This window comes from Nycticebus coucang, chromosome 5 (assembly GCF_027406575.1).
Source record: "Nycticebus coucang isolate mNycCou1 chromosome 5, mNycCou1.pri, whole genome shotgun sequence".
Classification (NCBI taxonomy): domain Eukaryota; kingdom Metazoa; phylum Chordata; class Mammalia; order Primates; family Lorisidae; genus Nycticebus; species Nycticebus coucang.
This window is the reverse complement of record NC_069784.1, coordinates 15850649-15994827: the sequence shown is the minus strand read 5'-3', so window position 1 is coordinate 15994827 and position 144179 is coordinate 15850649. Positions and strand designations below refer to the sequence as shown.

Sequence of the window (144179 nt, the reverse complement as noted above, 5' to 3'; positions counted from 1 at the left end):
TCCCACTTGACTGACAGCTTGGTCTGGAAATAGTTACCAACCATTTCTTTACATAAAACTCAACTTTTTTTTTTTTTGGTAGAGACAGAGTCTCACTTTACTGCCCTCGGTAGAGTGCCATGGTGTCACACGGCTCACAGCAACCTCCAGCTCTTGGGCTTATGTGATTCTCTTGCCTCAGCCTCCCGAGCAGCTGGGACTACAGCCCGCCACAATGCCCGGCTATTTTTTTGTTGTTGCAGTTTGGCCGGGGATGGGTTTGAACCCACCACCCTCGGCATATGGGGCCGGCGCCCTACTCACTGAGCCACAGGCGCCGCCCAAAACTCAACTTTTTTTTTAAGTTCTCGTATAATGAGGAATTAAGAGAGATAACGGTTGTACACAGCTTCATAAATGGCTTCTAGAGTATTTGCTATGCTGCAGAAGATCCAAGCTCTGGGCTGCAGACCCCGGCAGATCAGAGTGAAGCTCAGATCCCAGGGAGACGGGATCCCAGGGAGCTCAGATCCCAGGGAGACGGGAGAAAATCTATAGTTTCTGCAGTTGTGTGAACTTCTCTGGGAAAGCAAAGGACAAGGCCAAATGTAGACTTTCATCTTGAAATTCTGTAAAGGTAATGAGAACAGGCCAAGTGGGTTTGCGAGGCTCCTTCAGATTTCGAGTAAGTGTCCATGCAACAGAGCTTATTAAAGCTGGAGAAGTAGGAAAGTGAGTAACAGGCTCCATGGGTTCTGCCGTTGGGTGCCCTAGACAACACTGGGCACGAGAGAGCCCATCTGGCCCACCATCCCTCCTGGAGTCCACCCCACAGTCCTCAGAACCTTGTGAGATCCCTGTGCATGTTAGCTGCTGGGTCAGTACTTGTTTCCTGGCCTTCATTGATACATACGCTTCCAAGGTCCCATGATTAAGATTGCAAACTTGTCCCCAGGTGCTTCTGGCAGCGCTGTACGAACAGCTCAGTAAGTTTCATAGCTTTGGGGTATCAGTGTCTCACAGCTGTGTTTGTGACACTGTGTGGCAGTGTCTTGCTGAGTGGTGTTCATTGTTGTTGTGTGGTTTTGTGCGCCACCATGAGAATGTCAGAGCTTGAATTAGAGCCACAAGCAAACATTGACTTTCTTGTTAAACTTGGCAAGAGTGGAAAAGAAATCAGGGACATGTTAGTCCAAGTTTATGGGGTTAATGTCGTGAAGAAAATGGCAGCACACAAATGGATTAAATGTTTTTCTCAGGGGGGAGAAAACGTCACTCAGGAAGAGAGGTCAGGGTGGCCAGTAATCATCAAAACTGATGAAAACACCACCAAATCCCTCAAATTGTGCGTCACAATTGTGGGCAGACTATGAGAAGAACAGCAGATCAAGTAAGCATCACTAGAGAAACATCAATAAGAAAATGTTAACTGAACATCTTGGCCTGAGAAGGGTGTGGCTCTTGCACCACAACAGTGCACCAGCTCACACAGGACTGTGTGTGAGGCAGTTTTTAGCCAGTAGATAAATAACCATTGGAACGCCCTCCCTACTCATCTGACCTAGTCCCCAAAGACTTTTTTCTATACTTGAGAATGAAGGAAATATTGAAAGAAAGGCATTTTGATGACATTCAGAACATCAAATGTAATACGACGACACTCTGTGGCCATTTCAGAACAAGAGTTCCAAAATTTCCTCGCAGGGTGGGCTGGTGCCTCGCTTCCCAAGGGGAGTACTTTGAAGGTGACCATAGCAATATTCAGCAGTGAGGGGTGTAGCTTTTTTTCTGGGATAAATTTCACAAACTTAATTGTCCTCATACCTTTCTATCTTGATATATCCAGGAACCATCTGATATTAGGAAGATAGGTTCCATCCCAATTTCCTTTGAGATTTGTTGTTCAGATAAACAAAGTAGCTAAATATTTGAGAGAGCCCTGGGTTTGGACCACCTGCCAGGTCACAACTCTCCCTGTTGGGTATAGCTTGTGGGCCTTAACGGAATTTCTGGTTCTGTCTGCTTTTGGGTTTCAAAACGTTAGCACTTCATTAAAATTACTTAAAACTCATCAGCTGAGTTTTTTTTCTTCAACTAATTTTAACACATAATGCTTTTTATTTATTTATTTATTTTGCAGTTTTTGGCTGGGGGCTGGGTTTGAACCCGCTACCTCCGGTATATGGTGCCAGTGCCCTACCCCTTTGAGCCACAGGTGCTGCCCAACACATAATGTTTTTTACTTCTTTTATTTTTCCATTCAATCAAAAGGAAAACTTCTGTAGTCTGGGTTTACAAACAACAAAAGGCTTAGGTGACCACTAATAACACTTGTACTAATGTCATAAAAATGTACAACTTCATATAGACGGGCTCAGGACAGCAAAAGCTATCGAAAAACTGCCTAAATGAAAACTAATCTTCATCTTGAGAGGTCATGATAATAAAGTCAAATGCTGAATACATGAAGATTTATATGACATGCCAGCACGTTATTACCACAAATTCTATTACTAAATCAGCTACAGGAAATCAGCCCAGGGCCAGAAGTTCACTCATGGACAAATTCAGTCTTCAGTTGGAAACTCCTCCTCCTGCCATAGTCACTGACACTTTTCAGGCTTTGAAGGCTTAGCCCCTCCTGGACATTAGAATTAGGACATTAGCAAATGTTGGTTTAGTAAGACTTTAGTAATAATATTCTGTTTGTACAACTTGTCCGGGTGTTCTGTAATTGTTTTTATAATTCTACTACTATTTACTTTGCCTACCAAAGAAATCGTCTTTTGATGATCAGTGTAATAGACGTTATAGGAGGGTGTTCAGAGAACTAAAATTCCATAAATGTGTCTCAGCTTGGAATCTGCGATGTATATAGTGCTCTCGCCCTTCTCAGAGACACCTCTCGCCTGGGAGAGGATGCTCCACACCCGCTCACAGCGGGAATACTCAGGCTGGTGCCCTGTGCTTCTGAGATTCAGAGAGAAGCAGCCGTGGAACACTCAGCCCCCTCCTGACTCTGCTTCCTTTAACCCTTATCTTCTCCCTCCAATGTATCATCACCTTAGTTCTTCCGATTTAGCAACTGGGTTCCAACTGACAGGCATTCCTCCTTCCTTCCCCCCATCCCCTGGCTGTTTTGTCCCCTGTTCTTTCATCCAATGCTGGTTTTAGACATCGGTCTTGGAGACTGCCTGTCCTACTCAGCCCAGGTCCTTCCTGCAATATGACCTTGGGAAGACCATTGTGGTGGGCTGCTGGCCCTGCCAGAAGGGACCTCAGCCAGCTCCTGGGCTTCTGGTTGGAAGAATTTCTGACTCTCCAGGCCATGGTGAAACATAGGGTATGCAGTAGGTGAAACACCAGACACTCCCCTGCAGGGGGTGTTCCCTGTTCACAGGAGACCTGTGTACCACGTGGACAGAGTGTGGTTCCATGATCAATGCTCCCCTGGCCAGTTCCCAGACCTGTAAGCTTTAGTGAGGAACTCACATTCCCAGAAATAACATGGCAGTCCCAAGCTTTGTCATATAATTCTCCTGGGATCCCACACAACTGGGTGACATAATAATCTCTTGCTCAGATGTGGGGACACGTGAGCCTCTGTTCAGATGCCGCCTCTGTTGTCATGGACATGCTGACTGAGAAAATGCAAGCCCAGGATCGCTGCATAGTCCTGTTCATTTCTTTCACAAAAAATTCAAATCTATTTATTTATTGTTACGGTAAAATATACATAACACAAAAATTTTAACCATTTTTAAGTGCACCCTTCAGTGGCATTACATGGACTTACATTATTATCCAACCATCACTTCCATCCACTTCCAGAACTTTCATCTTCCCAAACTGAAGCTCCATTCCACTAAACACTAACTCTTCCTTTCACCCAGGCCACCGCTGGACTGCTGCTGTCTCTGTGAAGTTGACTCTTCAGGGTATCTCATGTAAGGGCAAGCCATACAAATCTGGTCCTTTAACGACTGGCTCATTTTACTCAGGGCAATGTCTTCAAGGTTCAGTCATGTAGCAGGTATCAGAATTTTCTTCCTTTTTAAGGCTGAACACCATTCCATTGAATGTGTCTACTATCCCACATTTTGTTTATTCGTTCATCTGTCAATGGGCACGTGGGGTGCTTACACCTTTTGGCTATTGTGAACGATGCTGTCGTGAGCACGGGTATACAAATATCTACTTCAGTTCCTGCTCTCAGTTCTTTTGATTATATATCCAAAGTGGAATCTCTGGATGACACGCAATTTTAATTATCTGAATAAATGCCATGCTGTTTTCCATAATGGTTCTTTTCATCTCCACCCTAATAATTAGTGATGTCAAGCATATTTCATGTGCTTATTGTATAACTTCTTTGGAGAAATGTCTATTCAATTTTTTTGCCCATTTTTAATCAAGTTGGCTTTCTTTTTTTCTTTTTTAAATTTCAGAATATTAGGGGGTACATGTTTTATTGACTTACCTTGTTTTGTAAAGATTGAATCAAAGCTTTAAGTGTGCCTTTTACCGAGATTGCGTGCACTGTACCTAAGAGCTGTGCCTGTCACAACCCCTTCTTTCCCCTCCCCCCTGCTTTATATTTATTGAGATTATTTCCATATGTGCACTTAAGTGTTGATCGATAAGTTCTGATTTGATATTGAGGACATGTGTTTGTTTCTCTATTCTTGTGATGCTTCACTTAGAAGAATGGTTCTCAGTTCCCTCCAGGTTGTCTAGAAAAAAGATACTAGACCGCCTTTTATCATGTCTGAGCCGTACTCCATAGTACACATATACTACATTTGATTAATCCATGAATCATGTGTTGGTGGGCACTTGGGTTGTTTTCATGTCTTTGTGATTGTGAATTGTACCTCCCTAAACATTCCAGTGTAGAAGTCCTTTTAATAGTGACCTATTTTCCTTTGGATACATTCCCAGCAGTGGGATTGCTGGATCAAATGGTAGGTGTACTTTTAGTTCTTTGAGGTATCGCTATACAGTTTTCCATAGAGGTTGCACTAGTTTGCAATCCTACCAACATGATGTAAGAGTTCCTTTCTCTCTGCACCCAGGCCAATATCTGTTGTTTTGGGTCCTTTTAATACAAGCCATTCTTGTTGGAGTTAGGTGATAGCTCATCATGTTTTTATTTTGCATTTCCCTAATGATTAGAGACACTGAACATTTTTTCATGAGTTTGTTGGTCATTGGTACAACCAAACAAACCCTATGACAAGTGGGCAAAAGACATGAACAGAAATTTTTCAACAAAGATTGTGCTTATTTTTTATTGTTGACTTGGGTGAGAAATCCAATTTTTTAATGGCCTTTCCTAAATGGTAAATATTTATTATTAATTAAACATTTAAAAAATACTGTAGAAAGAAAAACAACCTTGGAGATCAAACTAATCACAGCAGCCAGTGACTCTTCCTCTAATAGGTACTAAGGAGCATTGTCCAGGAGGCAACCTCCTGGGTGAAGGGCCATATGCTGGGCGTGAGCACAGGGGGAGCCACAGTCTATCATAGGTAGTGCTTTCCAGAGGCCCATTTCCACTCCTTTATCAGCAATGCCCAAATCCACATGCCTAACCTACGTTCACCTCAGCAAGGAAAACAAGTGACATATCTGACTTATGAAAGGTGGGTCAGGGAAAGTTTCTCATTAGCTGGATGAGAAACACTTAGCCCTTAGCCCCACACTGCAACTTTTCACCAACAAATATGGCTTTCAAATACATCTGTTGACTCTCTGTTTACAGAAGGAGAAAATAGCAGATTGATGTGGAAGTATATTAACCAGGTAACTTAAGGAGATGTCAACCGACCTTCAGGCTGATCTTGCCCGGCTCTGCTGGGGAATGCGCTGAGTGGGCTCTGTGGAGGGGTCCCAGATGAGATAGTCGTGAGACTGATTTCTGCCTCTGCAGACACTGTTGCATCCACGCACTGTTCTGAGCTGTTTCTGCCCCATGTAAAATAGGCTTTTCTAAGAATAAAGAAGATTTTTTTTTAAGTGGAAGCAGGTTTTCAGTGTAATGTTTGCAACACTCATCAACCCTCATTCTTAAGGCTGCCATCATCCTGGGGGCAGGCAGGGAAGAGGGTGAAGTGGGAGGCAATGGTATTACAAAGGTATTTGGTCTGAGCCTCCTGAGTGTTTTATGGAGCCTCCGAGCCCCCTGGACCTTGCCCTTTGATGGCCAAGGCAGTTTTTTCTGCTATAAACATTATTGTCCTTGACATTCTCCACTTGGCAGCTCATGTGCCTCCTCCTGGCTCCCCAACCTGCCCCTGGGAATGGCACTGCCGCAGTTAGCCAGGGTGGGCCCCATCCTTCATGACCCACAGCACGGCAGGGTCACTCCCGACACTCCTGTTCACACGGGCTCAACCTGAGTGTGGGCATCTCCGGGCAGGCCAGCACTGCTCTCCAGGCTAAGCCTGAAACTCCAACCCAGTCTTGTTGAAGGAGGAAACATTGTCACAGACCTTGAGGAGCTGTCTGAGGCCCACCTGGTTTAGTAAATGGGGTTCATCCTAAGCATTGTTCTAGGATATTTCAGTGACAGGACACAGAACACAAGTCACAGAGAAGGGCGTGGCCTTTACACCCCTCAGCCATTCTCCTTGCTGGAGTGTCGCCTTGGGCAAGTTTATCAGAATCTTGAGCTTTAATGTCCTCTTCTGTAAGATTCGGGTAACAACACCCACCTTGGCAGTGTGATGACAGGGTTGAATGAATAGCAAGCCTGATATTTGGTAGGAGCTCAGCCGAGGACAACGGGCAACCCACAGGGGGAGCAGAGTCCCTGGGATAGAGTCACAGACCATTTGCCAGGTGCTGGTCAAAGGTGCCACCTGCACATTCTCCAGCTCTCAGGTGCCAGCGACCAAGAGGGGTCCAAGTGCTGGGCATTCTCAGGCCACCCAGCGAGTTCCCAGTCCACAGTGGGTAGTTTCCTGAGATGGGCGTACTGTGTCCCTACATGCTGGGTCATAAAGGCCCGCCCTTCTTTCCTCAGCCCTCCCCCCAGGAGGCTTAAGAGACCTTGTGCAAATACAACTCCCAGGGACTGGCCTGGTAGCCTGATAGCCCCAAAGTGCAGGAACATTGGGCTCCTCGCTGTGCCCCGTCCCCATAGATGCTGGAGCTGCTGCGATTCAGAGCTGAGCCCTGGGAGGAAACTACAATTGCGCAGATTGGGACCACAGCCAATTCATGAGTTTCAGTGTCAGTTAACTCAATCCTCTTGTCACCAGCAGCTCCTTCTGTCCCCTCCACTGCTGGTGTAAACCTTAACTCTTTCCCCCCACTCTCTCAACTGACCTCTGCTCCACACTGTCTTCCCGGCCCTGCTGTCCACCTCTGTGGGGAAACCCAAACTCTCAGGACGCACTCTCACCCCTGCGTCTTCCAAGTTGCCCTCTTTGGCTCCAATCCTCTGTCCTCCCTCCTTCCATCCAGCAGTGATCCTCTGGAGGGGACTCACTTTCTTCTCACCTCCCCAGTGTCGCTTCTTCTGGCCAACACCCCCCCAACTGCCTTTTTGGCCTGATCTCCTTCCGTTCTCTGTCCACATGGCTGAAGCTGGTGTTGACCCCACTCCTGCTCCAGAGCTGGCCATGTGACAGTCCTGGCCAAGCAAAACGCTCCAGCCCTGAGTGTTCTGACAGAGCTACTGGGTCAGAATGAGCCTGGGCCCATCAGCGTCCACCCAGAGACTCCTGACAGAGCAATGCAGGGCAGGCTGGTTTAGACCCCTAAAACTGTGGGTCTTCTGGACCACAGAGTGATGGAGATAGTGAACACCATTTTTGCTCTCACAGAATGAGGCCTGCCAAAGAGGAAAGTGACGCTGAGTGGGAGTGGAAGGGAGGAGGATGGGGGACAGAGAGAGACAGGAGGACCTGGAGAACCCCCACATTTTGCTGAGCCTTTCGAGTCCACCACACCTGAAATTTTTCAACTACATGCGTTAGTCAGTGGTCTTATGCTCTCAAGCTGCTATGGTTTCTGTTACTCAGCTAAAGAGAACTGAAAATACACCCTCTGTGGACTGTAAAGAACTGTCTGTGTGGCTCCTTTTCAGCATTTAGGATTGTGCCTGGCACACAGGAAGTGCTCCGTAAATATTATTGACCAGCCCCTTCTGACTAGTATTGATCCGTTCCCTCACTTAGCTCCATCTCTGTTCCTTGATCATTTCATTTCTTATGTTTTAAGTCTCTCCCTGCCTCAGAGAATAGTTTCTCAAGTCCCTTTAATCCTAAAAATAAAACCAAGTGAACAATGACAAAACAAAACCTTCCTTCATCTGGCATTTCATTCTAGCACCCTGACCTACTTTCCCGTCTTGTTTGAGATTTTCCGTCCCGACTTTTTCACTGTTGTCACACTTGCTCCTGACATTCAGGATGTGAAAGCACACGGCGCTGTTGCTTCTTATGATATCTGCGCAGTGACTGACCCTCCTTCTTGTGGGGGGGGGAGGGGCAGGATGTCCCTTAAAGCTCCCCAGACCCCACCCGCTGGATCTTTCTGTTCATGGCTCTTCCTTTTTTCTGAAAGTTCACCTTGAATTCTAACCTTCCATTAACACAGTGCTTGGAATTCTTTCCTTGCACCGGCCCTGAGGCAACACAACACTTGGTCTTTGGAAATTTGCCCCACGTGGCAAAGTAGATCAGGCTTTCATCATCTGGAATGGGGAGGTCTCACAAGATGTCCTATTTTGACCTTTACAATGATGTCAAGGGTCAAAGGAGGACGGCTGTTGGAACTCAGCATCCTCTCTACCAAGACTGCCACCTGAGCTTGACAGGTGTCAGAGGCCAGTCTCTGAGGTTAGCTGTTTAGATATTGACCTGGTAATATTTGCACACCACCTGGGATTAGGACAGAGATAGATTCCATTGTATCTGGCTAGTGTAGGAGTGGGACTGTGAAGGGAAGTGCTTTGTCACCTGATCCAAGAGCCCCTCTGGGGCTTCATTCTGGCTTATTTTGATGAGCTGATGAGCACCAGAGGATTCTAAGTACAAAATGAGGATCCCACCCTTGTAACAAGTGCGTGGGCACAAAACACTTGAATTATTTAATTTATACTGGTTTAAAAGAGAAATGACCTCTGCTCATTCGGCTAGCTTTTGGAAAACACTGGAGTCTTCAAATGGTTACATTTGTTTCATTTACCTTTTCAGCAAATACTTAGCGAGCATCTGGAAGCCTGCATGGAGTTTATTATCTAGGTAGGGACAATAATCGTGCAGATAAATAGCTTTAATAAAATGTCCCAGTAAATTTAAAATGGATTTTCTTCTGTTAAAAAGCCACAAGGAGCCTTAAAAGTGAGAGTTAACTCAACACGTGTGGAGTGCTCATTAATAAATGAAACACCAGCTCATCTCGTACACTGATGGCCACACCTGGCTGTGTGTCAGCGTCCAGAGCAGGGAGTGGGGTGGGGCCTGGGAGCAGGCTTTTCTGCCCGTGTTGTTGGGGGATTCCGATGTGTGCCAGGTTTGATCAGCCATGCAGGTCACTCTTGGCCTCTGTAACTGGATTTGACATCTCAGCATGGTCTGACGGCAGCATCTCCTGAGCGCTAGCTGCACGCCCTCTGGTTCTCTCCTCTGGTTTTTCCCAATCTTTTCTCTTAGTTATTTCTTTTCCCCCAGCCATGGATCAGTTCTCTATGGCTGCCATAAAAATATTGCCTCACATTTAGTGGCTTGAAACCACACAGATTGACTGTCTTATTTTGTAGGTGAGAAGTCCCACACAGGGTTTGTTGAGCTAAAATCAAGATGTTGGCAGGGTTGCATTCCTTCCTGGGACTCTCGGGGAGAAGATTTCCCTGCTTTCCTAGGTCCGTGGGCCCTGGGCTCCTGGCTGGCGAGTCTTTCTCCTGTCCCATCCTCTGACCTTGTTTCTGTAGTCACAGCTCTCTCTGATTCTGCTCCTGGCCCTCCTCCTTGGTTTTTAAAGCTCGTTCTTTTCTCTGTCTCTCACCTCCTCGTTTCCCTCCCTCTTCCACTTGTATAGAATTTCACCCTTACCAGCCTGTGCAATCCAGCCTACTTCTTTCCCTGTTTTAAGGTCAAGGGATGAGCAGCCCTAATTCCATCTGTCGCCTCGATTCCCCTTTGCCATGTGTCATATGAAAGGTGTAAACAGTCGTGCCCAGAAACAAAGACACGGCAGCAGAGAAGTTTAGGTCAGCTTTATTGAGAGGGGAGGATGACCGATGACCACCTGGGCGGTGCAAGGATGGCGTCTGCACCCAGGGGCAGTTAGAGACCACTTTTATAAGGGGCGGTAGGGAGTGGGCACATTCCACAGGTTGCCAAACACGTGAGGGTCTTTTGGTGCAAACTTCTCGGGGTGTGAGCTAACCAGATCCTTGTGTCTTTGTCTTAGGAGGAAAGAGGGGAAAGGACTTGTCTGTGGCTGTGTTAAGCCCCCGTATCATAAGCTATTCCCAGGTGCTAGGGATTTGGACTTGAACCTCTTAGGGATGGGGCATTCTGCTGCTGAAACGCTTCTGTTATTGCTCTCTAGCCATCTCTTTGCAAACTCAGGGCTTCAGGTGAGAGAGAGAAGTTAGACCCAGAGGCAAAAGTGTTGAACCTAATGCCCCTTTTCAAGGGCTAGGGGCTGATGGGTAACACGATGCCAATTGTTGCTACGTGAGGATGTGGACCCAGCATCAGCAGATCTGCTTTTTCAGAAAAGCCAGAACTTTAAATATTCTTTCTTTGTTACATCACCAACTTTTAAATGTTGGCAACTTTTAAAGCAGTATGCAAGCCAAACCAAATGCCTCCGCTGCTGTATTTGGCCTTGGGCTGCCCATTTGTAACCTCTGCCCTGGGCATGATTTCATTCCGCCTAAGCATTATGCACCAACCTTTACTGTGCATGATGACTTGCAAATTTACCTGGCCATCCAGACCTCTCAGATGAGCTGAGAACATCTCCAGCTACAAGCTGGACAGCCACACTAACTTGCTACCTCCCTGCATGAATCTGCTGCTCAAGGCTCAGATCTGGGAGTCCCCCAACTTTCCAACCCAGTGGTGACCAAATCCTGCTGTGTGTCCCCTCCTTTGCATGTTACTTAGGGCCTAAATTGTCTCTTTACTGGGTTATTGTTGCACTGTTTTAACTCCTCTTTTAGGATCCATTCCTCTCCCAGATTCCAACCCACCTTGGTCAGTCAGTTTGGGTTGCTGTAACAAGATACTGGTGAATGGGTGGCTCATAAACAGTAGAAATTTATTTCTCACAGCTCTGAGGCTGGAAGTCAGAGTATACCTACGGTCAGGTTCTGGAGAGGGCCCCCTTCCAGTTTGCAGACTTGACTTGACTATCCTCAAACGGCAGAAAGAGAGCCAGCTAGCTCTCTGGCTTCTTCATGTAAGGGCACTAATCCATTTTTATGGGGCCCACCCCATGACCTAATTACCTCCCCAAATTCCCACCTCTAAGTACTATCACGTTGGGTTTGGGATTTCAACATATGAATTTTGAGGAAATACAGGGACCTAATCTAATCTCTATAATGTAACTCAGGTCACATTGGGTCTCTCTACTGCATGACATCCTTTAAGGGTTTCCAGTAACCTATAGGATGAAGTCTAAAGTCCTCAGTAAGACATTCCCTGTCTATCATGATATGACTCCTTCTTACCACCTTTCCATATTGCTATCTGATATTCCAGTATTGTGGAAGATCAGTTGCAACCCCTGCACACATAATGATGTTTAACCCTTGCTAGTCCCTGTGCATTGATTTACATGGAGACCTACTCACCTTTAAACCAAATCCCAGGGCTTACTTACTCTGTAAACTGTCCCCCAACTCTTTCCCCTCTGTACTCCCAGCTATCACTGTGTTTCACTTATGGATTTTTTTTTTTTTTTTTTAGAGACTGGGTCTTCTATGATGTCTGGGCTAGTCTCAAACTCCTAGGCTCAAGCAATCCTTCCGTCTTGGTCTCCCAAAGCATTGGAACTCCAGGCATGGAGCCACTGTGCCTGGACTGCTTACGAATGTTTGATTGCACCTGTCTTATGTGACTTTATTTGTTCACATGCATGTCTCCCATCTTTCTCATAATCTTTGCATTGTGGGCACTCAGCACAGGGCCCTCACAATGAATATGCCTAGTAATATTTCTGAATGAATGAACTCATCGTAGACAGATGGCATCTGTCCTATTTATGATCAAGATTACCCCAAGGAGGTGTAGTTCTTTGGTGAGTTTTTCATTCCTCTCGTCAAGTAAGTTGCTATCTTCCACCAGCTGCAGATGCATTTTGAATGAATTAAAATGCACATTTCAAAATTGGCTGCCAAGAAATGCCAGTTCATTTCCTTTCCAGAATAAAGTGATTTTCCCCATGACCCAGACAAACAACCACCCTTGGCTAATGTTACATAAAGAGGGAATTTTTTTCAGGGAAAAAGTATCCAGAGTGTAATTGAACTGTTTCCTTGGTGTTCCCGTCCAGATGTGAAGCTTCCTTTCTGGTGTGTGCAGGGGAAAGCCACGGTAATTCAGGTGTTTAATGCCATGGTGACACCCCGTGAGGAAGTGCCATCATCCTTTGAAGCTTGCAGGCTTCTGCAATAAAGTCATAGATCTGGGCAAGGACCACAATTTACACAGCATTGCTCTCTCTGACACAGAACAGATTAGTTGTTCTAAAAATGGGAAGAGCAGGCACAAAGGGGTGCTCGTCTTCCTGGGGAGCCCGGCCAGCAAAGCCCGTAGACTGACTAGCAGAGTCTAGACTGACTAGAAGAGCAGCTCCAAGGGCAGCCCCACGGTCACTCACAGACACTGACTCTGCAGACACCAGGTGCAGGGAAGAAAAGCCAGCTCCTGGGCCCACAGAGTTACCAGATGGCATCTTTTTTGAGAGGAAAGAATGAACATCCGTGCATGAACCGGGTCATGCACTAGATGCTTTTAAGAATAAATTTAATTTGTATTTTTAAATCTCTATTTTACAAACAAGGAAAGCATGAATCAGCGAGTGAATCCTAAGATGGTTTCCAATTTTTTTCTAGTACAAATAATTTTACAATAAACCTTTTTTAGACATATCTCCTAACAGACAAATGAGTTTCTCTAGGCTGTCTATAGTCCTCTGAGTAAAACCGATGGCCACAGGACCCGCATTTCAGTGATTTCACTAGATTTTTGCCAGGTTTGCCTTCCAGATGGGTTGACCAATTCACCTTTCTGGCGGCAATTCATGAGAGTTTCGACTGTTTCACATCTTTGCCACAATTATATCATTAGGGTGTTCAGTTTTGGCCAAGCTCATATATATACAATAGAATCTTACTGTGGTCTTATTCATTACGTTCTTAACAGCTGGGCATACCTGTTCCATTTATCTATTGCTGCATAACAAATTGGCCCAAAATTTAGCTTCATAAAACAACTTATTTATTAAGTTCAGGAATGTTATGGATCACAAATTCAAATGGGTAAGAGCAGCATGTCTGTCCCAGAATGTCTGGGGCCTCAGCAGGAACACTGGACAGCTGGGAGCGACTCAGTGGAGGGGGGATGCTGTTGTCTGGAGTAATCTTTGCATATGCTGTTCTTGGTCCAGTCCTCAGATGAAGATACTGATGAATGTATCTATGGCCTCTCCAGGTGGCCTGGGCTTCCTTATAGCATGGCACTTCAGGACCATTTAAGTTTTTATATGGTATCTCAGGCATCCAGATTAGAGCATCTCAGTAAACAAGGTTGAAGCTGTGTTGTTCTTCTATGACCTGGCCACACTGTCCCCTCTCCTGCACTGTATTGGTTAGAAGCAAGTCAGTAAAGTAAGCAAGCATTCAGAGGAAGGAACATATGTAGCCCCCACTTCTCAGTGAGAAGAATATCAAGGGATTGGCAGACAGGTTTAGAACTGCCATAATGTTCCACCAGGGTTGTTTGGTCATTTCCCCTAAAATAACATTCACTTGAGTGTACTTTGTTTTTGAAAAACACTAGCTTTAATTATATGTTGTTGTTACATTTCATATTTTATTTTGTAAAAGTGTTTAAAAAGTTTACTGAAGGATAACAGCATCAATGAAAATAGCCTACTTTGCCTCATAGTAACTTTTAAATCCTAAATGGTAACGTGGATGCTATTAAGAATATTCATTATGAATCTACATATTGGGAGAAATAAATATTTGAGTTTGATGCGTTTCCACAAGCAGAGGAAAAATAAAAGTGGGAGGAGGGAAAAATCACACAACTTTGAAAGCAGGATTTGGGGCTGTTGTTTACAGGGATAATTTCTTGACAAGTGCTATAGTATTGGTGAAATTTTACATCTCCCTTTCTGATCAGCCCCTAAAGTTGTGTGTGTTCTTTTTAGAGATGGAGGAGATTTTAGTGAACATCAGGTATTTTGCTGTCTGACCAGCACATCTTTCTCTGGAGAACTACCGCCTTCCCAATCCATATAATTTTGGTGAGCCTGTTAATCATGTATTTTCCCCTTGGTCAGCCATAGAGGCAGGCTCTGACCCAGGCTGGACCATTAGACTCCATCTTGAGGCTTGGTTTTGCACAGGACAGACCTCCTTCTGCTTCATCTGGGACCAAAACTCTTCTGGAAGTGTGAGCCTGAAGCCGGCAGCTGGTGGCTTCATTTTCTGCTGCAGGGAGAGTGCCCACTGGGGATGAAGTCAATTCTGAGGAATGCAGGGCCTTAGGGGCAGAGACATAGAGACAGAGTTCTGAAAATATAGTTTAATCTTTAGATTTTATTGCGACAGAAGTTCACCCCTGGACTTCCCAGTCATGAGCATCAACTGTTTCCCTGTTTTTGCTAAAACCACTTTGCATTGCGTGGGCTGCTACTTGCTGGGAAGGGTGCCTTGATTATTATCAATTCCAGAAGTACAAAAGCAAGATTCAGAGTCTTGGCCCTTAGCAAAAATCGGTACTTGTTACACTATTAGTAGGAAGTATGTAAAACCAGTCCCAAAGAATTGACATTACAGATGGAGGGAGAGCAAAGTGAGAAAAAAACGTCAGTGGCATATAGCCTGCTTTCTCACCTTAGAGCTAGAAAGACCTCTGATGAATAGACGGAATTGGGCTTTAGGTATTGCGGACTCCACCTGCTCAGCAGCTTGTTTATTACAGGAGGAAAACTTTTGTTTGGTCAGTGATTATCTTCTGAGCTCTGGTATAAAAAGCAATGAGGTTATCAACAGGTAAGTAAGGAACAAAGAACGACATTGCTTCTTGAATAAAAGAGGCTTTTTCTGGATGCCTATTAACCATATTGATTCACAGAGAACAGTCCCCACCTAACTCAGCTATGTGCTTCCTGTCTTTGACTCAATATTAATAGGACAAGCTTTAATAACAAGTTGGTTGGTTGTGGTCATTGAGTATGTGTTTTTAGCACACAGTGTAAAGAAATGGGCAGTGAAGACCTGAGTCATTTTCCCCCATATGACAGTGGTCTGGCTATTAAAGGCACGAATGGGTCTTATAAGCTTGAGACATGAAGAATGAGATAAAAATATTTCTTCACGGCAGTCATAGCACTAGTATAGCCATTTCAGAGATAGCCGGTAGATTGTTCAAAAGCATATGGTTGACACCTCATTTTCAATTCTGAGAGTAAAGGGTCAAGATTTCTTTGAAAGACTGAACTCTAGTAAAAATGGCTTAATTGCTAAGAATAGGACTCTTAAATATTTATCTTTTTAATGAATAAAAGAATCTAATGCTCTGTTATTAGGCATATTTATTTTCGATTATTTTATCATTATAAAGAGGAAAAATATTTTCAACATTTCAACAATGAAGGAGAAATTATGAATTAACTCCAAATCCCACGCCATGGGTAGAAACATTACTTTCTTCTCCATTCGTGCATTGAGACAGAAAAGAGATAGAGAGACAGAGAAGGATGTGGTTAGATAGCACTCATTTTATAAAAATCATATTATACTTTTTAATAGAAGGTATTAAATTTTACTTATAAAATCCAATTTGCCAGAAGAAACTGAAATGAAAATAAATGTAATCAAATTTAACACAAGAAAAAGTGGAAGTGAAAATGGAAACTGCTGATATGTGTTCCTTTCTCATGAAAAGATTACAAAATCATAAATAAAATCAAGAAGTCAGAGTCATTAGTCAATCACACATACTAATTTTAGGCTCTATTAGTTGATTTTCTGCTATAAAAGGAATGGAAGTTGTAAGTCTTCTATCTTCTTTCTCACTTCCTTCTATCCTCATCTTCCAATTGTGCCATAGTTAAGTTTTCCAAGGTTTCAAACATTTATATTAGGTTCTATAATTGTAATGATCACAGTTGCTTATAATTAGATCCACATTTAGACAGAATCAGTATTTACTATGAGCTTTATGTCACTGCTTCTCCATTACAAATCTTTACTGTGATTCATATCTACATGGATGTGAAGAGGGCTTAGGTTTTATATTCTCTTCTTTTGATTTTTTAGGGAGTCTGTCTTGTGCCTTTAAATTAAAGGCAACTTGGCTGGGTATAATATTCTTGGCTTATCCTTTCTATTTCCTAGAACTTTATAGCTATTGTTTAACCATCTTTTGGCACTGATTATTATTTTGGAGACTTCTGAAGCCAACCTGAGTGTCTCTTTACCCTACGCCCCCAGCCTTACAGGTGGCCTGATTTTTATGCATAAAATTTTAATGGTTGAAATTCAGAACCTTCACCAGAATATGGCTTAGGCTTAAAACCACTATCTCAATTTTTCCAGAAAAGTAGTGTTCTTTCAGCATGTAAATTTAGTTATTTCATTTTGGGGAAGACGTTTTCTATATGATAGATTTGAGTATTTGTTCTATTTCACTCATTAGTTTCTTTATTCAGAAATGCCAATAGTGGATCATTTTTGGTCTATATCCATTACAATCTCTGAATTTTCTTTAATCTCTTTAATTTTGGCTGGGTGCCCATAGCTCAGTGGTTAGGGCACTGGCCACATGCTCCAGACCTGCTAAAAAAAAAAAAATAGCCAGGCATTGTGGCGGGCACCTGTAGTCCTAGCTAGTAGGGAGGCCAAGGCAAGAGAATCACTTGAGTCCAAGACTTTAAGGTTGCTGGGTACTATGATGCCATGGCACTCTACTGAGGGTGACAAAGTGAGACTATCTCCATAAAAAAAAAAAAAAAAAAAAAACTCTTTAATTTCTTCTTCTGCATTCATGGTAATTATCTCAATGTAATAAAAAGTTTTTTCTGAATGTTAATATGCCCATGTCTTCAGCCCTCACTTATCATTGTATTTGGCCTGTGGAGATGTTTATCTGGTTGAGTACAATATTTGTCCTTGAAGATAATATAAAAACATTCTCTAACAAAGCTATGTGTTTGGAAAAGGACAACAGAGAGTAGAAAAAAGGATTTGTGAGTTTAAAAGTTTTAGCCTGACCAGAATTCTCTTCTAAGTCTTAGAAGCTGTTCCATATCTATCTGATTTCTCATTCTTAATGATGATTATTTTGGAGTTTTCTTTCTTTTTCTTTCCTTCAGATTTCCCAGATGCTGTTTTTTATCTCTGGGACCATTTCCTTTTTCCTTAAATACAATTTTAGAGGTTCCTTAATGAGAATCTTTTGGTAGAAAATTGTCTCTTTTTTCTAGAATGGAATTTATTTTACTGCTGTTGTTTCTTCTCTTACAGTGGTGCCGAGGATCCTCTCGTCCAGCGCAGAAGACGAGGGGTGATAATAGAAACATCAATCAACGTCCAGTCAGGAAGATAGAACCCATTCTAGGTGTTTCAACTGAGATTTGTTAACAAAAGAAATTACTACCCTGTTTCCCCGAAAATAAGACAGTGTCTTATTTTAAGGTACACTCCCAAAGATGTGCTAGGTCTTATTTTCAGGGGACGTGTTATCTTTCCTGTAAGTAGGTCTTATTTTCGGAGGTTGTCTTATTTTCAGGGAAACAGGGTAGGTGGTGGATGAACAGGGAGCTAAACAACTATACTTCAGATGACAAAAATAAGGACTAGTCACATTACTACTAAGATGTTTACAAAATCTGCTAAAAATTAAGACCAACACTGGAATGGTGAAGTAACCCAAAAAAGAGTGACAGCAGGGCGCTCTATCAGCAATGGGGCTGCAGGTAAACAGGAGGTGGAGCTCACAGAGCTCAGGAACCGGGGCCACTCATGGAACAGGGAACCACCACAGTGACCAGAAGTTGCAACAGTGCAGAAGCCTAGGAGATTGTTCAGAAAGCAGAGAGAGAGACAGGGGAGAGACACTATGATTTCCCCTTCCTCCCATTTTTTACCATTACTTCCAGGCCTGTCTGGATGCCAGAGGGACAGAGTTCCTGGGGCTAGAGTCCCCCCACTCTGATACTTTGCGATGAAACAAGAGTGTGCCTGAGTATTTAATGCTAAGTAAACAAAATGCAGAACTTCAAAGACATTAATTCTTTACCTTCTGGTATCTCATGTAAATAAGAAATGGTTTCTTTAATGATAGTCTTTTTTTCCTTCAGAAGCTATTTAGAATTTTGCTTGTGAAATCTTAAGAGATGTGTTGATGTGTGAATGGGTTGTGTTAGTTTCTCAGTCCTTCTTGTAATTTATGGGCCATTTGCTTAGAGGATTTGAGTCTTTAGCTTAGAGTTGTTTGATCTGTAAATTATTTCCTTTCCATTTTCTCTGTCTCCTCCTTTTAAAATTGTTGGATAATTATCACATCTCTTTAAGTAAGTTCCCTTGTTTGTTAAGTATTCTCTCATATTTTTCTCTTTTTACTGCTGTTTCTCAGATTTCCTAGACTATATTCTGTAGGAATATTCTAGATTGTTAATCTTTGATTATAATCATATCTATTCTAAAATTATTTTTCATAATTGTTTTTTAATCTTTACTGAGATAGTACATATAAGGTACTCATTTTAAGTACACAGTTCAATAAAGTTTGACAAATGTATACAACCAAAAAGCTTTGTGTTTATGTTGTTGATTGTATCAGTAGTTTGTTCCTTTTCATTGGTGAATAGTATTTCATCATATGGATATACCGCCATTTATTGATCCATTCACCCATTGCTGAAGATTTGGATTCTTCTCAGCGTGGGGCTGTTATAAGGCTACTATGCACATCCATGTCTTTGTGAGGACACATGTTTTCATGATCTTATATATATACCGAAAGGGAAATGGCTGGTCATTATGGTAACTGAATGGTTAACTTTCTAGCAAACTCCCGAATGCATTTCCAAAGTGGTTGTCCCACTACATTTCTGTTAGCAACGCATGACAGTTCTAGCTGACCTATATCTCTAGACACATGTTATTGCTAGGCTTTTAAATTTCAGCCATTCTATTGGGCATGTAGTGGGATTTAATGGTGGCTGTAATATAAAATAGATTAATTACCAATCCTAAGGGAGAATCCCCTACTGGGTGAAGGACAGCAAAGACCTTCCCTAGGCCAACCCACTGCATCTTGGGCTATAGTTGTACCGGTTTGCCTGACTGTGGAGAGACAGAACATGACCACACACAAGTTATAGGAAGGTAGCTCATTACTTACAGAGAAGTCGTCTCAGATCCGTTGTGTCTCACTTCCCACAAGGCTGGAGCAAGCTGCTAGGGGCAGATGGAGTCTCAATTGCATGAGCCCCACTTGCACTGCCGCAGAGAAAGGGGGTCTGCTGAGGGCTACCTCCAGGGCCAACAGGACTCAGCAGGCATTCTTTGAAGGACATCTTGTTCACAGGGGAAGAACAAAGCCTTGGCTGTCCCAGGTTGTTCTTTCCCAACTTGAGATGTTACATTCCCCAGGAGGAGCAGGAACTAGGCCAAGACAATTTCAAGCAGTTCCTCCCTGTATCAGGATGTTACATTCCTGGCACAGTCTATATGGTTATTCCTGGCACATACAGCAAATGTGGGGAAGGAGAAATGGGTCAGTCAAGGGCCCATTTCTCAGTATCTTTCAAGGTTCTCAGAGGTGACACTGTTACACAATTAATTCTCTAACAATGTGCTTGTATACTGACTGTACGCTAATGCTTCAGAAAAATCTCAGTATAAGCCTTTGTCCTCTTTGAATTGTGAAAACATTTCCCTACTTCTATCTTTTGGATAATGATATTTTCTACTTCAAATGACATTATTAAGTGTGGTAGGCAGAATAATGCCTTCCTTCTTTTCCTGAGATGTCCTTGTCCTAATCTCCAGAACCTGTGAATGTGTTAGATTATATGGCAGTGATTTTCAACCAGTGTGCTATTAGAGGGTCTTAAGTGTGCTGTGAAAACTTTTAAAAGAACATCAATTAAATTATTTTTGAAAGAAGTTCAAAGGACAGTATATTCTTTTGTTAACTCTTTTTTTGGATCGTCATAATTTAAGGGTGTTGTGGAAGTTTACCTGTAGGTTCAAGTGTACCTGAGATCAAAAGTTTGAAAAATACTGTTATGTGGAAAGGGGAGCTAGGGCAGGAGATGTGATTAAGGTTGCTAATTAGTTAATCATACTTAGATGAGCCTAGCTTATCCAGGTAGGTCTTATCCAGCCCTGGTTTTCAAATGGTAAACTATTAAAAAGTGAAACAGGGCGGTAGAGAGGAGAGGAGAGGATGCTGCTGGCTTTGAAGATAAGGAGAGGCGCCTTCTAGCCAGAAGCTGGAGGAGACAAGCAAACGGGTTCTTCCCTACAGCCTCCAGAAAGGAGAACAGCCCTGGTTTTAAAGATGAGACTCCTTAGATCCCCTAAGCTGTAAGATAATACATTTACATTGTTTTAAGCCCCTCAGTCTGTGGGAATTTGTTACAGTAGCAATAGAAAATTAATACATTAAGGTAAGTATTTACTGAACATTATTTACCCCTGGAGGTGATGGGCCAGCCGGGTATCCCCATCAACTCTTCAGCCCCTTCCCGCTTCCCTTTTGGTCATTTCATTGTTAGCATCACCGTTAGGAGATGGGCAGAGACATTCAACTCCAGGAATCCGGTGTGCTCACTTTTGTGTTGTCTACTGAGGAGTGAGCTTAATGCCAAAGACGAAAGTCAGCGGTGGTTTGAGTCACTCATGCTTTCCCCTGCCCTCAGTATCTCGGTAGTTACTGTTTCCTGCTTATGTTTCAGGAAATGGAAAGAAGATGGCACGGCACTGGAGCTTGTGACCACACTCATCTCTCTAGACGTGGGTAGACTGTGCCTCTGGTAAATTAGTTCTCTTTGGGCCAAGTATAGAGCATTTGAGCTCCGTGGGTGTGTTAGGTTAAGAATGCCATGACAAACTGCCACCACAGACTTGGTGGCTTAAACTTTTCTCACACAGTTCTGGAGGCTAGAAATCCAAAATCAAGATGGTGGAGTTGGCGTCTTCTAGGTGGCCATCCTCGCCAGTCTTCACAGGCTTCTCCATTTGCCTGTATACTATGGCCTAATCCAGCAGTTCTCAACCTGGGGGTTGCGACCCACAGGAACTGTATGAAAGGGCTGCGGCATTTGGAGGTTGAGAACCACTGGTGTAATCGGCTTGGGGCCTACCCATATGTTCTCATTGTACCTTAATTACCCCTTTAAAGCCCTTACCTCCAAATATAATCACGTGCTGAGGTAATGGAGGTTAGGACTTCAACATAAAAATTTTCATTTGAGCCTGTGGCTCAAAGGAGTGGGGCACCAGCCTCATGTGCCGGAGGTGGTGGGTTCAGGCCCAGCCCCGGCCAAAAAACACACACACACAAAAATTTTTTTTTCATTGTGACTCAATCCAGAACAGTGGGCACAAAGGCTATGAAACAAGCACATAGAAAATCTTCGGAAAAGCTGAAATAAAAATAAGCATGTAACTTCACTTCTAATGTTTGTGCGTAAGACAAAATTTTGGTTAAATAAATTTTAGATGATGATTAATTCTGGAATGAAGACAAGCTCAGACTTTTGCAATTAGTTTCCTAAGAAAATTAGAACTGGAATTTATATAAAGCCATGAAGCAAGGGGTGGTATAAAATTAGTAAGCTCCATGTTATAAAATGCATCAATATTTATGTTTGTAACAGCAAATGGTAAACTATTAAAACAATTATCTAAAAGGGACTTTTTTTTTTTTTTTGAGATAGAGTCTTACTCTGTCCCCCTGGGTAGAGTGCCATGGCATCTAGTTCACAGCAACCTCAAAATCTTGCACTCAAGAAATCCTCTTGCCTCAGCCCCCCGAGTAGCTAGGACTATAGGAGTATGCCACTATACCCAGCTAGTTTTTCTATGGTTAGCAGAGACAGGGTCTTGCTCTTCCTTAGGCTGGTCTCAAACTCCTGACCTTAAGCAATCCACCCACCTTGGCCTCCCAGGCAGCTAGGATTACGGGCGTGAGTCACCATACCTGGCTAAAACGATTATTTCTTGAGGTAAAGGACAACTTTAGAAATACACACTAATGAACTTGTCTAAAATGGAAAGAGGTTATGTGATGTTCTAAAGCACTCCTGAAGAAAAAAGAATAAATTCATAGTTCCTTGTTACAATTTAAGGACAAGGGCTCTTGAAATATGAAATCCTTTAAATATGAATACTTCCAACATTATGTTAGAAGTAATTGGGACCAATATGAACAGTGAGAAAAATAGAAATACTTTTTAGAAACTGAGATGGACTTAGCAGTTCCTTAGTAAATATACAGTTTGAGTAGATGAGTGGACATTCCTCCCCCTATTGCTCTGTCTCTACCACCAAAAAGCAACCCAACTAGGAATCTATAGGTATTGTGGTATCACTAAGAAAGTGATAAGGCCATCAAATAGAATTCAAGACTCAATAAATTGTCTTATCCATTGAAGATACTTTAATTTTGTAGTTATTGAGTAATTAAAAAACAGTTGTTTTCAGCATTTCCTAGCTACAGAACTGCATAGGAAATTCCGTTCTAAATAAAGAAGTAATTAATGAAGTAACACACCTTAACATTTTACATTGATAGGTTACATTTTACAAGGTGCTTTCACATACATTATTTCATTTGATTCTTACAACAAGCAGAAAAAACAGTCAGTGGGAAAGTAAAGTGATTATTTTTTTTCAGGTTTACAATGAGTATTTTCAGGCCAATGGACAGTCAATGCAAGAATGTACCAAGAACAAGACAGTAGTTCCCGTAAGCCACGTTCTTTCTTTTGATAGGTTGATGGGTTAATATGAACTGGGCACTCAGTGAATAAGGAAGGAGTTAGGATAGTTAGGAGGTTCTAATGATATTCAAAGAATTGTAAGAAACACTGTCAGAAGAAAGATGCCCTAAATATACTGTCTTCCTGAGACTTCAAAGCACAACATCCCTTCAAAATACCACACGAAAAGGGAATCCTGTCATAACCTGTGAAAGTTAGAAGGAACCTTCAAAACCGGCTCTTCCATTTTACAGATGAGAGAACTGAGGCCAGACTGATAGTTTTCTGGCCTAAAACGCAGATCTTGACTTTCATTTTAGGGCTCCTCCTTATATAAGGCCATCTGTTTGTTAATTATTATTTTTTTTTTTTGTATTTTTTTTTTTGGCCGGGGCTGGGTTTGAACCCGCCACCTCTGGCATATGGGACCAGCACCCTACTCCTTGAGCCACAGGCGCCGCCCTGTTTGTTAATTATTAACTGAGCAAAAACATCTTCTGTTCCAAATTTGAGGTTAAATACTGATTTATGTGACTTATTTCTTATCCAAGTTTTTATCTTGTTCTTGGCTAAACTGTGGCTGAAATGGGGAATTTAAAAGTATTCTAATTCGGAGTACTTGATTGGTTGGAGATAGACTCTCTTGACACATTTGAAAGCTTGCTCATGTCCTTATCTAAATGGAGAGTAAGATGGAATGGCCGGATAACCCTCGAAATTGATGTACACCTCAGGGTCATCTACCCAAGGTAGATTCTACAGTGGGGCACTTGTAATTTCATAGAAAAAAATATTTTTAGAATTCATAGAAATCCTTTCGATTACTGAAAACTAAATAGTAATAATCAAATTGTCATCCCTATGATTTATTAAAATAATTTTACAATAATATACAACAAAGCTACCATAGAATTTATAGCATACGTACAGGATACAATGGTCAGCATGTTCGTGGGGTTAACTGAAATACAAAAAAATTAATTCAACTATTTTATACAAATGATGTTTGAAATGTATTAACAGGGTGATATATCTTTATTACATAAAAATTCCTACAGCAAGAGTTTCAAAATTTTCTTGCGCATTTTAAATATAAGGGGACCAACTGAAATCAGGGTCAGCCTTTATGTGACATTACCATGCAGAAACACTTAACAACCAAAAGACGTGGATTGGCGGAGAGAACATCTCAGGCAGGATTTTTGGATGTCTTCAAAGGTTTTATGAGGATGTGGTACAGGTGAAAAGAAGTGGTGTCAGTGACCTACTTGCACCGATAATGAGGCAAATAGAAGGATTATATACACGAAGATGAGTTTGATTAAAAACAATTCACTTTATATATGCATGTAAATTGATGGTAAAAAAATGAATGCAGTTTATTTTAAACTGTTTTGGTATGCTGTTTTAAGATAGGTCACTGAGACACAGATAAAACCAGATGGGGGAAATTCAAAGCAAAACAAACAAATGAAAAAGCAAAACAACTCAGCTAAGCCATGGCTTCTCAACCAACACTGAATCAAGTGTGCAAAAGTGCCTGAAATTTCCATCTGACGGCAGTGTTTTTAAGTCAACTGGCAAAAAAGTATAGAAGAAAAAACTCAACTCCAATATTAAGATTATGTCTGTATAGTGTGGTCATACATTCTGCTTACAACAGAAAAGAAGTTGAAAATTATAACGTATCTGAAAACATCACACTTAAAATTCCAAGGATGGCAGTTTTATAAACTTGTCTCCTTTCCTCAGGGACAGGCATGGGATGAAAGCGGAAGTGGCAGCAGTGTCCCTATCTTAGTTCACAATGGAATACACACCACAGTACTGAGCAGAGCTGCTAACAACTTCTTGTGTTGGTAAGGGTTACAGAACAAAACAAGTGAAAACGCTCATTTAAACGAGAGTACCTCCACCTGTGTGCAAGAATCAAGCCATTTGTTTGACTGGGCAACGTATCTATCCAAACCAATGTTCTTTTTAGTTTGCTTCTTTTCCTTTAAAAAGTTTACAGTGAGGACTATTTGAGAAACTTCAAAATTTGTCACTTTTGTTAAATCTTATTCTAGTAATAAAATACTGGCTAAAATCCTTATGGAAGAGTTAAGGTTTAGAAAATTTAGAATTCTTCTCTAATACTTACAGAAATGCTGGTACCAGGTGACATAATCTGGGTGATGAGACATATTATTAGTTTATCCTGCTGAGCGAGCCACTTTTGTCACACGACCCAGGCGGGTCACTCCATTACTCAAGGGGAGGAATAGATAAAAAGGGGTGAAGGGAAATGGAATTTCTCATCTCTAGCAATCCAAATCGCTGGTTCTAACTACTCCGTATGAGTCTATCTAAATTTATTGCCAGAATTCTAACAAAGTTATTGTCTTTCTTAATTTGTATAAACTTCCTGGGTGATAAGACAATCTATCTTGGAAAATTGTCAAGAGTTTTGGCAAAACTGAGCATGTGCTACTCAAAGTACAAATAATTACTAGAATGTTTATCATCAAGCCATTGACCAACAAAAATACTGTCAAGACTACTGAAAGCGGCATGCATCCTTCCCTTCAGATTATCACACAGCCACAACACTGCCCGTCTGAAACATCAATGAAATAAAATGGAGCACTGTTTAGAGAAAACCGATGGAACTGAGGATGGAGGAAGTGGATGTGGGAGAGGAGAAAGCCAACCCAAAGGGAGGGAGGGAGTGGTCTGTGTGATGGCACAGAGGACGCTTGCCTAGCGGTGCCTGGTGACACAGGTGGATGCAGAGTGCGCACACGGATGATGGCGATAAAGACCTCACTCAGTCGCTGGAATGAAGGAACTAGGTAACTGCTTCAACAAGGACGGTCCCAGCGTCACCTTCTCTCTCTGCAGAGAGCAAAGACTGAGTGTGAGCTCTGATGTCATCTTATTGTTCCTCTCTAAAATTCACCAAATTCCTTTGCACATTTTTCTGTTATAGAGACACGGATATCTTCCTCCTCATAGTCATCAAAGTTGCTGGTATCTCCAGAGCCTCTGAACTTTGGTATGAATGGAGCTTCAACCTGGAATTGAGATGGAAAAGTAAGAAAAAGGAAAAACTTTTAAGAGTTTCCAAATACTAAAGAAAAATAAATTCTCATTGTTACTACATGGTGGCATCCTTAAATGCCATTAAGTCCCTAAATTATAATAGCCTTAGAAGAATCAGTGAACAGTAAGTCTGCAAATAAACTCCACGTTTTCATTTAAGGCATGATGTAGGCCAAGCAAATACTGTATTTAAGCATTTTCTGAGATCATTTTCTGAGATACTGTTGGTATCAAAATGCTGGCTCCTAAGACAACAGAACTCCAGTTTTTCCTTTATTAGTCCCTTATTTCTAAGGCTTATTTTCCCTATCCTCTTTTGAAAAATTCTTTTTTTCCTGATGTTAGAGATAAATCTTGGATTTACTTTTAATCACTTTCCTTTTTAAATTTCCAAGTATATTTTGTTTCAAATATCTGGCCATCGAAACTTTTTGGGAAGTTGGAAAGAAACACATACCTTTTAGAATTCTAAAATTGTTAAATCCTAAACATTTTTCTCCTTGGAGCCTAAAAGTAAAATGTCTTGCTGCTATTTAGAATATGGTCTTTTATAAAGATTACATAGGGATACTGAATACATTTGAAGAAAAGATTTTAAAAGCTGAGAAACAATATCACAATTTGCAGAGCATTTATAGAATTTACAATTACGTGGTTGTTTTTTTTCCTTCCTCAACACACTGTGAGGAAGGCAGGGCAGATATTTTTACTTGCTATATTCAGATGGTCACATTCACACAACTAAGTGGCTAAAGCAGGTTTTATATTCATGATTCTTCACTTCTAGTCCAGAGCTCTTTCTACTGTCTATATGGTCTACAAAGCTTTTTGATTTATATCCTTTTTAGCAAAATATTTTCTAGCATGTGTATATATCACCAGTACATATATGTATAATTATTTATTTATAAACCATTTATATGCATGACTATACTAATATAAGGTATACATACAAACAAGACATTTAATAAATTTATTTATTTATTTATTTATTTATTTATTTATTTTTGGCTGGGGCTGGGTTTGACTCTGCCACCTCTGGCATATGGGGCCAGCGCTCTACCCCTTTGAGCCACAGGCACTGCCCCCAAACAAGACATTTAAAAAGAATAAGTATCAATGGCAATTCTAATATGATCCTTTTGTTTGCCAGCGGGTTGCCTGTGTGTCCTGCTTTGGGGACTGCTGCTGGGCACCACCAGGAAGAATGAGCTAAGTAGACAATTGCCTTGTGTCTAGTCAGGCAGCAATTTGGAATCACACACCTAGTGGGGCAACCATCTCTAGAGAATGATTAGTTTGAGTTATGCAGGCCATTTATTTCTTCAGCTTTCTTCTTTTTGCTAGATGCATTTGGCTATTTCATTGATCGTGAACACTGGGGCAGAGAATGAAGAAGACTGTGAAAACCATCCACATTTGCTATCGTTTTCACACAGCTCTGCAGTTATTATAACAGGGAGATGTTAAAATAAATGGCTAAATTAAATATTGGATTATTTATATTGGTCAATTATCCAGGGATCCTCACATCTGCTAATAATCAGGATCTGGCTGTCAGTCAATTTGCCCCAGTGCCAAACTTGCTAAGTTGCCTGTTCACCACATGGGATAAGTTGCCCTTTGGAAAGCACAGGGACTCTAAGGGAGCATTTATAGGCCAGTTCTACCCCATTTTATGAATAATTATTAAAATAATTATTAATTTTTTAAATTATTAAAAATTTAATACATTATATGAATATATTAGTAAATGATTGCACTTTGGCAAAAAAATTTCTCAAAATAAATAGGAGAATATTCAAAATATAGATCTTTAAAGTATTAAAAGTTGACAAGCTTCAAAGAAATCTAATAAAATGCGCCTAAATAATATTAATTAACAGTAAATATAACAATAAAGATCATATGTATGAAACAGTGATAATTACAAAGGGATATGGATGATTTTATGGAAAGACATAAATTTCTAAAATTGACACATGAAGAGGCAAAACTTGAAAAGACCAATATTCAAAGAATAATTTGTTAAGATTTATAAGAAATAGATAGTTCTATGTTCCTAAATTTTTTTAAGAATAAAAGATATGGAAAATTTCTGAATTCATTTTATTAGTTTAGAGAAGCAAAAACTACAGATCAATAAAACTTATGACTATGAAAGGTAAAATCCTAAATAAAATTTTAGCAAATTGATTTCAGACAACTATTGAAATTACAACACTCCATGATTATATGGTGTTCATTTCAGAAATGTGAGGATGTCTCACTGATACAATTCAGCATACTAACATATGAAAGAAGATAAAATATAGTATATTAGGAATCAAGGATATTACCTTAATCTGATAAAGAATATCTATCTCAACCAAATAGGTAACTTTGGTGTTAAAACACGAAAGGCATGCCCATTGGAACAGGACAGGGAAGCTCGATAGGCCCACTGTTTAAAATACTGTTCTAGATGTTCTTGCATATCAAACAAAACAAAATGGAAATAAAAGATATAAATATTGAAAAAGAACAGGGTAAATGCTACCCTTGCCTCCTGTGATTACCTGTCAATAAGAATCCAAAGGAATCACTGGAAAACCTACAGAAATCATTAACAGAACTTAATGCAAAGAGGTCAGTTATAATGTAAACATAGAAATCATATGCTTTGTCCATATCCTGTTATAATGGGAACATAGCAAACACATTAACAATAGTGACCAAAATATACCTTTAAGACATAAATTGGAACTGTGTAAGGGAGGAGGGTCTCGAAAACTTTATTGAATGACAAATATTTGAATAAATGTAAAAACATAACATGTTCATTATGGTAAGTTCTCAAGATTCAAGTTCTCTTGTAATTAATACATAACTTTACCATAGCCCCAATTAAAATCCCAAATACAACATAAATCTTTAGAAAGACCAATAAACAAACCACCAGTGAGTCTAACTTTTAAAAAAGAACAAGAAAATATATGGGAGGTAAGGATGACTTTTTAGGAAATACAAATTACCAAAACTGACTCTGAAATAATGGACATGGGGCAAAAGAACAGAGTATTTGGAAGGGGTAAACAGGGATGGACAAACCAGACCCATCTAATATTAAAACACCCTATAAAAATTATATAAAGCAGTGAAGTACACAGTACAAGAACAGACAAAAAGAACTCATAAAAAGTAAAGTTCAGGGCTTCAAGGTGGCTGACTAGAGGCACCCAGTACTCTCCTCCCCATAAAAGGACCAAAACAACCAGTGGACAATCACATACCAAATACAGCCTCTAAGAGATAAAACCGGAATTCGGCAGTGAAGTGACAGGAAATGTCTGAGGCACGGAAGGAGGGAAAAGGGATTGGCTGGGACAAAAGGTAACTGAGTGATCCCCAGTGATCCAGGTTCCCACTGTGGACTCTTGCAATCTTAGCCATAGGAGAACACCATGGCCCTCCTGAGCTCCGATACCAGAATAGGGAGGTGCATGGAGTCATGCAATGGTATTGTCACAGAGAGGGCATCTGTGCTAAATCCCACACACCCCCTGAGATTTAAGAGTTGAAACATGGTGATCAATAATAAATAATTAAGGGAATCCTACATTTGGAAGTGAAAGAACAACATCTACCACCATGAAAATACATAAAAGTATAAAACTCACTGGTAGTGCAGATGTGCAAAAAGACACAAACATTAGTACTACAGAAAACCATCAAACTGCAATGATAAATAAGAAGAGGGAGAGAAAGGAACAAAGGATAAAGAGAAGAACTAGAAAACAACTGACAAAATGACACGGAGACGCCCTTGCCTATCAATTATAACCTTGATATAAACAGATTTGGTTATCAACTTAAAAACATAGAATGGTCAAATAGATTAAAGACAACAAGAACAACAACAAAACCACATGACCCATCTATGTGCTGTTTACAAGAAACAAATTGTAATGTTATGAAACATATAGATTGAAAGTGAAGGGATGAAAAAAATATTCTACACAAATAAAAATATAACTAACAGGAATAGCTATATCTATATCAGACAAAACAGATTTTAAGTCAAAAACAGTACAAAGACACAAGGAAAATTATTATATAACCATACAGGGATCCATTCAGCAAGAGAATATAACAGTTCTAAATACGGGTGCACACAAAATTGAAGCAGCCAGAGACATAAAGCAAATATACTTAGATCTAAAGGGTGAGATAGATGTTATTAAAATAACAGTTGGGAACTTTAACACTTTTACAGCATTATACAGATCATCTAGACAGAAAATCAACTAAGAATATTGGATTTATATTGGACTTTAGACCAAATGAACATAATAGACTTTTACAGAACATTTTATCCAAAAGCTGAAGAATACACATTTTTCTTGTAAGCACATGGAACATTCTCCAAGATAGACCATATTTTAGGCCAAGAAACAAACAAATTTAAAAATATCAAATCATATCAAGTATTTTCTCAGACTGCAAAGGAGGAGTATAAATTAATAACTAAAGGAACTTTGGAAACTGTATAAATACATGGAAATTAAACAACATGCTCTTCAATGACCATCGGGCCAATGAAGACATTTTTAAAAAATTAAAAAATTTTCTTGAAACAAATGAAAATGGAAACACAATATGCCCCCAAATTAAGAGATACAGCAAAAGTAGTGTTAAGAGGGCAGTTTTTAGCAATAAACGCTTACGTCAAAAAAAGTAGAAGTGTGCATATAAACACCTTACAATGCACGTTAGCGAACTAGAAAAGCAAGAACAAACCAAACTCAAAATAAATAGAGGGAAAGAAATAATGGAGACCAGGACACAACTAAACAAAGTAGAGACCAAACAACAACAAGCCCAAAAGGAAAAAAGGCAAATCACCATACACAGATCAATAAAATGAAAGACTTTTTTGAAAAATAAGAAAACTAGAAATGAAAAAGGAGACATTACAACTGACACCACAGAAATACAAATGATCATTGGAGACTTCTATGAACAACTCTGGGTTAAAACACTGGAAAACCTAGAGGAAATAGGTGAATTCCTAGACATAAACAACCGACCAACATTGAATCGGGAAGAAATTAGAAAACCTGAATAGACAATGGCAAGTAACCAATTGAATCAGCAAGAAAGACTCCCCAAAAAGAAAAGCCCAAATCAAATGGCTTTACTGCATCTACCAGACATATAAAGAACTAATAGCACCAATTTTTCTTAAATTATCCCATGAAATTAAAGAGGAAGGGAAGAAATTCTTCCTAACTTCATTCATTATCCTAAATCCAACCACAGAAGGAAACAACAACAAAAAAAACTGCAGGAAACATCCCCGATTAACATAGACGCAAAATCCTCAACAAAACACTAGCAAACCAAATCCAATGACACATCAAAAGATGACACTCTGTGATAATGTGGGATTTATCCATGGGATGCAGACGTCCAACACATGTGAGTCATTACATAGGATACATCACATGAGCAAAATGAATGATGAGAAAAATCTATGATCATCTTCATAGATGCAGAAAAATCATACGAGAAAGTTCGATGTTCCCTCATGATAAAATCTCTCAGCAAACGAGGCTCAGAAGGAACATACTGCAACCTTATAAAGTCCATATATGACAAACGCATAGCTCATGTCCAGAATTAGGGAAAGTGGAAAGCCTTTTCTCAAAGAACTAGAACAAGATGCCCACTTTTACCACTCCTATTCAACATAGTACTGTAAGTCCTAGTCAGAGAAATAAAGCAAGAGAAAGAAACAAAAGGCATCCAGACTAGAAAAAAAGGGAAATCAAAGTCTTTCTTTGCAGATAACTCATAGTTTGTAAAACCTGAAGACTCTACCAAAAAACTCTCAGAACTGGTAAACTACTGTGGCGAAGTTGTAGAACACAAAATCAACACAAAAATCAGTTGCACTTCTATACACCAATAAAATAGTAGCTGAAAAATAAATCAGCTGGGCCATGCTATTTACAATAGCTATTTAGCTATAAAAAAAAAAAAAAAGTAAGTTGCATTGGAATAAATTTAACCAAGGAGGCAAAAGACCTCTACAGGGAAAATAACAAAACACGGACAAAAGATGTATGCAAACATCTTTCATTAGATGATGGAGGATGTATACAAACAAATGGAAAAGACATCCTTGGGTCATGGATTGGAAGAATTAACATTGTTAAAATCACCGTACTATCCAAAGCCATCTACAGATGCGAGGCAATCCCTATTAAAATACCAGTAACTTTCTTCACAAATATAGAAAAAAAAAATCCTAAAATTTGTATGGAACCATAAAAGGTCCACACATATGGTTAGAAAATAGGAATCTGTTGTAGTGTTTGATAGCGTGACAGGGTAATGACAGTTAACAACAATATATTGCGCACTTCAAAGTAGCAGGAGGAGAATATCTGAACTGTTCCCAGCACAAAGAAATGATACATGTTTATAGTGGCAGATATACTACATATCCCGGATTTGATCATTACATGTCCCATGCATGTGTCAAAATATCTCATGTGGTCCATAAATGGTAAAAACATGCATCAATAAAACTAAATAAAAAAATCAAGTTCATAAGTAGACCAAATATTACCTAATATTAGCAAAGGTAGATTTCACATAAGGGACCGAACAGGAATTATTCAATAAATAGTGAGGGGAAAATTGGCTAATTATTATACAACTACAAAAAGAAGCCTAGATGTCAAAAAGCCTTGAAAGAAAACACAGGTTAAGTAGACAAACTTGGGACGCAACAGACTATTTTAAAATGGCTGGGTCAGGTGGCAGTGAGTCAGCCAGATGGAACTGCACAGTAGGTAGCAATTGGGGGGTGAGGGACTGAAGCAGAGAGAAGGGGTAGAGTTAGAGGAAGTAGATTTGGCCCCCTGAAGTCATGGGGACGAACCGCAGTGACAGAGAGGAGGAAAAAGTGACTTTGTGACTAATGTTAATAGAGGTTCTATCTGGATGGTGGAATAATTTCAAATTTATTTGCTTAGGAAATGACATAAAGGGTGGCGCCTGTGCCTCAGTGAGTAGGGGGCTGGCCCCACGTACTGAGGGTTTGAACCCGACCCCGGCCAAACTGCAACAAAAAAATAGCCGGGCGTTGTGGTGGGTGCTTGTAGTCCCAGCTACTCGGGAGGCTGAGGCAAGAGAATCACCTAAGCCCAAGAGCTAGAGGTTGCTGTGAGCTGTGATGCTACAGCACTCTACTGAGGGTGACAAAGTGACACTCTGTCTCTAAAAAAAAAAAGAAAAGAAAAAGAAATGACATAAAACATATCTCAACTAGAAAGAAAAGGGAGCCTGGGCCAATCTATCTAATCTTTCCCCACAAACCACTCTATCTTAGTCCACATTCTAAGGATGATAAAAATGATGCTTTATGGAGGTTAAATAATTTGTTCAAGATCTTACTGTTAATGGTTGACCCGGGATTCTGATCACTGTTTACCTAACCGCAGAGTTCATGCTCTGCCTTCACTGCCTTTGAGGCAGACTCTTCCCATCCTCAAAATGCTTGAAGCATAGAGTTAAGCAGACCATATGTACCTCACAAAGTCTATAAAAGGCTTTGGAAACCATGTATTATTCTGTTGTTTGGGACTTCATTTTAAGAACGATGTTAAAAGTATTTTAAAAGGATAATGTGACCTGGGATTGGGAATCTGAAGAACACGGGATCAAATACTGGAGTCATGTAGTGGTTGTATGATGATGTTTAAATTAACCCATCTGAGCTGCCTTCCATAGGAGTAAAATGGGGGAAATGGTACCACCTGTTCCACAGGATTACTTGGAAGACTAAAATGAGAAATTATATAGAATTGTTTTTATTAATCATAGAGTCCTACATTGGTGCTAGTACATTTACAATTTATACAATTTTTTCACTGAGATCTAAAATTTATTTTAAATTGCTATGGACCTTGTTCTTGACTTCATAACATATCTATCTGAGATCAAAATGTTAACAGCTACATTTCATGAACTTAATGGTTTCTGAACCCCTTTTGTGAGAAAGAGAGGCTGAATTACATTCATATTGTCTTGGTCTTTCTATATTTTCTATTTACTGTATATTAATATTCTTTCATTGCTTTGTTTTTATAATCTTTCATAACCTGTATAAATTAGAAGAACTGTGTTTTTAACACTTAGAGCATGAATTTTTTTTTTTCCCTTAAGGCAACTCAATCTTCTTGCTGTTCATCATTATTAAAGATAGCAAGTCTTAGTCTAAAACATTAGAGGTTCTGTTTTTTTCTTAAAAAGAAAAAAATAAATACATTCAAAGTGAAAATACTTTATTCATGTAAATTATCTTTAACTCAGTATTTAAGAAGCAAAAAGAGAGATAAAGGTAATTCAGCACAGCAAAATCTTTTCTTAAATGTCTCAATTTATTACAAAGGTGAAGTGATAACTACTATTAATTAACACACTACTGTTACCACAACTATTATGCTGGCAACTTGGATAATTAAAAATCTAGTTTCTTTTAAACATGCTACGGTTCAGCTCGAGTTCCTTTGTTTTATTATGGTGGTATACTAATGCTAGAGATTAACTTAGTTTATATTTACAATCAAGTCTTCACGTTGCCTGAATTTCTAATACAAGCAAACAAAAAGTCAAGCAAAACAAATCCTAAGAAAATTCAGATGCAAAATGGTTCTGCATTTCCGCATTTCTCACATCCGTGCCCTTACATTTATTTATACCACCACGTGATCAATCTTCCTGACTGTTGAAGCTCTAAGTTTCATATGGACAGGAAGAAAGGTGGATTTTTCTCATCATTGTATCCTCACCACCTTGCAAAATACCTAGCATACAAGCATCTCATAACTATTAATATTTGGAACAAATATCATGTGAATAAATCGTTGATAAAAATGTAGTCTTTTCAGATCATTTGTTTTGACCTTCCCCAAAGCATTTATTAAAATCTGTATTTCTCTTATTCATGTTCAAATTGGCTTTCGAATGGATAAAGGTAAGTTTTATCTGAACAATGTCCAGTGCTTAGTAAGTAATTTGGCAAACATTTAGTGAGCATGTACCAACCATAAGATTCTTGGCAGGTGATAGGAATATAAAAATGAGTAAAATAAGATCCTTGTTTTTAATGAAATATTTTAAAACAATAGAGACTGTATCAGCTATTAATGAAGAATACCTTTCAGAGAAATATCACTGTAGAGGTAACATTTAAGCTAAATCTTAAAGGATCAAAAAGACTATGGCAGGTGCACACATGGGAAAAATCATTCAGAGCAAAGAAAAAAATTATAAAAGCATGGAGTGTCAGAAAACATGGTCTGTTTGGGAACACTACATTAAAAATTTGGAACCCTAACAAATGCCACAGAAAGGTCAAAATAAAGATGGAAATTTGAAGAATATAGCAATTAAATGTTACTATATCTGGCAACATGCCAATTCTGGATGGGCAAATATATTTGTTTATCTATTATTTTCCTAATATGGCTTCACATCAGTTTTGAAAGGCAAACTCTTAGGACATTGTTTAATATATAATTGCCACAGAATTTTGAAGAGTGTGAGGCATGGGTAGGAAAACTTAACAAAGAAAACATTTCAGATTGATGGGCAAAATAGAATACATACTTTCTCTTTAATCTAGGAGACAACTCATTTTTAAGTCATGTTTTATAAAGTACTTTAGGTCCTCTATAGGATGAATTCACAAGGCAAAAAAATGAAAACTATGTGTTAAATTGAAAATATCTCTACTACATACAATGGAAACACCAACTTTTAATAATCTTTTAAGTTAAAAAGAAAGAAAAATCTTACCTTCCTCTGGTAAATAGCAATCCAATCTGTTGTGGCAAACCACTTGTGAGTTTTTATATCACTCACACCATTCTTCAGATTTCCAAATCTCTTGGTCAAGTCTACCTGCAGCAGGTTCCGTAGAAGGTCCTTGAGATCTGAACTGAAGTGGGATGGGAATCGGACCTGCACAAACACACCATGTGATAAAGCACATATTACAGGACTCGTGATATTTCTGTTTTGATTTCGTAAAGGTTTGTAAATAAGGTGACAAGTCATTACATAAACAAAAATACATAGTGATGATTTTCCTAAACTTTTAACTACATGTGACAGTCCCTTTCTAGTCATAAAGAAGAGAATTACAGTACAACTTCCATACCTCCCTACACTGACCACCTCCTTTAGCTGACACAATTTTCATAGACAGGATGTGGGCCACATGTACATATCAGTACTGTAGGCCTAGTTTCTTACGTTGACCAGTCTGTATGTCGGTCACTTTGTTATAGTCCCTTGGGTGGTCAACTTGCAGAGGTTCTACTATATTTGGGTGAATGAACAAAACCAGTTCTCTTAGGACTTGTTTTGGCCATGAACTCCTTTAAGAACGTGGACCAGTCTCCAGAAAAATGTGCAAAAAATACAGAACTTCTTCAACACTGTCAGAAGGTTCACCCACTTTAAGAGAGATACCATCAGATCTCACTCTTTTACACAAATTTAAATTTAGAATATAAATAGAACAAGCAGCATATGAAAGAAATCAGTGTATATATAGTCTGAAAAGAGAAAGTCTAAAAATGACTGTAAAAGCTGGGTGTTGGCAGGCACCTGTAGTCCCAGCTAGTTGGGAGGCTGAGGCAAGAAAACCCAAGAGTTCGAGGTTGCTGTGAGCTGTGATGCCACCAGCACTCTACCAAGGGTGACAAAGTGAGACTCTGTCTCAAAAAAAAAAAAAAAAAAAAAAAACTGTAAAAGTCTACACTCCTTTCACAGAACAGAAAACCATTTTCCTTTCATTAGTAATTGGCTTCTACATGTAAGCATAATTCTGCCATATGCAATAGCATAGAAATGATTTACATTGCTTTAAAAACATTCTTCCACCTCTTAAAACGAGAAGACTTTATAATAACTAGATTAGTCTCTGGCCTTAGAAACAAACAGAAAACCCCAAATAACGGAAGATGTTATCTTTGGCAATCAAGAAAATAAAGTACCATTCGTAAGAGATCTGGGCCTATTTTTTTGTTGTTTTGTTTAAACACATTTTTCTCCTATGCTCCAACCTAACTGGTCCCATGCTCTCACTGACAGGGATTCTGAAAAATTAAAATGGGTTCCACTAAGGGACGGTCTGAGAAGCAGCAGCTGCATCCACGGCTCCTGGTTCTCTTCTTGCGTTTCGCCCACCTCTCCCCTGTCCTTTCCAGTTCTGTCCCGTCACTTCCACCACCCTCTTCCCTGTCTCACTCACACACGTGCTCAGGGTTGTGTGCGTGTGCTTGCTCTTTCACTCTTTTCACTTTCCGTTGCCCCAATGGACACACCTAGGCCACACTTCACGTTCCTGCCCCCACTAAATATGAACACTATTCTCTACAGTCACAGAATCTCAACTTCAAATTGGCCACAGCACCTTGGTGGAAAACTCTTTAAAGGATCAACAGCCACGTCTGAACTCCTTGCATTCTTAGTTTGGGTCTCTACGAGTGGTTTCCCTGTGCTTTACACACGAGATGAGGACTCCAAGGTGTTTCGGCCTGAACAACTGAAGGGATGAAGCTGCCAGCGGCTGAGCTGGGAAAGGCCACAGGAGGAACAGATTTGCCAGGGTAGGGGGAGACAGAAAAGTATCTGTCAGGTTTAGACAGATATTAGACATCCAAGTGGAGATCTCAAGTTGGAAACTGGATACAAGAGTCTGGAATTCAGGAGTCAGGTGTGGACTGGAAAAATGACTTTGGGGATTGTCAGCTAGCTTTTCAGCCCATCAGCAGAGGAAGTGCAGAGAAAGAAGAGAAGACGGCCAAACCAAAGGGACGGAGGGGGAGACCAGTGACCTGTGGCCACCAAAGCCAAGGGAAGGCAGAGTAAGTGGACCACTGAGCTCGATTCTGCTACGATACCGCTTGCTTTGGCCAAATTACCCTTTGTCTTCGGGTGATTCTGAGTTTTGATTTACCTACATGTAGGATGAGAGAGATGAACTAAATAAAACTAAACATGCTTGCCACCTCAAAAATTCTGCCAACCTATTTCTTTAGCAGAAATAATTCCTGGGTTCCAACCCCAACTCCAATTACATACATGCTCTGCAATCTAGGGACAAACCTTTTACCTGTCAGAGGTTTAGTTTTCTCATCTACAAAACAATGAGAGTATGTCACATCTGGCAGGCACGAAAAGAAACCACATAACGTTAATGAAACGGCCTTGCATTAAGTCTAGTCTTTTGTAGCTGTTCAATAGATTTTTAATTTTTAACCTTCCCATTAGAATGCTGTTTTAATGGTCTGAAGGTGAATTCCTGAATTAAAGAGGGAACCTGTTGGGGAGTGATATCTATCATTCCGTTTCCAGACTAAGCAAGGACAGTCTGGGTTCCTCCTGTCTTTTTGTCTCATGGTCCACCTGTTAATTTATAGAAGAACCACTTTCATCTTTTCTTAAGGTCTTAAATTTGATAGAGTGAAGAGGAAAATGGATAACTATGACCTTTTCATAAGGACAGCATTGTGACCATAGCTGCTATCCTATACTGCTTTGTCAAATTACATTATGTAATACATTACACAAACTATGAAACTAACTTTGAATGGAGCAAACTCAACAGAATATTTGTTCTGCTTTCAATACTGATTATCTAGTCTTATACATTTCAGTTTTAGAAATCATGTTAATTTTCTAAAAAAAATTAAGAGGAAGTTACGTTCAAAGAGCAAATCAGTCCATGTTGTTCTAGTACTCATACGAAGTGATTTAAATTCACTAACTGGTTTACTGACTCTTTTTTTCCTTTTACGAATAAATCAAAGCCAAATCAAATTTGTCTACACTGAGCTTAACCACAGAAATAATAAAGTTTAACCATGAAGGAAGAGAAATATCTTACTGCTATTGCACAATTATCATCAAGGGAAAGGATCATTTAACTAGTAATGGCATCTTTTATGCATGGGGATAAAACTGAGTAGATTTAAATGACTCAAAGGGTTTACACACATCCATCAAGCAATAAACTATTAACTTCTGGTCAGAAGCATGCTGAAACACATCTTAAGAAATTATCTCTCCTGTTGTATTAGGTACAATACATTCTAAAAAATTTACAATCCCAGTAAAGAATTGATCTAGCAAAAAATGAATATGCCCATTAGTAAATTTTTCAAAAGGTGCAACAATGTGTGATACACCTGGCTTTAGGCAGACACAGGGTGCCAAGCTTCACCCTCACAGGGGCTGGGCAACCTTAATCAGCCTAGAGTCTATACATAAAAAGGAAGAGTTAAAGATGTTACAAAAATTATAAATACGGGTACCATGTCCGTGGAGTCCCTAATCTGTTCTTTTACATATGCAGAAACAGTGGTAGATATAATGAATCTAGATGGTTGCAGAGAGCTCTTACCTATCCTGTCCTTACTCCCACCCCACAAAAGTTAAGAAGCCAGGCTGGCAAGTATTTTCCCATATGGCCACTAGAGTAAAGGGCTATGATGAGGCAGGCATTAATAAGAATCTTAAATTACCACAGCAAAGCATTAAAATATGGTCCTGGATTCTCAGGCCCATTTATGCAGACTGCTTTTGCATTTTATGAAAATTACTTCTGAGTATTTCTAAGTCTCTTTAAGTATAGCGATAGCCAAATTGAAAATGACATTTTGATTTCTCCCAAAGCATTAACAATGGGATTTTAGGAAAAGTGCAGTGGTTTATCTGAATGCGTGTATGTTATTTAGGAAACAGAATGTGTGCAGAAAAGAGTTAACATAGCAGGCCTGAGACTGCTACCCTGAGAAAGGACTGTTTGTAGTATTGGACCTTGGCAAGGATCTGGCAGCTTGAGTGGTACCAGTTCCTCACAGCACTATGGAACTTGCTATAAATGATTACAGTGGCTCAGTGTCCCACTCGGTATGGTTAATGCTGAACATCTGCTTTGGTTCCGGGAGTTTGAGATTTTGGTTCAAAATCTGGTCACATGTTCATCCTCCAGGATGCCCAGTAAAACCCTTGGCCACTGAGCCTTTAATGAGCTTTGCAGATGGGTAACTTTTTACACGTGTCATCACAATTTATTCTTGGAGGAATTAAGTGCATCCATTTTGGCTGTACTGGGAGAGGACGTTGGAAGTTTGTGTCTTATTTCCTCTGGACTTTTTCCTGATTGCCTTTTCCTTTTGTGATTTTGCTTTGTATGCTTTTGCTGTAATAAACTTCAGCGCTGAGTACCACTGTATGCTGAATCCTGAGTCTTCAAAGTGGTTTACCAAACCTGGAGATAGTCTTGGGGATCCCTGACACAGAGGGGAACAGCCGCCCTTCATGTGAATGTTGAATTTCTCTTCAGGAAAATTAACTGACTCTTTGATCATTCAGTATATACTTGCGTTTATACCACTATTTTTGGACAGTGTCGCCTTCTGCATTGCTGGTGCTCAGTAAAAGCGGAATAATATTTACATTAGATGTGATGAAGCTAAGACTTTTTTTAAATCGCATTAGTCAAGGACTCTAAAGTTACAGTTTCTGTATCAGCTGTCACTTAATGATCTTATTTACAGGTATCATTTTTTACCACAATATCAACTTTCATCTTTCTGTGGGTAATGCAGCCAGACAGAGTAGCTGCGGAAACCATAACTGATTCTTGTCACCGAGGATGTGACACTGAGACATGAAATCTAAGGGCTGTATGTGGAACTCAGAAGATGTATTGCTATGAAACATAGTTCATGCAGGATTTAGAAATCTTTTCTGACAATTATGCATTTCTAGACCTGAACCTTAATATTGCATGAATAATTTGACATTTAAATACCACCCCCTCTCTTTTTTTTTTTTAAGGCAAAGTATGTGTAGGAGAGAATCTAATAAGCAGAATGATCAGCTTTCTGTGCATTTAGAAATATCAGCTTGAGTTAAAATACTCTAATAAAGATCTAATAGTTAAATATATGTAATTTATGGTTAGTCAGTTAATAAATTTTATTTTAAATTTAGTATGTTACTGATACCTATATTCTTTACAGCATGGTTTCAGAATGGAATCTAATAATCAATCTGAAATGTTGCAGCATCAAATATTATGCTTTTAAAAATCAGAAAAATCATTCTAAACGAAAGGTATTATTTTGTTAAAAAATTCAAATGCAAATACAGGATTCACAAATATTAGACCAAAATTAGATTTTTAATGACTTGAACAATTAAAAAATTAATATAAAAACTAGTTAGTAGTTTCCTAAAATACTAACCAGAAAGACAATAATATTTTTGCAGCGTGGGTAGTGACACATTCTAGTTTGGATTTGGGTGTTGAAAGATATGGCTTTGGGCCAGGCATGGTCAGTCACCTGAGCTCAGGAGTTTAAGATCAGCTTGAGCAGGAGTGAGACCCCATCTCTAAAAAAAAATCCAGGCATTGTGGCAAGTGCTTATAGTTCAAGCCACCTGGGAGGCTGAGGCCAGAGAATTGCTTGAGCCCAAAAGACTGAGGATGCTGTGAACTGTGATGCCATGACACTCTACCCAGGGTGACAGAGTGAGAGTCTGTCTCAAAAAAAGAAAAAAGAATACAGTTTTATTGGGAAATGGTGAATATGATCTGTACTTCATATAACTTTGATCCCAGAGATCACTTATTGGCAATACTCCACTTTCATGAGTTCTACTTCAGATGAGTAAAAGGATAAAGAGATGGGAATAACTTTATGTTCGAAATGGAGAAAGATAATCTGATACCTTCAGTTAAAAATAAAAGTTCACAAACATCATGTCATACTTCTAAATAAATGAAGGAAAGAAATCAGAATTGTGAAAAAATAAAATTTTATGGTGTCATTCTAAGGTGACTAGGATTTAAACTATTATAATTTTTGAAGGTATGCAGAATATTGTTAAAGACTGATATAAAGTGAAAAATTCATAAACAGCAGAAAAAATTTTCTGCAATGTCAAATGATTGAGTGGCAAACTGAGGCTAATTCATGAATATGAAGCTATATTTCATTTTAAATAAAGCAATTTTGTAAAACAAAAATAAATGTAGTTATAACGATATCCTTGTCAGAAAACTTGCTTTCCTTTAGAAACTTTGTTATCTCTAATTAAATTATTTGAAACTATTACAATAATTGTTGCATTCTTAGTCTTTGTATTATTAGCAAAATCTTCTTCTCTCAGCAGTCATTTTCATTTAATTTAGTTCCCTCATCATCCTTCATACGATCTCTGGCTCTTACTCTCTTGAAATTCTACAGATCCACTTCTCCTATTCTTTAAAAATAAGGCATGGATTGCCTTATCTAATAATTTTTCTCAATGTTTTGTTAATGTCAAAAGTTCTTTTTACTATTACTCTCATCCGCTGGGGAAAATAGTCATAAAGATAAGAAATCTGAAGTCTATAGATGTACAAATGTAATAAGAACAGAGGTGACGTTTAATTATTTAAAATAAATACTGCAATTCTACCTTTCTGTAATGCTTTTATCAGTACAAATCTTTCAACAACTATTTTAGTTTACTTATATGTAAGAGACGTTTATTTTCTACCTTTGATATACTCAAGGTATAAACTCTTTAGTTAATTCCTTAATTTGTGAATACTGACTTAAAATAAAACTTTCCCCATAAAATGTTGCACATTTGCTCCCCTGTGTGTAGACTGCACATGCACCATGAGATATGGAACAGTGATACGGTGTCGAGATATGAATGCTAGGTGGTGGGATTCCCTCTATCTGCTTTCAGATTCTTCATGTTGATTAGGCTTGTCTCTGCCTAAGAAGGTCACAAAACACACACAAAAAAACTCAACTATATCACATCTTAATGTGATGTCAAGATTGATACTCTATTTCCTGGTCATATTCTAAATAGGGCTATACGGCCTTAAAAAAAAAAAAAAGACAAAGTAGTGAAGTGTACCAGATGTAGGAAGAGAAAGAAGGGAAAATAAGAAAATATTCCCTCCCATATAGTCTGTTCTTGATGAACAGAAGGTCTCCTTCTGGGAATGTTTAAAAGCCTACTCTTTCTTTACTACGTGGTGGGAAGACTTAGGCTTATTGCTATTAAATTAACTTTGATTTTTTTTTTTTTTTTTGTAGAGACAGAGTCTCACTTTATGGCCCTTGGTAGAGTGCCATGGCATCACACAGCTCACAGCAACCTCCAGCTCCTGGGCTTAAGCGATTCTCTTGCCTCAGCCTCCCGAGTAGCTAACTTTGATATTTTTTAAAAAGGTCTGAAGTCTGAGCTATGGCAAGAGCAAATGATTGATCCTAAAGGAGATACTTTTGGAAGCAAAATTAAAGATTACAAATGCAAAAGAAGCAGGGGTGTCCAACCTTTTTCTTCTCTGCCACAAAGTGGAAGAATGAGAGTTGCCTCGGGCTACACATTAAATAACAAGCACTGATGAAAGCTGATGAGACGATCATACATACTTTTTGCGATATTGCATTTCTGACACAACAGATAAGCAAAACAGGCCTCAAAAATTTAGCATGCGGTGGACACCCCTGGTTATTTCATGTTAAGGAAAAATTAGTTATTTCCATATTTGCAAATAATCAATGACAATTATAATCACAATCAACAGAATCAATTCTATTAAAATTAATCCTACAAATTTCCATCTTAAAAAGGCTTATCCATTTTATATTTATTTCTAATTTTGTGGTGTTTGACATATTTAAAAGAAAAGGCTCTCGAAGAGCAAGGCATATAAAAATGGTGTCTACTCTGGGAGGCTGAGGCAAGAGGATTGCCTGAGCTCATAAGTTTGAGACCTGAGCCCCAGCAAGACCTTGTCTCTAAAAATAGCTAGGTGTTGTCGCAGGCAACAGATACTTGGGAGGCTGGGAGGCAAGAGAATCACTTACGCCCAAGAGTTTGAGGTTGCTGTGAGCTATGACGCCATGGCACTCTACCCAGGGTGACAAAATGAGACTCTTATCTCCAAAAAAAAAAAAAGGGGGGGGGTGTAAAACATTTCTCCAAGGAGATAACTACAAGAAATAATTAACTATTTTTATTTCTTTGAAGAAATATTTAGGATTATAGCTATGATTCTGTACTTTATAAATGATAAAAATACTAAATATAGAAACTGACTTCTTATTGTGCTAATTCTTTGTAAAACTGCCTTTGTTTTCTTAAGAGACTTCCATGATTCAATACTTAAACGCTATTATCTTAAATGGATGCTAGATACAAGAGCAGTAACTAAGGACACCTGTATGTTTTCCATAATTTAGGATAATATTCTGATGATACAATATGGTTTCCATTTACAAAACTTAACGTTTATGAATTGAAATAGTTAACGAGAGAGGAATAATAAAACGTATTACTTACCTTTCCAGAAACAATCTTTTCATAAATCTGAATCGGCTGATCTGCAAAGAATGGGGGGTAACCAGCTGCCATCTCATAGATTAGCACTCCTAATGCCCACCAGTCCACTGCCTTATTGTAGCCCTAAGATAAACCAACATCAGTGTCAATCTTAGCGTAGGTTACTCAGAAGAAAATAGCGGCATAGGTAATTTCAAAATGATCTAGAAGCATGTGAGAAAAATTTTAAAACAGCTCATGAACAGCTATTCAGGATAGAACAAAATGCATCAGGTCAGATTTAAATTAAAGGGAAGAATTTCCATCTTTGAAATTAGATATTAGGAAAGATCATTAAATCTAATTCCCAAAGTCATTAAGAATATTATGAACAATGAAATATCCTCTATTTCACTAGGATAACTCAGTTGTTGCTCAATACAGGAAGGGAGTTGGACTGATCACCTCTTAAGGCCTGTTCCAGGCGCATAATCTTATGAATCAGGTTTTTCATAGATACCTAGAATGGCCAAAAGTTTTGAAAGAAATCAGAGATATCGGATTTCCTAGTAAATGGGGGAATTGACTTCAAAATTCGCTATATTGTTAGAGGCAGGAGGGTGAATGTACTAGGGAAATCCCATCCACTTGCGATAGCTAAAAGTTTAATATGGAATCTAGTTAATATAAATATTTACATATACTTCACTTTTGCTATCTGCAGTTTTGCTTTTCATCTCTTAAAGGTATACAGGGAAGGAATCTAATTCGTACATTTTGCTGACGACTACACGTAGTATCAAATGAAAGAATAACTTGAATAAAAATGCTTTTCAAACAAAATGTATAATTCAAAGGTTAGGATTAATCGTTTTTTTCATATTAAGCTTACTCAAATTAAGACCTAAAAGTGTTTAGGAGAAGATAAATACGAGTAACATGTTTATATTATATGTTAACATAAAATCTACCAACTATGATCAGTATCATTTGGCATCAAATAATATTAAGAAAAACTCCACAGCCCAATCACAGAAAGAAATAAGCTGAGTTCTTTGCAGATCATTGTTCTGCCCTCAGATGTGCCCTCGCCACTCCCCACATTCCGCCCTTTTGTCAAAACTTTAGTTTTACAAACTATTTAGTTTTCAAATACTACTGTACTATAGACATTTATTTCTTCTTTTTTTCCCTGATTCTGACTTTTTTTTATAGATAGGGACTGGTATAATAGGAACAACACTTTATTTTGAGGATAGAAATGAGCACTGACTTTGTTCCCACTCTTTCATTCCTGTGTTTTGTGTGTAATTTTGTGCTAACTGTGTGCTAATTTTAATGGTAAATACGCCAGATTACAAGTTAATACTCTAGGTATGGATAATTAAAACAAGTCAATAAGAAAACATTAAAACATTAGATTACACTAAATAAATGGGCAAAAGACATAATCTAATAATTGACACACACAAATATCAAATGGCTACTATACATTTAAAAAATTAAATCTAATAAAGACATGAGAATTAAAAAATGAGTCAGCATTTATTGCCTATTAAATTGGTAAATATTTCAAAAATGAGAATACTCAGTGCTAGAAAGGGTGTGATGAAATAGAGACTCTCATACAGTATTGGTATACTCGTAAGTGTAAAATTGTACACTCTTTTTGGAAAGCCATTTGGCAATGTGTATCAAGCACCTTAAAAATATTCATATCCTTTGACCCATTCCACTTCTGGGAATCCATCCTCAGGAAGTAATATGAAATGCAGAAAAAGTATTATGCACAAAGATGTTTATCGCAATTATAAAAATTGTGATATTATATAAATATATCTAACATATAAAATATAAAATTATATTTTCATAGGAAAATACCAAGAAATCTAACAAAAATATTCAACAATAGAAGAATGGCTAAATTCTTATGGTACATTTGGAAACAAGCCATGAGGATGATGTTTACATGCTCGTCATCACAAAAAAAGCTACCCATAAAACTATACAGTCGTAATTATTTTCACTGTAATGACATTCATAAAAATAAAAAAATTACTTAAAAATGGCTGCTTCTGGGTGGAGGGATTACATATGGGGCTCTTTTTTGGGGGAGGACTGTTTCTTTGTATTTTTCTTTAATTTCCAAATTTTTTACAATGAACATCTATTCCTTTTGCAATACATACACATTTGTAAACATTTTGGTACCTGTTTTGTGGTCACATTATTTGTTAAGTGTACTTAAAAAAAATGTGTTAATAGCAATGATATTTACATTATAAAAGACTACAGTTATAAATGATTGAACTTATGAAATATGATGAGATGAATGTTGAGAGAAATCTTTCGTTTTATTCTAACACTTGCGTAGGTTAGTCAAATTTCAATTATTCAGTTAGAGACCCATCAAGGCAGGTGTCTTAACCTTTTCCTTTTCTTTTCCTCTGTTTGTGCCCAGTTCTTGTTACTTTCTTCTTTGTAGCTTTCCCCATGAAGGGGTGCCAGGGGAAGAGATGTTACCCCATTCCTTTAGACATGGTTATAGTTTCACTCACCGTGTTTTATTATTGGGAAAAGTAGAACTGCCTCAATAAGACTAAAACTATTCAACTGCTCTAATATTCCTATGAAACTAAGATTTAAAAATAATTCCTGTATAGTCTTCTCATTTAAGTGGGAAGCCTGAAACGAAGAATTGACAACTAGTATATGTATCTCTGGATTTGTCTCTTGGTGCAAAACAGAGCAAAACTTCCCCACCCTATTGTTATTGGAAATAATTATGAAAAGACTATATTTTTGGCTTCAAAACATCGATCTGGAAATCGTATTTATTCATACTGTTTCTCTAAGACCCAGAGTTAAAATTGACAGAGGTGATGGAATTAGTGGAAGACTGTAAAATAATTATTCTTCAGTAATCAAGCACAAATCTATTTAAATTCATAGCTTAGATCAGATAAAAATGTAAAATTAGATCAATAAACTGTTTTCACAAAAGTCCATAATAATGGGTGAGGCACGTTTCTACTTCTTACATATTGACAACATAAATATACCTTGCTGAGGATTATTTCTGGAGCCAAATACTCTGGAGTGCCACATAATGTCCAAGTTCTGCCTTTAACTCTTTTGGCAAACCCAAAGTCTGTAACCTATAAAAGAAAGAAACATACTGGTGAAGATTTATTGCCTCATGATAAATGTATTTAATGTACCTGAATTGAAAGTTAAAAATTTGTGGTTAAAATTTAAATCATGAGGCTTGGTGCTTGTAGCACAGTGGTTACGATACCAGCCACATGCACCGAGGGTGGCGGGTTCAAACCTGGCCTGGGCCAGCTAAAGCACTGCAACAACAACAAAAAAATAGCCGGGCGTTGAGGGGAGGGGTGCCTATAGTCCCAGCTACTTGGGCGGCTGAGGCAAGAGAATCCCTCAAACCCAAGAGTTTGAGGTTGCTGTGAGCTGTGATGCCACAGCTCTCTACCAAGGGTGACATAGTGAGACTCTGTCTCAAAAAATAAATAAATAAATACATAAAAATAAAAAATTTAAACCACGAAAAAAGTGGAAAAAAAATTAAGCCAATGTCATTGAGACTCATTCATGAAAGCCATTATTTAGTGAATGACAGTTTAAATAATCCAGGTTGGAAACTCATTACTCCACTCAAAACAAAGAAACAAATGAACAACGACTATGATAAAAAAAACAAAACAAAAAACCTGTTCAGTCATTATTATAAGCTCTTAGAGCCGAGGAAACAAAGTGAAATTCAAAGGTAAAAATAAATAAAGTGAAATTCAAAGGTAAAAATTAGTAGTATTAATAAAAATGTAACAAGGTTAAAAGTATGCTTTAAGTCCAACATGTCCTCTGCCATTAACTGCACCATCAGAAGAGTGAAAGCATCTGTGGGAGAATCTACTGATAGCTGTATAAAAGGACGACCTAACGTTATTAATAGTAGATCTGGGAAGGAAACGTCGCTACCCGCCAGTGGCAGAGCCTCTTTGTAGCGTGTTGTAGCGTTTACAGTGTGGACTCCAGGGTCAGACTGTCTAGGTTCAAATTCTGACTATGATTTACTGACTAAATGACCTTACTATGCCTTAGTTTTGTTAACCTTAAAATGAGGGATCCTAACAGTATTTTTGCTTCATAGGGTTACCAGGATTAAAAGAGGTAACACATGTAAAACACTTGCACTTTAATATGCCTGGTACTAATGACTGTAATGAGTGCTCACACATTTAGCTATTATTATATCCTTATGCAGGAGCCTGGCTCAGTTCACAACGACAGATTATGTGAGCTATAAACAGGTTCCTTCCTTGATAGGATTTTTGCTTCTTCATAATGGTGGCAGAACTATGAGCTTAACTTAGGCTATTAGAAAGAAGTTACCATCTTCCTCAAAAGGAAAAAAAGCCCTCAGATCCCAATATTGACAGTTGGGGTTAAATACATACAATTCCTTGCCTGGTATTTTCTCAAATACATTATATATAATGTGTTCAAGTCATACCTGGATATAACCTTGATGGTCAATTAAGAGATTTTCAGGTTTTAGATCTCTGTAGATGAGGTCTAGTGAGTGGAGGTACTCAAATGTTAGCACTATCTGAGCTGCATAGAACCGTGCGTGGGGTTCACTGCAAGGAAAAAAAATATTGGTTTTCTGTAAAGTGGGTTAATGCAAAATAAATATTAGATTATACATAAAAAAGGAACGTGATTTATATGTATTTTGGGAGCAAAAGGCATTTTTGTTTTAAATACATGCAAACAATCTTGTTAGTTCCTAAACATTTAGTAAATCTCTAAATTCTCTTCAAATAATGTTTTGATCCATATGTTGAAGAGAAATAGGACCCTTAGTTATCACTATAAATTATTATTGCTTGGACTAGAAAATATTAATGTCTTTATAATTATGTCTGAACTTGAGAATGGTTGAAAAGTAAATTTGCCCATTGGATCGTTTACTGGCTATTGCTACGGTTAATAGGTGTGTTTCATCTACTTTTCTCACAAATTTCAGGTGCTTGTAGAATTCCATTACATAGAAGTTCTTTTGGAATAGCCCCAAGAAGTTGATTTTGTAATAGGCCCTATTAAAAAAAAATGACACATGGTCATTAAAGAAAAAGAAATCATAAAATATTGGTGAAAAATAATGAACGCTCATAATCCCATACAGAATTGGATGACACAAGGACTTCCATATTTTCTACTGTTAATGCTCCCACAGACATAAGCATAATCTCTATGGTTGTATAAATAATGAACAGCCCTTTCATGCATAGATTAGATTGATTGATAAATTAGTGCAATTTTGATACCATAATCTGAGTGTTATTCCAAAAGGATGTACCCATTTTCTAATTGAGTTTGTAATTCATCTTTTGGTGTATTCATGGAATTCTCCTAATTGGCTTGATAAATTACAATGACTTGCAGATTTGTGTCCTCAAAGACCAACTTTAACTATAAGTAGCATACCTCTCAAAATCACTGGCATAATTTTGACTTGGTAGCATCAGAATAGAAATTTTTTAAAATAGGATTATACACCCTGCTCCTTTTTCTTGTTATCACATTTCCCAGGTACTCACCTGATACAACTCTAGTGGTCAGTAACTATTTGTTGAATGAATGAATATAAAAAGAAAATACTTTGAGGGGCAATATTTTACTAATGTAAAACCCTTTCAGTTTCAGCTCCCTCCCAACACTGTAATAATCTTTATCATATATCAAATAATAAGGAATGAGGGCGACACTGTAAGCAGAGGTTGAGAGAATCATCCTGGTCATTGCAACATTTATTCTTGAACTTGAAACATTTGACCTAGTAAGGCCATGCATTTATAAATACAGGATGCATTCAGTAGCTTAAGTTTCTTTCCATATGCAAACATTTCATAAAACTATAATCAACTTGTTGAAAGATGAAAGTAGAATATTCTAAGTGTAATTTTTTATTGGGTATTTCTACTCAGTATTTGAAGGAATGCAGAAAGACACCAGGAAGACCTAAGGCTGCAGCATCTTTAAGTCTAGACCTCTACTGTTTAAGTAGAGAATCATAATGACTCCATTGATTCAGATTAAAGCTATGATAAACAATAAATCATATTCTTGTTCTCAACATTTCTAAGATGGGAGTTAGCATTCTTTCAAGTGTATATGCAGCATTTGTGAAAGTTCTGAAAGTCTCAGTGTGAATTATTTCAATTAACTTGCTTTTCTTGTAGTACCAAGTCAAATATTAAAGACACAAGGGTGTAGGGACCTACAAAAAACAGAAGTTAGCACTTATAGAAAATGGCCAAAATGTTTTCTTAAGAAGAGGTTTAGGTGTGATACTTCAGTGTAAAAGTTTGATTCATCATTAGGCAGCATGAGGATTCTGCTTGGACAAGGAGCAGTAGGGGGTGAAAAAAATTATCAAAGCTAAGCAGAAACTCCTTTCTATCAGCACAGTGCCTGACACATACTAGGCGCTCTTCACATATTAGGTCAATAAATAAATTTTGGCTCAGGCCCTAGGTAACTAAAATAGTTAGTTTAGTTACCTATCATCACCTGATAACATCTTATGGTGGTCTAAGTCTATCATTATCTTTTAGGAAACAAATTACCATCATCGGTCTTATCTGAGCTCATACCTATCTTTTCATTATGCTCATATAGTATAATTGTGAAAGTTGATTGTACAAACAGGTCACTCTTTTCATAACCCAACTAAATTGGTGTTGAGGGACCAGAGGAATATAGCCTCTGGGGCATATTGTTCCAAGAATTAAATTTCCCACAAGCCTATCCCTGAAACTGCCTGCTGACTCAAAACCAGTTTTGTGCAATATCTACTTAAACAACATGCTGCAACAATATTTTTTACCCATCCCATCACTTACCAACCAGAGCGGACCAGCTCCGCAAAACTTTATTAGTGCCAATGAACTTTCTTTCAAAACAAATATAACATTTTTCTTTTTAATAAAATTTCCAACCCTGTCATTGCTCACACCTAGTTTATGTACGTGCTATCAATTGCAATTCTTGATTCCCAAATAAAACACTAAATTTAGAGATTTGTGTCTACATTTTTATTTTTACTATGACATACTTGGTGTCAGAAGTAAGATTCCAAAATTGATTCACTTCCAGGAAAATCACTGGCCATTGAGTCACGTGAGGTACCCACACTGTGGCCCTGTGAGCCCCTGTGCTTCTGTGGGGTACCTCTTTCCCCTCCCCCCTGCGAGTCTTTCTTGGACTGAACTCTTAATTTTGGTTCAGTTTTGTTTTATTTGGGATTTGGTTGGGGTGAGGTCTTTCCCCTTCTGGTTGGAAGATCGCAGGCAAGGGAGGGTTGTCTATTTCCTGTTGACCACAGCTGCAAGGTTTGGATCCCACTTCCAGAGGTTTATATAGGGGATATTTTTCTTGCTTCATTTGGAGAACCTTATTGTTCTTCCTGGTAAGTATGTACTTTATTTTCTGTTGACGCTTGTGTTTATTTGGTCTTTGTGTATTCAGCATTTGTGTTCAATTGACGTTTGTGTAAAACCAAATAACCTAGATAAATTTAGTTTAAAATGGGCTCTCAAAGCTTAAAGGCAAGCCAAGATATTTTCTGGGACTCCAGCTGGTAATATATTCAAACCTTTTAGGAATCATTTAGTCGGTTGTTCTTAAAACTGAACCAAAAGGCCAGGCACAGGGGCTCATGTCTGTAATCCTAGCACTCTGGGAGGCCAAGGTGGGTGGATCCCTTGAACTCAGGAGTTTGAGAACAGCAGCCCGAACAAGAGGGAAATCCATCTCTACTAAAAATAGAAAAATTAGCTGGGTATTGTGGCATGCACCTACAGTTCCAGCTACTTGGGAGGCTGATGCAAAGGGATTGTTTGAGCCCAAGAGTTTGAGGTTGCTGTGAGCTATGATGTCAAAGCACTCTACCCAGGTTGACAGAATGAGATTCTGTCTCAAAAAAATAAATAAATAAAATAAATAAATAAAACATTTTTAGTTCTTTACTTAAATGTTTTATTTTCTAAATTTAAGAAATTATCCTTTCTTAAGCTCTTTATAATTTACAACAATTTGGTAAAGTATGCTTTTATAAACAAAGATAAAAGCATTTTTTTCTTCCTTTACTTGATTCCTCCAGAATTCAAAAACTATTTGTGAGTATTCTTATGACAATATGCCTATTTGCATAAGCCTGACAGAAATCTTGCTCTTTTTTTTTTTTTAATAGCAGAATACAATTAAAAACACTGGTGTAGGGGAGCACCTATGACTCAAAGGAGTAGGGCGCTGGCCCCATATGCCGGAGGTGGCGGGTTCAAACCCAGCCCCGGCCAAAAACTGCAAAACAAACAAACAAACAAAAACCACTGGTGTAACCAGTGCAATGTAAGCGTTCCTCATTAATTGTATATGAAATCAGCACATTGTACCCCATAACTGCATTAATGTATACATGATGTATGTGTTTATGATTTAATAAAAATAAAACACTGGTGTATTACCAAGATTTTGAATGAAATATCATATTTGAAAATATACATAAAATGCCTGACGTTAAGGATTCTAGCTTTATAATGAGTAAATAAAAACTGTCACTTTCTGACAGGCCCGGAAACCTCCAGACTACAAGTAAAATATAATGTCTGCTTTGGTTTGGCTTTCTAGCCACAAGAGGTTTTTAAATCTGGAGAAAAACTACAGGGCATCCCAAATGTCACCCCTAAAATTGCCATACGTATTCTCTGTGTTAGCCATCTGTTTGTAAAGTTTTGTAATGAATATTTTGTAAATAAAGCTACGTTTAGCTATAATTTCCCATTTTCCTTATGTATGGTCATGTTAAGGGTGACCTTTGGGACAACCTGTATAATACACTTGTTATTAGGTTGTAACTTGGTATATTTTTTCTGTGTTCTTATTATCTACCTATAGGCTAGACTAGGTCCTAAATTCCAATAAGTTCCTTCAATCCAACTTTCTTCCATAAAACTATAAAAACAAGAACCATTCTGTTCCCAAAGCCCTAGAAACGATGACACTAGATAAATTTTAAGAAACCAAGTCTCATGCCTGGTGTACGGCTCATACAGACAATTAACCAAACTGCCCAGCGCCATAACCAGAGACATTCGAACTGTAAACAAGGACAAAATGTTGACATTTTCCATACTGTAAACAGCTTTTATCAAGACACTGGAACAAGAATCCATATTATGAAACTCCCTCACCTTAATGCCTACCTTTTTCACTTACAAACTAATACTATAATTAAAATTTCACAATCAGTAACTGCTATAGGTAACTCGGCACACACTACCTAAGAAATCCTTTTAGTCCATTTAGCAGGTAGCACAACGTTTTGTTCAAACTGTACTCTTGGTCTCTTTTGTAAAGTTGGCATTCTCTGCCTTAATTTATTCATAACATGTAACTCAGTGGTTGCAATAGGTCTTTCCTGGTTTCCCCCAGGATCTTTTAATTTGTTTACCTTATTGCCCTTAGGCTTGGGCTCTTAGTTCAAAACCATTGTATAAACTAAACTTACATTGTTTTTATTTTTTGTTGTTGTTGTTTCATGATTTTTAACCTTTGTTCTTTTATTGCCTGTCTAATCTTTGTAAAGCTAGCTGTCCCAACAGAATGTTAGCCCAACACTAGATGATTGTTAATACCTATGGAAGTAATAAGATGGAACTCAATGCTAAACTCCAGATAAAACCACCCTGAGAAAAATATTCCTTCCATCCTATTTGTTACTGAAATTTGGACTGAATCTCTGACATAGACCTCCATACCTTCACCTGCCTGGGAACAGAGACAAGGGGATAGGTCCATCCAAGCACTAAAGGACAAGTAAGACTAACTTCAAAACGATTGATCAGTGATGCTTTCAGAGAAGGATCTCAATTAAAAGGGGGAATGAGAAAGTTGATTATACATTGGGTCATTCTTGTCATGCCCAACTGAGGGACAGAGGGATAAAGCACTTGGGGCACATAGCACCTGCTATAAGAATTAAATTTTCCACAGGCCTAACTGCTGAAGCTAATGTAACCTGAAACCAGTTTCATCTAATAGCTACTGAAACAAGCTGAGGTAACCCTAAGACCCACTGCTGTCACTCATCAATCAGAGCTTGCCAGCTTCCCAAAACTTGACTAGTGCCAATGAACTGTCTTTTAAAACAATATGTAACATTTCTTCTTTTTATAAAACCTCCAACCTTCTCTTTCTTCTTTGGACATATGAAGAAGACCGTCTGATCTGTGTGTATGCCCTGAATTGCAATTCTTGCTTCCCAAATAGAACATTAAATTTAGAGATTCATCTGAATACTGAATGAAGCTGGACCTTGGTTTTAGCCTTATTCTATTAGTGATTATTAATGAACAGTAGCGACTTAAAAACTATTTGACATAGCTAAAACTATCAGAATCAATAACCTATTTTAATAACTGTGAGATTCTATTATTCATAACCTAATGATAAGATACAAACTCCTCTTAAATCATGTATATGTTTAAAAAATTAAACAAAAAATTTAAAGAGAATTACATTTGTGAAAAATAAACTTTTATAATCTCATCACCACATTTCCATTATTATCATTACTATATGTATTCTTCTTTTAATCATCATCCTTACACAAGCCTGTCTCAGACTTCAGTTATTAATATTTGTTCAATAAGTATTTGTATCTTTTAATTCAATTATTTTTGCACTTCTCAAAACTCTTGGACCCTCACAACATCTACCGATTATTAATATTTAAATTTGTTTCATAGTTCTTTTATTTGGTTTATAAAACTCCCATATAGTATGTGGCCTCTCATTAATGTTTCTATCTAATACTTCATATAGTTAAGATGCTAATTAATATGAATAAAGTGAATTTTTAGTATTGGAATTGACTTTAAAATTTGGTTTAAAACAACATGAATATAGAAAGATTTGAGGAGGGGGAAAAGCATTAGTTACCTGAACCTTCCAATTCTTCTTAAATGTGAAAACATTTCACCCCCTGGGACATATTCCATAACCATGTATAAATTAGAATTATCCTATGAACAAATAAGAAAATAAATCAAAATTATGAAACTAGATAAAAATTATTTTAAGATGACACCATGTTCAATTAGAAAATGATAAATTTAAAATCCATCTGACATAGAGAATAAAAAGAAAATACCCTAGCTTTTCTATACTGGGGCATTCATCTTTCTTTCCACCTAATATGCTTGCCATAAATTAATCTGGGACTTTTGCTATTCCTGCTCTTGCAGGGAACATTAACTTTGAACAATTCAACACTAAGGCAATGGGATGATGCTCCAGCATGTGTGAAGGAATAACAAAAGTGAAGAAACAATTCGTAAACGTTCATAAGAATTTTACATTTTATGTACAAGACAGTAATAATTTTAATATCTTAACTATATGGGTCCTCATTTGACTTAAAGAATAAAGGTGGAAAAAGATTAAAATGTTTTATAGGATTCAATGTGCAATAAGCCAGGTATCATTCCAAATAGAGGAAAAGCTGCCAATTTAAAGAATACATCTCGTGCAACTTTATTGGATGCTGGAATAGAGGAGTGAAGACGGTTCCGCCTTGTACAAGTGAAAAGACTAGAACACAAGTTACTAAGTAAAAGAAGATGGTGAGATTATGGCAGAAAGGGTTCAAAGAAAGTGAGTGTGTTGGGTATAAGAACTGCGTAATAAGATACCCTATGGTTTTCTATAAAGTGAACATTTGATATTGTTAACACTGTCTCATGAAGAATCACACATATCACTTTGAACAATTTCCCCAAGGACAACCAAAATCTTTTAATATGTTACCTAAGTTTATAAGCATAATAGGATTTAATTACATGAGAACGAAAGATATTTCTTTTTTGTTTTTTCATATTCTGTAGGCTTGTCATCTGGTTTAGAATCCTATTCACAGTATCATATTTTAAAAAATACACCAGATTGAAAATACCTTATGTAAATATTATTGAAGTTTACCTTAAAAGAATACTCTAGTCGAACAAGAAAAGGAAAATTCACTGCCTGTAATATTCTTTTCTCATTCAAAGTATGCTCTATTTGCTTCAGTTTAACAACCTGTAATTGAGACATAAATATATTTAATGTATTTAAGCAAAAAGTTACCACCACTTTAAAAGAAAAAATTAATTTTTTCCCACATATTACTGAACTTGGACAAGGAAGATAATAATTGGCAACTATGATTCAAATAAAAGACCTAACTGAGGATTTAAAACTTGGTCTTAAGAAGGTCGACTTTATGGTTTCAGTTGAGAATCGAAAGCTAAATAGGAACAAGAAACAGACTCATAAAAATTACTTAAAAAATTAATATGTGAAAATACATAAGCCTTAATGACTTATGATCTACTAAACAAGCTGATCTAAACTCATTGCAATAAGTAGGTATTGATTTCAAATACTTAAGCAGTTGAGCAATAGGACTAAGAATTAAGGAAATATACATAGTTGGAAAATAGGGGTAAAAAAAACCAATCCATTCATTTTATAATACCTGAATAGATACAGGTACAAATTGTAAAAATCCATTTACACTGTCATAGAAGAGGACACAAAAATGTTGGGAAAATACAACTATGTCTTCACAACAAATAGGTCGTTTAAATGTAATCCTGCCTCTTCTGGATTGTCTGCTCAACAGAAGGAGAAAGTGCTTCATCTTAACTTCATGAACTGTGACTCCACATGGGATTCTATTTTTGAATTGAAGAAAATGTGGCCGACATAAATAACAATACTATACACATGGAAATCATTAGAAGGTGGCATCCTTTCTTGCTAGAAGTTGATTATCAATGCAGGAAGAGTCACAGATATCACACAGTTAAATATAAGGAATAAAAGTAATTAGAGATACCAGCCAGTTGTTGCTAGAAGTTGATTATCAATGCAGGAAGAGTCACAGATATCACACAGTTAAATATAAGGAATAAAAGTAATTAGAGATACCAGCCAGTTGTTGCCACACAAAATTAGCAGTATGCCCATAATACTGAGCAAGGAATAACGGAATGTTCTACTCTGTGCCTCCTATTCAGCCGGCTTCATGACTTTGTAGATGTTATTGCAACAATTTCCAACCTCAGGTTTTTTCAATCTCCAACATGAAGTGGATGGGTCACTGCTGCCCACAATGTAACTAGTTACAGAACCAACAGTCCATAATTATCACAATAAATTACAATTTTCCCTTAGAGTTCCTGGGGGATTGGTTCCAGGATTTCTGCAGAAACCAAATGCCTGGACGCCCAAGTCCCTGGATATAAAATAACATAGGTTTTGCATATAACCTGTGATATCCTCTGCATACTTTAAATCGTCTCCAGGTTACGTATCATATCTGATGTAATGTAAATGCTATGGAAATAGTTGTGATGCTGCGTTGTTTAGGAAACAATGACAAGAAAAATAGTAGGTACATGTTTAGTACAGAGGCAGTTTTTTTCCAGGTATTTTTCTACCCATGGTTGGTTGACTTCGTGGCCTTGGAACCCAAGGATGTGGAAGGCCAACTACAGATTAATTATCTATCAAATAGTCACAATACATAAGAATACCAAAACAACCAAGAGTGTATTATAAATGTCTTACCACAAAAATAAGTGAGATGATGATTATGTTAATTAGTTTGATTTAAGCATTTCACACTGTATATCAAATCATCATATTGTAACCCATAAATGTATACAGTTATGATTTAATAAAAATTAAGTAAAAAATACAAATAGAATACAGATGAGTGCAAAAATAAAATCATTTGAACGTACGGATGGTAAATCACGACCACTACATCTGTTTAATAGTCTAGTTGATAAAACTGGAGTTAACCCTGAGGGTACACAACAGTAAGTACAAACCTTCTGCTTATCTAAAATCTTCATGGCATAATACTGTTCCGTGGCTTTATGTTTCACCAACATGACTCTTCCAAATGAACCTGTGCCAAGGGTCTTTTTCCTTTCAAAATCCTCGAGCCCAGCATTATTCTACATACACATAAAAAAAAAAAGTAACTTTAAAGTTAGAAATACTCATAAGACGACTAGGATCATTGAAATTGCTTTAATAATACATAATCATAATGGATAATTCAATATATAACTATCCATTTTAAAACAATACAGAAAGACAATTGAGACTCCAGGGTATTGGTTCTAATTCCCCTTTGAATAAGAAAGATGTTGAGAAGATGTTGCAAAACAGAACATTATAGTAACAGGAGAAAATAAGAGTCTCAGCTGAAATAGTAAAGGTCATATTCCAACATGCATCTGGGTTTCTAATAAATTAGTTCTATATTTAGTAGTTACAAACTGACCAGAAGTTTGCAGACAAAGACTTATGTAAGCCACAGTCTCGGGGCACTTGGAAAGAACTGTACTGAACAGTTGGGCTGCAGGATCAGAGTCCTTTCCCTGAGTTACCTCCGAGGAAAGCACTGTCTTACTTCGTTTCTGTCTTACACAAGCTTATGTAATAGAACTTGATAATGGCATGAGAAATCCTACGGGCTTTTTCTCACTGATGTTATAATAACCCAGAATTACCTAAAACAGTAACAATAAGGAAAGAGGAGTTCCTCATTCCACAAAGAATCAAAAGGCAGAGTCCCAGAACAATAATCAGATTCTTTTTTTTTTTTTCTTTTCCTTGAATGGATGTTTTGTTACAAGGAAACATCTTTGTTTGGCTATGACTACAGCACAGAAACAAAGAATTAGAGGCATAAATCCATTGAATTTGTTGCTGCTGCAACAAAATGAAAATTACTTGGAACAAATTATGTGCTACATAGCAACAAGTAGTAATTGTTGAGCCATTTATTTAATAGATTTTCATTGCAAAGATCTCCATATTAGAAAAACATTTAAAGGACCGGTCTGTAGAGTGTTTAGCTTGAGAAAAATGTGATGCAGTATAATTCTTGGATAAGAGGAATCTGGATGGCTACTGGAGTTCACCATAGTTGGATTTGATTTCCATTGCAAACCAAACCTTGTCTTCTGAGACACATTGTAGCAGCTTGTTGGATCATTAGACAGAGCAAGCAATCTAAGTTTATGCATAAAACTTGTTTTCATCCTATTTTACTTTCACACTTCTAAATAATTTTAAATCACCATGAGATTCTTTATCAGTGCAAAAAAAGCTCTTATAATTCTAATTGAATTAACTTTATGGATTAATATTTAATTTTTCATTTTCTAAACATAGATATGTTAGGGAGATAGTTAGGATTCCAGGACACAATGGGAGCTCTGCCTTAAGGCTCCTGTAGCAATTGCCTCACTTGGAAGAGGACAGTGGGCTACATCTTAGTCCTGCTCCACCTTAATCCACTTTGGGGTAACTAACTGCCACAGCTGGGGGAAGGAGGAGTGCCCTGGGGCCAGACATCCCAGGAACAATAGGATTTGGACAGCGATTTAGAGCTAATTTTCCTGCTCTTAACTGTCCATCAAAAGTGATTCCAGGGTCATGCTGTAACTATGTGGAATGGTCCTGCCTAGACAGTATAAAATAACCCCAGACCATTACCAGAACCTCTTCTTTTGTAGGGACAAAGGGGGTCATTTGCTGTCTATGATGAACATATTTTACTCTGCAAACTTTTATCTTGCCCTTGCTCTGTAAGTCTATCTTTCTCTCACTCAATAAACTTTGTTTCTCACTTGCTTTGGAGGGTGTGGTCATTCTTCAGCCATGAGAACACCAAGAACCAAGAACTGCCTGAACCCCCACAGATAGATTGAATATATTTAATATATGTAATGAATAGCTTGTAAATAAAGATGAAGGGAAAAAATAAAGAAGAAAATAATGTTTAATATAGTTGCAAATAATAGACACGAGAGTTATTAATAGATAATAGAACATCTCTTTATGCTAGTCATTGCTTTTCTTTGTATTATAAAAAATATGCCACCTTCCTCATCTGCAATGCTTCATGTTATGTAATGTGTAACATTTTGTCATCATGACATCTAACCTTTGTGACTATGTTTAAATCACAAGTCATGCTCTAGGGGTTTCCAACTCTCTGTGCCACTTTGAAAGAAGAGTTGTCTTGGGCCATACATCAAAAATACAAATACTAGTGAAAGCTGATGAGCAAAAAAAAGATCCTTGCATAATTTTCAGGAAACCTGCCACCACGGATAAACACAAAAATCCTGACATAGTCTGCATGTGGCCTGCAGGCTGCAGGTTGAGCACCCCTATCCAGCATCTTTAGAAAACATTCATTAGAGTTCTTTAGTGGAAAAAAATACTTGAAATAGAAACTTCTTTGTGTCAGAAAGAAAAGACTTTCAATATTTAATTGGCTATTGAAGTTCCTTCATTATTTGTAATTCCAAAATAGATATTTTGGGGAGGTATAGATGGCTCTTTTTATATACAGTTTTTGGATCTTACGATCTGACATCCTTACATTATATAGAACATACCCCATCAAAATGTTGATAAAAGTCTTCTATGTACTTGATATATTGCCAATAGCCAAATATTTGTGATTAAGAATTTGAAACTACAATAGGGCTCTTATTGTTGCAATTAATAACAATAAGTGTACTATCAAAGTCATAATTCAAAATTAATATATTAAAAATAACAATATTTTATAGCAACGTATAGTTAGTATTTGAAATTTATAGTTATATATCATACTAGAAATTAGCTCCTTTTCTAATTTAGTTATACAAAAATTATGAATTAATGAATCAAAATTTAACATTATAGCAAAATCCCCATTGTAAGTTATGTTTACTAATGCTACATGAAAATTTAAATTTCTGAGGTAGTAAAAGTCTTAGGCAAGATTCATGATTTTACTTAACATGGAATATTTAAATTGAAGAAAATCTACATATTCCTTACCGGAGGAGGATTTTCCCATTTTTTCAAGAAGTCTTCTTTTGCTTTGGCTAGAAATTCTTTCACTGAAAATACATATAAAAACAAATTTGTAAGACTATTTACATTACATATATGAATATGTATATTACATATACATTTTCATATTACATATAAATATTTCTCTTAAAAAACACAGACTTATGTTAACTATTGTGACGAAGGATGTATTTACCACTGTGTTAAACTAGAGAGCTATTTAGTGCCTGTAAACAAGAAGCAGATACTTGCTGAGATTTGTAAGGATCTCTAATATTGTTCTGTATGGAAACCACTTGGATAATTTCAAATCTATTAACAAAAATACTGTTCCTGAGAACGGTATTTCCATTATGTCAGAAAGATAAGGTAAGGCAGTTAGAAATCAATCCAAGACCAAATAGTGATTGAAAAAAACCAGAAGTGACACTAACAGAGCCTTTAAACCAGGCGTCCTCAAACTGCGGCCCGTGGGCCACATGAAGCGGTGTGATTGTATTTGTTCCCGTTTTGTTTTTTACTTCAAAATAAGATATGTGCAGTGTGCATAGGAATTTGTTCATAGTTTTTTTTTTTTAACTATAGTCGGGCCCTCCAACGGTCTGAGGGACAGTGAATTGGCCCCCTGTTTAAAAAGTTTGAGGATGCTTGCTTTAAACACAAGAGACGAAAACATCTTGAGAACATGAACCTGTGAGTTGTGGAATTTCAGAAATAATTGGTTTTGAGAAAGAGCTCTTTCCTGACATAAGGATTTATGTTATGTGTGGATTAGATTTGTGTTCTTTCACCAAAGGCTAAGAGAAAAGGGGAAACCACTGACTAACACATACAGGATACCCACAAGGCCTTAAAATAAATAAATAAATGAATGAAACACAACAAAACAGCACCAACCAAAATCGAAGCAGCTTAAAATCTCATTCTAAATTTGGGGCAAAAACTAAATATCTGAATGCCTAATTTAAAATGCACACCAAAGTAAGACAATTCAAACCCAGATGTTCATACCTTAATAATAGCCACACTGTTTTCTGGAGCAGTGGTTTGAAGTTACAAATTTGTAAATTACATGATGAACCATTTAAAAGTTTTCCCCCTTTCATTGTCTTTTTACAAAGTTATTAAGAATGGTTTCTGTTTACAAAACAACTTCAGGCATTTATAAAGACAAATAATAGGGATAAAATTCCAAAGAGATAAAAATGACATTAACAAATGTATTCTGGTTCTTATCGTTAGGTATGAAAATAAAACCTGACCACACAGATGTATTTATTTTAGTGTTGTTTTTTTCTGTTCAGAAAGTTCCCAATATTTCTCTATTTGAATCTACAAAGAAGAAAACAACAATTAATAGAAGTTGAATAGCGTTGAAATAGCAAACAGCTGGAGTAGACAAAGTGAACTTGAAGTGGCACAGTGGTAATTATTCTAGAAACACTGAGGGTGAGGAGGATGATGATGAAAAGAGAATTAAAGGTGGATGTGAAGAACTCACAAATTCTTTAGGTCCTTTAATGATACCGTGGTATGTAAGTAAGGCATTTTAAGATATACATTATTATTTCCTGCTTTAGCCCAACATAGTCCCTTTGGCAAAACACAGCTACCAACCAAAAAGGCTGTTGGCATTTTAAATATTTTAATATTTCAAAATGATGATGGTAGGCTTTAAGAGCAGACATTACTTATTGGGTAACACTAGAGTATAAACTTCTGAAGACATTATTTTACTACTTTCTATAAGCTGTATTTTCATATAAAATATTGTTAACGCCTATTTTAGACAATTTGAGAAAAATACGTTTTAAAATTAGAATTTTCACATAGTAGGTAAATCTTATGCACCAAAAACAATGAATCAAATACTTTAACCTAATTGCCCAAATATGATCTTCTTTGGGGATGGATTAAGGGTGGCAAACTCTTTCATTTTCTTGGAGTTTAGTATGGTACAAGTCATCTTACTTCTAAAAGTTAATATACTAGTCACAACTGATGAAGAAGGGTTTTATATGTATTTTTTTTTTTTTTTGGCATGGAGCAGACATATCTGTACATGACATTGACTTGGAAATAATGTCTATAAAATAAATTAAAGCATAATTTATTGCAAAATGCAACTGTGGCTTTTAGGAAACAACTGTGATTCCCAAAATATACCCCTTATTTCTTTTGAAAAATATTTTTAGTTGTCTTTTATTTATAGAACTTGCACATCAAGTTGCAGTACAAACTCTCCAGATGCCTGTATGAGTATGAATAATTTAGAAATAAAAAAGAGAAGCAGGGAAAGAAAAAAAAATCCCTAACATCCTGTTTCAGCTTCTCCTGACACTTTCTGTTAAGTGGATCTAGAGTTTAAAAAAATATAACTGATCAAAGAAAGGCCTCTCAGTCTTTGCCAAACATAGTAAGTTGAGACAAATTCCTTTTTCCTGCCTGATGATGATCTAAAAGAAAAACTTCAGGTGTTAGTTAATTTTATTCACCAATAGAATCTTCAGGTAATAGTCTCTAAACTCATCAATATTCTGAGTTTACTGTCAATTAACACTGTAAATTTAAATAACCAGAGAAAAGCATTTAGAATGGTTAGTGTTAGGGTTAAATAACCTTTTACATAAAGGTTTTATGTAAAACTGATCAGAAATGGGTATTAGTCAAAGATACTCCATTTTGTAAATTATATTAACATATAAAGGGATTTCCTCTTAAGTAAGCATGAGAATTAATTATAATGTCATTAAATACTTTCATGAAGTAAACTGTGTCTGAAATAACTTCTTGTCGTATGATACACACACCAGAGCTCTAATTTACAGATGCATAATTAGATACAAAGATGCACACAGTCAGCTCTTTGTAAAAATAGGTTAGCCAAAATATATATAAATAACAAAATAAAATGACTAAAAATAAAGTATCTTGTAATATGTTGGATTACGAGTAACTCTAAAGCAATAAGTAATTCAGACCACACATATTTGCTTTGGATTTTATTTTTAGAATGTGGTAGATTAACTTCTAAATGCTTCTCTCTGGTAATTTAAAAAATTTCTATCCACTGACATAGGTGTTGGCAGATAATTAATAAAACCAGAGGTGGGAGAAGCAGCCAGATTCAAACATTGCACCATATTCAATCCAGAGTTCCCTATAAAGTATATACTTTGAAATTCTCAATTTTACAGTTTACTTGTATTCTAATACATAAGCCATATCTATATCTAACTTTGAAACCACGGTGATAGTTTTGGAGCTTGGAACATCTGAGTTAGAATAGTAGGTCTAATACTTCTCTGCTGTGTGGTCATAGATAAAATGCCTATCTTCAAAGTCTCAAACAGTCATTAGTAACTCTTCATTAAAAAAATATATTTTATTCTATATTGGTCAATAATGGAGCCAATTAGATACTACAAAAATAACAAAGGCATATCAAACATTAACTTAATTTATCCCCAGAAGTATAAACTTTCAATTATATTTAATTCTATATTCAATTTGTTTCATTTAAAGTCTATCATATATTGCATTCTAAAGGAAACAAGCATTCCAAAGGGATCTATAGGTTCACCCAAGGTTTACTTGCAGGAACAGTTACCCACATTCATGAGATGATAGAAAAAAAAAAAAAACAACAGATAATTTTCAAGCATTTCCAAAAATTCATAAAAATACAACTTAATTCTTATCCTCCCAAATATTTTTGAATGTTTTTACATATAGGACGTAGTTTAAAAATCAGATTTCAAGTGCATTTTAAACATTAGTAAAATTGACTAAAAATTCAAGCATGGCACAACTTTATCTCATATAATTCAGATAATTCTAAGTAGTAGGATAAGAATGTTTCACTAATAACATTTAAGTAAACTTATGTATTAGCTGTATTGGGGTTCTGTGTTAGATAAACTAGATCACTGCTTACCATACAGAGAACATGTTATTAGTTATAGTATGCCATTAACCAATTCTTAAAAGAGAATCATATTTGTAATAAGAGTTTATAAATTTATTTTAAGATTTATGAATAGGTTACAACTACTCTAAATGTTGAGTTCTCTAGTTTTTGTAATGAGATAACTCTTGCCTTCTTATTCTATACAACTCTACCTTTTATTCAATTTATATTAGAAAAATAGAAAGGAAACAAGCAGATAATACAACAAAATAGAATAAAAACTTCCTTGGTAAATATCTAGTTAAAATATTAGCTGTTCCATTCAAAATCTACAACAGTATATATTTTTTCAAAAGCCACTTATTAATCTGGGTAATCTAAGTGGGGTGTGTTAATTGTCTTTTGCACACCTTCCACTGTTTCATGATGCCATATTTATTGTGTATAAATTTTACGCAGGAAATTGTAATATAAATCATTTCCATAGATACAATAAACATAAAACTAAACAAACCATTTCCTTCATCAATAAAAATATTTTATTAACTCAACATACTTAATACGATATAACTTTTGTAAGGCGAATAAACACTTGCAAACAACCAAATAAAAGTTTTAAAGTAATATTTGTTGTATTAAAAAGTAGTTGGCCTACCAGATATTTCTGAAGAGGAGCAAGCTTGTGTCCAAAAAAAAAAAAAAAATTAATGAAACAATTATTAAATTACACTTTATAAAAATAACACATTAGCATAAAGTTACCTATATACATTTCCCCAGAATATTATATACAGAAAAAAAAAGTTAATGTAGAAACTTAATTACATGTATTTGACTGCATATTACTCAAATAGACATCTTAAAATTAAATGGTAAAGAAATAAAATCAATAACTACTGGTTAGTGTCAAAATCAATACCATTCTAATTTTTCTTAAAAAACAACTAACAAAAACCTTAACTCTTGTGACAATAAGGCTAATAATTTGAAGAAGGAAATGTAGAAACAAGTCCTGTAATTATTGCAATACCTTCTTTGGACTTCTGATACTCAGTTAAACTTCACTGCAGGGAAGACATAATGACTTATAACACCTTGTTTATTTCCTTCTGAGAGACTTTTAGGGATTCCACTTTCTTGTTTCTTAGCTTAAGGATTTTTTCAACAACATTTATTGAGCACCATTGAGTGGTGTCAGATTCTGAGAATACTAGGAAGAATAAACATATCTTCATTGTTAAGCGAATGAGAAGCTAAATGGGAGAAAGATGAATCATTATTTTGGAATATGATAAGGATTACAATGAGGGAAAATATAAGGTGCAATGAGAGCGTGTAAGAGAAAATTCTTGGATAGTGAGACAAAGCATAATAGGGGACACAGTATTTGTGCTGAATCTCAAAGAATACAGAATACCTCTGGCAGATAAAGTTGGGGAAGAAGACATTCTAGGTTGAGATGACCTTGTCTAAAAGGCATGGAGGAAGAGCATGGTTTATCCGGAAATGGAAATTGACTTGTAATAGCTGCAGCACAGGGTATGAGTGTAGGAGAGCCCAGGGAGGGCCCTGCGCTGACCAGCAGGTGCCCGATCATGGAGGGGCTTGTTTGCCATAGTGATGCTTGTCAATGAGTGGGAAGGAAGGGGAACCGGTGAATTAGGTCGCAGTTGTTGAACTGTATTTCTTCAGGGAAATAGAAGGCAGGGTGGCTTGTTAAGAGTAATGAGGTTTGACGAGGATTAGAGGCTGGAGTATTTTAAAACTAGATGGCTATCTATATAGGGATAAAGGAAAGGGCTATTCTAGAATTTTCTATTGGGAAAGAACAAGTATTAGGTACTATAAGAAATTACATGTTTTATAATGCTTTTTTTAGTAATAACAGTTCAAAAATTTGTAACTAAACAGATTGTAATTCATATGCCCCCTACGGTCTTTGTAATTATTTTCATCTCTCTCCTATACCTTAATAAAAGTATTATTATATTTCAGAATTATTTAGTGTATGTCAGAAAGTACAAAACAGTATGGAAACTGAGGCAAATTGCCTATGAAAATATCAACTTTTATCAACAAATAACAGAAGAGGACAATGTTTCAAAATCTCTGGGCAGCATAAATCTAGAGGAATGTATGATGTTAGTCTACCTTTGCCACCCTTACTTCAAACACCCACCTCTTTAGAGCTCTATATTGGGTAGTTCTAAGAACACCCTCCTGCTCCCCTCACACACACACTGTACTGCAAATATTTTCAGTCAACAGACTTCCTATAACAATTAAATATAAAATATTCTAAATGCCATAAAATACACAATCCAACGTATAATAATCAAAATAACACAATATTCTGGTAAAAATGGTTTCCTACCAGATTCATCTGATGATTTGCGTGCTTGATAAAAAAAATACATTAAACAGAGATTAAATTACATATAAAATAACATACCCACAAGAAGTTACCCATTCATAAATATTTGCTAGTATATTACACATAGAAATACAATGAAAAACATTCTTAAGCATACATATCAAAGAATGTCTTATATAAAGATTACAACAAATTCTTTGGATATATATATATATATATTTTTTTTTTTTTTAAGCAACCAAAACCCTACTTGGAAAACATGTTTATAAATTGTCCTATTCCATCCCTTCACTCTGAAGGATAGTTGTGGTCCTTTTGCTGAAGGGGCACTTTACTTGCCTTACCTAGTCAATCATGTTCATTCAATGTAAATTCACTGTGACCTTAAAAACAATAATGGGTACAAAAAACAATTTCAATACTGTAATCGTATTTGTCCAGTTTACTGGATTGGGCCATGCCTACCTTTGATTTCTAAGATACTAATTAGTCTTTCTATAAACACTACAGTCTCACATGAATGAGTGTCTGGAAATTTAACAGGCAGTAAAAGCTGCATTTGCTATGACAATATTTATTTTACTCTTCTTTCCTCTTTCTATGCTTTGTTTTTTGTTAATTCCTTATCAAGTCTTGGTTACAAGTGAACAGTACCTTGATTCACTAAACTGTGAAAAAATAAAAATTTCATTATAAACTTTATATAGATAAAAGCATACAAATGTTTAGGAGATGTATTTAAACAATACAATTCTAGAAAAAGATACGTTAGCTTATTTGACGTCTGCATGGATGGTTGGCTACAGTATGAACCCACAAAGTGTGTTCACGTTTTCTCTTCTAACAGCTATCTGGAGGTACCATCCATGCCGTGTCTGATTGGAGATGTTTCCTATAGGATTTTATAATGAAAACTTAAAACTAAATTTATAGTCATACAACGAATGACCCAGGCAATCTTTGAAATGTTCTTTGAAATACACTTTACTTCCTTCATTGTTCACTGAGGCTTTTTTCAGAGATATTTACCGCAATCATATGTTAACGAATTTCCAGACATTTCTAATTCACATAGAAATGTAAAATGTGTTGCTGCCAGACAGTATAGAGGTAGGAGTAAATCTCTAGAGGACAGAAATGTACGTTATCAACTTAGTAACAGATGACTCAATAAATGGACGTATCAACTTACAGCCCTCCCACCACATCTCCATATCATCAACAAAATACGTCAATGTCAGTCTTTGCAATTTTTGCTAATCTTAATGAATATGAAGTCACATCTTTTTGTTACAGAGTAGGTAAATATCTCTCAGAAGAATGTTATAATTTTTCCCTTAAAGATCTTATTACTCTTTAATTAGATTTTTTCCCTGGTTCTTTATTTCTCTGGTCGCTATTAAAAATCACCTTTTATTTTTGTTGCTGATGTATAGAACATAGTTGATATTTGTATATTGATTTTGTTATGTCTGGCAATCTTTCCAGAATCTCTTATCAATTCTGAAGTCATATCGATAGATTCTCTTTAGTTTTCTAAGTAGACCTCACGTATCAGCTGGGAATAAGGCAGTTTTGTTTCCTCCATCTTCTTGTCTTCTTGTGAGCTAGGCAATGGTGTGTAGAAACAGCGATAGTGGGCATTCTTTTCTCTTTCGGACAAAATGTTCCTAACTAATTCTCTTTCCTTATACTTTACTTGTAATACTATCCTAGACTCAACAAATGAATACATTTCCTCTTTTTCAATGCTCTGGAAGACACTGAGACTGAAATTTTTGTTCTCTGAATGTTTCCTGGAATTTGACTGTAGAACAGTCCTAATTTTTTGCTTTGAATAGAAATTTTAACTAATTCAGTTCATTAAATAGGGATAGTTCTAATCAGTTATTCTAAAAACAGTTTTTCATGAACAAACTTTTGCTTCTAACATATCTTTATTTCCTCTTTCACTGATTTTTGCCCATGCTTTTATCATTATGGTTTCTCTCTTCTTTTGATTTACCATGTCGTGCTTTTCCTAACTTTACTTCCATTGTGAATCTGTCTCCTTTCCTAATTTAAGCATTTAAAAATTTATCTCTATATGTTTCTGTGTATTCTCCAATTACTGAGTAAGAGTTCTCTCTATGTATCTATAAATTTATGTAGTTTTCCTTGTAAATGGGTCAATTTTGGTTTACGTGTTTTGAGGTTTTATTAGAGACATACACAATTTCTTGCTCTTCGGTATTTCTCGTTCACATCTTCATTTTAAGGAATAGCCTCTCGGTGACCATCCTACTGTGTCTACTGACATTCTGGGGAGGGTCAATCCTGTTGTGTCTCAATATCATTTGTAATAGATGCGTCGGTGTATATATGTGTGTGTCTATTTTGTTTCTGATTCTGAACTAAAAGTTCGAAGGGGCTTTCTTTGTGAGAAACCCACAGACTTGACCTGAGGATGTGTCCCCGGAGAGTTTTGTGTCAGCTTCTGCCTGGCACGCTGTATATACCACAGCCTGCAACTGTTCTGATAATATATTTTATTGGCAGTTCTTAGACCCCACAATTAATAAAACCTGAAATCCACCTGAGGGGAGGCAGCTGACAGAGTTCTTGGGAGAAGCATCCCTCTCATGCACACCTCTCCCCGCCTCCATTTAACAAGCTTCCTTATTTCTCCCTGTGTCAGTGAAGAGGTTTTCTTTTCTTTTCTTGTTTTATTTTTTGAGACAGAGTCTCATTTTGTCACCCTCGGTAGAGTGCCTTGGCATCACAGCTCACAGCAACCTCCAGCTCTTGGCTTAGATGATTCTCTTGCCTCAGCCTCCCAAGTAGCTTGGACTACAGGCGCCCGCCACAATGCTCACTTATTTTTTTGTTGCAGTTTGGACTGGGCCCGCCACCCTCAGTATATGGGGCCAGAGCCCTACTCACTGAGCCACAGGCACTGCCTGAAGAGGTTTTACTTTCTACTTTATGCTTTCACTGAGGTTACGATCCTTTGAGGATCTGGCTTTATACAGGGGGCCTAAGAAATCCCTGAATTTGTTCTCTGAATCAGAGAACTTGTCTTCCATCTCTGTGAAGCCATTTTAAACAAAAGCCCTTTGATCACCAAGGTAGGAAAAGCTCTTCAGGGTAGTCAAAGTATACTTCCCCTTGAAGCTCTGGTTTTCATTCGCCACTTCATTTTTTGCATTTTGGGAATTTATTTTAATCTTTATAAATTCAGGTATTCATTTAAAGACATGTTGGTTATAGTTTATTCAGCAGTTCAAGGTGCCCTAAAAATGTTTCCAAGTTATCTAGTGTCCAATTAGGTTGTTTCCTGTTAGGTTGTAAGATGCAAAGAGCCCTGGACGTTTGTGGAATTCATTTTTTATGCTTGAAGTTCCAAATTTTCACCAGGATACATTTAAGTGTTGGTATCTTTGTTAACATTGACAAAACATTGTCAGTGCCACCAGCCACATACACCGAGGTTGGAGGGTTCGAACCTGGCCTGGGCCGGCTAAACAACAATGATAACTGCAACAAAAAAATAGCCTGATGTTGTGGCGGGCACCTGCAGTCCTAGTTACTTGGGAGGCTGAGGCAAGAGAATTGCTTAAGCCCAAGAGTTGGAAGTTGCTGTGAGCTGTGACGCCACAGCACTCTACCGAGGGTGACATAGTGAGACTATCTCATAAAAAAAAAAAAAATGTCAAGACACAAAGAGCTGTTTCAATCTACAGGCTTTTCTTCAACTAAGTTGTTTTCATGAATCTAATTTTTTACGATTGCTTCTGCTATATGAATTGTATCTGTTCTGTGGGAATGCTATTCCTTCAATTTGTAGAATGTCTTATTTTTATTTATTTGTTTTTGTCCACTTTTATGTACCTTACTTTTCACATCATAATTTTTATCTTAGACTTTTCCCCTACATTCAGGTAGAGTTTGTATTCACTTCATCAATTTACTTTTCTGCAGTGACTGTTCTTTACTGCCTCTAACATGGCTTTATATTCTTCTGCAAATACCAGGTCTATTTTCTTATAGCCTTTCCTTATCACATCATTATGCTTCTTTTCCATACTTGCCTGAATCTCAGTCAGCTCTCTTTTTATGCTAGTTTGTTGTTTTATTTTCTTATCTTTCACTCACTGATTCCATGTCCATTTGAAATTTTTAAGAATTAACACAGATGATGCCTGTAATTTTTTATGTTTACGCTCTACTGCAGAAATATTTTCTAAATATAATTTCATTCTCTCCTTTTTGAAGTCTGTGATTTTATTCTTCTATGGTGCATACCCTCTTTTACAGGCACCATGTTACTACTTTTCTTGTAATTCATTCATGGACAATTAGAAGCTTTTCAAAACTTTACAAATGCCCCAAAGAAGGTAAATTGGACCTTCTTTGGACCCTCTCACTCCCTGTTTAGGTGCTGTTAGATTCAACTCCCCAGATCTTTTAGATCATATGTATTTACATTATCATTTAAATAATCCAGTAACCTTCAGAACTGGGACTGCAGCCCAGACTCTGTGTGCCTAGCAATGAAGGGAGAGCCTTTCCATATCTGCAAGAAAAAAGGCCACTTTTCAACCTTGACCAGCCTAATATACTCTTGGTTGTTTTGCTCTGTCTGTTTTAGATGGAAATTAAATAGCAGTGTTGGGCCTTCTACTCATTTCCCCCACAGTCTTTCTTATAAGCCTCATCCCTCCAAGTTAGTGAGAGTAAAACTATTGTTTGTTTCCACGAAGGTAAGCTACTCAAATTAGAACTGTTAGTTCGACTTTGGAGTCTGGTCATAAATCTGATCCTATACATTTTGGGGCAAATACTTGTCCTTAATTTCGGGATTAATGCACTGTTCTCTCAATTTTGTGTTCTTATAATATTTTCAGTCAGGATCTAGAAAGGGAAACCAATTAGGTGCCTGTGCTCAAGTCTGCAACTTCTGTAACTCAGAGCAGGTCAATGCCTCCTCCCACAGAGATTTGCTCTCAACCACGGCTGGGTCAATCAGTGCTTTGCTTAGGATTCTGATACAGTGAGGCTAGTTATGTCAATAAGCTCATGAATTAGGAGTACTCATGACTCTGAACCTGGTGGATGACTAAGCAGCTTCTTGTATAAGCAGCAGAGAAAACTATTGTGTATACATAATGAGGATAATAAAGCGGGTACAAGGAGAAAAAAAAAGTAAGAAGTCCTGTGATCTCAGAGAGAAAAACTGAGAGAAGGTACCGTCAGGATTGCAGTCAGCTTTCCAAATCTCAACCCTACTTTTTAACCTTTGAACTCCATGCCAAACTTTGCATCCTGATAGTATCTATTATTGTTCTCTGTTTAAGCCTATTTGAGTAGGTTGCTATTTTTTCTAATCAAAAGGGCCTTAAGACAGTTCAATACAGTTTTGGAGGCATTCCTTTAGTACATCTTCATAAAACCTGTTTGCAAAGCAAGAACTTCACAGAAAGAGTTGAAAGAAAAAAATTAGAAAGTGACAAGTAATTACACAATCATAATCAATATTTTTAAACACTAGAAAAGATAAAAGTTCTGACTGATACAACTTAATCTCTTAATCCTTTTATGATACTACAAAGATGATGCAGGAATAAGTAAATACTGTGATTATTGTATTTTCTGAAACAAAAAAAAATCAAAAGACACAACTGATATCCTTCTTTGGTAATAAAAGTGTTCAGATATGTAAAAAATGAATAATATCTAGTCATTCTTGTATCCTACAAACATGTATGGGTTCTTTGCTCTGCTTGGGGTGCTGGGGTGATTACTGGAAACACACTGAAAAGGTCCTATTCTTGACTCAAGGAGTTCAAAGTTTAGAGATTAGAAAGTGACACACAAATATATAATTTCAATATAATACATAACTGTTATAGTTTGTGTAAGATTGGTTTGGGAGTGCAAAGAAATCACCTAATTCTACAGAGTCAATGATAAAGGCACTGAAGAGTGCAGCTGGCTCTCAGGGCGCTGATGACGAAAGGACGCACACATGGAAAGGGAGTCAGAAATCTCACCTAGTGCAGTGCATATATGTCAAAACTGGCGAGGGGGTTGCAAAGAAAGCCAGAGCTGTGGGCCACTGATCTCGTATACCTTCCTAAGGAGTCATTTTAGAGGCAATAAGGAGTAATTGAAAGTTTTCAGACTGGATTATGAACTGAGTGCATTTGCATCTTAAAAATTTCAGTGTGGAAAAAGGGTCCAATGGGATGTAAATCTGGAATCTGGGGGACTGGTGAAGTGGATATTATGATAGGATTGAGACCAGATCTAGAGTACCTGATCTAAAAGCATTCCTGCTGTCAGTGAGCCTGGAGAAAATCTGGGGACTTCTGAGGTGGAACCAAAGGCCCTTAATGACTGAGTGTGTCCCTGAGGGGAGAAGCAAGGTGTTGGATCTTACTTCCTGCCTGGGCAGTGGGATCATTAACAAAACCCAGAATCTATGAAAAAGGAGCAGATTTGGGTATGGGAAGACAAAATCTTACTTCTGAACTGAACGCGCAGGTCATGACGGAAGATGTGGGTGTGGATGAGATTCCTGGGAGAGAATTAAGCATCTGAAGAAGGGCAAAGACAGATCCCCAGAGAAAACTAACATGTAATTGACCGGCAGAAGAAATGGAATGGCTTTGTAACCAGAAAAGCACAATGTACACAAAAATACCGAATGTGTCATTATAGACTTAGACCAAAAGGCCTAACATTTGCTTGTTTTTACAAATAATGCCACATTTCACTTGTAATTTTCCACATTTCGAAATGGCTAGGGCACAGCAAGATCACTTGAAATCGGACAATCTTGAAAAAGCCAGAATATGTAGCTGTGACTACTATGATCCCCGTGGTAGAAAAACATAGAAAAAAGAAGGCCAATCTGATCAAGTCTATCAAATACTATCCATAGTCTATAGTTTTCTTGAAAGAGAAATAAAGGAACAGAGAAGCAGCAACAATTTTCTTGAGCTAAATCCAGCACATCCTTTGTAAAAGCCTCCAGAACACACCACAGTGGCCACCTAAAGATTCTAGGTTCCATGCCAAATTTTCAAAGACAGAACAAACATGAGCCCAATTCAAAGAAATAAAAGTAAGATAACTAGCTATATTCAATTTTGAGATCCACAGAAATCCTAAGGAAAATGAACATGTCGATTTTGTAATCCTAGTCCAAACTGAAACCCCCAAATCAGAAAGATCTACTTCGATAACTGGAGAATAACAATCTAGTTAATTCCCAATATTCTGCATATAAAAATGTTCCTTTAAAGTCTAATATTCTATAATAAACAAATATATAGTAGTGCTTGAAGGGCTTATATTGTACTGCAGCAGGGTAAAGAATGTTGACAATAAGGAGGGTATGAGGGAAGCAAAGGTTCATTGATTTTAAATTCTATCATTATACAGCAAAAATCCAATTCTCTCAAGCTCAGAATTCTAATTTCAAATCTCTTAAGTGTAAATTACAGGTCTGTTATGTTATCAGAGAAACCATATAACATTTCCCCTAAAAATATCTGAATCAAAGGTTAACTTCTAAACATTCGCTTAATATGCTAATGAATTATGCTCTAACCAAGTATTTCTCACTCTAACAACAGGATATCTATTTTTAGCTGCAGGTTTGGCTTGAAGTGACAGCTTTTACCCCATGATAAACTGCAGTTTATACTGTAGTACAATTTCTCCAAAAGCACTTTTGGACATTTTTAGAAAAAAAGAAATTTTATCATACTAACAAAAAAGAGACTAGTTATCACCAGTGAATTCTAATAAGTTACTTCACCCCAAAATCTGTTTTTTAAAAATTTAACAAAGCCTCCAAAACAAAAATGCATATATTTATTTCGTCATTAAATCCTCATTTCTCAATGAATTTTAGGTAAAAGCAACAAACAAATCAACAACGTTTTGGCAGCATCTTATCTTTAAGATTTTTAAAAAATACAACAAAAAGGAATCTAACAAGAATTAGTATTTGAATGACAAAGACAATCAAGGGAAAGGGAAGGTAATTATCTTCAAGACAAGATATTTTTAAAAATTCCTCTCATCATGGTGGGTCTTCTAGTCACTAATTTATAACACAATTAATAACAGAGCATAACAAATACAATAAATCAGACCACAGGGAAAATTAGAAACTGATTACTGGTATTGACTATTAACAGTGGTGTTAATTGTTTGCAGTTCTTAATGGCTTTAAAAAGCAATTCACTATAATGCCTGATTTGCAAAAGCATCGATACAAAACATAATTCACAGTAGCTCTGGCTTTACATCCCTTTAAAAATATTTTTCCTTCTTATAGTTAAATATTTTTTAAAAAATATTCAGCTGCAGAGTCTCAGAGAGCATACTTACCACTCATGATGAAAACCAACCTTTCCAAAACATATTGCTCATAACAACAATCCAATGGCAAAGGGAATTATGCTAATCTCTAGAGGGAGAAGAACCGTTGGTGTAAACACATACCCGGGAACATGCAGCCACAGAAAAGGAAAAGAGCTTTCTTTTGTTTTAAAAAGAAAAGTCCCTAGAAGCAAAGCATAGCCGCCTAGCTTGAGATACCACTAGTAAACATCAGATTAATGCCAAAGATGTACATAAGTAGACCGAATTTCTTTCCAGCTAGTTATCCTAGCCTCCTTCATATACCACTAGAACAACTCAAAATGGCAGGGAGAAAATGTTCGAACCAGGATGTATAAGATGTTCTCAATTATATCAGCATGAGTTGTTACCACGGCAACATTAGACCAGCATTATCTGTTCACTTGTAACCAAGGAGTAGCTTTTCTAAAGCTTTAAGCAAGCAAGATAAATAAAATACCTTTTTATTTTAGAGGCACATGATTCTAAAATTACCAAGTTCCTTACATTTAAGCACTAATCTACCCTTTTTACATTTTTCAAAGATATAAAAAAAATGCTGTTTTCTTCAAATACTCACACAATCCCATGTTGAACCTGGCGAGGAACAAACAGCAGAATGATTGCACCTAAACGTCTTTCAACTACACCAGCTCTTACTGCTAACTGTGGACCTCGCTGATATTAAAATGCTGTGTGCTGTTGCTAGTGACTATTGGCGGTGAATCTTATTGCCCAGATCGCTGATAGCTTTCATTTTTCATGAGCCAGAAAGCTATACTGCAGCACAAAATGTTAACCATTTAAACATTCTGTATTACAGAAGAGACAAAATATATATATCTGCATTTATAGGGATAAATGCAGAATGACATTTATAAACTTCCACTAAATTTAGCATTACAAACCATATCAGATGCCATCCATGTGGTATTCAAAGGAAGATAATACACAAAAAGTTATTGGCAATTATTGTTGTAGTGTTAAATTCCTCATATCAAACAGGATTAAGATGACAGATTGTCAGATTAAGATGGCATGGTGAACAGACTGTTTTGATTCCCAGAGACCCTAAATTTGTAGCAAAATGGTACATGGGATCTACAGAATGGTGCCTTATTAAGAGGAACTTTAGCACGTGAACTTGCCATTTTAAAAGTTGCCAGGTGAGGCAGGACTTTTGTGATGGAGCAATCAGTAAGGAAATCTCCCCATGAAACAACTCTGGAATTGGACAGTCAAAAACAACGATTTCATGGTTCTGGAAATTGAGCAATCAAAGACAACAAATTGAGAAGTATTTATTCATGAAAAACTGCTGAACTTTGCATAAGAACAGTGGGCGTCTGTGATGTTTGTGAGTAGGGCTGCTTCTATTTCTTCACAGCTCAGTCAGGACAGGGCTGGTCATGAAACTACCCTGTTTCCCCGAAAATAAGACAGTGTCTTATATTAAGGTTTGCTCCCAAAGATGCGCTAGGTCTTATTTTCAGGGGACGTCTTATCTTTCCTGTAAGTAGGTCTTATTTTCAGAGGATGTCTTATTTTTGAGGAAACAGGGTAGCAGCATCATTGCTGGAACAGGCTGACTTGATTGGGAGTGAAGGCCAAAAACCTATCAGTGCTTTGTCAGCAATAATAACAAAAAAATCAAGTGGTAAGAGATTAACGGGGGAAGTGCTCAGCTCTACAAGTCTAAGTTTATAGACCTGATAGGGTTGGGCAGCAGACTGGTGGTCTAGGAATAAATTTAACAGGGAAAATGGAAATGAGTCAGATAGAAGTTAGATTAGCTCTCCACATATTCCTCGTTAGACAGGAGGCTATAATGTGCAAAAGGGCTCCGTGAAAAGTTAAAGCTGGTACAGACTTAAAACTATCTGAACATTGAATGTGTTTCACAGGTCCATCAGCACTAATTGGTCCAAGTGTTTGAGCACAACCTTTGACCAATTGTTAAATAACAAACAACTAAGCTATGGAGACACAGGGCAATTCCTAGGAAGCCACGTTAGATTTTTAGAATAGGAATAAAACCTCCCAAAATAAAACATAAACAAAACTAACTGTCAGGGAAGAAGGAATAATAAGAATACAGAACTACTACTGTATCATATTTTAAAAAGTCAATTTTTGATAAAAACTGTAATTAATAATAAAGGAAGTCAATAGAAAATGTCCCTGAATGGGCCCAAATATGGAATTTAGCAGACAAAGACTTCAAAACAGCTATTATGAACATGTAAAAAGAATCTTTCAGAAGTTGTATTTATGTTTAAAGAATAAAGGGAAACATGATGGCAATGACATAACAAATAGAAAATTTCAATACAGAAAAATACCTATTTAAAAATAGTTTCTTTTCAGGCTGATTGTGGTGGCTCATGCCTGTAATCCTAGTACTCTGGGAGGCCGAGGCAGGAAGATTCTCCTGAGCAAAGCAAGACCCCATCTCTATTAAAAATAAAAAAATTAGCGAAGCATAAAGGATCAGAGGAGATAAGAGGATCTGTTGAGCCCAAGAGTGTGAGGTTGCTGAGTAAGACTCTGTCTTAAAAAAAAAAAGTTTGTATTCAAAAGTACAATAACTAAAATTTTAAAACTCACAATAGACCAAGAGCAGATTTGTGAGAACGAAAGATAAAATCAGCGAACTTTAAGATAGAAAAATAGAAATCATCCAGTTGGAAGAACACAGAGGAAAAAGATAGAGGAAAAATCCACAGAGCCTCAGAAACCTGTGGAATATCCATGGTACAGCACATCTAGAGGGAATTAGAAGGAGAAAGGAGAGATGGTGGGTGAATTAAAATACGTTTGAAGAAATGATGGCTGAATCTGTCCCAACTGATGGAAAATATTAACCTACAGATCCAAGAAGCTCAATTAATGCCAACCAGGATAAAAACAATAAAGATCCACACTCACACACATCAGAGTCAAGCCGCTGAAAGATAAAGACAATCAGAAAATTGTGAAAGTAGCAAAAGAGAAATGACTAATCATGTATAGGAGAAAAACCAGTAAGATTAATAAAGACTTCTCTCTAGAAATGAGAGGGCAGAAATAAGTGGAATGACACATTAAAAGTGCTGAAAGAAAAAAGAAACAAACTTGTCCATCAACAATTTTATATCAAGGAAAACTAGGAGACTGAAAGTACTACTGTTAAAACTTTAGCTAGACTCTGTAAATATTAAAATAAAATTCATAAAAACAAAAGGGACAATATTAATTATAAAAATAAGGAATGAAAAAATATCACCAGTGATGTTAGAGGATTAAAAGGATTGTAAGGAAAGTTGACACAAACAACTTTATGTCAATCACATAAGGTAACTTAGGTGGAATGAACAAATTCTTAGAAAGATGTAAATTATCAGAACTATCTCAAGAAAAAGAAAAGCTGAATAAATAAACTTATAATGAATTAAAATATTGAATTTGTGATTAAAATGTTTCCCACACAGAAAATCTCAGGTGTACATGCCTTTATACCAATCCTATACAAACTTTCTCTGCATACAGAGAATGAGGGAACACTCTATAAGGCCTGATACCCAAGCTAGGCAAAGATCAAAAGAAAACTATTGACCAATATACATCACAAATATTGATGCAAAAATGTTTACATCAAACTTACTCTAGCAGTGTGTAAAAAGGATTAGACCACATGACCATATAGGATATTTAGTACAGGAAGGTAAGGTTGGTTCAGCATTGAAAATCAATTAATGGACTATACTATATTAATACAATAAAGGACTAAACCCAATATTATCTCAATATATACAGAAACAGCATTCCACAAAATGCAACAGCCATGATAAAACGCCTCAACAACTAGAACTAGAAGGGAACTTCCCCAAACTGATAAAAGGATGTGGGGACAGAGAAATCCTATAGCTTATGTCATATTTAATAGTTAAAGAAAGAATGCTTTTCCCATAAGACTGGGCACAAAGCATTAACTACTCCTACACAGCTTTGTCTTGGAGGTTCTAGCCAGTACAGGAGGCAAGAAAAATGATACTAAAGGCATATAGATTGATAAGGATGAAATAAAACTGCCCTTATTTGCCAAAGACAAGATTCTATATGTAAAGTATGCTAAAGAATCTGCAAAGAAACTACTAGAATTTAAAAAAATGAGTTTAACAACATCATACGATATAAGATTAATATGCAAAAATCAATAACATTGTATATATTAGCAATCAACAATCAGAAAGTGAAATTAAGAAATAGGTCCATTCGTAATAGTATCCACAGAAATAAAACACTTAGAAATCACTTTAACAGGACTTGGAGAGTAATTAAATGAAAGAACATCTAAATAAATGTAGAGACCTTTCGTGTGCACGGATGATAAGACTCCGTATTGTTAAGAAGATAATTCTTCACAAGTTAATCTATAGATTCAACATAATCTCTATGAAAGTCCCAGCAAGATTTTCTTTAGAAACTGACAAGTTGATTATAAAATTTACATGGAAATGCAAAGGAACCAGAATGGCCAAAATGATTTTGATGAAAGAATAAATTTGGAGGACTTACACTGCTTGATTTCAAAACTACTTTAAAGTTAAAGTAATTAAGACAGCATGACATCAGGCATAAGGACAGACAGACCATTCAGTGGGAGGGCACGCAGAATTCAGAAATGAATCCTTACACTGTCAATGGATTTTTGACAAAAGCGCCAAGACAATTCAATGGAGAAAGGAGAGTCTTTTTAACAAATAGGGAAATAAAAATTGGATATACATATTTAAAAAAACTCCAATCCATATCTCACCACATATATAAAATTTAACTCAAAATATGAAATTTTAGAATTAAGCACAGATTAAAAATCTTCATTACTCTGGGTTACACACAGATTCCTTAAGATATAATATCAGAAGTATAATCAATAAAGGAAAAAATGATGAATTGGACTTCACTAAAATTATAAACTTTTGATCTTCAAAAACAACATTTTAAAATATACCAACACAAACCACAAGCTGGGAGGAAATATGTGCAGGTTATATAACTCAACTGGAAAAGAATTTGTGTTCAGAATACATAAAAAATTCTTACGACTGGATAATAAGAAGACAAACAACTCAATTTTCAAAGAAAATACATTTCTCCAAAGTGGATACACAAATGGCTTGAAAGAACATAAAAATATGCTCAACATCATCATTCATTAGGGAAATACAAACTGAAACAATAATTGTCAAATGCCGATTTACACCCACAGAATGGCTATAATCAAAAAGACTGATGATACCGGGTACTGACGAGCATGTTAAGAGACCGCAGTGCTCTTAAATTATTGGTGAAAATGTAAAATGGTACAGTCACTTTGAAAAACAGTTGGCCAGTTTTTTAAAAAGGTAAACATAAATTTACCATATGACCTAGAAATTCTACTTCTAGATATCTACCCAAGAGAAATGAAAACATATGTCCACACAGACTTGTTTTCAAATATTTATAGCAACATCATCCAAATAGTCAAAGCTAGAAACAATTCTTATGTTACTCAATTGCAGAATGGATAAACAAAATGTGTTACATCCACACAAAATATGATAATTCAGCAATAAAAAGGAGCCAACTATTGATAAGATCTACGATATAGATGAACCTGAAAAATATTGTAGTGAAAGAAGCCAGAAACAATGGATTACATGTTATATAGTTCCATTTACATAAAATATCTAGAAAAGAAAATCTATGGAGATAGAAAGTACATCATTGTTTACCTGAGGTTGGGGTCAGAGAAGGTATAGATTGCAGATGGGTAACAAAAGAAATTTTGGAGAGTAACAGAAATGTTCTCAAACTAAATTGTGATGATGATTGCACCACACTCTAGGTTTACTAATTACCATTGAATTGTATACCTGTAATAAGTGAGCTTTATGATTATGTAAGTTATACCTCAATTAAAAAAAAATTGCCAAGTATTTCTTTACTTAGAGACAGTAGGCTTAAGTAGATCTTTGCTGTTGGAAGAATCACATTAGTGGACAACCTAATTATGTAAATGTAAGGCTGGTAGGCATCTATTATCTTGGGAAAATGACCTGATCAAATCCTTTGAGGCTTGGCAAAGGCTGTTCCTTCTCAATACTCTTTGGTAAAGAGAGATAAGTCAGAGAATGAAGATAAATATATCTGCATAAAAATAAAATAGGAATTCTAAAAAGAAGGGATCAAAACCTAGACCTTGTACTTTCTAAAAGGTTCAGAATTACCAGTACCTCTTTCATAAATTTTAGGGATAAATCTGTGACCCTTGCATAGGAAGGCATGCTAGTCAAAGAGGAAAAGAGTATGTCTCAGATGATTTGCTATTACTAATTGATCAGTTTTGTTTGTTTGTTTGTTTTTTGAGACAGAGTTTCAAGCTGTCGCCCTGGGTAGAGTGCTATCGCATCATAGCTCACAGCAACCTCAAACTCTTAGGGTTAAGCGATTCTCTTGCCTCAGCCTCCCAAGTAGCTGGGACTACAGACGCCCGCCACAGTGCCAGGCTATTTTTTGTTTGTAGTTGTCATTCATTATTGTTTGGCAGGCCAGGGCTGGATTTGAACCCACCAGCTCCAGTGTATGTGGCTGGCGCCCTGGTCGCTGAGCTACAGACGCTGAGCCTAATTGATCAATTTTTAAAAGTGGGAATAATTTTTGCTCAAGATAGCTTTGCTTATTTGGGGTCTTTTGCAGTTTGATATAAATTTTAGGAGTTTTTTTTTCTATTTCTATGAAAATGTCACCAGAATTTTTAAAGGGATTACATTGAATCTGTAGATTGCTTTAAATACTATGGACATTCTAACAATATTAATTCTTTTGGTCCATGAGCATGAGATGTCTTTCCATTTATCTGTGCTTTATTCAATTTGTTAAATCAACATTTATAGTGTTTAGTATACAAATCTCTCCTCTCTTTTGTTACATTTATTCCTAAGCATTTTTTAATGCTACTGCATGTAGGACTGTTTTCTTGATTTCTTTTTTGCATAGTTCATTGTTAGTATACAGAAACGCAACTGATTTTTGTATTTTGATTTTGGAACTGAGATCTTTATTGAATTTGTTATTAGTTTTAACAGTTTTCTGGTAGGGAATTTAGGGTTTTTTTACATATAAGGTCATATCATCTACAAATGGGGAAATTTTTACCTCTTCCTTTCCAATTTGGATGACTTTTGTTTTTTCTTGCCTAATTGCTCTGTCCAGTATTATATTGAATAAAAATGGCAAGACTGGGCATTCCTCCATTGTTTCTGGTATTACCGGCAAAGCTTTCATCTTTTTACCACTGGGTATGATGTTAGCTGTGGGTTTATCATATATGGCCTCCATTATGTTGAGGTACATCCATTCTATATCTAATTTGTTGAGAACTTTTAATCACAAATGAATATCAAATTTGTCACATGCTTTCTCTGCTTCTCTGTTGAGATGGTCATATGATTTTTATCCTTTATTCTGTTAATGCAATGTAACATGTTTAGTGATTTGCCTATATTGAATCATCCTTTTATCTATGGGATGAATCCCACTTGATCATGGTGTATATTCCTTTTAACATATTGATGAATGCAATTTCTCTTTTTTTTTTTAAGTAGAGAATTTTTGCATCTATTTGCATAAGGGATATTTGCCTATAATTTTCTTTTTTTGTATAATCCTCATCTGGCTTTGATATCAGGGCAATGTTAACCTTGTAACATGAATTAGGAAATATTCTTCAGTTTTTGGAAAGAGTTTGAGAAGGTCTGGCATTACTTCTTCCTTAAATATTAGGAAGTTGCCAGTAAAGCCACAAGGTCCTGGGATTTTCTTTAGTACTTTTTTTTTTTTTTTGAACTCCTTACTCATTATTGGTTTGTTCAGACTTTTAATTTCTTTGTGATTCAGTCTTAACAAGTTGTATATTTCTAGGTTATCCAATGTGCTGGTATATAAATTGTTCATCATAATCTCTCTGATGTTTTCATAGAAATAGAAAAAAATTCTAAAATTCAAATGTAACCACAAAAGACTCCAAATAACCAAAGCAATTGTAAGCAAAAAGAACACAGCTGAAAGTATCACAATACTTTCTTTAAAGATATACTATAGGCTAGATGTGGTGGCTCATGCCTGTAATAATAGCACTTTAGGAGGCCAAGGCAGGAAAAATGCTTGAGGCTAGGAGTTGGAGACCAGCCTGAGCAAGAACAAGGCTCCACATGTACAAAAATAGAAAAATTAGCCATATGTGGTGGTTGCACCTGTAGTTCCAGCTACTTGCGAGACCAAGGCAGAAGAATCACTTGAGTCCAGGAGTTTGGGACTGCACTGAGCTATGATCACACTACTAAACTCTAGCCCCAGTGAGAGCCTGTCTCAAAAAAAAAAGAATAAGAAAAAAGATATACCACAAAACTGTACTAGTCAAAACAGTATGGTAAAGACATAAAAATAGACTCTTAGACCAATGGAATAGAATAGAAAGCTCAGAATAAGTCCATGTGTTTATGGTCAATTAATCTTCAACAGAGATGTCAAGCACACACAATGAGAAAGGAAGTGTCTCTTCAATACAAGGAGTTGGGAACATGGACATTCACATGCAGAAGAATAAAATTGGACCCTTATGTCACACCATATACAAAAATCAACTCAAAATCGGTTAGAGATTTATACCACAAGATTTGAAACTGCAGAATTATCAGAAAATTAAATAGGAAAAAGTTTCTTGACACTGGTCTGGGCAATGAGTTGTTTTTTTTTTTTTTTTGAGACAGAGTCTCAAGCTGTTGCCCTGGGTAGAGTGCTATGAAATCACTGCTCACAGCAATCTCAAACTCTTGGGTTTAAGTGATCCTCTTGTCTCAGCCTCCCAAGTAGCACCCGTAGCACCCGCCACAATGTCCGGCTATTATTTGGTTATAGTTATCATTGTCGTTTGGCGGGCCTGTGTGGGATTGGAATGGCCAGCCTCGGTGTATGTGGCTGGTACCTTAGCCACTTGAGCTACAAGCGCCGAGCCTGGGCAAACAGTTTTTGATGACCCCCAAAACACAAGCAACAAAACCAGAAATAGACAAATTGGATTGCATCAAAATAAAAAGCTCCTCCCTGCAAAAATATACAAAAACAAAAACCAATCAACAAAGTAAAGAGACATCCTACAGAATGGGATAAAATATTTGCAAACCAGGTATCAGATAAGAGATTGATATCCAAAATACATGAGGAACTCAAAGATCTTAATGGCAGAAGGCAAACAATCTAATTAAAAATGGGCAAAGGACTCAAATAGACATATCTCAAGAGAAGACAGAGAATGGTCAGCAGGTGTAAGAAAAAATGTTCAACATTATTAATAACCATGGAAATGCAAATCAAGACCATAACGAGATATCCCCTCACATCCATGCAAATGGCTATTATCAAAAAGACAAAAGGTAACACATTTTGGCAGGGATGTGGAGAAAAGGGAATCCTTGTACACTGTTGGTGGGAATATAATTTAGTATACACATTTTGAAAAATAGTATGGAGGTTCCTAAAAAAATTAAAAATTAAAGTATCATATGATCCAGCAATCCCACTACTGGGTATCTAGTGAAGGGAAATGAAATCAGTATGTTGGAGTGACATCTGCACTCCCATGTCCTTTGCAGCTTCACTCAGAGTGGCCAAGTATAGAATCCACCTAAGTGTCCACTGACGGTAAATGGGTACAGATAATGCAGCATTTATCTATACAGCGAAATACTATTCAGTCTTGAGAAAGGAGGGAGTCCTTTCATGGGAAACGATATGGATGAACTTGGGGGACATTATACTATGTAAAACAAGACAGATACAGAAAGACAAATATTACATGATCTCATTTATATGCAGAATCTACAAAAGTCAAAATCACAGAAGTAGAGAGCAGAGTGATGAGTATCATTGCCGGGGAATGAAGGTGGGGGCAGTCACGGAAAGGGAAATGGGTAGATATTCGTTAAAGGGAACAAAGTTTCATTGAGACAGGATCTACTGTGGGGCATGGTGACTAGAGTTAACAGTGATGATTAATACAGGCACAGCTCGTTTTATTGTGCTTCCCTCTACTGCACTTGGAAGATGCTGCACATCCTAATGGTTTGTGGCAACCCTGCCTTAAGTAAATCTGTTGACACTATTTTTTCAACATCATATGCTCACTCAGCTTCTCTGTATCACATCTTGTTAATTCTCACAATATTTCAAACTTTTTTATTAGTAGTACATCTATTATGGTGATCTTTAATCAGTGATCTTTGATGATACTATTGTAATTGTTTGAGGTACCACAAATTACACAAGTCTAATCAATGTATGTGCGTGTTCTGACTGTTCCACACACTGGCCATTCATTCCCATTCCTCTCCCTCTTTTTGGGCCTCCCTACTCCCTGAGACATAACAATATTGGAATTAGGCCAATTAATAGCCCTATAATGGCCTTTTAGTGTTCAGTGAAAGGAAGAGCTAATGTCTCTCACTAAGATTAAAAGATAGAAATGATTAAGCTCAGTGGGAAGGCCAAAATGTAGGCCTTTTGCACCAGTTAGCCAATTTAAATTGACACAGCTACACAACCTTCACCAGTTAGCCAACTTGTGAATGCAAAGGAAAAGTTCTTGAAGGAAATTAAAAGGGCTGCTTCAGTGAACACATGAATAATAAGAAACATTCTCATCACTGATACGGAGTTAGTGGTCTGGAAAGGTCACACTGGGGGGTGGGGGAAGTTGCAGAAATAAAGTTTAAAGCGTACAGAGGTTAATTTATGAGGCTTAAGGAAAGAAGCCATTTGTATAAAACAAAAGTGCAAGGTGTAGCAGCAATCACTGATGGAAAGCTATGTCAAGTAACCCAGAAGATCTAAGATAGTTAATGAAGGCGCCTACAGCAAACAACAGATTTTCAATGTAAAAAATACAGCTTTGTATTGTAGAAGGTGCCAGATAGTACTTTGACAACTAAAGAGAAGTCAATGTCTAACTCTCTTATTAGGGGTTAACCCAGCTGGTACTTGAAGTTGAAGCCAATTTTATTATTTTGAAAAATTTAGGGTCCTCAAAAATTATGCTAAATTGACTCTGACTGTGATCCATAAATAGAACAACAAAGCCTAGATAACAGCACATCTGTTTACAGCATGGTTTACTGAACTTTTTATGCCCCTTGTAGACATTTACTACTGAGAAAAAAAGATTCTTTTCAAATTCTTACTCTGATTGACTGTGCTCCTACTTGCCCAGGACCACTTACAGAAATGAACAAGAAGGGCGGCACCTGTGGCTCAAGGAGTAGGGCGCCGGTCCCATATGCCGGAGGTGGCGGGTTCAAACCTAGCCCCGGCAAAAAAAAAAGAAGAAATGAACAAGAAGATGACTGTTGTTTTTCATGCCAACTAACACAACATCCATTCTGTAGCCCATGGATCCAGAAATAATTTTAACTTAAAGGTGTTATTATGTAAGAAACACATCTTATAAGGCTAAGACCATAGCTGTCATAGACAGTGAATTTTTAATGGATCTAGGCAAAGTAAATTGAAAATCTTCTGGAATGAATTCACCATTCCAGATGCCATTAAGAACCACTCATGATCAAGGAAGAAGGTCAAAATGGCAACATTAACAGCAGTCTGGAGGAAACTGACTCCAACCCTCATGGATAACTTGGATGGGTTCGAGACTTTGGTGAAGGAAGTCATTGAAGATGTGGTGGAAATAGCAAGAGAATTACAAGTGGAGCCTGAAGATGTGACTGAACTGATGCAATCTCATGATAAAACTCAAATGAATCAGGAGTTGCTCCTTATGGATCAGCAAAAAAAAAAAAAAAAATGGTTTCTTGAGATGTGGTCTACTCCTGCTGAAGGTACTGGGAACATTGTTGAAATGACAACAAAGGAGTTAGAATATTACGTAAATTTAGTTGCCAAAGCAGTGGCAGCATTTAAGAGGACTGACTCCAATTTTGAAAGAAGTTTTGCTATGGATAAAATGCTATCGAATAGCATTGCAGCTACAGGGAAATACTTCTTGAAATGAAGGGTAAAACTTCCTTTAATGTGGCAAATTTCACTGTTTTATTTTAAGAAATTGACACAGCCACAAACCTTCACCAATCACCAGCCTGGGTCAGTCAGCAGCCATCAACACTGAGGCAAGACCTTCCACCAGCAAAAAGATTATGACTCACTGAATGCTCAGATGGTTAGCAATAAAGTATTTTTAAACTAAGGTATGTGCATCATCTTTTTTTAGACATAAGCCTACTGCACATTTAATAGACTACAGAATAGTATAAACACACTTTATATAAGCATTTGCACTGGAAACCCCCCCAATTTGTGTGACTTGCTTTATTGCGATATTCATTCTATTGAGGTGGTCTGGAACTAACATCGTAGTATCTTTCAGGTTTGCCTGTACTTGAAAATTGCTAAGAAATTTGATCTTATTTGTTTTTACCTCAAAAAATGCTAAGTATGTGAGTTGATGGCTATGTTAATTTGGTTGATTTAATTACTCCACAGTGCATACATAGAGAACCATCATATTGTATACCACAGTACACACAATTTTATTTGTCAACTATACCTTAATTTTTTTTGGGGGGGAGATAAACTTTCCAATGTAAATGGCTTATAAAGGATGATGCTAAACAAATCAAATCTGTATTTTCTGCCACTGCACTTATGTTCCTACCATTCATTATATCATCAATTGTAATAAATGGTATAATAGTTCACTACATTTAAAAATTGTTTTTAATGTCATTATATTATTTTGGCAATACATTTCTCCTTTTTTGAAAAAGGGTCTTGCTCTGTCACCCGGGTTAAAGTTCAGTGGCAACACCACAGCTCACGGCAACCTTAAACCCCTAGGCTCAAGTAATCCTCCCTCCCCAGCCTCTGAACGTGCTGGGATTACAGGTGTCAACGGGGCAATATGGCAGGCCCCTAGAGTCCCAGCTACGGGGAAGGCTGAGGCACAAGATCATTTGAAACCAGGATTTTGACGTTGCTGTGAGCTATGATGATATTGTCACACTCTACTCAGGGCAACAGAGTGACACTTGGTCTCAAAATAAATAAATACACGAAATTAAAAATAACTAAAAATTAAAAACAAAACAGATGGCCAGTTGTTAATTAAATTATGGTACACCCAAATGATTGATTGAATACAAAATGATCTCGTAAAACAACTCTTCATAAGGAGAAAGTTATAAAACACTATGTACTGGAAGATCCAAATTTGGGGGCTGGTGGAAATTTGTGTATTGATATACAAAATAGACTATATATTCAAAAAATTTACTGGTGGTTATCTTCTGGCAGGATTGTGTATGAGTTTTTACTTTGTTTTCGTTATTTTCTACAGATTTCATATTTTATCCAGTGGAGAGATACTACTTGGAAATCAGATTAAAATACTATTATGGAAAAAGTGCTTTTCGAACTGTAATGAGTATATGAATCAGCTGGGAGAACCTTGTTAAAATGCAGAGTCTGACCAATAGGTCTAGGTGGGGCCTGAAACTCTCATCTTTTCTAATAAGCTTCCAGGTAATGCTAATGATGCTGGGTCCAGAGCACACTCTGGTAGCAGGGTCTCTTCTGATCTCCTTATTTGGCTATTTTTGCAAAGCCCAAGCAAGTAAAACCTCATTAAGTTAGTACGTGTGATATAGTACTCCTCATTGCTAAATATTTCATGGAAACATTTTATGATTTCAAATCATTTGATAGCTCCATTACTTTAGTCTTACTATAAAGTCTGCTGGTCCCTCAAATATTTATAAAAATCATGACAAAAACATATAGGTTCAGTGAAACTTGCAGTGTTTCTGGAATATGGCATTTACTGGGGTCAGGCCAGCATTTTTACTGCTATAGGTTAATGAGCATGGGCCTTTAAAATAAATTGTAAAGAATACAGTAGAAAAAATTAGACGAACCTTAGTGTAAGACTGCAGGGATGTTTATTGTCACTCTATAAACAATTCAACATTTACTGAGAACTATGCTAGCAATACTGAAGTAAATTGACAAGTTCCTTTGCCCTCAGGAGTTCAAAATCAAACAGGGAAGACAGATACAAAGGAATAATAGTAATATAATTTTAATAGTATCAAATAAATCTAATAAAAGTAAGTAAAACATGATAATGGGAACATTATAAAGTTCATAAATTCTAATCATGATGAAGGATAGAGGAATAAGATGCTTTAGGTGATTTTGTTACAGAAATTATATCAGAGAGTAGTCTTAAAGTATGAGCAAATTTCACCATTTATAAAAACAGAGAAAGGGAATAACAGAATTAATGTCTTGATCATACACTGTTACAAAGGGGAATCCATTATCTGACTGTGCACTGCTAAGGTCACCACAGTGTCAAAACGCTTTATTCTAATTAAGTGTCCCCCCAGAGACAAAATTTATAGTAGTTATACACATTTCCCCATAGATTAATTAACAAATTAGCTTATCCTAAATTATGATAATTAAAAATCTTTAGGTTCTTTTTTAAAAGTTAGCATTATATTCTTTTCTACTTTGAAAAACTGCATTGGCTCCCCACTATCTATTAGAATCCACTTCCAGAATTCTGGATATCTAATAGAAAACTTTTAAATATCAGATCCACAGACTATCTTTCTAGATAATACCTTACTAAATCTTTCAGTTATAAATGTTCATATTTTCACATATTTGCATATGTTTTCTTATAATAAAATAACATTTTCCTCCTTCTCTGGGCCTTAAAATTCTATTCATTCTTCAATAATCTTGAAGGCTCCTATTTTTAGCAATATTTCTTATTACAATTATCCAGCATAGCAAGTTACTTACAGATTTTTAAGCAGCCGTTTCATTATGCCTTGAATATTACATTATGTTTGGTCGTCCTACTCTTGATTTTGAGGATAAGGACTAGATCTTATTTTCCTAGAAACTTGTTTACTTAATACGATACAGTAAATACTCAAAAAAGGTTTACCAAATGAGTAGACGTTGACTACTACCAACAAGCTTATAAAATAGTTGCAAATGAAGTAAGTAGATAAAAAGATAATGTGGAAAATCTTCTAGCTTAGAAGTTAAATGATACAGATTCAGTGGAATAACAAATAGTAAGGACATTGTCTGAAAGACTATGTGAACCTTGGAAGGTAAAACTCCCTGGATAAAGTGGTCTGTTATAACTGCTTTAGTTATCTAATTCTGCCCGAGGAAATCAATAATCATAATTGCTCATTTGTTCAATATAGTATTTAAACCTAAGATTCGCTAATATGGATTTGTACCTACATGAGAAATAGCCTGTCAATTCATGGGAAAGAAGGCCAGTAAAGTATCCGATGGTGTTGACCTGTACAGTCCTTAAAATGTTGTCCTTAGACTTCATTAAATGTATTACGAAGGCAGACATTTAAAACACTCAAAACTTCAATCAAGTTCAGCATTATATAACTCAATATCTCATTAATGATCAAAGGAAGATTTAAAAGCTAAACATAATAGATATGTCAATACTCTCATTCACTCTGAATCAGAAGCTATCGCAGAATTTCTCCTTCCTTTTCTTTGAACTTCATTTACTTATGTGTACATGGAATTGGCTGTTACATATTTATGTCATCAAACAGGAATTCCTGTTACTTAATTTAGTAGTAAAAGATGAAACACCTGCCCTTTGTTCTGTATTTCTTCCTATACGAAATGTCATTGGAGTAGAAACTTGGATTAAAGCTTGCTACATTTCACATCTGCCTAAATGGGTAATTGGTCTTCATGCAATAGTTCATGAACTTAATTTTGAAAAAATTACATGTAATTTCTGTGCTTAGTTGATTCCTTAAAATAGCACTTGTGGAACAAACATTCAGAATGTTTACCACCAGGAGCTATTACGTTCCTTTTTCTTGTCAAACAAGTCATGCAAGTAAACTGCTTTAAGTAGCATTGAAGGATGTGGTTTGTGTGAAAACTTTGTAGAGTAAAAACTCCTTCCCTAACTCACTCTACAATTGAATAAAAATTTATGTTTTCACCACAAAAATAAACCTTGGAATTTTGAAGCAATAGGATTCCTCTGTTTTCTATATCAATGCATTCCACAAGAGGAAACTAGAGCCCAGTGCTTACCATACTCAGCCTTACATGCAAAATTATTGTGCCTATGGTGATATTTTTGGAATAGGAGATGTAGAGGAATAATTAATGAGCTTGCAGTTACTGTTTATGTATTTCCTACGTCATACCTGTTATTTGTAAGGCTACCAAGTTTGCTCCTAATACTATTTGTGTATAATGATCCTATTTGTTTTATTTTTTTACTTCACAATAAAGAAAAATGTTGGAGTAGTGCCTGTGGCTCAGTGGGTAGGGCACCGGCCCCATATACCGAGGGTGGCGGGTTCAAACCAGACCCTGGTTAAACTGCAACAAAAAAATAGCCGGGCATTGTGGTGGGCGCCTGTAGTCCCAGCCACTCGGGAGGCTGAGGCCAAAAGAATCGCCTAAGCCCAGAAGTTGGAGGTTGCTGTGAGCTGTGACGCCATGGCACTCTACCAAGGGCGATAGAGTGAGACTCTGTCTCTAAAAAAAGAAAAATGTTAATATTTTATAAGTCTTTTTTTTTTTAAAGAAATCATGGCTCATGATACAACTTTCCATTGCTAGATTTTAAAATGTGTTTCAGAGAGCATCCCAGGTTCCATGCATATAAAAAATGGTGACAGTCTAGTTTAAATATAACATTTCATTCTTAAAAACCTGTGACATTCATTCCTTTGAGATAAATCTACTAAACACTCACTATTGAAGAATAGGTAGTAGTAAAACAGAAATTAATTCAATTCCGTTCTCATTGCTCATTTAATTTTATAAGATCTTTGAAATACATAAAAATCATTTCCATAAGAGCTTAGGACACTGCAACTTAACTAAATAGGGCAAGGAGAATGAATAACCAGCTTTGGTTACATGGTAAATCTTATTAATGTACATAGTATCATTATTTCAACACTCAGTTCATTAACATACACACACACATATATCTATCAACCTGCTGTATGGGAAAGAGTATAGATAATCAAAACCTTTAGTGTTAAAAAAATTTTTCTACAACTGTATGCTCTTGCTCAATTTCTCCATAAAATAGCCTGCATATGATAAAAAAAAAAAAAACTCTTAAAAAAAACAGAGAAAGCAACTCGACTCAGTAAAAAAAAAAAAATAATAATAATAATTAGCTTCTACAGAACTATCAAAGTGATAAACCAAGAATTAAATTTTGTTAACCATTTTTTGTTTTGTTAAACTAAGTATTCTTTCCTAACTGCTATGAAATATTATAAACAGAAGGAGGCAAACCCTGGGACTATTTGATGATCAAACAAACACACCAAAAAGGGCAAGAGTTCCAAGGGTAATTCTTTTGTGTATCTAATCAGAGTGCCAAAAATACCTCGAGGAGGGTCCAAGGTGAGGTGTGGAATGGAGGTACTGGTACAGCTTATATATGAAATTGTCTTTTAAAGCACATGCCACCAAAAATTGTTCCATATCACCATTTTAGCAAATCAGTAAACCCAAACATTTTAACATACCTAGAAAGAATGTGATGCATGCATAAACAATCCTTTCTCCCATTTTTAGTCAGATGTATATATGGCATAAAATATAATTATGAAAGCTTTTGATATCTATAATGTTATAAATGTGACACTTTACATAGAATAATCACACTTTTATTTTAGAAGTTTCTGCATGTATAATACAACACATACACTTAAAAACAAAAGATGGCAAACATAATAGATACTTAATTATAAGTTCAAGACTCTTTTTGCCCCTTTCAATGTTTAAAGCTTGTAAATACAAGACATTTAAAAAAGTAAACACATCATTATTTCTAAAATTTAGGTGTTTCTTTTTTACACATAAGAACAATAACAAAAAATAGTAACGTACTCTACAAATGATATCAGAATTTTATAGAAATTGTTCTGATATTGAACTTAGTCAAATATAAAACAATGCCACGATAAAAGCTACGTGATTCAGCTCAACTTAATCAAGTTTTTGTGAAATTCTTTCAACTGAAATTCTTTCCATTGAAATTCTTTCAATTCTGTCATTTGAAAAATGTCCTATTCAAATCATAAAAATACAAACAAAACAGGGTTCTTTATGTTTGAATCTAAATACCAATTACTATTTTAGCTGCTAGTTATCATGTATCTGATTTTGTAAAAAAGCAAAAACATACCAAAAAAAAAAAAGAAACTTACTTGATCTGTCCCATACAGCAGTATGTTCAGAGAAATGAAGGCTGTCATTTTCCAGAGCTGCTTTCAGATCATGGGAAGCACTTTTAGAGTGTCTATGGAATAAGCGGCTGGCGAAGCCTTCTAGTTTCTGAAGAGCAGTAGTTGTACCCGTGTGTTGGTTACAAGGTAGTTCTCTGTACGCTGCCATTCATGGGCATTTACACTTTACTTAAAGTAACTGCAAATATTTCCAGAAGGAGCTCAACAACTTCTTAACCAGAGCGAAGAGCTATGCATGTGTCAAACTTCCTGTTTGCAGGGTATTCAAACCACTACTGCTGCTCTGCTTCCTGTTAATATAAAACGGCACATTACTGAGCTTTTCTTAGCAAAACTTTTCATCTCAACTAGAGACGGGTGTTTAAAAAACTTGCCATATCTGCCTAAAAAGCTTTATGTTTGAGTGTTTTAATATTAACATACAAGTTGAGGGCATTAAATATAAAGCTTTGCATATACAGGAGATTGAAGTGTTTTTTTTTTAAAGCAAAACTAGTTAAACATGTATTACCACCCTATGCAAACAACTGAAGGCCAAACCATGCTCCAAATATGTTAAAAAGAAAGATGATATTTCTTTCCAGGAAATTAGCTAATACATATTTGAATCATATGAGCAGTTAACTTTTCATCAAAAGCTGGTAGGAACTCTTGCAAAGTGAATTTAGAGCACATATAACTTAATAAATTTGAAGTAGTACCTTAAAAAACTGCCTATTGTTAACTCACTGATTTAGATCTAATATGTACAGAAACTCCAGAAGCTTTGCATGTCTGTCTTTTAATCTGCTTCAAGAGTCTAAGAGCAGTATATTTTAAAACATTCTAAACTACAAAGAAAAAAAAATACAAAGTTTAAAATTATATAAAATTAGCCATAGCAAAACAATTTCAATTGCAAGGGAAAAATTCCTTCTATTTGGCTGACATATGTTAATTTTAAAACCTTAATGCTGAGGACTACTTCATAACCTAAAGCCTGGGTTTAGTGGTCTCGCTTAGAAACATCTCTTAACTAAAAGTAAATAAAATTTGTCCTCATCAATTTGCAGGAGAAAAAGTAACCCGTGGCATATAACAAGAATGTGAGTACTCGCCTTTTGATGCTAAATAAAGGGAGAGAAAATTGTATGGTTTTCTTTGTGCTGTAAGTAAGGAAAAGAAGGAGGGAAAGAAAGTAAGGAGAAGGGGGACGGAGGGAAAGAAAGTAAGGAGAAGGGGGACGGAGGGAAAGAAAGAAGAAGAAGGGAAGGAAAGAAAGAAAAGGAAAGGAAAAACAATTTTAAACAACTAGCTAGAAAAATTCTACTCCAGATTTTCTACCAACTATCTGAATAATACAATAAATAGAAACAATAATGACAAATAGAATAAATGGGAACAATAATGTAATCAAATCAGGACCACAAAAACCCCTAAGGTCACTAAGGAAACATTGACTCACGAGGTTTGCCATGTAACAGCTCATTTGAGTACACTTTGTTTTGTGTAGTAAAATTAGTATCAATCTAAACAAATAGGCAACAGTATCTATTGGAAGAAACTTCTCAAATATATAGCCTTATGTGCAAATATTGTGTGTATAACAATAGATCCTTTGTTCATTAACATTTGGCAGTGCCTTACACAAAACAGACACTAAGTGTCTGTAGTCTTTAATAAACATTTGTGTAGCACAGTCTGATCCTGTACTGGAAAAAGTTCATGAAATTCCTGAATTCTTTTAACTTGCTCTCCTGAGTGAAATTTGATTCATCTTCAAGGCTCAGTACAAATGCCACCTCTTCTATGAAGTCTCCCACATACTTTCTAGAAAAATATACTGTGACCTCCTCTGTTTTCATGGATCTTAAAAAATTATATTAAAATTTGCTGACTATGACTTTATATGTCCCTAAGTTATGAGTTGCTTGAATTCATAAATGCAATGCACGCATTACATACTCAATGAACACCTGTCAAATGAAGAAAGCATCTGTTCATTTTTAACAACTTAAAGGTGTTTAAGTAGAATCATTGAATACTTGAAAATGTTTGACTTTTATTTGTAAATCTTTATAAATAATCCAACAGGCACTAAGTTGCTCATATACAAAATAAATAGAAATGTTATTCTGAATTCATTTTCTCTATATTCACTTACTAAATTTTATTTATTATTTGAATTCCACTTTCACTTGGTGAAAATGTGGATTTCTAAACTAACTTCCTGTGTTTTCCACTTGCAGTTACCCTCATTTATATCTCCAACTTATTAACAACCTCCCTCCCCAAATATTTTACACTCATGGTATTCCCTTGCCAAATACACAAACTAATGCTAACATTTCATCCTGACCGATTATTAAAACATCTAACCAGACTTATTTATATTAAACGTTGCTTACGTACAGAAATTCCATATTTCTAATTAGAACACTAAGATTAATTTATTTAAAACAATGCATGAAATTTAAAAGAAAACTACAACAGCAAAAAAAGGAGGCTTCACTAGATGAGTATCTCAAAAATACTTTTGAAATCTTTTTATTTTTTCCTTAAAATTGTTTCCATTTGTTATAAAGTCCTTATATAAGTAGAATATCCAGTTCGTAGGCCAATGTTTCTATATATGGTAACGTGACCAGGAAGCTGTTGCTATGGAAGTGTTTAGGCAAGTTGATTTTTATAAAGGAAAAAAAAAAAAAGAACTCTACTGGCATCTACTGCTGGAAGGAAACAACTACAATTTTAACTAAAATGATTCCTTATAAATCAAGTTAATATTAAGTAAATCCTTGCTGTCCTTCTTGATGTTATTGCCTTGTATGTCTAGCCTTGTCCCCTAAATTTGCCATTATAGAATATCTCATGGTTAAATAATGTGGATTTTAAAACTAGAGAGTAAATCGTTTTCATGAGGTTATAAAGTTTTTACTCAGTCTGCAATTAATTTTAGAAATCACAGCAATTTTCAGAGTTGAACCTGCTTTGACATATGATAGCACAAAAAACTGGTTTATTTCATACACACACGTGTATATTTTTGAGCCAAGGTTTCCTTCTGTCACTGAGCCCAGAGTGGAAAGGCATAACCACACTCATGCAACCTCAAACTCCTGATCGCACTCAGATGAAGTGATCTTCCTGTCTCAGCCTCCTGATGCATGCCACTGGCTAGTTTTTTTACTTTTTGTAGAGGTGGTGGGGGTCTCATTATATTGCCTGGGCTGGTCTCAACCTCTTGTCCTCAGGTGATCCTTCCACCTTGACCTTCCAATGGGCTGGGATTTCAGGTGTCAGCCATGGCACCTTGTCTATTTCTTATAAATAGACAATGATGATGATATGACAAGTAATGATAAATTTGCCATGTCTTTTACAATATAGAAACTGATTTGTGCTCTAAAAGCATTGTGAAATTATTGTAAGGCTCATGAGATTCTTTTTTTTTTTGGTCACCCACAGTAGGGTGCCATGGCAGCACAGCAACCTCAAACTCCTGGGCTTAAGCCATTCTCTTTCCTCAGCCTCCTAAGTAGCTGGGACTACAGGCACCCACCACAACGCCCGGCTGGTTTTTTTTTTTTTTTTTTAATTGTTGTTGTTGTCATTATTGTTTAGCAGGCCCAGGCAGGGCTTGAACCTGCTAGCCCCAGGGCATGTGGCCAGTGCCCTAACCACTGAGCTATGGGTGCCAAGCTGCTCATGAGATCTTAAAAATAAAGTAAGCAGGACAGGTCATCCACGTCTTCCAACTCCTAGGTCACAGTTTCCTGTGTTGCAGGAGACCGGTATCACAGGAGTCAACATTTTTTCAAATGCACTTTTTTCCAAACAAAGGTGAGGAACAGGAGGTGAGAGAACAGTGGTGGGTAAATTAGCTTCTTGGCTAGGCAGTCCAGAGTCTGGGACTCTGCTGTAAAAACATCTTCATTCAGATTGTCACCTACACCGTTCAATTCCATTGTGCACATATGGACGAAGTAGCACTTTGCACTTTAGAGTGTGAAGATTAAAGAAAAGAAACACATGAAGGCATCTAATATGTAAATGATGTGTTTGCTCCACGTGGAAGACAAATGACATGACTGTGACCCCTGCTATTCAAATAAAGGTATTAGAACAATAGTTTTGCCTTTCCAGAATGTTATATTAATGGATTCCTTCACTACAAAACCTCTCAAGACTGGCACCTTTCATTTATTATAGTATAGCCATTGAGATTTATCTATGTGTGTTTTAGTAGTTCATTCATTTTTATTACCGAAAAGTATTCCATCGCAGAGATTTACCACATTTTATTTATTTATTTATTCATTCATTCATTTAATTATTTATTTAGAGACAGAGTCTCAAGCTATCACCCTGTGTAGAGTGTTCTGCCATCATAGCTCACAATAACCTCCAATTCTTGGCCTTAAGTGATCCTCTTGCCTCACGTTTTCTATGTTTAGTAGAGACGGGGGTCTTGCTTTTTGCTCAGGCTGGTCTTGAACCTGTGAGCTCAAGCTATCTACCTGCCTCAGCCTCCCAGAGTGCTAGGATTATAGGTGTGAGCCACCATGGCCGGCCCAATCACATTTTATATATCCATTCACAATTGGATTACTTTTGCAACTGTCAAAAAATCCAATTGACTGGCTGGGTGCAGTCGCTCCCACCTGTAGTTCTAGCTAGCTACTTGGGAGGCTCAGGCAGGAGAATCACTTGAGTCCAAGGGTACAAGGCTACAGAGAGCTATCATTATGCCACTACATTCCAGCCTGAGCAAAAATCGGTCTCTAAAAAGAAATGATGATGGGGGCGCCTGTTGCTCAATGATTAGGGCGCTGGCCACATGCTTAGGGGCTGGTGGGTTCAAACCCAGCTAGGGTTCGACAAACAAACAAACAACAAAAAATACCCAGGCATTGTGGTGGGCTCCTGTAGTCCCACCTACTAGGGAGGCTGAGGCAAGAGAATCACTTGAGCCCACAAGTTTGAGGTTGCTGTGAGCTGTGACGCCAGAGCACTCTACTAAGGGCAACAAAGTGAAACTGTCTTGATTAAAAAAAAAAAGAAAGAAAGAAAAGATGATAGTTGCGTGGGTCTATTTCTGGACTTTCTATATTCCTCCCTGGTGTAGATGTCAGGTCGGTCACTAACACCACACTGTCTTGGTTAGTGCAGCCATCTAGTAAGTCTAAATCTGATAGTGTAACTATTCCATTTTTTTAAAAGTATTTTTTAAAATAAATATTATTTTATTTTTTTGTTTATTTTTTTAATTAAATCATAGCTGTGTACATTAATGCAATCATGGGGCACCATACACTGGTTTTATAGACCATTTGACATATTTTCATCACATTGATTAACATAGCCTTCCTGGCATTTTCTTAGTTATTGTGTTAACACATTTATATTCTACATTTACTACATTTCACATGTACCCTTGTAAGAAGCACCGTAGGTGTAATCCCACCAATCACCCTCTCTCTGCCCATCATCCCCCCTCCCTCCCTTCCTTTTCCCCCTTCCCCATATTCTTAGGTTGTAACTGGGTTATAGCTTTCATGTGAAAGCCATAAATTAGTTTCATAGTAGGGCTGAGTACATTGGATACTTTTTCTTCCATTCTTGAGATACTTTACTAAGAAGAATATGTTCCAGCTCCATCCATGTAAACATGAAAGAGGTAAAGTCTCCATCTTTCTTTAAGGCTACATAATAATCCATGGTGTACATATACCACAATTTATTAATCCATTTGTGGATCGATGGGCACTTGGGCTTCTTCCATGACTTAGCAATTAAGAATTGGGCTGCAATAAACATTCTGGTACAAATATCTTTGTTATAATGTGATTTTTGGTCTTCTGGGTATATACCTAGTAGAGGAATTATAGGATTGAATGGCAGATCTATTTTTAGATCTCTAAGTGTTCTCCAAACATCTTTCCAAAAGGAATGCATTAATTTGCATTCCCACCAGTAGTGTAGAAGTGTTCCCTTTTCTCCACATCCACGCCAACATCTCTGGTCTTGGGATTTTATGATATGGGCTAATCTTACTGGATTTAGATGATATCTCAAAGTACTTTTGATTTGCATTTCTCTGATGATTAAGGATGATGAGCATTTTTTCCTATATCTGTAGGCCGTAAACCTGTCTTCTTCAGAGAAGTTTCTCTCCAAGTCCCTTGCCCAGCCTGCGATGGGATCACTTGTTCTTTTCTTGCTTATGCGTTTTAGTTCTCTATGGATTCTGGTTACTAAACCTTTGTCAGAGACATAACCTGCAAATATCTTCTCCTATTCTGAGGGCTGTCTGCTTGCTTTACTTACTGTGTTCTTGGCTGTGTAGAAGCTTTTTAGTTTGATCAGGTCCCAATAGTATATTTTTGAAGCTGCTTCAATTGCCTGGGGGGTCCTCCTCATAAAATATTGGCCCAGACCGATTTCTTCAAGAGTTTTCCCTGCACTTTCTTCTAGTATTTTTATAGTTTCATGTCTTAAGTTTAAATCTTTTATCCAGTGAGAGTCTATCTTAGTTAATGGTGAAAGGTGTGGGTTCAGTTTCAGTCTTCTACAGGTCGCCAGCCAGTTCACCCAGCACCATTTATTAAATAGGGAATCTTTTCCCCGCTGAATGTTTTTAATTGGCTTGTCAAAGATCAAATAATGGTAAGTAGCTGGGTTCATCTCTTGGTTCTCTATTCTGTTCCATACATCTACCTCTCTGTTTTTGTGCTAGTACCATGCTGTTTTGATCACTATCGATTTATAGTATAGTCTGAGGTCTGGTATGAAACAGTGTTGAACTTTTCACCTTTCTAGGAATTATAAAATCAATTTGTTTATATCTTCCGAAATAATCTTGCTGGAATTTTATTTTGATTGTCTTTATTGGGAGAAGTGAAATCTTAACCACATTGAGTCTTTTGATCCATAGTGAATGTGGCTCACCATCTACTTAGGTCTTGTGAGTTCTTTCATCAGTGTTTTGCAGTTTTAGCTGACATATGTCACACATATTTTGTTAGATTTATACCTAATTATTTTTAAATTTTCGCTATTATAAATGATACTTTAAAGAATGGTTTTACAACTGTTCATTGTTACTATAAGGATATACAAATTATTTTTATATACTAATGATATATACTACAACCTTGCAAACTCACTTACTTTTAGCAGCTTATTTATGTGTGTGTGTGTTTTGTAGATTTCTTGGGATTTCCTATGTAGGTAATCATGTCATCTTTGAACAGAAACTGTTTTATTCCTGTCTTTCTAAGCCTCTTATTTATTTGTCTTGTCATATTGCATTGGTTAAGACTTCCATACAAAGTGAGCCAAGAGTGAGTGAGGGTGAACATTCTTGCCTTCTTCCAAGTCTTAGGAAAAAAGTATTTTTATTATTATTATTAATTATATTAGCTGTAGATTTTTTTTTGCAGATGTCCCATATTGAGATAAGAAAGTTTTCATTTATTCCTAGGTAGCTATGAGATTTTATCTTGGAAGAATGTTGAACTCCACTTGAAATCACCCAGGTTCCCAAATAAATGATTTGGTGCCAACCTTTGCAGTAACAATTAGATGACACTTAACTCTTAAGTACTATAAGTTACTGAGTCAGCCAGAAGGTGGCCGAAGGGGCCATTGAGGCTTCACATACAAATCCAGAAAAATCCTTTATTGTAATTACCTTAAATTTTGGTAGTATAAGATAAACACATGCATAAGAACATTTTTTTGGTGTATATAAATCAAACTATAAAATGCCCCATATGCTACCAAGTCAGAAACTAATACCCATTCTCCATCTCTCACAAATCAATTTACACAAACTTATGAAAAAAATGAAGTCTCCAAAGTTCCTCATATCACTCCAATATTGCATTGAATTCACCACAAATTTAATGGAAAATTACTAATAAATATTACATCATGTTTTTAAGTTAAAGTCATAGTACCTATACAGTAGCAAGGTAAAATCTCTCATAAAAATCTCATGTATTTTCTTTTTTTGTGGTTTCACATGAGAATTCTACCAGAGTCTCATGTAATTTTTAAGAAAACAGTTGTTTTTATATTGGGTTTGGAATTTAGACCCTGTGATTTAATGTACTGCAGATTAGTCGTATACATGTGAATGCTTGTAATGGACCTGTTTATCTCTGCACTCCCAGTACCAATCACAGGATCTAGAACAGATAAACTCAAAAACATTTGTTCAACTGAGTGCAGGACTTCAGGGAGAAAAGTGAAAGCTGAAAGCAATTAAGCAGATGGCTTAATTTGGTGTGTTTGGTTTCATACAGGACCCAAACTTGTATTAAAATGATTGTCTTTATTTTTCCGCCAGGTCACTAGCCCCTTGAACTAAAAAAATGAAACAATAGGTGCTAACTGCCCTCAGGTAGGGACAAGACCACGTACAGAGACAAGCCAAGGGATTATATAAAAACAGATCTGCCAACATTAGCTAATTTACATCAGAGGGAGAGGTTGAGAGTCCTGGAGAGAACTGTCCTGGAACCAGCTGTGAGGTGTGCACGTGATATAGGGAGCAGAGTTTCAGGCTCACCTGTGGTCAAGTGAAAGGCGTCAAGGGAAACACACAGCGACTGGACATTCTTCTATCTTCCATTGGAGTTAGGGGGTATTTGGGGGGATTCACCAAATGTACAAATGGCAGAGTAAAGAGTTGAGAAGAAACTCTACTTGCAACAGCAGGAAAAATGCATTTATGTGCTATGGACCACAGGAAAGGGAGTGTGCGCGTGGATGTCCTAAGTGGCCTGAGGAGAGGCATTCCCTTCTAAATGGACCTGAAATCAGAGGTGCACAGCAGAGCTACTGAGACGCTAAAGAGGCTTAAATTTCAGGACCCCTCAGTGCAGGGGACCCTTCTAATAAACTGAGAGAGATTCTAGCATTACAATCCTAAAGACATATGCTCTTGCAAGATTTGTAAAAGTAAGATATTTTAATGGCAATTGGTTAAAATGTCTATCTCTTTCTTTCCGACTTCTTCACACTTTCCTCTATATCAGGCACTAATGAAGTGGCTACAGGCATTTTAGAGATCTTGGTAAGGGAAGGTGAGAGGAGAATGTGCCCTTTTAGCTGCAAATGAGAGAAAGTTTTAGAATTTTTCTGAAAAATTAAAGACCTTTTGATTTGAATATGTGTGCGCAGAAGGGGTACCTCACTTATCACCTTTAAATTTATGTATTAAAAAGCCAGATAAAATGTAGAGAAAAATACATATAATGGAACATGAAAGATAAACCATAAAATTAATAAAAATATCCTTATTAGAAAAGTGGATCACAAAAACCATTTTGTAGAACATACAAAAGCACTAAATTATTTAAAAGGGAAAACATTCCAAATAGAAATAATGTATAGGTACTTTGTTTCATAATCTAATTAATGAAGAAAATATGAACATGTTATAAAAACATTTTGAAAGCCCCTGGTATTGACACAAAATACTAACTATAACAAATACATCTAATGATAATAGCTAGTATGAGGACATTACAAACAAATGTTTAGTGAATATTCTTAATTCAATAATTATTTACTGCCAAGAAAACTTGAAATGCCCTTGAATCTTATACTTCATATATAAAAGAATCTTGTCACAGACCAGTAGATAGTGTTGTTTCTTCAACCATAAAAAACATGCATTTGGGAACCAGAGGGGGAGGTGGGAGTGGCAGACCTCACTACTCTGTTTCCTTGGATCTAAGAATATCAACTGCAAAAATCATCATTTTTTCATGTACTCCAAAGAAAGAAAAAGGAAATGTATAGCAGTTAAACGGTAAGTACTTTTTGGTTATAATTTTTATCTTCAGTTAAGAGAACTATTTTAGACTTAGACATAACTTTTTATATCACTCTGTACACATATAAAACAAAAAAAACTATTTTAAAAGTTGGTTGAGAAATTCTTAAACTACTCCAAATTCAGAGCCTGACTCTTCCAAGTCATTTTTGACTGATACCTAATATTGTGTTTAACATAATTATTGTCTTTTATGACAATCAAAATAATACCGTATTTCTCCAAGTGCCCTATTACCACCTCCTGTACTTTCTTCCGAGCTGCTGATTGCCATGTTCGAGTTTGTGCGTGGCTGGACACTGATAGTATGTCGTCAGGACTGCCTGACCGCCAGGAGCTGGAAAGCGTCTCCACTCGAGGAAATGATGAATCCCTTGTGCTCAAAGTTGGTGCCACTTGGGTATTTGGGTCTCAGTTCATGCAAATAACAGGTGAAAAAGGGGGCAGGGATAACAGTCCCCCAAAGAAACATCCCATCCCATCGATTGTAGAACAGATAAATTATGATGTACTCGCACAAAAGAATATTATACAACAAGGAAAATGAACAGTTTCCAACTATGCCCAGCAAAAGGAATGAATCCTCAATCCATCAGCAAAAGTAGACAGGTAAGTAAGTCGGCACACACACGACTGCATCTGTAAAAGGGCAACGTCGTCAACGCTATTGGAAGGAGGCAGAATGGCTACCCCTGAAGGAGGGTGATAAAAATTAGTTCCAGGGGCGGCACCTGTGGCTCAAGGAGTAGGGCGCCGGCCCCATATACCGGGGGAGGAAGGTTAAAGCCCGGCCCCGGCCAAAACAGCAACACCCCCCCCCCAAAACAAACAAACAAACTATACTCTATTACATTAATACATTTAACAAACAGAATGTAAAAAAAAAAAAATCTTAAAAAAAATCTATCTGACTACACAGAAAAATTCACAACTTAAAAGTGAAAAACCAAGTTATGTCAGTGTGTGTATGATAATAAGGATAGCAGGTTGGGATAACGTTACCAGTGCAGGCTTTGAAATTAAGACAACCCAGATTTGAATCTCAGTTTTGTGAACTTGGGCAAATGACTAACTGCTATGTGCCTTTGTTTCTTCATCTGCAAGTGACATTAATAAAAGTGCACACCTTCTAGGGTTTTGAGGTGGCTTGCATAAGCAAATTAATCATTTATAGTAGTACATGGTATATAAGTACCAAGTATATAAGTATACTTGTATACTTATGGTATATAAGTAAATCATTATAATCCCAATTTGTTAAAACTCACCCATATTTTCAAAAAAGGATATATTGCAATCCCATGAGATCCATGGTGGAGGGGGGGTTGGTTCTATGATCTCCATGGATACCAAAATCCACAGAAATTCAAATCTCTTATATAAAATAGTGCAGTATTTGCATATAAGCTACGCATACCTTTCTACATACTTTAATCATCCTAAATTACTTATAACACTTAGCTAGCTAACCAGTTGTTATAATGCATTACTTTTATCATTGTATTGTTATTTTATTGTTTTGTTGGTTTTTTAAAAAATATTTTCCTTCTGCTGTTGGTGGAATCCCTGGTTGGTTGAACCCATAGATAGAGAGGGCTAGCTGTATTCAAAAAAGGGAACTGGCTCTCTGTGAATGCTGAGATTCTGGTTGAGACTTTTCTACTTTTTTCTTATATGTAAGTAATGATGAGTGGAAATTTTCACCTTCTCAACTTTTTTTTCTGAAAATTATTTTGTTGAGGAAGAATAAGCTTACTCTAGGTTAAAAGCAAATCTCAGTGCCTTCACATCAGATTGAGTTTTCTATAAAACAGGAGAGTTTCTTTGCATAATAAGGGGATAAGAATGAATTGAGGGTTCTAAAAGAAAACATGTAAATGGGAGAAGTGACCAGAGTGGAATTCTTTACTAGAGAATGGTTAAGAAAGAAGACCTCTAGTTGACAGTGCAGTGAGAGGGACATTTCAAAAGCACTTGAATGTCTGATGAGGACTAAGCTGTTTATTTACCTTTTAGTGTATTGTATAAACTATCTTGTATTTCATTTAAGAAATTTTCAAAAAATATATCAGTGAGTCGTACATTGCTAACTAAATACTTTTAGAAGAGAAATTTCTTTTAAAGAACACTCAAAGGAGAGGATCCCACTTGATATTTTTAAACTGAAGAATGAGACCCAGCTGTATCTCAGATTATATCATTACTCTAGAATTAAGTCAAGGTATGCTCACACAGCTTCCCAACTATTAGACCCAAGGTGCTGTGGAATGAACCTGTATACCATGGAAAATCTGTCAGTGTAAATCAGTTTACAATGGAAAGGGATTCCAGAGGGTCTTCGGGAAAAGAACGGAATGGAGGCAATTTACATGTGATTAAAACCTTTGGTACTACATCCAAATGGCTAAAAAGTATAAGGAAAAATACTCAGCATCAGTAACCACCATGGAAATGCAAATCAAAACCAGGATGAAATACCATTTCATCTCAGTTACACTGGCTATTAACAAAAAAGTAAAAAATAACAAACACTGGCAAGGATGCAGACAAAAGGGAACACTTATCCACTGTTGGTGGGAACATAAATCGCACATCCATTATGGAACTAGTATGAAGTTTCCTTAAAAAATGTAGGTGGAAAGAATAAGATCCACTGTTTGGTAGTACAATAGGACAACTGCAGTTGACAATAATTTATAGTGTATTTCAAAATAACAAAAAGAGTGAAATCGGGACGTTCCTAAGACAAGGAAATGATACACACTTGAAGTGATGCCTATTCCAATCACTCTGAAGTGATCATGGCACGTTGTGCGCTTGTATCAAAATAACACGTGCACCCCATAAATATACAAATATCATGTGTCTGTAACAATGAAAAATTTAAAAACTAAAAATAGAACTACTATATGATCCAGCAATCCTGCTACTGGGTATTTATCCAAGGAGAGAAAGTATATTGAAGACGTGTATGTACCTCCATGTTTACTGTTCACTGGCACTATTCATAATAACCCAGTTACAGAATCAAACTAAATGTCCATCAAGAGATAATGGAAATAGAAAGTGTGGTAGATGCACACTCTATGAAAACAATGAAATCATGTCATTCACAGCAACATGGATAGGCCTGGAGGACATTTTGTTAAATAATTCAGTTACAGAAAGATAAATGCTATATATTCTCACTCTCACGTGGGAGCTAAAAAAGGTGGAGTTCATGTAAGTAAAGGGTAGAACTGTGGTTATTAGAAGTTGGGAAAGGTGCAGGGTTGTAGGAGGAGGATAGGAAGAAATTGGTTACAAAAATTACAGCTAGATAGAAAAGTGTCTAACATTGTATGTACCTTAGTGTATATAATCTATATACCGATAGTGTATATAGTCTATAATCACCAATAATTTGTTGCAAATTTTCAAACAACTATGAGAGGTTTTTGAATATCCCTAACACAAAGAAATAATAAATATTTGGGGTGACTAACAAGCAAATTGCCCTGATTTACAATGTGTACATGTGTCAAAATATCACTGTGTAGCCTATAAATATGTATAATTATTACCTGTCAACTATAAAGGGGAAAACAAGCATTGGTTCTTACGTGCTCTGTGAAGTTGGGTAGTTGACAGAATTTTTCTGTATTTCAGCTCCCTCACTTGTGTTTTAGTTATCTACTGCCATGTAACAAAAATCTCAACTTAGTGTTAAGACAACCACTTTATTTTGCTCACAATTTTCTTGGTCAAGAATTTGAAAGGCACAATAGGAACTGTCCTCCATGTCACAGTTTCTGGGGTCTAGGCTGAGGGGCTCAGCAGCTTGGGCATGGCTGGAGCAGCTCACCTGGGGTCTCACTGCTCACTGTTCACTGACTGCGTCACTCTCTTGTCTGGCTTCACTGGAAGTCTGGGTTCAACTGAAAGGCCCCAGAAATACTCATATGTCTTGTACCTAGGTCTAGACAAGTGACTGATTTATCTTTCTTTCTTTCTTTCTCTCTCTCTCTCTCATTGGCAAGTTGGGCTTCAACAGAATGCTGATCTCACAACAGACAGACAGTACATAGCAGTTGGCTTCCAAGGGTGCAGGGTTGTTGATTCTCTCAAAGGCACAAGCCTGTAGCTGACCCAGCATCACCTCCACCATATTTTATTCATTAAAGCCCAGATTCAAAGTAATGAAGACTATGCCTCTGGATGGAAAGGGTGGTTAAGAATTTATAGCCATCTTGACTCTGTCACAGCCTGCTCTCTGGCTACATAACACTTATTTCCTCCCTTTTCAAAATTCACTTAACCCCTTAAGGTACCCCCAAAGCTCATCCCATTTCAGTATCAGCCCACTGTCCGGGATATAATCTAAATCAAGTGCAGTTGTGGAGGAGGCTCCTCAGTTTCAGTTTTTTGAGTGCAGCTCCTCATATGTAGTTCCTCTTAATCTGAAGACCTGTGAACTAAAGAAAAAAGTTATTTCCCAACAGACCCCCAATATACACCAATGAGATAGGAATAGGAAAATTGCAATGAACACACTTCTATTCAAAAAGAGGGAAAACAAGAGGTGCATAACTCTCCCTCATCAGTAGCATTCCTGGATTAGCCCTGTGGGGGATTCTCCAGGCTTCTCAGCTGTGCTCTCCAGCTTCTTGGCTGCATTCTCTGAGTTGTGCTTCACTGTTCCTTAGAAAGGGCCTAAGTTTAGAGTTGAGGAGCTTTTCAGCCTGCTTCCTTTACCAAGGAGGTTGAAAGCCCAGACACTTCTTTTCATTATGACCTTTCTCTGTCCATTTTCAACTTAAGCTAATACTATTCCTTTTAAAACTCTGTAGATTTCTTATATATCAAATTCTAATCAATTGCAAAGACAAAAGCTATATCCACATTTCCTTTGGAGACATCTTCTCAAACTTGGGTCTCACTTAAGACTGTTATGGAGAAAGGTTTTAAGATTTCTAAAAACCCCAACTAATTGAGAGGGTCTGTGAGCCGCACACTGAAGATTCTTATAAGACTTTTCGTCTAAAGTGATGGGGTATCACTTTAAATCTTCTGGGATCCTAGCAAAGGATCTTACAGCATTTTTTTATAAAAGGTACAGTTATTTTACTGATTAAAAGAAGATAAAGAAAGTCACAAGATAAATAAAATTTACCATAAAAATGTTAACTGTAGGCAACTTGAGGCCCTCTTTCCTGCACCTAGAAATCCAGAGAGAATGCCCTAAATCTTTACTAAATAATAATCAACTCATTAATTATGTAAGTTGCTGTTCCTTGTATTTAGATAGAGTAAATTCCTGCTGGAATTCAGTGCTAGGAAAGTGGTTCTGAACTATATAACTCCCTTGCCACGTAAAGAATGCTAAATTTTATATTCAAATACAGTAAGCAGCCATAGGATAGTTTACTGGCTCAACGATTTCCCTACCTTTTATCTTGAAGCTTTTGTTTATTTTTAAAATTCTGCTTTAAAAGTAAGGTGATTAGTGTATGTACTTTCTATTGCAAAACACCTGAAATATTTTTTGGTTGTGGTAATGAGGGGGTGAGGAAGCAACAAGCCTGAGAAATAAATAAATGAAAGTTGAAAAGGAAACAGAAAGTTCCATCCCTGGCTTAGGAAAATGAAGCCCGCTCTATGGGTTTAAAAAAACAAGCGGCCTCTGATGGTCAGCTTTCTCTAGTTATTCAAACAGTGCTGCTGTGAAGGTATTTTGTAGATATGATTAAAGTCTATAATCCATTTTGTTCAAGTAAAGATTATCCTAGATAATCTGGGCGGGTCTAAGTCAACAGCAGAAAGGCTTTAAAAGCACAACTGAAGCATCCCTGAAGAATTTCAGCCCGGGCCAGGGGTCCAGCTTGTCCTTCCTTGATTGTGCTACAGATTTTGGACTTGTTTGGCCATTCTCCACAATCTGTAAGTCAATATTTCTTCAGTATATTTCTTAATATATACCCTACAGGTTCTGTCTCTCAGGATGAAGACTGACTGACACATTGCCTTCTAGACTAATGAGTTTTCTATTATTGGAAAAATTATAATGAAAGGGAAAACTAAATGAAGTAAAAAGTTTACAGATTTGTAGAAAGGTAGGCAAAGATGACATGGTGATTAAAAACCCTCTAGACTTGCAGGGGTCCTCACACTTTTTAAACAGGGGGCCAGTTCACTGTCCCTCAGACCCTTGGAGGGCCGGACTATAGTTTAAAAGAAAAAACTATGAACAAATTCCTACGCACACTGCACATATCTTATTTTGAAGTAAAAAAACAAAACGGGAACAAATACAATCACACCGCCTCATGTGGCCCACGGGCTACAGTTTGAGGACCCCTGTCAGACTGCTCAGGTTCTAATTTTGACCCCTCATTAACTGTGTGGCTTTGGACAAATTACTTACTCTCTTGGTGTCTCAATTTTCTCTTGTAAAAATAAGAACAATCATAGTTCCTACTTCGAAGTACTGTGAAAATTAAATGAATTATTATACACAAGGCACTGACCATAGTGACGGCTACACAGGAAAAGCCAAGGAAGATTCTAACAAGGTCATAGGTAGATACACAGATCTTCTTAGGTCCATCAGATTCAATGATTGTTTCATGTGCATAATTGTTAAAAGATAATTGTCATCACCATCATCAGGGAAGGGTGTAACTCAGTGATTATGAGAAGAAGGTCCTGAATCAGACTGACAATGTTTACATCACACACAACTCGGCCACTTAACTGGCGTGTGATTTTCTTTATTTTTCTCTCAGACTTAGTTTTGTTGCTAGAAAACACAATAGTGTTTACTATATAGGGTTACTGGAAGAAACAAATGATATAAGTCACTTTACGTAATTATTAAGATTTTGATTAATAATTTCCCCAAATCTCCCCCTTTGTCTTTTTAGTCTCGATGATCCTGAGTTTATAAACATAAATCAGTTCCCTACAATCTAATATAACATTACCCCAGTAGATTAATTTGCTGAATGAAAATACACATTAAAAGTGAAGTATTATAACTTTATGGGACCACCATTCTTTTTTTTTTTTTAATGATGGTGTGAAAAAGATTATTTAATCATCTTGAAAAATATCCATCCTAAGGCAAACAAAAAAAATTAGGTCACGAACCAATATATTCAATATGACCCTACTTTTGTAATATACATATAGTAATGACATATGTAGTACATATATAATTTTATCCATACATAATTTCATTGCATATATAGTCCTCTAACATAAGATTACAAAGATTACATACCACTAAATGAAAGAACACTGCTAAATTATGACACTGTCAATTTAAGATAGACCCAAATTTCAGAAAAATTCAGAAGTAAAAAATGCATGCTAGAATTAATGAAATATACATGTATATATAGACTAATAGGGTGGTGCCTGTGGCTCAAAGGAGTAGGGCACTGGCCCCAAATGCCGGTGGTGGCGGGCTCAAACCCAGCCCTGGACAAAAACTGCAAAAAAAAAAAAAAGAAAAAAAGTAAAATATATTATACTAAAACAGAAACAGATTATCTCTAGGACAGTGGTTCTCAACCTTCCTAATGCCATGGCCCTTTAATACAGTTCCTGTCGGTCGCAACCCACAGGTTGAGAACCACTTCTCTAGGTGATATAATTATGCGTATTTTGTTCTTTGTGATTTTCTGTGCATTCTAAATTTTGCATATTGAAAAGGTGATATATTTAGACATTTATTGATAGAAAAATAATATATTGCCCATCCCACACCCAAATCTTCTAACCCTTCTCTTTTTGAGACAGAGTCTTTACCTCTTTCATGTTTACATGGATGGAGTTGGAACATATTCTTCTTAGCAAAGTATCTCAGGAATGAAAGAAAAAGTATCCAATGTACTCAGCCCTACTGTGAAGCTAATTTATAGCTTTCACATGAAGGCTATAACCCAACTATAGCACAAGACTATGGGGAAAGGGCCAAGGAAGGGGAAGGGAGGGGGGAAGTTAGGGTGGAGGGAGGGTAATGGGTGGGGCCACACCTAGGGTACATCTTAGAATGGGTACAGGCAAAACTTACTAAAGGCAGAATACAAATGTCTACATACAATAACTAAGAAAATGCCATGAAGGCTGCGGTGAACAGTTTGATGAGAATATTTCAGATTGTATATGAAACCAGCACATCGTACCCCTTGATTGCACTAATGTACACAGCTATGATTTAACAAAAAAAAAAAAGAGAGAGAGAGATAGAATAGAGAGGAGAATAAGAGAAAAGGAGAAAGGGCTGGGCCTGTAGTTCCAGCTATTTGGAAGGCTGAGGCAGGAGGATTACTTGAACCCAGGAGTGTGAGGTTGCGTGAGCTAGGCTGATGCCACAGCACTCTAGCCTGGGCAACAGAGTCAGACTCTGTCTCTAAATAAATAAATAAATAAATAAAATATATAAATAATATAGTTGCACACTGATACCAACATAGGCAGACCAATGGAACAGAACAGAAGTAAACCATGCATATTCAGTAATCTGATAATAAAGATATCATTACAGTACTATGGAGAAGGCATAATTTCTTTTTCCATTAAATGGAGATGTGTCAAATGAATACTGATAATAAAAAAAAAAGACTCTTGCCTCACAACACACACACACACACACACACACACACACGATTCCAGAGAGACTGTAGTTTTGAATGTATAAAGCAAACAAAGCTTTAGAACCTAAAATACTGGAATATCTCTATGACCCTGGGGTAGGATGAACTTCTTAAAGAAGACCAAACAGGGCGGCGCCTGTGGCTCAGTGAGTAGGGCGCCGGCCCCATATGCCGAGGGTGGCGGGTTCAAACCCAGCCCCGGCCAAACTGCAACAAAAAAATAGCCGGGCGTTGTGGCGGGCGCCTGTAGTCCCAGCTGCTCGGGAGGCTAAGGCAAGAGATGGCGTAAGCCCAAGAGTTAGAGGTTGCTGTGAGCCGTGTGACGCCACGGCTCTCTACCGGAGGGCGGTACAGTGAGACTCTGTCTCTACAAAAAAAAAAAAAAAAAAAAAAGACCAAAAAAAGCATAAGGGAAATGATTTATACATTGGACTTCATGAAAATTATTAAATGGTATCAATAGAAGAAAGAAAAAAGGCAAGCTATGACATGAAAAAAGATATTTGTAATATGTATGTCTGGGGGAAAAAGTATATTTATAATCAAAAACTGTACAAATCAAAAAATTTTTAAAAAGATAACATAATACCAAAAAGAAAAGGATACTTACATGAACATTTTAAAAAGGATATCCAAATGACCAATACAGATATGAAAAAAATAATCAACAGTATCACAGGCATCAGGTATGTGTAAATTAAAACCAGGACATGCTCCCCAGAATGGTGTACACTTAGAAATATGAAAAACATGAAGTTTGGGAAGGATGCAAAGCAATTAAAATACTCAGGCACTGCTGGATGCAAATTGGTTCAATCACTCTGGAAATCTCTTTCACAGTATCTACCAGAACCACACACTCTATGCCTCAGAAAGGTAGCAATGAATTCAATCGTATTCTCTTTCTCTCTCACACAAAGGCACATATATAGTGTGTATATACGCACACATGCATCTAATAAATAGTCTTCAAAACAGAATATATATACATATATATTTTCACCAAAAATCATGTACAAGTTTGTTCACAGCATTATTTGTGAAAGCCCCAAACTAGAAACAACTCAAATTTACATCAACACTTAGGTAAATACATTTTGCTATACTTATACGATGGCAGATGATATATCTGTGAAAATTAACAAACCACTGCTAACACAGAAACATGGATAAATGTCACAAATATGTGAGTGAAAGAAGCCAGATACAAGAAATATGTGATGTAGTATTCGACCTTCTGAGTCTAGTAATGAATGGGTAGAGGCAGGCAGGAAGCTTCTAGGGTATCAGTAACACTCCATTTCTTGGTATGGGAGTTATAAATGTACACTCACTCTGTCAAATCCATCAACTTATACATTAGAATGTGAAGACTTTCTAAGTGTACCTCTTTTTTCAATTAAAAATTTACTTAAAAATGCTACCACTATAACAAAGTCCCACAATTCTGTTTCACAAAATATTACAAAATAGATCCAACAACACTACCCTCATTCTACCTTCAACATGGTCCCCACAGTTATTGTCATAGAAATCACTGGGGCAAAATGTTTGGAGATTTTTGGGTCAGGGATTCCTTTGAGTATAATAAAAATTAAAAGATAAAAAGTCATTAAAATGTTTGCTAACTTGTATGAGTAATAAAAGAAGGCTAAATCTAACTATAAGAAACCAAGAGATTGTTATATCAAAGAAGATAAAGGTATTTAGAAGTAGAAGTTCCTGTTTGTTAAATTGGATTATGTGTGTAACCCAATTTGACATTTTTCATGTTGTTACGTAATTCATGTAACTTCATGTTGATACTTAGATATTAATAGGCAAACTACAACTTCCAAACAGTTGTATTCTAAAACTTGAGCTGCTTTAAGTTATCTCCATCTTGGTTGTAAGTAGCTAAGATACCCGAGGAAATAAAAAAGAACACTTTTCTCCTTTTTCTTCCTGGTGTCAGGTTTTAACCAAGACACATTAACACTACCTGCCTGGTCACTAACTGAACTGGTCACATCAGTTAAGTCAGAGATGAAAGAGGCAAAGAAGGGAAAATAGGGTAAAATAGCAAAACTGAAAATTACATAAAAAGGAATGCATATTTTTAAAATAAATGAGAAGATGGGTTGGAGATGAAAATATGAATATACAATAACATTAGACTCCTGCAGCAGGAGGGGACGGGATAAAATATCAGAGGAATTGGTCTTGCTGACAAAGACGTATGATGAGGTGGGGTTTTTTTGGGCCAGGGCTGGGTTTTGAACCCACCACCTCCGGCATATGGGGCCAGCGCCTTACTCCTCTGATGAGGTGGTTTTTAAAACATGTCCAAATATTTTTTGACCACTTCCATCAAAGGGAGAAGTGTAATTCACTTTCCTTTGCTATGGACTCTATACGACTCACTTCTCATGAACAGAATGCAGCAGCAGAGACACAGATCACAGATGATGACAGTTTCCATCTGGCTCTCTCCCTCCTTCTTGGGACTCAGCCACCATGTTATAAAGAGGCCCAAGCCTGCAGAGATCATTCTCAGGTGCTACAGCTGATAGTGTCAGCAAAGGTTCAAACTACCCACATCTGGCATCAACGAGGAGCAATAAGAATAAACAGTTTTTAGGCGATTCCAATTCACAGCCCTTTAGCTGAGCTAGCTGATATCAAATACAGCCGTAACAAGTCCTCACTGAGCTCTTCTCCAGAAGCATTTCTATAAGCAAAATTTTGAAAGTCATTGTTTTAAGCTGCTACATGTAGGAGTAGTGTATGATGTAACAACACATAAATAGAAGAGACAACCCCTCTATTACAACAGAATCAGAAGACAAAGCTAAAACACTGCAGATGCGAATATTTAATGGAAGTTAAAGGAGTCCCTGTCTGATATCTGATATTTTCCCTGTGAAATATGAAGCAAGATCATTGCTTAGAATGAGAGAGATAATGTGGAAGTCAGAGATACAAAGAGAGGAATGAGGCAGAGATTGTGAAGGACAGGAGGCAAAGCTGATCAGAGAAATGTGGTAGAACTAAGTCATGCTGACAGCCTATTTGAGGTTGCAGTGAATTTACAGTGCTCTTCAGTGTGCCTTTCTCCACCAGGGCTTGGCGCTTGACTGAAAGCACCGAGAAAGCAGATAGCTGAGTTTATTGGAGTTAGATTTTTTGTCAGAAAGACTGATAAAGAGGTAGGAGTGGAAAGGCTTTTGGTGATCAGGTGATCTAAACTGGTTAAGAAGAAAAATGAAGACCTGCGGAGGGCTGAGAGGTGAAAGGGTGGGAGGTTCTGATGAGGAATGATGATGATGGGAATATCTGAAAAGCAAGTAAAAAGGAGAGGGCATTTTGATCAAAGAATGACACACTTGTATTGGTGATTCTTGAGTAATTAGTATGTTCAGGTTCTTGATGACAGCAGGTTTCTTAAATGAAGATAACATGTTCAAAGAACTGAGATGCAGCGATGAAGGACGGCTCATTCACATGCCTTCCGAAACCACCCATGATGAATGCAGATCTTACAGAGAAAGATTGTGAGCCAGATGCAAGTTTTTGATGAATGAGAAGTAAGCAAGAGATCGGTAAATAGTACAAGGATGGGAAACACTGGCATACTTGAATGATAGAAGCCCCAAACGATGGATTTTTCCAAAAGTTGGGAGCAAAATACTGTATGTCTTCCTACTTGCCTGAGACCAATCTCTCCCTACCATTTAAAAGTGATGTCATTTTGACATATAAATGTTAAAAAATGAGAGGTATCACTTTTCCCAAATAGTGAAGGCATTACCGAGAGAGTTTCTGTCAACTGGGGAGGGGGTTGTACACTTCTAAAAGAGGCTTAAAATTTTGACCCACTTAACTACCCACGATTTTAGCTTACAACATGACATAAGCCAAAAACTATGCCATATTCTAGAGATTAAAACAATAAACAAAATAGATACCATCTTTGCCCTCACAGGACTATTGCAAAGAATCTCAGGCCAAGGATGTCACCAAAGAGTGACATTATTTGTTCAAGAAATAAATAAATAAAACTTTGGCTCATGTTCTTAAAAAAAAAAAAAGTGGGAGACAGACCTTAGGAATTTATAAGGTGTACGATGATACACAGGGGCCTGAGAGTTATACTAGTGAGAACAAGCAACAGGTAGAAGTTTACAGAGGAATAAGTTTAGAATTTCTGAGATCATCTTGGGAAACAGACTGAAACTGACTGAAATAGAAACTTGCTTTGAGTCCATTTTGGAGATGTTTACGTCTGTAATTGTAGCACTTACCCTGCATTGCTTTTCTCAGCTGTTTTCCTCATTGCAGTGGGATCTAGGAGGGCAAAGATGGTATCTATTTTGTTTAATGTTTTAATTTCTAGAATGCGGCAGTTTTTGGCTTATGTCATGTCGGAAGCTAAAAATCACTTTTGCTCAGACTGGTCCCTATTTCTGCATATTGGTGATTGTTTTGGAAGATGTATGGGGCTGGAAGAGTTATAAAAAACCTAAAAAGAGTAAAAAAACAAACAAAAAAAAAACCAAGCCACAGGGGCTTGTGCCTGTAGTCTCAGCTATACAAGGAGGATCCCTTGAGCCCAGGAGTTTGAGTCCAGCCTAGGCAAAATAGTGAGAATCTGTCTCAAAAAAACAACAAAACAAAACAAAACAAATTAAATATTATAATTTTGTAGATTTTTAAATTGCTAAAAATACTACCTTAATTTGCAAGCACAAATGTTTTTCACTTTTAAGCATAAATGATGATATACATTTGTTTTTTAAGCCTCATTTATATCAAGTTTTACTATACTTTCTTTTATTTGCTCTATAAGTAGGTTTTATAAATTTTGAGGATTCTAGTGTCCATGGATTCTAGTGTTTCATGTTTAGGTGAGCAATACCATATTTTCTCTATCTAGACAATGTGATTTTATACACTTTAATTGCGTAGCCATACATTTTCTAGATTAGAGTGTTTTTGTTGGTTGGTTGGTTTTAGTTTATCCTTTCATAACAAACCTCCTTAGCTGCCCCTGTCTAAATGTTCTACGGTTCTGCTATATACAAAACACTGCAACTATACATAGGATGCTAACGGTTTTATATAAGAGTAGAATGTTTTGGGTGGTGCCTGTGGCTCAAAGGAGTAGGGCGCCGGCCCCACATGCTGGAGGTGGCGGGTTCAAGCCCAGCCCCGGCCAAAAACTACAAAAAAAAAAAAAAAGTAGAATGTTTGTTTTATTTCCAAGACTCTTCCCCAGTGGTAAACATTTAGATGGTCCCTTATGTAGCAGAACATGAAAATAAAGTCTTCAAAGATCAGTACCACAATTCATAAATTTGTTTCTTTATAATTCAGAGGCTATCATTCTTTAAATACAGATCATAATTTTAAATACAGGTCATAATTTTAAATACAGGTCATAATTCAGAGGCTATCATTCTTTAAATACAGATCAAAAATTTTCCCTTAATAAATTATTTTATATTTATTTCCTCACATTGTGGTCATTTGCCACTTCTCTGCCCACACAATTTCTGAGAGCTTTCTATGATTTCTTCCCAAATCTTGCTACTTAAATGTACATTTTTCCTTTTCATAAACATAACAGAATCATTGAACTATAAATACTGGAAAAAGAGATCATAGAGTCATCTTCTAGTCCATCCCTCTCAATTTTATACCATAATTTGGAGACATTAAAACAATTGTCCATAGTGAATTATTAGAATCCGTTAGAAAACAGAATTTAGATATTTTTTATTCTAAGTTCATGTTCTTATTATAAAACTACATCTGGACTTTTAATATCTATTTCAAAGGACTGTAGGGGAAGGAAACTGATATTTACTCAGTACATAACATGTGGTGGTATTATTTTTACCTTGTCTTTACACTAGTCCATATAATTCTACAAAGTTCAGTAACTTACAGGATGCACGCTTAAAATGTGAAAGTAATATTTTATGCCATTAAATTACTTTGTTTCCTCAAAAGTTACATTGTTCTCATCATTGCTTTGGCTTTTATTCTTTTTAAAACAGAAAGACCAAATTTTTATTAGTGAGAGTTCTTAATTTATAGAAGTTATGTCAGATGTCATAGTTTCTAAACAGCTGGCTTTGAAAAGTGGAGTAAAATGGGGATGAAACATAGAAAAGACCCCTTGACCGTACAAGGTCATTTTCTCCCCATGGCTGGGAGACCAAAAAGCAAGTCACATATAAAACAACCATTTATATATTATTTCTCAGAAATGCCAGGGCATCCTAATTTCAAAATTGCCCCCAAAATTTGCTTTGCCCTATGTTCATTTCCTGGCTCCCTTACTTGCATTATAATCCATCCACCAAGGCACTGATGCTAAAAACCTAGAAGTCATCCCCAATTCCTACTTTTTCTCACACTCCACATCTAATCAGTGAAAGCACATTCTGCATTCTGCCCATTTTCCTTTTTTTTTTTTTTTAAATTGTTGGGGATTCATTAGGGGTCCAAAGAACCAGGTTAACTGATTGTATTTGTTACATAAAGTCCCTCTTATAATTGTGTCCTGCCTCATTTTATTTTTCAAATTTCTCCCATTTCAGATCCTTTTCTCCACCCCTACCTATTGCTTCAAACCTTCCAAATCTCTCACCCAAATTACCATAGGAGTCCTTTAAGTGATGTTCTTATCTATACTCCACTTGCTCCAATGATTTATCTTCACAGTGCCACCAAAGTTATCTCTTTAAAATCCATATTTTATGTCTCTCCCTTATTTCAAAGCCTATAAAACTTCCTGATGTCTACAAAGTAAAATTCAAACTCTTTCCATTTTGTGGTGCTCTCTCTGTCCATGTCTTCAGTCTTGTCTTTCATTTTACAGCCTCCCCTCTTCCTACCACAGACTCTTACCATTTAATCGTGGTGGATACTTGCTTCCTTATCCGACTCCTCTGCAGGTTTGCTTACCCAGGGCCCTTCCTCTGATCATCTCTCTCATAAACATCTGCCACTTCAGTGATCACCTGAGGGGGCACCCCCCTTCCTTGAAGTCCTTTTTAAATTTCATCCTCCCCATCGCCCCATCCCAGTGGAAATGACTTTTCTTTTCTTTTTATTTATTATTAAATCATAGCTATGTACATTAATGCAATCATGGGGCACCATACACTGGTCTTATATACCATTTGACATATTTTCATCATACGACTTCTCTTTCCTTAGTTCCCCACTGAACTATTATGAAAAGATTTGTAATAGTTTTTGTTGTTGTTGATGTTATTTGTTGACTTATCTCCCCTTGCTGGAACACACCTGGCCAGGAGCAGGTACTGTGTCCTATTTAATCTGTATTCTCATAGTCTTGCAAAAGGCATGTTGCACATATTAAGAGCTCAATTATGTATATAAATAAGAAATTTATTTACATGTAAATAAATAAAGCAGTGAACAAAGAAAATAACTATATAGAATATTCTTGAAGGAATATTCTTAAAAGATTAAAATGTTCAAAATGATATGGTACTGGCCTAAGTATATTTACCTCCCACAAATTCTATATTTTTCTATTTAAGCCTTTTTTTTCCATTTAAAATTTAAGATCTATTCATTTGAGGAAATTTGGTCACAGATGTGTACTAACATTAATTATTACCTACATACACAATCTCATACATTATACTAATAAGGTTTTTAAATTAATTTAATGGTATATAAAAATGAATTATGGTCAACTCATTATGTGACAGGATCTTAATAGCTATTCTGGCTTACTAGAATCTTCTTAACCTGCTGCTTCTGCCACTCAGCCATGGCTTACTTTTCTAAGCTGGCTTTCATGCCTCTAATTATCCTGCTGCCAGCAATGAAAAACAACAATCTGTCTATATCCTAAGTTAAGGACACTCATCAAGGAAATAGGAAAAACGATTCTTGATCATAAGATACAGTAGATGATCTGTATGATTAGAGTCACAGAATCATGGATCTGGATAAGATTCTATGTATTCATTATCATTAAAACTGCATAACTGACAGTTTTGAATTTTCTTCTCTCTTTTTTCCCCCCTTAAACTCAAGGAAGACTATTCCTAAGTACCGCTGCATTCTCTAGATTGGGACAAGTATCTGCTGTTGATTTTCCTTAAAGAAGAAGTCTGCTAATCAAAATGTTCAAAGACATAAGAGGTTACTAAATTTGTTTCTCACATTTAAATCTACAAAAAATCTTCAATAGAAGTATATTCCCTGAGAGTATAAAAACGACATTAAAAATGTCTAGCACTGGGTGGCGCCTGTGGCTCAAAGGGGTAGGGCACCAGCCCCATATGCTGGAGGTGGTGGGGTGAAACCCAGCCCTGGCCAAAAACTGGAAAAAAAAAAAAAAAATGTCTAGCATTAAAAATGACAAAATTTTGATTATAGTACAGCCCCTAAAAGAATTTAACTTTGTAGTTAACTTTATAGATTATCCTCAAATTACTGATCTATAAAAATTTGATAACTAAATTTGTAAATGCTTATTCAGAAGAAATAAGTTAATTCCTAGTATAAGAAAAGTAAATCCAGCATTTTGTTCATTCCCACATCCTTGTGAGGGTCCACAAATAACCAAGATAACAGAAAGATGGGTTGGCACATATACTGCATACAAAGATAGCTATGTTCTATACCTGTTTTGTCCATTATACCAGCACTAGTTAGCCACGTGTAAGTTAAAGAATCAGTTCTTCTGTGGTTCTAGCCACATTTCAAGTGCTCAATAGACTCATGTGGCTATCGGCTACCACATTAGACAGCACACGTGGAGAATATTTCTGTCATCGCAGAAGACAATTACACACAGTTCATCTTAGATTGGTACAGGCGAAACTTACTAAATGCAGAATACAAATGCCTGCATACAGTAACTAAGAAAATGCCATGAAGGCACGTTGAACAGTTTGATGAGAATATTTCAGATTGTATATGAAACCCGCACATTGTACCCCTTGATTGCACTAGTGTACACAAATATGATTTAACAATAAAAATAAATAAATTTTAAAAAAAAGAAAGTTTCAAATACTTTTAGAATGGTAATACACACATATTTGCCCTTAAAAAATGTTACCTATTAAGAAACTTGAATTTTTGTTGAACATAGTCTACTTCTGACTTTAACTTCCATTCACCTTTAAGTTCATCAGACAGAGAGATACTCTGAAAAACACTGAAAGATAATTATGTAAACTTTAGGCTACATAGTGGCTTTACCACTTGCAGTCATGGTAAAATCTGCGTCTAAATCTCTACCAACACTTTCAACCATAGGCCTCAACATCTTTGCCATGAATGTATCATACAAAGTCCCACAGGCAACCTGTTAGGGAGAATAGTATTTTCTAAAATAAAATAAGTTAAAACCCTTTCCAGGTTAAGAGAAAGTGCATGTGGTTTTGTGACTGTGGGTAGAGTAAAAAGAAGGATACTGGATAAGCAAAACAATCTTGAATTACAACAGCTTCAAACTCCTCAGAGAATTTTATTATCACTTATTATTTCTAAAAGTTTATGCTTCTGTTTTCTAGCTGATGTTTAAATAACTACACTTCAATTTTGAAAAGCATCTATCTTCAAGAGTAATTTTAACATATACTTAACAGGTATATAACATTAAGAATTGCTCTTTCAGGCGCCAGCACCATATGCCGGAGGTGGCGGGTTCAAACCCAGCCCCAGCCAAAAACTACAGAAAAAAAAAAAAAAAAAAAAAAGAATTGTTCTTTCATTAAGTTTTGGGACACATCAACACAATCTTCAAATCCACTGCAGTAGAACAGGTATCAAAATTAATGTTGTCCACAGAAACCATGGAGATGAGAATGAATAAACTCTCCCTAGATTTCAGATCTTACAACAGAAAATGTTTATTCTAAGAACAGAGGGACAGGTTTCAGTGGTGTAAAACATTGGCGCCAGAGTCAACACTAACTAACACCCTTCTCAATTATCTTTATGTCCAACCTTCATTCTTCTGGAATATTTTTAGAACTAAGCTCTAGAATAACCTGCCTGTGTGAGGCTGGGTCCTAACCAAACCTCAAATCTCAATTGACTTGATATTTTCTTAAGCTAGCTTTCCAAAATCAAATGTTTTCTCTATTGGCAATTTTCAAAGTTCACTCTCTATAATGTCAGCACTTGTATCTTGCCTTTCAGTTGACTTTATAAACACATGTTCTTTTTTGCAGTAGACAGAAAATTTTTGTATAGCGTCTACAACTTAAACTAAAATGTTTTGTAAGTATTTTGAAAATGAATACACTGATTGATTATTTAGTAATGCTGAATAGAGAAGGCATCAGATTCTAGTCCTTGCTCTGTTATTACTAATGGTATAATCTCAACTCCAGGTTCTTCCGAGGTCAGGCTCTTTGAAATGGAATGATTGTATAGTCCGATCTCTAAGATCATTTATATTTCTAAAAGTTTATGCTTCAATGTATCAACTGAAGTTAAAACAATTAAATTCAAATATTGAAAGACATATTTTCAAGAGTAATTCTTTCAAAAAATACACAGAACAGTTAGGTATATAATGGTAAAAGTTGTTCTTTCATTGTTTTGAAATGTATCATTACAATTTCTTTTCTCACTACAGTACAACAGCAGCATGCATCTGATAACATTGCTTCAAATGAAATTACAAACATTGGCCAACACATGACATTGCAAATAATTTTCCCCATAACACATCATTTGCTATTCTTTTGTCATTTCACAATAGTTTTTCAAACTATTATAACTACTTTCATTTGCCATAAATAAACTTACATTAAAAGCTGGCTAACATATTTAAGAACTATGCTGTCATTAACACTTAAAACTTAGGAAAGCATTTATGTTAGAATAATTTAAATACATTTAGATAAACATTTAAAGTTTCCATTCCGTTTTCTGTAAATATCCCAAGATTATCTCACAGCTATCAGTTTAAAATTAATACTGCCTAGGGAAGACTTGGTTTGGTAAGTTCCTAACAGAAATATATAGGTTACAGAAGAGTCTATTATGATTTTTAAAAATATAATCTCTATACAGGCCAGCACTAGCTAATGAAAATCACTTATGTGATCAATAGCCCAACACACTCTTGTAATACAATTAGCACATGTTTTACCTTTAAATTAACAGAGCTTTAAGTTAACAGGGAAAATGACAACTTGTCAGGTACAAATAATTCTTTACATTTTTTGAATTCTTTATAGTTTCTGTACAGTTGGTTACTACATTGGTGCAATAAAAAAAGATAACATAAATTCTACCTCTACATTGACTTCTTTAAATCTCCACACTAAAGAATGTTTTTTAATAGTTTGTATGATCGCTCATCAAACTTGTCTGGAGCTCTGGAAAATGAATACCAAAACCTTATTGATAAAACACAAACTGTAAGATCTCACTTTTATATATTCAACAAAATGAATGATTAATCCTTCTAGATGAATTCTTTATTGATACAGAAAAAAAGCTATTTTCTTCATGCTAAATCATTAAACTCGCCCCAATTATTAAGTTACAAACACAGAAACATTAAAAATATGCTATTTATACAAACACAAATCAATCACCAGGCTCGTTTAGAGTGCTGAGATGTCATACACTACTGGTGATATTACAAAATCATCTGTTGTGTGGTCATTCTGAATTATAAAAGCCTAATATGGACTTTACAAGGAAAATCAATTTTCCTTTCACAACTATTCTGACATACACATATATACACATAGATGTGTGCACACATATACACACTCATACCACACACAACATGCAGCCATACAGAAATTCGATTTTCACCATCTCTTTTAGTGTAAAGTGTGGAGTGCCCACACTTTCAGCTCTCAGAAGAAATGAACAGTGTTGTGGAAGCGCTCGGATTCCGAATGACCTTTAAGTTTTACAGGCATTGTAGCAGATTCTGGAGTGTCTAGAGACAAGGCAAACCTGCCTGGCTTTTCCCCCTAACGGGGTTAGTAAAGTTGCTGTGTGGTCTCTGTACCCTCTGCACTGCAAGTCAGGAGAGACCGGAGGGGGTGTAAGCAGATGGGTCCGCTCGGGACTCACCGCCCAGCGGAGAGCAAGCCCCGCAGCCCCCTGCCTGGTGACAGTGTCGGGCCGGCCCCGAGTGACTGCGGGAACAGAGCCAAGTCAACCCACAGCGCTACCTGTAGCTCCCTGGGGGGTCGGGGTGGGGGGGATCGTGGGCCGGTAGGGCACTGGGACTTCTTTCCTCAAACCATATTTGGGGAAGTGATCCCGGACGTGTGCGGAGCTGCGGGCTCTAGTGGGAACCGGGATCGGCGGGGGATGGGGCGGGAGGTGGGGACCGCTCTTCCCAGGCTCTGTCCATCCCGCCCCGCGCGCTCAGCCCGCCACCCGGAGCTGGGGAGGAGGCGGAGGAGGAAGGCGGCTGGCCCCCGAGGTCCCTGGAACGGCTCCGGGCTGCTGCTGCCGCTGCTAGGCCCGGACCGTGCCCGCGGGCCTCGGGGCTCCGACCCGGAGGGGCGCTCCGTGCCCCGCGCCGGCCCGCGCGGCGGGTCCCCAGACCCGGCCTTCGACTCACCGCTCTCCACCTCGCTGCCTTTCTTGGCGGTCGCCGCGTTCCCCATGACTGGGGCGATGGCAAGAAGGGGTCAGGGAGAGGGGGACTGGGGTCGTCCCCGCTGCTCCGCAGTCTGAGGTGACTCCCGCTTCTCACCCGTCAGATTGGCGAGTGAGCCCGGAGTCCCGGCGGCAGGACCGACGCGGGTCTGGGGAAAGGGCTTCAGGGAACTCCTCAGCCCCAGTCGGCAACAGCTGCGCCGGCGGAGACCACGGCGGACACGCCCCCTTCCCGGGCCCGCCCACCCGGCGCGCCCCCGGGCAGCCGCGCGCCCGGCCAGGCCCGGGCCCCCGAGAGTCTCCGCGGGCGGGCGCGCTCCGGAAGTGACGTCGGCCCGGGACCCCGGGGGCGCGCGGTGGGCCCGGCGGGCAGAGCCGCTGGGCGGGGCGGCGCGCGCGGCTGGCGTCCTGCTGCGGGTCTTTGAGACGGCGGGAGGCGGCGTGGGAACCGTTACCTCTGAAGAACGCAGAGTCCCTGCTCAGCCTGGTGTTCCCCGTGCCGCAGAGCGGGGTCGCGGGAGACCGTGCGGATGGCGCGGTGGCTCGGGTGGCTTTTCTTGTCCCCCGTGATGCCGCCGCTCCTCACTCAGCTGTCTCTCAGCCGGAGAGGCGCCGCACCGTGGGCGTGGGGCTGGCTCGGACGGGAGCCCCCGGTCTAGCCTCTGGCCGCGCGCGCAGCCCTATCGCGGTCGTGGTTTGAGCCTCTGTCGCCCTTGCAGAGTCAGGTGTTCGCCGAGCCAGCACGTTGTGCTCCGGTTGGAGGGCTCCGGCACAAGCCCTGTGATGATTCCAGTGAGGGCTTTACTCGCCGTGGATTGACTGGCTCGCTCTCACAGCTTTTGCCAGACTTCCCAGGCAGAGTAAAGGAAAACGTGACTTTTGTTTGCAGAACTTATGTTGATGTGCGTGCGTCATTGTATTTAGCAACTTTCTGTGTCGATCTCAAAATAAATGCATTATTTAGTTGTCTGTATTAATGCACTTCTTAGAGCACTGAATTTACTGTTAGCTTCACTTATCGGATAATCACGTGGCACTGTAGTGTTTTTCTGTTGAGTATTCCTTTGACCTTTGCTCTGTGACCGTTTATTCCAAATGTAGAGTGGAAAGATTGTAATATCCCAAGCTATTAATGTATTATATGTTACCAAGGCATCAGGCATAGTAAATGTGTAGTGAATTTCTCAAATTTTTTTCAATATTTCATTACTGACCAAAAAAAATGGAACGATAATGAAATTTCTTAGTAAGCTTCCCTCTATCATTAACAATTCGTCTATTTAACATTTATATCATGTATACTGTATTCCAAGTTCTATACAAATGTTAACTAATTTAATATCGTAAAAACTTGAGGTGTGTGGTTTTACTAGCATCATTTTACTTAGGGGCAAATTAAGGCACAGGAAGTTGAATAATTTACTCAAATTTATACAGGTATTATTATCTGGTGGAAGTAGGATTTGAACCTTGACCGTTAAGCTCCGAAGTCTGACCTTTTGTCCATAATGTTTATTAGAAACTTGTGGATGTTGTGGTAAATGACTTCCTTTACATTTGAAATCTTTTTGATTTGAAAAGATAGATGCAGGTGAATTTACTTCCTGGGACAATTCATAATAATGTTTTCTGGGTTTCAGTTAAATTCAAGTAAAATAAAAATAGCGAAATGAGGATTTGGACCAGACAATTTAAGGTTTAGTGTCAGCATGCAGCAATGTTGCGACATTGTCACCTTTCCAACACATTTGGTTTTGTATTGTGAATGTGATATTTTGCTCTACATACATATAAAGTATGCGCTAAATCACATCTCTGCAAAATTAAAGTCAACTTTTTAAATACTGTATTCTAGAGGGCATCGTTCTAGAATTGTAGAACACTCTACTGGGGTGAGTTTTAAATGTATATAAAACAGTGTATAATTTGTCACTTTCCTTAACATAATTTTGAATTTGAGGTCTCTAACCAGATGGCAACCATCTGTTTAGTAAGTCATTGTTTTGCAAAGGATTTAGTTGACTGATATTAATAGAGTTAGATACAACATAACTACATATTGAAAAATTAGTAAAGCAAAAAATTCAGCTTTACAAAATTGTCTTCCTTTCTCAATTTAACTGTATCATTGATTATGAAAATAAATTGTTAACAAAAGCAATACACAATTTAAATTTTTTTGATTTTTTTTCTTTATGCCATTATTTCTATTTCTGACATTAGCTTACTGCTCTTCTGGTTCAAGGAAGATTATATTTTCAAAGTATATTTGGTGAATAGTTTTTGATTAGTTAACAATCATTTGCTTATAATTATATACAAGTTGTTTTTCATTATTAGGAAAGAATTCTCTATAGGAATCTGTCATTTATGTAGCATCTAAAAGATCGTTTCAAGAATTGTTTTTTTGCATTCTAGAAGGGGCAGAAATTTCATTAACTGTCCAGTTAGTTATTTTCGAATGATTAGAGCTCCCACAGGGCAATTCTATTTGCCAGTGACCAGTCACCAGTGACTTTACTACACCTCAGACAAGTACAAAGGTAGAGCTGTATCTTATTTCTCTAGGAAAGCAGATATGGGAAGAAGGGAGTCCCTTTCCTTGTAATACTTTGGTTAATCTGAGTAGCACTATGTAACAGGAAAAACTGTACCAGTGGTAGCTAGTTTGGAAATAATTAGTCTTCCATTTTCTAGTACTTATTAAAAAATTTTTGACATTTCATGATTTTGTGTGATCTCCACAATAACCCATATAAGCAAGATGACTATATTAGCCCTATTTTACAAATGAGTAAATCAAAAGTTCAAAGAAGTGAAATAACTTGGCCAAGGTCATTCAAATGGTAAGTGGCAGACAGTAGCTCATATGACATCACTCTGTGAGATACATGTAATCTCAATCTTGATTTTAAAGTCTTCATTTTACAGATGAGAAAAACCAAGATTTATGAACAAAGAACCTTGGCCTTCTTTTTAGGGTCATGTCTTCACTCGGGAGGGAGGAAAATAGGAGAAAATGAGTAAATTTTCATTCATATTTATTTTACTCATTGCCAACTTGATTTCCAAGTCCTTTTAAAAAAAGGCAACCCTGAACCCAATGTATGTTAGAAACACCTGTTTTTTCTTTATCATCACCAGTATAAAGAAACCATAATGGATAGTTCTTGGAAAATATATTCAGGACTTTTTTAATATTTTATTTTACATCAGATAAGTGCCAGTAAGAATTTATTTAATCATCATAGGATTATGATTATTTTGAATAACTAGTAATCCACATAGTCTAATTATTATATAGAACACATATGTCCTAACCCAATAGGTAACCATGTGTTACATAAAGGTAAAGGGCTAAGTAATAGTTTTAAAATGAAGTAATTTTATGGTTAATAAATTACACATATAATTATTTCAAATCATTCTAATACAGTATAAAGTTTTTTTTATTGGGTATAATTCTAATCTATTCAAGGATTTGTTTTTTAAAATCTGGGGTTCAAAATTCATCCTTTTAGATACTCTTTTACAGATAATTGACTGGTTAAGTAATCAGAATAAACAAAAATGAGCTAGTGCCAGAGTATAATTATAGTTTACCTCTTTTGTAGAGGGTATACAATACAAACTGTTATGAAAAAAAAAGAAAACTTGGTGGGAGGAGAGCAAAATCAACAACTTTTTTTCTTTAATATGCAGTACTCCTCAGGAAAGTGTGTTTGTTGTGGATTTTCTAATTTTACTACTGTGTTTATCAAAACTTTTATCTGGCTAAATATCTGCTAGTTCAGTGCTGTGCCATGGATTTTTTTTGGCATGTACCTATATACCAAACATAACACCCAAATTTATAAAGCATTTGCTGCTTTATGAAGTCAAATGTGGTGCAAGAACTTTTATGAAATCTCAGCTTTTATAATTGAAGTTTATATTTGACCAACCTAAAAAGAGGAACGTCTGGTCTACTAAATTAAAATTATATTCATATTGACAATGACAAACCAGAATGGTGTTAGTGGGGTATAAAGGGATTGAGTTTTGTAATCAGAAAAATTTGGATTCATGTTCTGGCTTGGCCACTATCTGTGACCTGCACATACATTACTTAATTCCTCATTGGTCTTAGTTCCCCAAAGGGTGAAGTCACATAGATTAAATTAGAGGATCTATGGAAAGCATCTAGGATAACAACTTTCGTTAGGTAATAGGCGATCAATAACAATAATGCTGCCCCACCGCTCAATAATATTATATATTTTCTTGCATTTATGTTTCAACAACAATCATTGAACAAATATGTTTACAACAAATTTAATGAGTTCCTACTATATGCAAAGCATTATGAGAAGAAAAAGATGAATAACATCTATTCTCTGCCCTTAAGATGTTTTTTTTGGGTAGGTAATATATAAGTAATTCTATAAAATAAGATGACTAACTTTGTATTATAGTATACATGTAAATAATTATCAAGGAAACAAAGGGAAGTTCTGTTAAATCACAGACAATAGAGCAGTGGACTTCGATGTTTAACAGGTGAGGAATAGCATTGAGAACTAAGAACGGCTTGAGCAGAGGTTTGCATGGCAATTATCCCTAGATTGTACCAGACTAGATGTTATGGAGGGATGATAGTAAAAGTGGCTTAATATGTTGAAAATAAGAAAGACTAAAAGCTCTGTATCAGTTTCTATACTGGGTGACTGGATAACAGATCAGAAATGCAAGGGAAATACCTTGTTTTTTTTTTTTTATTGTTGGGGATTCATTGAGGGTACAATAAGCCAGTTACACTGATTGCAATTGTTAGGCAATGTCCCTCTTGCAATCATGTCCTGCCCCATAAAGTGTGACACACACCAAGGCCCCACCGCCCTCCCTCCATCCCTCTTTCTGCTTCCCCCCATAACCTTAATTGTCATTAATTGTCCTCATATCAAAATTGAGTACATAGGATTCATGCTTCTCCATTCTTGTGATGCTTTACTAAGAATAATGTCTTCCACTTCCATTCAGGTTAATACGAAGGATGTAAAGTCTCCATTTTTTTTAATGGCTGAATAGTATTCCATGGTATACATATACCACAGCTTGTTAATCCATTCCTGGGTTGGTGGGCATTTAGGCTGTTTCCACATTTTGGCGATTGTAAATTGAGCTGCAATAAACAGTCTAGTACAAGTGTCCTTATGATAAAAGGATTTTTTTCCTTCTGGGTAGATGCCCAGTAATGGGATTGCAGGATCGAATGGGAGGTCTAGGTTGAGTGCTTTGAGGTTTCTCCATACTTCCGTCCAGAAAGGTTGTACTAGTTTGCAGTCCCACCAGCAGTGTAAAAGTGTTCCCTTCTCTCCACATCCACGCCAGCATCTGCAGTTTTGAGATTTTGTGATGTGGGCCATTCTCACTGGGGTTAGATGATATCTCAGGGATGTTTTGATTTGCATTTCTCTAATATATAGAGATGATGAACATTTTTTCATGTGTTTGTTAGCCATTCGTCTGTCGTCTTTAGAGAAAGTTCTATTCATGTCTCTTGCCCATTGATATACGGGATTGTTGGCTTTTTTCATGTGGATTAATTTGAGTTCTCTATAGATCCTAGTTATCAAGCTTTTGTCTGATTGAAAATATGCAAATATCCTTTCCCATTGTGTGGGTTCTCTCTTTGCTTTGGTTATTGTCTCCTTAGCTGTACCGAAGCTTTTCAGTTTAATGAAGTCCCATTTGTTTATTTTTGTTGTTGTTGCAATTGCCATGGCAGTCTTCTTCATGAAGTCTTCCCCCAGGCCAATATCTTCCAGTGTTTTTCCTATGCTTTCTTGGAGGATTTTTATTGTTTCATGCCTTAAGTTTAAGTCCTTTATCCATCTTGAATCAATTTTTGTGAGTGGGGAAAGGTGTGGGTCCAGTTTCAGTCTTTTACATGTAGACATCCAGTTCTCCCAACACCATTTATTGAATAGGGAGTCTTTCCCCCAAGGTAAGTTCTTGTTTGGTTTATCGAAGATTAGGTGGTTGTAAGATGTTAGTTTCATTTCTTGGTGTTCAATTCGATTCCAAGTGTCTATGTCTCTGTTTTTGTGCCAGTACCATGCTGTCTTGAGCATATGGCTTTGTAGTACAGACTAAAATCTGGTATGCTGATGCCCCCAGCTTTATTTTTGTTACTAAGAACTGCCTTAGCTATACGGGGTTTTTTCCGGTTCCATACAAAACGCAGAATCATTTTTTCCAAATCTTGAAAGTACGATGTAGGTACTTTGATAGGAATGGCATTGAATAGGTAGATTGTTTTGGGAAGTATAGACATTTTAACAATGTTGATTCTTCCAATCCATGAGCATGGTATGTTCTTCCATTTGTTAATATCCTCTGCTATTTCCTTTCTGAGGAGTTCATAGTTTTCTTTATAGAGGTCCTTCACCTCCTTCGTTAGGTATATTCCTAGGTATTTCATTTTCTTTGAAACTATGGTGAAGGGAGTTGTGTCCTTAATTAGCTTCTCATCTTGACTGTTATTGGTGTATACAAAGGCTACTGACTTGTGGACATTGATTTTATATCCTGAAACATTACTGTATTTTTTGATGACTTCTAGGAGTCTTGTGATTGAGTCTTTGGGGTTCTCTAAGTATAAGATCATGTCGTCAGCAAAGAGGGAGAGTTTGACCTCCTCTGCTCCCATTTGGATTCCCTTTATTTCCTTGTCTTGCCTAATTGTATTGGTTAGAACTTCCAGCACTATGTTGAATAGTAAAGGTGACAGAGGACAACCTTGTCTGGTTCCAGTTCTAAGAGGAAAAGCGTTCAGTTTTACTCCATTCAGTAAAATATTGGCTGTGGGTTTGTCATAGATAGCTTCAATCAGTTTTAGAAATGTGCCACCTATGCCTATACTATTCAGTGTTCTAATTAGAAAAGGATGCTGGATTTTATCAAATGCTTTTTCTGCATCTATTGAGAGGATCATGTGATCTTTATTTTTGCCTCTGTTAATATGGTGGATAACGTTTATGGACTTGTGTATGTTAAACCAGCCTTGCATCCCTGGGATGAAGCCTACTTGATCATTATGAATACTTTTTTGATGATAAGCTGTAATCTATTGGCTAGGATTTTGTTGAGAATTTTTCCGTCTATATTCATGAGTGAGATTGGTCTGAAATTCTCCTTTTTGTTTGGGTCTTTTCCTGGTTTTGGTATCAGGGTGATGTTTGCTTCATAGAATGTGTTGGGGCAGATTCCTTCTTCCTCAATTTTTTGGAATAATTTCTGCAGTACAGGAATAAGCTCTTCCTTGAAGGTTTGATAGAATTCTGGAGTGAAGCCATCTGGACCAGGGCATTTTTTAGTTGGAAGCTTTTTTATTGTTTCTTTGATCTCAGTGCTTGAAATTGGTCTGTTCGGGAGGTCTATTTCTTCCTGGCTAAGTCTAGGGAGAGGGTGTGATTCCAAATATTGATCCATTTCCTTCACATTGTCAAATTTCTGGGCATAGAGTTTCTGGTAGTATTCAGAGATGATCTCTTGTATCTCTGTGGGATCAGTTGTTATTTCCCCTTTATCATTTCTGATTGAGGTTACTAGAGATTTTACTTTTCTATTTCTAGTTAGTCTGGCCAATGGTTTATCTATTTTATTTATTTTTTCAAAAAAACAACTCCTTGTTTCATTAATTTTCTGAATGATTCTTTTGTTTTCAATTTCATTGATCTCTGATTTGATTTTGGATGTTTCTTTTCTTCTACTGAGTTTAGGCTTAGATTGTTCTTCTTTTTCCAATTCCATAAGATCTCTTGTGAGATTGTTGATGCGCTCTCTCTCTGTTTTTCGAATGTAGGCATCTAAAGCGATGAATTTTCCTCTCAAAACTGCTTTTGCAGTATCCCACAGGTTTTGGTAGCTTGTGTCTTCATTGTTGTTATGCTCAAGGAAGTTAATGATTTCCTGTTTTATTTCTTCCTGCACCCATCTGTTATTCAACAGAAGATTGTTTAATTTCCATGCCTTTGTGTGGGGTCGAGCATTTTTGTTAGAGTTGCGTTCCACCTTTAGTGCCTTATGGTCTGAGAAGATACAAGGTAAAATTTCAATTCTTTTGATTCTGTTAATATTTGTTTTGTGTCCCAGGATATGATCAATTTTGGAGAATGTTCCATGGGGTAATGAGAAGAATGTATATTCTTTATCTTTGGGGTGGAGTGTTCTATATGCGTCTATCAAGCACAGTTGTTCTAGGGTCTCATTTAAAGCTCTTATATCTTTGTTTAATTTCTGTTTAGAGGATCTGTCCAGCTCTGTAAGAGGAGTGTTGAAGTCCCCTGTGATTATGGTATTATCAGATATCATATTGCTCAGACTGAGTAAGGTCTGTTTCAGGAATCTGGTAGCATTAAATTGGGTGCACAAATATTTAGAATTGAAATGTCTTGTTGTTGTATTTTTCCCTTGACCAATATAAAGTGACCATCTTTGTCTTTTTTGACTTTAGTTGCTTTAAATCCACATGTATCTGAAAATAAGATTGCAACTCCTCTTTTCTTCTGAATTCCATTTGCCTGAAAAATTGTCTTCCAACCCTTGACTCGGAGCTTGAATTTGTCTTTTGAAGCCAGGTGTGTTTCTTGCAGACAGCAAATGGATGGCTTGTGTTTTTTAATCCAGTCAGCCAATCTATGTCTCTTCAGTGGGGAATTCAAGCCATTAACATTTATGGAGATAATTGATAAGTGTGGTAGTATTCTATTCGTCTTATTTGGTAAGAGTCCATTGCTTAGTTTTATCTTTTGTATCAGTGTGGAGGTTAGGTTCTGTCCTTTGATTTCTGAGTTCTTACTTTGCTGCCGATCCATTGTGGTGGTCAGTGTGCAGAACAGGTTGAAGTATTTCCTGTAGAGCTGGTCTTGTTGTGGCGAATTTCCTCAATGTTTGTATATCTGTAAATGATTTGATTTCTCCGTCAATTTTGAAGCTTAGCTTAGCAGGGTACAGAATTCTGGGCTGAAAATTGTTCTGTTTAAGTAGATTAAAGGTAGATGACCATTGTCTTCTTGCTTGGAAAGTTTCATTAGAGAAGTCTGCGGTCACTCTGATGGATTTGCCCCTGTAGGTCAACTGGCGCTTACTCCTGGCAGCTTGCAGAATCTTTTCTTTTGTCTTGACTTTGGACAGGTTCATCACAATGTGTCTTGGAGAAGCTCGGTTAGAGTTGAGGCGACCTGGGGTCCGATAGCCCTCTGAAAGCTGTGTGTCAGAATCTTTGGTGATGTTTGGGAAATTTTCATTTATAATATTCTCTAGTATGGCTTCCATTCCTTTGGGGCATTCTTCTTCCCCTTCTGGAATTCCTATAACTCGTATGTTGGAACACTTCATAAAGTCCCATAATTCTGACAGTGAACGTTCTGCTTTCTCTCTCTTCTTTTCTGCCTCTTATACTATCTGAGTTATCTCAAAAACTTTGTCTTCTACCTCTGAAATTCTTTCTTCTGTTGCTGATACTTTCCATTGCATCTTTAAGTTCCCTGATTGACTGTTTCATTTCCTTCAGCTCTGCTATATCCTTTTTATATTCTTCATATCATTCATCTCTGATTTGATTCTGTTTTTGGATTTCCTTTTGGTTATTTTCCACTTTATTAGCAGTTTCCTTCATTGTTTCCATCATTTCTTTCATTGTTTTCAACATGTGTATTCTAAATTCCCTTTCTGTCATTCCTAACATTTCTGTATAGGTGGAATCCTCTACAGTAGCTACCTCATGGTCCCTTGGCGGGGTTGTTCTGGACTGGTTCTTCATGTTGCCTGGAGTTTTCTGCTGATTCTTCCTCATGAGTGATTTCTTTTATCTGTTTCCTTGCCCTCATTTTCCTTTCACTTCCTCTTGCTCTTTAAGTTCTTGTGCCTGTGGACTAAGGGTTACAGGACCAGAAGGGTAAGAAGGTTGAGGAGCAAAAAAGGGATGAAAGAAAGGAGTACCGAGTGATAAGAAAAAAAAGAAAGATAGAGAAAGGAGAGGGTGTGGGGATAAGGAATATTGACAAAAAGAAGAGAGGTACAGAAAGAGGGAGACAGGGCAATATAGGTGTACAGTAGGGTACTTTGACACAACCTTTAAAAACCCCACCTTCTGGGAGTGCCCAGTTGGGTGGTTCCCTTGAGGTCAGCAGCTCTTTGCTAACCTGATCAGACACAGTACCCCACCTCCACCAAGTAGAGAGGAAAGACAAAAATGCTATAAATCAAACCAAAACAAGCAAACAGAAAACTTTACGGGGATACAATTGGGTGAAAAACCAAATGATAGCGGTAGAAACACTAGCAAAAATGAAGTTGTAGTTATTAAAAAAGGCAGCAATGGGAAATTATAATTAAACTAGAAAAGTTGAGAAAGAAAAAGGGATCTGTATGGAAAAGATTGAAATTAAAAAACAAAAGAACATCAACAACGTCAAAATAAACAAACAACAACAACAAAAAAAACAACCAAACAAAAAAAAAAAGAAAAAAATACACAACCAAAAACAAAGCAGTTTGTATATGTTATTGAATATTGTCTGGGCAACACGTGGTCTTCTGGGGTATGAGATGTTAGTCACAGTTCTGATACGACTGGAGGCTGCTGATTTCTCAAACCCCAGCAGGTAGACACCCTAAATCTCTCTTCAGCCCACTTAAAGGCACTTCGAACTTGTAAACTTGCTGAGCAGAAGCTTTCCCAGCTTTCTCGCTGGAATCACTGCTGAAGTGGCTATCCGCTTACCCAGTGTGCCAAAACCGGTCTCACTCTGCCCCTAAGGGTTAGGGCTACAAGGCGGCTCAGACCCCACCCTTAGGCTACTTGGTTGCTGGGTTACAAGCTCCCACCCGTTTCTAGCTCTGCGACCCTGAGGGCGGAGCTTGCCGGGGCAGATCACTGACAATGGTTCCGTGTGACCCACCGCCAAACACTATTAGCTCCGTCTGGCTCAGCGGCTCAGACTGGGGCCCTAGACAACGGCCAAAGTTCTCCGCACTCCCGCTCAGGCCTTCCCCAGGGCAGTTCAACTCAGTGCCAAGCCCAAGGACATCAAAACAGTTCACAGGTAAGGCCTTTCTGGTTTGCAGTCTTGCTGCTACTGAACTTACAGTTGTGGGCGGGTTTAGACGGATTGAACACACGGGACCACTTGCCAGTTTTCCACTGTTTTAGTCCTCCTCTTGGGGTCCAGAAGTCTCTCGCTGACTCCCTGTATCCTCATAGGAGCGATGATAGGCAGTTCCCACCAGCCAGAGATGCCTGGAATCCTATCTCCCCAGACTCACGGTGCCCAGATTCAAGGAAGCTGTTACTCGGCCGCCATCTTGCTCCGCCTCCTCGGAAATACCTTGTTTTTAAATTAGAGTTATATGACTCAACTCATACTGAGTTTGAGTTGGTAGTGGGACATCTATGAGAGGATGACGAACAGCAGGCAAATGGAAGGTGAGATCAATACAGGAATTGTGACTGCAGTATTTAGATGAGAGCTATGGCTTTGAATGAAGAAGAAAAACGGTCACGAAGAATGAAAAGTTATAATACAGAGTTAAGAAAGACAGAAAAGGAATCTTACCTAGTGGAAGTTTGTGGTCAGACGAGTCCAAAGAGAACGAGGAAAGGCAGTCATAAAGGTCAAGAAAGAAAGGAGTATCAATTTGATTGATTTCATGATAGAAATTGACTCTAACTGCTATGAGCAAAACAAATTTATTGGAAGACTATACAGAAAGAATGTCTGTAGGAAGGAAAGGAAAATTGAAGAACCAGGCTTGGCATAGTCAGGACTCAGTAACCAAGCAGTTCCAAAGAGTTAAAGTAGCAGTTGTTGCTTGACATTTCGCCCTGATGTAGTCAATGGAATGAATAAAATAAATAAATAAATAAATAAAAGAAACCTGGCTTCTCATTGAACACTGAACGCAGTTGACCAGGCATTCACATGTTCTTTGTAGCTGGGTCTGTGGCCCAGGCCTGAAAGCTGGTCATGATTGTAAATGTTTTTGATCAGTATAGTCTTTTGCCAATTTTTGTCTCAGATCTGAGGCCCCAGCCATTGGATGGTACCCACCTACATTGAGGGTGGGTCTTCTCAATCCTCTGAGTATGAGATCAATATCTGGAAAACACCCTCAGAGACATGCCTCCAATCACCTCTCAGTTCATTCAAACTGACACCTAAAATTAACCATCATTCCTAGTTAGACATTTTGTCCCCATTATGGTATTTCTGGTATATTTTAATATTTTATCAGCTTTATTGAACAAAATTAACATATTTAAGTGTATGATAAATTTTTTCAAATTTTACATACACACAAAGCCATCACCACAATTATATGGTAATAAACGTAGCCATCACCTTCAAAAGTTTCTGCATGGGCTTTGTAACCTTTCACTCATGCCCTCCTTGCATACATAATACCAACCAATCAGTGACTATAGTTGAATAACATGCTCAAGTAGTATGTACTCCTTTTTTATTTTGTTTGGTTTCTTTCGCTCTGCATAATATTTTTTTTCAGACAGTCTTACTCTGTCACCCTGGGTAGAGTGCCCAAGCTTCATCATAGTTCACAGCAATCTCAAACCTTTGGGCTCAAGTGATCCTCCTACCTCAGCTTCCTGAGTAGTTGAGACTACAGTCCTGCACCACCAGGCCTGGCTAGTTTTTTCTATTTTCAGTACAGACGAGTTTCGATCTTGAGCTCTCAGGCTGGTCTTGAACTCCTGAGCTCAAGCGGGGTACTAGGATTATAGGCGTGAGTGAGCCACCTTGACCAGCTGCATATTTTTAGATTAATCCACACACATCGATGATTTCACATATCAATAGTTCCCTTGTTTTTATTGCTGAGTAGCATTTCATTGTATGATTATATTTATACTTACCTGTTGATCAACATTTACATTATTTTAAATTTTAACTTATGATAGAGCTACTTTGAACATTTTGCTTATTTTTTTATTATTGCATTTTGAGAGCTCTTTATATTTTCCAAATTCAAATTTTTTATCAGATATATTTTTGAAAATATATTTGGTGAATCTGTGCTTTATCTTTCATTTTATTGAGTGTCTGTCAAAGAACAGAAGTTTTTAATTTTGATGAAGTTCAATTTATCTTTTTTTTTCTTTTTTGGATCATGATTTTGCTGTCAAATCTGGCAATTTTTGCCCCTAAGTATAGAGAACAAGCTCTAAGCACAGATGGCTTCACTCATTAATTCTATCAATCATTTTAGAAATAATTTATAGCAATTCTACGCAAAATCTTCCTGAAAACTGGGAGGGGGGATATACATCACAACTCACTCTGTGGGCCAGCATTTCTCTATTACCAAAACCAGACAAAGATATTATAAGAAAGGAAAACTACAGACCAAAGTCAATCACAAATACACATGCAAAAATTCTAAATGAAATTCTAAGACATCAAATCCAAAACATGTAAAATGGATTAATACTTCATTGCTAAGTGGGGGGTTATCCCAGATATGCAAGGTTATCTTAATGTCTGAAAAGTAACCAATACTAAAAAGCTTCTGCACTGCCAAGAACACAGTAAGTAAAGCAGGTAGACAGCCCTCAGAATGGGAGAGGATTTTTGCAGGTTTTATTTCAGACAAAGGTCTAATAACCAGAATCCACAGAGAAAAACTTATTAATAAGAAAAGAACAAGTGATCCCATTTCATTGTGGGCAAAAGACATGAACAGAAGCTTCTCTGAAGAAGACAGGTGCACGGTCTACAGACACATGAAAAAATGCTCATCATCTTTAATCATCAGAGAAATGCAAACCAAAACCACTTTGAGAGATCATCTAACTCTAGTAAGAGTAGCCCACATCACAAAATCCCAAAACTACAGATGTTGGCTTGGATGTGGAGAAAAAGGAACACTTCTGCACTGCTGGTGGGAGTGCGAACTAGTACATTCCTTTTGGAAACAAGTTCGGAGAACACTCAGGCACCTGCCATTTGATCCTATGATTCTTCTACTAGGTGTATATCCAAAAGACCAAAAATCACTTGGCAACAAAGGTATTTTCACCAGATTGTTCACTGCAGCTTAATTCATAATTGCCAAGTCTTGGAAGAAGCCCCCGTGCCCATTGACCCATGAATGGATTAATAAATTGTGGTATATGTATACCATGGAATACTATGCAGCATAAAAAAAGATGGAGACTTTACCTCTTTTATGTTTACATGGATGGAGCTGGAAAATATTCTTCTTAGTAAAGTATCTCAGGAATGGAAAAAAATATCCAATGTGCTCAGTACTACTATAAAACCAATTTATAATCACTCACACTTTCATATGAGAGATGAATCACAACTATGGCCCAGGATGAAGGAGAGAAGAGGAGGGGAAGGAAAGGGGGTGGTTCGATCGAGGGAGAGTTAATGGTGGGACCACACCTATGGAGCATATTGCAAGAGTACAAGTCAAATCTATCAAGTATTGAACACAAATGTCTTAACACTGTGATTAAGTAAATGAGGTGAAAGCTATGTTAATTAGTAGGATGCAAGCACTCCAATTTGTACAAATAATCAACACACTGAATCCCACAAAGGCATAAATATATTCATGATCTATGTGTATATGACTTAATAAAAAAATACAGAAAGTCATTTGATAAAATCCAACTTTTATTCCTGATTTTAAAACAACTTTCAGCTAGGAATGGAAGGGAACTTCTTCCAGATGAATGCCATCTACAAAAATTCTATAGCTAACAACATGTTTCATGGTGAAAGATCAAATGCTTTCTCTCTAACATTAGAAACATGGTAAGAATGGCTGCTTTTACTACTTGTGTATTCAACATTTTATTGGAAGTTCTAATCTGTGCGATTAGATAAGAAAAAGAAATAAAAGCTATACTATTATAAAACTGATAAACCATGTTCAAAGATCAGAAGACTGCACTTTTGTTAGGATGTCAATTCTGGCTCGGTGCCTATAGTTCAGCGGCTAAGGCGCCAGCCACATACATCCGGGCTGGTGGGTTCGAACCCAGCCCAGACCTGTCAAACAATGACAACTACAACAAAACAACAAAGGTGTCAGTTCCTCCCTAAAATTCATTTATAGATTCAATGCATTCCCAAGCAAACATTACAGCGGGCTTTTTTTTTTTTTTGTAAAAGCACCAAGCTGGTTCTAAAATTCATGTCAAAATGCAAAGGACTTAGAATAGCTAATGATTTTGAAAAAGAAAAAGCAAGTTGGAACACTTAACACTACCTGATTTAAAGATGTACAACCAATCTACTCTAATCAAGAAACACATGTATACATATATTTTCTGTTGATTCTCCCAAAGATAACAATGGCATAGAACTAAGTCTAGTTGAGAAGGTAGATAGGCAAACTCTTCCTAATGCGGCATGCTCTTCTACTACACAGTGTTCGCACATATAAATACTTACTGGCTTTCTTGGGATCACCAGGGGGGAGGGGGAGTGCAGTATTTAACTCTGACCTTGGGAAAAGCATTCAGAAAAGGTTTGTTAAATATTGAGGGCTCCACTGATTTCTCTTTCAATACTTTTATTATGATCCAGTTAAAACTCCACTTTACTTTGGTATATATCATTAGACTATTATCAGATAACATATCAAGACATAGGCTGTCATAAGAAAAAAAAATGTTAGTAAGGTTAAATGCAAAGTTTGTCCTACCTTTCCAGTAAGATTGCTTAAGCAATCTTTTGTAATGATCTAAATTACTGACCAGAACCAAATTCTTATTTAGATATTTATGTTAATTCAAATCACTTTTCCCCCAAATATCTTCTTTTGCTTAAACTCTAAAATATATAACCATACTATGTCACTCCTTTGTTCCATTACTGCTAGTATTTTCTCCCTGGTTATGAAATACACACCAAACTCTGTAACTTTCATTTCAGCGCACAGGAGTTTAGCCTTTGGTACTCCCCAGAAAAGAAGATTGAAGAATGATGATGTTTTGAAATGGCTAGAGGACATGATTAGATAGGAGAGGTTAAAAGGGCTTGGGGGAAACAAGCTGAATGAAAATTCCCAAGGAGACCTACCTGGGACTGGAGTACAAATGGGGGCTAGAATACAGAAGAAAGTAAGCTTGTGAGAAGTGGGGTTAAACTCTAGGAAAATTGGGAATTTTAATTGGATTGGGCTTGTATTTGGAGACCATTTTATGGCATCTAAAGAGAAGAATAAGAATAAAAATGCTCCTTTAGGACTATGATTTATACTATAATCTCCAGGTTCTGTTGGTCCAGAGACTGTATTATGTTTTTGAGGCTTCTGATGCTAGTAAAGTACATCAGAAATACCAAAAATTGTTTGTGGTTGAGTTAGTCTCATCTATCTATTTATGTTGATTAATATTGCAGTTCAGATGAAATGAGAAGTTTCTTGTATGGTCTCAGCCCAGAAACACACAGTATTGATAGTGAACAGTCAGTAGAATGTCTTTCCTGGATCCATGCCCTGTGTATTTTTAAAACAACATTTTCTTTGAAGCTTAAAAATAAGAATAAAGATGTATTTTTTCCCTCTTCGTGTGTGTGTGTGTGTGCGCGCGCACATATGTACGATACTAGGTTTTGAGGACAATTTAAAAAGAAAGTTTTTACTTTTTGGTTTTAGTTAGACTAGATAGATACTGATTAATGAGGACATTATGCATTTGAAATTCTCACTAAAGAATTACATTAACTAATTTATGACAACCTATATTTTCATAATACTCACAAGGGCTTTGATTTAACAATGAAAAAGTAAATCTTTGAATGGAAATAAAATTAACAAGGTCACGATTCCCCTTCAATTCGAAACATGAAATATTTTCAAGAAAGAAGATCTGGAGGGAGTTTTGTGATTCCATTGAAATGCTACTAATAGTTCTGATTTCTGTTTTATAGCCTTAGTTTTGTTTCTTGAGCAGAAATGAGTTGACAGAGCAAGAGAATGACTTAGATAAATAGTTTATCTTGTTCTTTGACAAGTATCAAAAGATTCAATTTTTATCTTTAAAGAATAAAAGTTTGACCCAGATAATTAGGAAAAAATAGAAAAATAGTATTTGGGCTTCACATAAGAGGAGCTGAATAAATTCAAAATTCAGGCTGGGCTCAGTGGCTCACTTGTAATCCTAGTACTCTGTGAGGCCAAAATGGGTAGATTGCTTGAGGTCAGGAGTTCGAGACCAACCTCAGCAAAAGCAATACCCTATTTCTACTAAAAATGGAAAAAACTAGCCAGGCCCAGCTACTCAGGAGCCTGAGGCAGGAGGATCGCTTGAGCCCAAGAGTTTGAGGTTTCTGTGAGCTGTGATGCCACAGTACTCTACTCAGGATGACAGAGTACAACTCTGTCTCAAAAAGAACCAAAAATTCAAAATTCAATTTTATCATTTTCCTTGAGAAATATCAAGGCAAGGCAAAGTGTGAATATACCAACAAAGCTGGAATGTTATAATTCAATTAAAGGAAACCATGATGTCTTAAGCATTATGCTTAATTTTTTCAATACAGAATAATAGCATAAATAGACATTTTATGAAATAGAATTAGGTCTAGTTCATACAATTTTTGTGCACATATACTCTGAATATTATTTTGCTAAGACTAGATTTTTGTCCACATTTAGCAGACAGATTTCTGTGAGGTAACACATTGGGCATGATCAATAAAAGCTTAATAATAATACGTGGAAGGCTAGGATAAATATTTGTCCATAGTAAGCCTCTGAAAGATCAGAATCATGGGACATGTCTAGTGCTAGAGCACTGGGACAAAGATAGAGGCATTGTTTTTAGGGCCAGTCCTTGTGCTGAGTCACATGCTGTACATATCTATTCCCTCAACTATGTTCTTTCTTTCTTTTTTGTTAAGCCAAGGTCTTGGTATATCGCCCAGGCTGTTATCAAACTCCTGGGCTCAAGTAATGCGCCTGCCTCGGCCTCCTCAGTAGCTGGGGACTACAGGCACCTGAAACTGTGCTAACATGTATCCCATCAACTTTTTAACCCTCATTCCCCTCATCAGTAAAACGGGCAAAAATAGTGCCCACTTTATGGCGTTTCTGCAAAGATTAAAATGAGATTAGTCATGCAAAACACTTAGCACAGCATAAGATGCACTGTAAATACTAAGTAAACAATGTTCACTTCTTGGCAGCATTACTGCTGCAGCTTCTTAGAGGAAAAAACCCTGTGAGTTAAATAGAATAAGTTAGATAGAAATGGAGAAGATATTTACACCCCTGCGGCCTTTGTTTCTCTTCTCCCTCTTACTTGATCTCCATCATG

At 36.9% G+C, this 144179-nt stretch overlaps 1 protein-coding gene across 8 annotated transcripts; it reads right to left on the bottom strand.

The window, feature by feature from the left end:
* Positions 1-22836: 22836 nt before the first annotated feature.
* Positions 22837-128008, bottom strand: PRKACB (protein kinase cAMP-activated catalytic subunit beta). 8 transcript variants are annotated; one of them, XM_053590841.1, is made up of 12 exons: positions 125805-128008; positions 67962-67985; positions 66243-66266; positions 61663-61724; positions 58641-58769; positions 56740-56838; positions 55702-55784; positions 49208-49334; positions 47736-47831; positions 44695-44817; positions 36118-36282; positions 25091-26237 (listed from the first exon to the last, which is right to left on the bottom strand). In XM_053590841.1, exons 1-12 carry the CDS (start codon positions 125848-125850, stop codon positions 26112-26114), a joined length of 1104 nt encoding a protein of 367 aa, XP_053446816.1. In that variant the 5' UTR covers positions 125851-128008; the 3' UTR covers positions 25091-26111. The 8 variants fall into 8 exon arrangements, with proteins under 8 accessions (XP_053446822.1, XP_053446816.1, XP_053446818.1 ...); XM_053590843.1 differs by lacking the exon at positions 125805-128008 and adding an exon at positions 76939-77307; XM_053590842.1 differs by lacking the exon at positions 125805-128008 and adding an exon at positions 77263-77296.
* Positions 128009-144179: the final 16171 nt, after the last annotated feature.

Excerpts from the sequence above, each read along its gene's own strand:
- PRKACB (XM_053590840.1), bottom strand. The coding sequence starts at position 94,895 with ATGGCAGCGTACAGAGAACTACCTTGTAACCAACACACGGGTACAACT. Across the intron at positions 58,770-61,662 it reads AATGGGAAAATCCTCCTCCG|AATAATGCTGGGCTCGAGGA; the intron begins GTAAGGAATATG and ends ATGTGTATGTAG. Across the intron at positions 55,785-56,739 it reads GACTAGAGTATTCTTTTAAG|GATAATTCTAATTTATACAT; the intron begins GTAAACTTCAAT and ends ATTTGTTCATAG.